Raw genomic sequence first — 144,179 nt, forward strand, 5'->3', positions numbered from 1 at the left:
TTCCTCCAGTAATTGTAATTGGGGCTTGGGATGGCAAGCCCGTAACTGATTGATGTGTACCCATCTCTCATTAATTTCACCATTCCGTGGAATATGCAGTTTATATGCCACAGGGGAGATTTTGTCCACTATATTGAATGGACCTCTCCAGGATGGTAGGAATTTCCGTTCTTTTACCTAGCTTCTCGTGAAATTGTAGATATACCCGGTCCCCGATCTCATATTCCTTTTTAGTGGTTTTGAGGTCATAATATGTTTTGGCGCTAGTCGCGGCTCTTTCAAGGTTTCTTTTTGCAAATGAGAACGCATATTGTAAATGCTTTAGTAAATCTTCAATGTATTGGTGCGTTGTGGTGGCATTGATTAAGTTATGATCGGTGGTGCGGTATAGGAGATGTTGGGGTAGGACCATCCGCCTTCCGGTCATAAGTTCAAAGGGTGACACTTTTGTGACAGTATTTGGGGTTGCCCGCAATGCCATCAGTACTAAAGGAAGTTTCACATCCCAGTCCCTGCCTGTTTCTTTCACAAATTTTTTTAGTATGTTGACAATGGTCTGATTGTACCGCTCCTCTCCGCCACTAGAAGCAGGCCGATAGGCGAGGTGTAACTTTCTTTTTACCCCTAGGATCTTCCACAATTTGGTCATTACCTCGCTAGTGAAATGAGTGCCTCTATCGGATTCCATACTCTGTGGAAGGCCAAAGCGGGAAAAGATGTGATTTATCAAAAGGGCGGCACATGTGTCAGAACTGTTATTTGGTGCGGGAATGCATTCAACATATTTGGTAAATAAACATGTTACGGTTAACATATATCGATTTCCCCGTGAAGATTTTGTTACAGGCCCAATAAAATCCATTTGAAGGTCTGACCATGGCATACATATCCCCCTTCTCTGAAGGGGTGCCCTATGGGTGGGCGAAGCCGGTTGAAATTGAGGACATATTAGACATCCCTGACAGTATTCTTTCACATCACGCAGCATATGAGGCCAGTAGGCGTAATCCCGGAGGATCTCATAGGTGATTCATTCTCCGCGGTGCCCAGACGTGGGGGCGTCATGGGCATGCTGGAGCATTAAACCTGTGAATTTGAGGGGAACTACCCATTGTTGGATACCCCCCTTGGAGGTGCGGATCAGCAATCCCTGATGCAACGTGAATTGGGTTTTGGATTTCATTAATATCCGTAAGTCTTCCTTGCCAGGATCATTATCTTGACTAAGGGGGTTCTGGCTTGGACATTTCAAATGTTCATAAAATAAGCCAATTATTGGGTCCTCTTTTTGGGCGGTGATTAAATCTTCACTGGAGTTTTCATGACACCACTGCAATGCATTTGAATTATCAGTCACCCGAGCTTGTTGCCTAGTAACGGCTTCTGACTGTATTGACCCGAGGAGATGATCTATATCTAGCAACTCACCTGTTAGGGCCCCTTCTTTGGCTAGGGTGTCGGCCTGGTCATTTCCTTCCTTCTCTTCACCTAGGACTTTGGAGTGGCCTTTGGTTTTCTTAAAATATAGGGTGATTTCATGTTCCCTTACTAATTGGTCAATCTGACAAAACAACTTACCATGTTTTACAGGTTTATGGTTACTTTTTACCATGTTGTTCCGTTTCCATCGGGTGAGGTATTCAACAAAACTATTTCTGACATAATTTGAGTCGGTGATGATGGCAAATTCCTTAATGTGGTATTTTATAGCCATCTCAACGACTTTCAGAATGTCAGTGAGCTCCGCAATTTGGCTGCTTCTCGGTCCAATTTTGTATCCCACAGAGATTGGGGCTACACCTTGGGTCCATACGATCCCAATGCCAGCCACTAGTTGGAGCTGGTCCTTGTCCTTGTGGTGATAGGCACAGCCATCTACAAAAACATGTGGCAACTGTCTACAGTATTTATCATCATAAACCTTGTATGGAGACATTATTTGCTCCTCTATAAAGTCAGTGTTTGGGGCCGTCGCGCAGGGACCAGGAGCAGCGCAATCGTGCAACTCAGCGAGGCCCTGGGCCACTGGACATTTCTTGTTCTGTTTATATCGAATTTCCAGGGGCCAACCTTGTAGGGACAGAGTCCAGGCGGTGATGCGGTTATTTGACACATTCCCGTCCCTAATACGTTCACTCTGTAAATACTGTAAAGGTTGGTGTGCGGTCTCAACAATAATTCTCTCACCTTGAATGTAACTGCGGAAATTCTGTAATGCCCAGACAGTGGATAATAGTGCTTTTTCGCAGTCGGAAAACTTAACCTCGACTGCGGACAGGGTTTTACTGGCATAAGTGATAATTTTATTGACATTTTCTTGTTTTTGATAAAGAACGGAACTCATACTTACCTGCGTGTATCCCGTCTCAAGGAAAAAGGGTTTACCTCCTTCTGGATACGCTAGGCAGGGGGTTTGGGTAAGTCGGATCTTCAGTTCCTTCATAGCGTCTGTTTGTTCCTGGCCCCATGACCACTCGGTTTGCTAATCTCGGCGTAATTGTCAATGAACTTCCGTGAATAGTTCACCAATCCTAGAAACGATCTCAATTCTTTAAGATTAGTAGGGACTTTACAATTCAATACTGCCTCAACCTTCTTCTTTTGGGGGTTTAACCCTTCTGAGGTAACTTCGTGGCCTAGAAAGTTTACTCGGGTGCGGCACCATTGTGCTTTCTGAAGTGATAGTTTCACTCCGGCTGCCTTTAGCTGGCCCAAAACGTGTCGGAGTTCTGTGAGGTGTTTGGTCATGTCGGTACTTTTAATGAGGATGTCATCGACGTATGCCAAAGTTCCTCGCTCCAAAGCATCTGGCATGGCCTTGTGCATGAAAACTGCAAATTCGTGGCCTGAATTGATATAGCCAAAAGGCATACGCACCCAGCAGTATTGTTGGTTCCCAAAGCTGAATGCCAGTTTGTATTGATCTTCTTCACTGACTCTTATGGTCCAGTATCCCTGGGCACAGTCGATGGGCCAAGAACACCTGTGACCTCTGGAGTTGGGCCAGGCACTGGTCTATGTAGGGTACGGGCCATCCTGACATGTAGACACGCTTATTTAGTTGTCGGAGATCAGCGCATAAGCGCCACTGTCCGTTGGGTTTTAAAATTCCTAGGATGGGGTGATTGTATGAACTGTGGATGGGTCTAATTATACCCCGTTCGAGTAATTTCCTAATGATCTCAGAGAGAGTTTCATAGGAGGCTAGCAGAAGTCTATAATGTTTTACAAATACTGGTGGGGCCTGAGGATCGGTCTGGATTTTGGCTATGTGGAGATCAGTATTTCCACAATCGTAGGAATCCCGAGCAAAAATTTCCTGGAATTCCAGAAGAAGTTCGCGGAGCAATTGTCGCTCAAGATCATTGGTGCAGGCATCAGCTAGGGTTATGATCTCTTCGACTATTTCTTTAAACCCCGAAAAACTTTCCGGTTTCCCTATCTCATAAGCCTCTTCGAGTCTGGTGGTCAGGTCATTTGGTGTGTTAGGTATATTTTCCCCCCAGTCAGGCCCCTTGGGGTACTCTTGTTCCTTGATTGGTTGTTCGAAGACAAGAGATGTTTCTTCAATTCTACAAGTACCATCCTCAGAATCGAAGGGGTAAATGGACTCTATAGTGAATATTCCTTCGGGTACAGAACTGAATGATTGTTCAGTTAACCTCTCCTCAGGTAGATATTCATCTGGTATGAGTCCAATCACTTGGTTGGTGACTCCAAATGTGTGATACCCTGTCTCTACCGCCAGGTCTATAAGGGTGCCTTTGGGTAGGTTAAGGTCTTGATTTGAGAGGTTGTGTATGTAGATGGACATCATTGACTGATGCGTATTGATCATAGGTGTGTGGGGAATTTTTATTCCCTCTTCCTGTATTCTCTGGGACAGGCATACTAATGCATCCGGTCCCTTCAGTTTTTGTCCCTTTTTTACGATGATGGGGAGTATGAAATTTTTTGTGTCCCTAGGGATGGTAATTTCTCGAGCTACTTGAATCTCAACAGCATAGGGGATCTGTTGCTGGGACTTCAGGGCTGAGGTCATATCTAGGTATCCCTCGGGTTCCCCCTTTAGTCGACTCCATAAGCAGCCGTTTATCAGGTCAATTTGTGTGGCAAAACGATGCAATAAGTCATTGCCGATGTAAATTTGGGATTGTGGGTTACCTAGTACTATGAACACGTGAGTAGTCGTTTTATTACCTATGGTGATATCTAAGAGGCATCTAGCGATCGAGTCATGGTCCTCAGAGTCATTGATGGTATCTGTCATCCAATGTCTCTGAGGAGTGGAAAAATGTATCATTTCCTTGTTATAAAGATGGCTAACAAGGCCCTGGCTCACAAAACTATGCTCTTGTTTCAGATCAATTTTGGCATATTTTGACTTTAGTACAACCCTTGATCCGGACAGGTATAAAGAGGTCATTGTTAACTCTTTCTATTTCTGTCAGGAACTGGGTGTGATTTCCCCCTTTCCTGGTTTTCTCTTTTTGGTGGAAGGATATGGTCAGTACATTATCTTGGAGGGAGATCTCTTTTATTTTTCTCGGGGAATGTTAAAAATATGTTCTTCGTTTCCTACTTTCAGGCCATGATTGTCGGGTTGGATGACCGTGACCTCGGGGAACTGACTATTCCTGAAGTGGATTTCTAGGGACCCAGGCCTTTCTTCCACCAGGTGGCAGTGTTGCCGGGACTGGGGAATTCGAAGTCTTTCATATTTAATTGGGGAGTTGACCTGTGACCACATCACTTGATTCACGCAGTCAACAATTGTATTGAGCCTCTTAAGGAGATCCATTCCAATGATCATGTGATGGTTTGGGAGATCTGCAATGATAATAGGGTGTCTGATTTCCTTATTACCCAATTTAAGTTTGAGCCAGGCAGTACCCATGACTTACAGTGGCTCTCCCCCCACCCCAATTAGTGAGCAATCAAAGCTCCTAAGTCTTGGTCTGTTGGGCATCGATTTTATTGATTCATTAAATTGTTCCTGCGACAGGATGGTGGTTTGGGATCCCGTGTCAATCAAACCTGAAATGGGGTGATCACCGGCCTCATGTATCTTTACAGTTGTGAAATATCTTCCATCAGATTTGATCAACTCGCACATGAAATTGGCGTGGTTAAAGATCTGTGGGCTTTCTAATAATTTGCATTTGGCATTTATCTTACCGCATGTCACAGCTTCTTTGTGCTTATGAGTCCTGCGGGGTGGCCTGCGGGGTCTACTTGAGATGGAAGCACATGGAGTGGGGGGCATCCAGCCTGATTGGTCACTTACACTGGCACTCAGGGCTTAGTTTCCTTAGAAGGGTTAGAAGGGTACTGAAAAACAGGAGCAGAATTAACAACCCCACCTTGATTCCCTTTTGTTAGTGGCACGTCGGGGTTGCGTTGTGGATCTCTTGTCATCGCACCCTAGGTTGTTCTCTGCAGGGGAATTGTTTGGGGTTCTAGACATTCTGTGACCCTGGGTTGGTCACAGGAGTGGCCCCTAAAAAAACTGGGTTGGTAGATTGGTAATTGATCAGTTGTGTCATTTGTTCGCACATCTGATTAATTTGTGCCTCTACCTGCTCGATTCGCCGGCCCAGGGCATCTTGGCGATTTACCCTATTTTGTCTGAACCTGTTGCGTTCGGGTCGGGACTGTAGTGACGCGTCAGTTTCATGGCCACTTTTCGGATCTTGGTGTTGTGGTCTTTCTCTTGGGGGCTCCTGTGGTTCCCTTTGGTTTTGGCTAGTTTGAGGGGCTACCCCCGCCCTGGGCTGATTTATCGGTTCCTGATTGGGAGGTGTCCTACGATTATTAGGGTTTTCATTAGAATTTGGATCTCTAATGAAATTTGGGTCTCTGTAGTACCCAGGGTAGCCCTGGAAGTTTGGATTTCTATTAAAGCGTGGGTATCCTTGAGAATCAGGGTTTCTAAATGAGTTGGGGTTCCTATTATAATAGGGGTACCTGGCGACAGTGGGACCTCGATTCCAATTTGATCGTTGGTCGTTCTGGGATCCCTGTAGATATCCCCTTTGGCTATTTCTATACCTGCGGCCCCTTACACTCTCACTATCGTAACCTGGCAAACTTTGTCTGTCCTCCATTATCAGTTGTGGCTGGGGTGGAGTTCCGGGAGATCCCGGGAGTTTCCCATTTCGGACTACCTCTGCATACGATTTCCTCTCTGTCTGTAGCTCATGAGGTTGGGGTTTCATGGTGGTGGCTGCTATAGTTTTAAGGTTGGGTTTGGTTTCTCTTTTCACCCCACTTTCACTGGACTGCTGGATTGACTACAGGTGATCACTCTCCCTGACTAACCAATCCAGGGAACGTCCTTTCTTAAAATCCCTTACTAGTCCTAATTTGATATAAGCAGATAACGCTTCAAAAAATAGAGTCAGGAATTCTGGCTGCTCCGGATCGGGGTCCTTTTCGGCCAGAAAATACGCGCTTCTTAATATAGCCAGGAATTCTGTGGGACTCTGATTATGGCCGCATTTCAAATTGTAGGCCGCGGCTTTAGCAGCGGTCACAGTTTTGTAGGGCCCAAACTCCATTTGACACCTATGTTTGATCTCCCTCCATGACTGACCGTATAGATCCTGTAATGAATCAAAAAAATGCTTGTACTTTTCCTTGAATATCCATGGCAATAATTAAATTTTAGTACAATCATCCTGAATGTTTAAGATTTCCAGGGTACGTTCGTATGTTCCTATATGGTCAGTGATGGTTTGGGAACCTTTTGTGGAGAAAACGGGCACAGTTTCTCTTATGAATTTTATCACCTTAGGGGTGTCATATTTTTTTATTGGGGTCTTAGTCCTTCTTTTCTGTCTGTCTGAAACTTTTTCAACTTCCTCCTCTGTATATTCTGGGGAGTATCTGTGAAGTTTAGGGGGTGACCTGTCTTCTGAATCTGTCCCATTGTAACTTACCTGTGTTCCCCGGAAAGATGGAGGTTTCTGTTTTTCCATTTCCTCTATATGACTTCGGCTCGTGGATCTATAGTCTACCTGTTCCGTTAATCTTCCTATCTGTCCCTCCAATATTCTCCTCTCATCTCTAAGTTTCTCAATTTCTGTCTCCTTCTTTTTGTCTCTGTCAATAAAGACTGCTTCCCTAGGACCTCTCCTTTCTTTTTTGTAACTTTCTATTTCTTGTTGATATTTTTGATTTTCCCCCTGTAGTTCTTTGATTTGGTGGCGGGCTTCTTCATATAGGGTCCGAATATGTTGGTACCGGCCCATCAACTCATCCTGCTCTTCTCTGAGATTATTCTCACTCTGTTGGTTTTTAGTTATTAGGTATTCTATTCTTTTTTCTTTGTCATTCAATGCTGTGCGAGTGGTAAACAGTTCTTTTTTTAAGGCTGTAACTAATTCGGCCAATATATTACATAAGAACCATAAGACCGCCCAACATTCAAGAATGATTCGGTTTTTGTTTTTTTTATCGTTTGTGTCAGCAAACGCCCTTATCATTTGGCGCATTTGACCATCTTCAATAAAAATATCCTCCCTTAACCTCTGGGCCTGTTCTCTCGCCTCTGTAATAAATTCGTCGAGATTTTCTTTTTTGTTTAATTTTGTCCAAATATGCTTGATCATAACTTGGTCAACGAAAATACTTATTTTATTCCCAGACCCAGTGGTATTTTCCTGGCTTGGGGCTGCTACTGTTGGAGTGGTATCCTCATCCTGACTCTCCCTGGATGAACAATACTCGTTATCACTATCAGCCATGTTAATATACCACCGATATTTTTCACAATGTATATGCAAACACAATCACCAGTATGTTCTGTAATTTGGTACGATTCCCTCTTACAAAATATCTCAGCAGTACCTGCCAATTATGTTGCGAGTGTGGTATGGAATCTTAATGAAGATTCAGTATTTATTTCAGTGCCTCCAACCTTACGGTAATTTCTTTAAATTTAGTTCTTACTTTCGGTGCACACCACAATTCTTTCCTGAGTTGATTGATTTATGGGGTTTTCATACCAAAGTATCAAATATGTCCCAACAAACTTGAGAGGTAACTAACTTGCCCTTTATTCATTAGCGGATATATTCATACAATTTTATACAGAACATAATTTTCTGGTGATTGAGACTTCACACATACATTATCAAACATCAGTATGGGTAGTGGGGAAAATTATTATAATTACCCAGAGGAGTCACAATGGTCTGTTGGAAAAATATGGGTATAATTTTACCCTTTGTCTTCAAGGACGCAGTATCCCTTGTTGCTTAGGGGAGAGCTTCTTCAAATCTCTACAGACATTTAAATCAATGTAAATATTGGTTTAAATTACCTAAAACACGGTGGTAGTACTACACCCCTAAACAAACAAAAAACATCAATAATTAACCTCTAAGATATGAGCAATATCAGACAGTCCATAAACATCAATACATAACCTCTACCATATAAACCGTCATTTCAAGGACAGAAGTTAAATAAATTTGGTGTCTGGATCTTACCAATCAGCTGAAAATCAAATTCCGATAAAGTTTAAGCGCGTCAAATGGCTTTCGTCATAAAGTCCAGTAGGATCAGGAAGGGTTAAATATCGACATAATAAAAATAAATTAATTAGGGATAGATGGCGCTACCTTATCCGGGTACCTTGATCTATAATTTAATAAGCCTCAAAGAAATCAGGGAAAAAAATATAATAAATGCACCCCTTTATCCCTCATTAGATACTGGATTTAAATGTCCAGCGTTACCAAAATCCAGTATCTAATGAGGGATAAAGGGGTGCATTTATTATATTTTTTTCCCTGATTTCTTTGAGGCTTATTAAATTATAGATCAAGGTACCCGGATAAGGTAGCGCCATCTATCCCTAATTAATTTCTTTTTATTATTTAACTCACTCCTTCGGGGGTAAGTGCAAGGGGAGGCTGCAGGCCTTCAGGTCCGTGAGCGCGGAAACCCTTCCCTTAATTTTAAATATCGACATACTTCTTGATGTCAGGAGTGCATCCAGTGTGGGGTCTGTGCTCCCTTCCTTGTCTGTGCTCCCTTCCTTTTTGCCCTGCTCGCCTTTTATCCCCAAATGGGATAATAAGCTCATAAAAATATCGCCAGTTCAGCCCAGAAGGGTTGGCTCACTTTCTATTGGTTTAGGATACTTCATTATTAACTTTCTCTGGAAATTTTAAGGAGTTCGCATAATACCGTCTTCAACCAGCAGGTGTCTCACATGTGTTTTGAGTCTATCCTTTTAAGTTAATACGTTCTATTTTCATAATGTGTATAATGGTAAGAATAGTAGATACCTTTAAATATTCTGGTAATCGGTCTAATATAAAATACACTCAGTACAATCTTGATTAATCATTTTTACATAACTGGTTATGTATTGTTAGGTTCAACTCTTAAACAAGTTGCTTAAGTTTATATTGCTTTGTCAAATTATTGCTTCTTATAGGAATTAAGACACAGAGTCAGAAATCCGTGTATCAGTTTCTGAGCATAATGGACTGCTGCCTTTACTTCTTTCAAAGGCCTTTTATAGGCAATTATACAAACAATAGCATCAGCACAACCCCCACAAAGGGCAAGGGTAAACAACAACAGGAGTCACCTGGGCTACAGGCACAAGCTCCAACACCATGGCAATACAGTTACAAGGCAACAAAAGCAGCTTCAATCGAGTTCAGCAGCCAAAAGTTACATTCATAACCGATTTACACGTAGGCATTATATTAAGTGAGAACTCTAAATTAAATCCCTGACCTTATCAATTTCCCCCTTTGACATCATCCTCTCCTTCCCCCTGGGTCCTCATGAATAAGTCCTTTCCCTGACCGCGAGTTGTCAGAGGGGTAGAACCCATCCCCCTAGGTATTACCAACATCTTAAAATTCAAGAAGAGGAGTTTTATAGGAGTAGGGTGATGTCAATACACATTTATCGGTATGCCCTGTCTATTCTCCTAATTTTCCTATTTATTTTCCTGTATACACATATATTCGTGATTGTAAGTGATATTAATATTAGAATAATAATTACCATTGGACTTAACAACCAGTGAAAGGTATTGGTTGCTGTAGAAGACATTCCACTAAATATATCCCACCAATGTGGTGCAGTATCCTGTTGTATCTGTGAGGAAAGATGTACTAGTCTACCTTTGTCAATAATTGCAGATACAAGGTTATTCTGTAGGGTATGTTCTAGTGTTTCTATGTGTTGTCTTAACAACTCTGATTGTTCCAACACCTGTTTTAGTGGGTCTAAAGAAATTATAAAGGGTGTAGTGTCAGTGAGATTATGTACCTCATAGACTGAAGAGAATATCTTATCGGCGTCTGGTTCAAAAAGATAGGTGTCGTTACCCCATTGTAATATTTTAATCTTTTTTATACATCCCGCAAACGGCGCCGATTTATTTAATGCTGACATGGTGCGGTTATCATTAGTAATGATACAAATATGCTGGGGTCCTATTTCTATGAATCTATTGTTCACATTTATCGGTGTTCTTTGCATTTTGCATATGCTAGTTTGGTATTTTAACAAGCAAGGTTCATATACTGGGGAACTTCTGCCACATACCATTCCCTTATTAGTTCCTTCACATAGAGTTAAATCATGGGTTCTGTTTCCTTTATCTACATATTTCCCATATATTTCTGGATACCAAAACTCGTCTTTAATTACTAGTGGCATGACCACTATTTTACACATTTCCATTACATCTGCTACCCGGTATGCTTCAAACCTTCCTACACACCATTTCTCCTCACATTCTATCTTTTCCCCTTTTACTTGGAACCATACACCATCGTCAGTTAAACCCTTAAAATATTTCATCCAGGTATGATAATTTCCCAACTGTAGTTCAGTCCTGGCCCTATTTATTTGTATATGATAGGATAAGAGGTTAAAAGAGCACTGTGTGAAATTTACAAACTGTTGACTTTGATTCCACAGCTGGAGCTCTGCTCCTATCGTGTGATTTATTAACCCTCCCAAAAATTGTAATAGGGGTATGTCTTGCAGTTGGGTTTCAAAAGTGGTGGGTAACCATTTGCTTGTGATAGTCAAGCTGTCAGCTATGTGTCCCCCTGCATGCTTCCATCTGTTGTTCATTTCTTCTATCTCGACCGAGTTTAAAATTCCCATCCCTGTACCTGTCAGTCCCAATAGTGTGTCGTACCATTCTCGTTTATACCTACACTCCGGTATCGGGGGAAAGGTGATATTGAATTTTATTTTTGTTTTCTGTTGTGATGTTGATACATTTATGCAAGTGTTTGGTACGGGTGTTAATATGGAAGATTCAATTGTTGGCGTTACTTCTTCCTCCATTTGTATGTGAAACCCATAGGTCTGTGCCATCCAGTACCACCCATCAACTCTCTCTTCCCTCCACCAAGATGCACAGAGGAAAGTACTGGATTGATTAACGGTAATATCTGTCAGATTAAACATCCCTTCGGTTATATTCCCTCCTTATGCCATGACTGTTAATATTTGGTACATTTGTCCCACTACCCGTTCCCGGGCTTGTTTCCATGTCTGTGAAAGGGATATTTTATGACACCTATGGTTCTTACTATTGTTAAAGGGGAAACCCATATTATCGTTCCACTGGAAAGTTACAGTTACTTCTGAGAGGGGGTCTGCCTGTATCCATGCTATACCTACATCTACATGAAACGGTCGCCTATGTCCTTCAACAGTATAATTACCCACAGTGTAATCCTTATTTATCTCATATCCTGATACATTTGCCACTTTAGGGTCATCTATGCTCCATTCGAAAGTCATTGTTTCCTCTACTTCAAGTACATTAATACCAGGAGTCCATGCATATATTTGTAAAACAACAATCTTCAACAAAAAATATGTAAGTAGATATTTCATCATGTTGTTTTCTCGGGTTGTTTCTTGCAATGTGATGCGTGTATCCAGGTAGGTTTTCCTTCCAGCTTTACTGAGGTGGCTGTGGTCAAGAGTACTTGGTAAGGACCTTCAAACCTGGGTTCCAATGTCTTTCTGGTGTGTTTCTTTACATATACATAATCCCCTGGTAACAGCGTATGTGTACCTGTTATTGAATTAGGGTCTGGAAGAGAAGAATACACACTTTTGTGGATCTTAGTTAGATGTTGTTGTAATTGTATCACATATGCAGTCAAACTATCACATTGCAATTGCATACTCTGTGGAAAGTATAAACCTAATCTAGGTGCATTCCCAAAAAGTATTTCGTATGGGGATAATCCTGTTTTTCCTGTTGGAGTGTACCTTATAGAGAATAAAGCCAGAGGCAGGCATTCTGTCCAAGGCTTGTTTAACTCTTGCATGGCTTTTTGTATTTTTAACTTTATTGTCCCATTTACTCTCTCCACTGATCCTGAACTCTGTGGGTGGTAAGGGGTGTGAAAACTTTGTTGAACCCCTAACATGGTCATCACATTCTGCATGATTTCTCCTGTAAAGTGTGTCCCCCTATCTGATTCTATGGTTTCAGGAAGACCAAACCTAGGTATTAACTCAGTGATCAGTTTCTTAGCTGTGGCTTTAGCTGTAGCCGATTTTACTGGATAACTTTCGGGCCAACCTGAGAATAAATCGATACACACGAGGACAAATTCAAAGGGGCCGCTCTTAGGCATTTGTATGTAATCAATTTGCAGTCTCTGGAAGGGGTATTGGGCCCGGACCTGGTGTTTTCGTGGGGTTTTCACTTTCTGTCCTGGGTTATTCAGGAGACAGATTTGGCAGGCTGCACAGTAGTTTCTTGCAGTGCAACTGAATCCAGGGGCGAGCCATCCTTGGTTCACAATCCTATACATGGAATTGGAACTGACGTGTGTGGGTAGGTGAACTGCCGCTGCCATTACTGGGTACAGAGAGGCAGGTAGGCATATTTTGCCTCCTTCCCTCCATACATTGTCAAGGTCTGGTGCTGCTCCCATCCTGACCCACTTATCTTTCTCGCTCTCCCCTGCTTGCTCCTGTAATTTACTCAGCTGCTGCCATGTTGGTTCTGGGATACTCACCTCTACCGCTGCTAAGGTCTCAGGGCTTCCTTCCCCTAGAGCTGCCTGTTTTGCAGTCAAATCTGCAAATGCATTTCCTTTTGCCTCAATTGTTTTTGCGCTCGTGTGTGCCGCTATCTTCATGATGGCCACTCGTTTAACCTTTTGAAGATTGTTCAGGACTCTCTTAATCCCTTCTCCATGTTTTACAGGTGTACCTGCTGCTGTCAGATAACCTCTAGCCCTCCATATGTGGCCATAATCGTGCGCTACACCATAAGCGTAGGCAGAGTCAGTGTAAATATTCCCTTCTCGTCCTTTTAAGTATTCTAGGGCTTGTTCTAAAGCTTTTAATTCTGCTTCCTGTGCTGACATGTGGGCTGGTAAGGCCTGTGCTTCAATTACCTGCGTATCAGTCACTACAGCATACCCTGTGTGATATTTACCCTTGTCATCAGCAAACCTGCTGCCATCTATGTACAAAGTGTGCTCAGCGTTTAAAATTGGTGTATCTGTAACATGTGGGAATCCCCTTGTCTCCTGTTCCATGAGCTGAAAACAATCGTGTTCATCTACTTCTTTAAACAAAAGAGTGTCAGTGTCCTCATTTCTTTTCTCACTAGTACTATTAGTGTCCTCATTTCTTTTCTCACTAGTACTATTAGTACTATCATTCCCCCTTGCCAAATCTGGTGACTAAAGAGGCAAAAAGGTGGCCAAATTTAAGGTTGTACAGCGCTGAAAAGTGACATTTGGAGGTAAGTGTAAAGTACACTGTAACCTTAATTGCCTAGCCATTGAAATGTGTTTGGGCTGTACCTGAGACAAGATTGCATGTATGTCATGTGTGGTATGCACTACAACTGGATTGTCTAAAACAATCTCTGATGACTTATCTATGATAATTGACACTGCAGCTACCGCCCGTACACAGGACGGTGAACCTCTAGATATTGGATCTAACGCCGCAGAAAAGTAAGCGACTGGTCTTTGTTTTACATGTGCCTGTGTCAGAACACCTGTGGCATGTCCAGTGATCTCAGCAATGTACAGATTAAATATCTTGGTGTAATCTGGTATACCAATAGCCGGGGCAGAAATCAACAACTTTTTCAAAGTGATAAACGACTCATAAGCTACTTCTGTAAGCATATACGGTACAATTTTCAAACAATCGTATAATGGCTGCATCAAAGCGCTAGCATGTGGTATCCACTGTCTACAATATGACACGATACCTAAAAACATACGCAATTGTTTGAAATTCCGTGGGGGTAACATTCCCTTTATCACTTGAACCCTCTCCTCAGTGAGATGTCTCGTACCCTGTGATATACAATGTCCCAAAAAGATAACTTTTTCCTGACACACTTGTAACTTTTTCTTATTAACTTTGCAACCTTTTTCTGCTAAAAATCGCAACAAATTAAGGGTGGTGGCCAAACAAGTTTCCTTGTCAGGGCAGCATAACAATAAATCATCCACATATTGTAACAATACACAGGAATCTGGTGGTACCCATTCTCCCAACACCATTTGCAATGCTTGCGAATACAAGGTAGGTGAATGCGCCATACCCTGAGGTAGGCGTGTCCAGGTTAGTTGCCGATTTTTGATTGAAAATGCGAACCAAAGTTGGCATTCTTCAGCAAACGGGACGGAAAAGAAAGCGTTCGCTAAATCTATAACCGTAAAGTACATACTGGTTGATGGTATTTGTGACAGTAATGTATGTGGATTGGGTACTAAAGGTGTCATCGGGGCTAGTATTTTGTTGACCGCTCTAAAGTCTTGGACCATTCTATACTTAACCGGACTACTGATTTCTTTTTAACCGGGTACAAGGGAGTGTTTGCCGGTGATTTTACCTCTTTTAGAACTCCACTTTTTAAGAAGGATTGGACCTGCATTTCTATGGCCGCCTCTTGGGGTGCACTGAGTGGATACTGTTTTTGTTGGGGAAGCACTGCTCCTGGAATCAGCTGTAGGGTAACCGGAGGTATGGGCAAAAGTCCAACATCAGCTGGATGTTTCTCCCATAGTTCTCCTGGAAGGGACGACAAAATCTGATCTAAGTCTGAAGGAGGTGGGCCGGACAATTCCGATTCCTCCTCTAGGTATTGTATCAGGTTACACATCTCCATGTGTTCTTGATTATCCCCTATAGCTAAGGTGACAGTGCCATATGGGTGATAGGTGATGTTAGCTCCTATTTTCTGCAAAATGTCAGCTCCTAACAAATTAGTGGGGGCTCCTCTGGATACCAGAAAGCGTGAAAGGAACATGTGGTTTCCTACTTTAACTTTCAGAGGTTTTGTAAGCGGGGCGTCGGCTAAAATGCCATCATATCCAGTTATTAGTAAAGTGTCAGGTGATTTTTGGCCAGGGAGTAGTTCAGAGTCAGAAAGTAACGAGCGTGAAGCTCCTGTATCGACTAAACAAGAGATTTTCTTATTACCAACCGTTATATTTGTCTTAAGCATTGTTGTTTTGGATTTTTCTAAAACCGGGGCGATTCATGCTCGTGGACCATCTCCCTGCTGCCTGATATGACTATTTTTGTTGTCCCTGGGCTGGTTCCTTCTCTGTTTAACTGGAGAATCAACACCTTCCTCTCCTTCATCCCTTATTCTTTTCCTACAGTTGCGTCTGATGTGACCAATCTTGTTACAGTAGTGACAGGTAAGGGGTTTGCGAAAGGAACCTCTACCTTGCTCTTGGGAACCCCCGAGTGCGTTGATAGCATGAGATTTCCTCCCTTTGGTTTCTGCTAAGTCCGCCTCTATGCCTTGCGCTTTTTGTAACAACGTCCCTCTATCTCTAGTTGCCCTCCACTCTGGTGTGCAGGCTTTCAGTCTCTCACTTATCTGTGGAATTAATCCCTCCATAAATTGTCTATTGAAGGCTCGGATTGTGACTGGCAGGGCCAAGTCCAATCCCTCATCTGCCATCATACTTTCCATAGATAAGTAAAATTCCGATACAGTCTGTCCTGGCATTTGCTTCATGGGTGATATGGACCCCCTCTCCTGTTGTTTTGCTTGACAAAAAGCTTCTAATCTAGCAATAAAAGGGGCCCTTGAGTCTATATGTCTGACATGTCCTGCCTCCAGGTTGCCATCCCCATCAACTTGTCCTGCAGGTCTGTGTGGACCTATTTCTGTCATAAACTGGTTAAACAGGGTCAGAGTCATTTTGTGTCTGCATAGATCCTCCCCATCCTGCCAGGTCGCTTCATGTGTATTCATTAACTGTGTCACAAATCTACAGAAAGCAGCTGGCTTTGCTACCGGGTCTGGGGCGCTCTGTATTAATGCCATAAGGGTGTCTGCCGACCATGGTGCCCAAGTCCTTATTTGCATTCTACGAGTGACAGTAGGCGGGGCATTTGGATGGGCTGCTTGTCCAAATTCTGGATTGTTTACCTGAACAATGCGTGTATCAGTGCGTACGGGAGCTACAGTTTCTGGATGAGGTTTTTGTGCCCCACAATGCACACATTCTACTGCCCATTCTGGGTTTTGTGCTCCACAATCCTGACAAACCCATCCTCTCCCCTCAAGTACAGGATATATCTTGTGTGGTTTGTGTTCTACGTCAGTGTATGGGGGTGGGATGGCTGAGCTGGGAGCCTCGACATTTTTTGTTCTTCTATCTTTCATATCCCAACCATCACAATCTGGATTATATTTCCACCCCTCTTCTTTCGCTCTATTTGAGACCTTAATTAAGCATTGAACCTGACGCATCCATTGCTTCTCTAACACCTCTCCTTGTCTGTCCCTTTTTATTTCACTCCATACATCCGGGTCTAAGCCCGCTGCTCCTTTCACCTTAAATTTACGAAGGACATCCTTTAAGTCCTGTGCTTCGGTTTTCCCATAAATGTTCTTAATTATCTGTGGCACCGTATAGTGCGCCACAATTCCCTGACGGGGTTTTGTGTTCCTCTGGCCCATTCTAACAGTCCTGCCTAGGTAGCGTGTGGGACACTTAGTGTACAATATAATGCGGCTACAACATATACAAGAATGAATAATTACTTTATATGCTAGCCCAATAACAAACCAGCTAAGTTACACTAGTTCCTCGTTGCCTTCCTCCTAGGGTGCTAGAATACTAAAAACCTCTCCGGAATGAGATTTCTGAAACCGAATTACCTTATATGCTAGCCCAATAATAAATAATTACTTTATATGCTAGCCCAATAACAAACCAGAATGCGGCTACAACATATACAAAAATGTGGCTACAACATATACAAGCATTCCTTTAAGTGGCCAGGTATCCGACTAGATCTCCGGACTTTATGGAGATCTTATTCCCTCCCCGTATCTGGGATCCCTCTCATGCACTCTTATCCCTGCTTTATGGAGCAGACAGGGCTTATACTCTCAACCCGTCTATGGTTTATGAGTTAGATGTGAGGTTAAGCATAAGCGTCAGACCCCCAAAGTCCTCTTGCGAGGTAAGGGCGCATTCCATTGCTTAGTTCGGCAATCCCCTTCTAATTCATACCATCCTTGACAAGGCTCATTCACTTTCTCAACAAGACAGACAAGACAGACAACAAATAAACAAATAATCCCAGCAATATAAACCAAAATATGCAGTAATTCTAGACTCACCACTACAGAGGCTGGTGTTTTAAAACCAGGAGAACCGTAACTGGCAGAACGGATAGGCACAAATCAGGGGAGCACAGAATATAAGAAAAATAAAGCTTTTTCTTACCTGGCCAGGTTTTTGATCTGTGGTTCCCGGAATGCCTGTCCTTTCGTTCCGTCAGCGTAGCTCAGCCACCTCTTGTAGCAACTTGGTGTGTCCCTGTTTGGGCGCCAAAATGTTAGGTTCAACTCTTAAACAAGTTGCTTAAGTTTATATTGCTTTGTCAAATTATTGCTTCTTATAGGAATTAACACACAGAGTCAGAAATCCGTGTATCAGTTTCTGAGCATAATGGACTGCTGCCTTTACTTCTTTCAAAGGCCTTTTATAGGCAATTATACAAACAATAGCATCAGCACAACCCCCACAAAGGGTAAACAACAACAGGAGTCACCTGGGCTACAGGCACAAGCGCCAACACCATGGCAATACAGTTACAAGGCAACAAAAGCAGCTTCAATCGAGTTCAGCAGCCAAAAGTTACATTCATAACAGATTTACACGTAGGCATTATATTAAGTGAGAACTCTAAATTAAATCCCTGACCTTATCAGTATCTATAAATGTATCTTTATAAAAACTGGTCTACCTATGAAAGACACATGTTGTTTTATATATTCATCAATACTACATAAAAATGATTATCTATATGGATACCTGTATAACTTCTGGTATCTTCACTGAATATTCGTTTTTCTATGCATAGGTTACAGTCTTCTATAGTTATAATCATAATTATATGTTTTTCCTAATACTAATTAGTTTCTTAAAACACTTCTACTTATAAAATCACACTTTCATATATATTTTCTTCATATCAAAGTTGTTGGGTCCGCAGATGCCAAAATTATAATATGTCTCTGTGACCTACAATGTCATAGATAGTTTGAAATGACTTATAATAACCTTATAGATACTTTTAAAATATTTTTGACTGGCACAATATTCAACTCTCTCTAACGTGTTGAGATGGACCTTGAACATTCCCACTGGGTGTTTAGAAATGACTTGTTTGTCTAAACCATCCTAAAAGTTCATACGATGAGTTTTGTTAGCCAAGGTGTTAGCTATTTAAACAGTCCATCACTTGAACACAATAGGTTTATGTCAGGTGAGGTTATCTCTATGTAGCAGAATAGTCTGTATAACCTTGTATCCTGTGGCAGCTTTTGTTTATTCACAATACCATGTAAATATCTCCTTGTTTTGTGACAAGAGCAGTTTTTGTTCCAACAGTTTTAATTACAATACATGCTTGTAAAAGTCTTCAATATTTGAAGTAGTAGAGAAAGACTTGGTCAAACATGAGAACGTCAATTTTGTCCTAAAGGTCTCCAAAAGGGCAACAGTTCAATTATTTAACATCACAGTTCATCTACTTTTTGAGGCCTAAGCATCTCTCATGTTTCTGCCAGTAAATATAAAATATATTTCTTCATGAATTCACAACAGAGCGATAACAACGAATTTAACACACCTGCTCCCCATTCACACCTGAGATCTTCACATGACTCCGGGGAGGAAAAATGGCTAATTGGGTCCAATTTGGACACTTTCACTTAGGGGTGTACTCACTTTTGTTGCCAGTGGTTTAGACATTAATGGCTGTGTGTTGAGTTATTTTGAGGTGACAGCAAATTTACACTGTTATACAAGCTGTACACTCACTACTTTACATTGTAGCAAAGTGTCATTTCTTCAGTGTTGTCACATGAAAAGATATAATAAAATATTTACAAAAATGTGAGGGGTGTACTCACTTTTGTTAGATACTGTACATATATCACTATAAATCATACATACAAATGTTTTTAAACTATTAACACTTATTGATAAGATTATGTATAAAAAACTGATGTACGCATTTAATTCTTTTGTGAGATACTGTACAGCATACCGCACTGTGTTCTGGGTTTGAGCCGAGACTTTCTGTCTCATACCCGGAACACAATAGAATCTATCTGATTAGCGCTTAGCTATTCAGAGAAAGCGATGTATTCTAGCAATGAATACAAAGTTTCCTCTGATTGGCTGAGTCAGAGATGATGACATCATCAGCCTGTCTTTCTTCTGCCAGAGGAAGCTTTGTATTCATTGCTAGAATACATCACTTTCTCTGAATGGCTGAGCGCTAATCAGATAGACTCTACTGTGTTCTGGGTATGAGACAGGAAGTCTCGGCTCGAACCCTGAACACAGGTGCGGTATGCTGTATGTAGCCTCAGTACATACAGTTTAGACTGCACATCCAGCGGCCTCAAAGCTAGCTTAAACAAACTATGTAAAGTGTGATACAATAAGCTGGAGTTCAGCTTTAACCTGTTATGGACCGCCCCACGCATATATACTGTGGCAGGGCGGCCCTCCTGTGCAAAATAACGTACCTGTACGTGATTTTGTGCACTGGGTCTGGGGCAGGGAGAGCCAATCAGTGGGTCTGGCGGACTCGAAGTCCGCTGGGACCCGCCGATTGTTCTCAGGAGAGGCAGAACGGCGGTCTGCCTGTGTAAACAAAGCAGATCGCTGTTCTGTGAGAGGGGAAGATGGAGATCTTGTGTTCCTGCTCAGCAGGAACACAGAGCTTGGTCTTCCCCCCATCAAAGCATCCCCTACAGTTAGAAAGCACTCTCTAGGAGCACATTTAACCCTTTGATTGCCCCTGATGTTAACCCCTTCCCTGTCAGTGTCATTATTACAGTGACTGTGCATTTTATTTAGCACTGATCACTGTATTAGTGTCACTGGTCCCCAAAAAGTGTCAGTTAGGTGTCCGATTTGTCTGCCACAATCCCGCTAAAAATCACTGATTGCTGCTATTACTAGTAAAATAAATAAATAAAAATTCCATAAAAGTATCCCATAGTTTGTATACGCTATAACTTTTGTGCAAACCCATCAATATACGCTTATTAGGATTTTTTTACCAAAAATATGTAGCAGAATACATATTGGCCTAAATTGATGAAGAAATTCGATTTTTTACATCTTTTTATTGGGTATGTTTTATAGCATAAAGTCAAAAAAATATATATTTTTTTTCAAAATTGTATTGTCGTTTTTTTTTTGTTTATAGCGCATAAATGAAAATCGCAGAGGTGATCAAATACCACCAAAAGAAAGCTCTATTTGTGGGAAAAAAAGGACATCATTTTTATTTGGGTACAGTTGCAAAAAATGCCCTGGGTCATGAAGGTGGGGGGGGGGAACATTCCGGGGCTGAAGTGGTTAAAATGCTTATTTTACCACTAGGCTACATTCAAAAGAGTAATTAGGTGAATTCAGCGATACCTGCACCAAGAATCAACAGATTCTTGTGGCTGGATTTACAGGTGTATGAGAGCAACTCCGACCAGAAAGCCTGTACAAATGAATGACAGGCTGATAGCAGGCACATCTCCATCCAGCTCCATGTGCAATTACATATGAACAGATGCGTCCGCTGTCGGCCTGTTCTTCATTTGTACAAGCTTTCTGGTTGGGCGGTTCTCATACACCTGTGAATCTGGCTGCAGGTATCTGTTGCATGCACTTCATCACCTGTGTGAATGTAGCCTACACTCAAGAAAATTAGTTTTTAATTTAACATAACATTTATTACTATTCAGTGCTTAAATGTAAAAACATTATACAGGCACTAGATCAATTTTTGCCAACTTTATTATATTATTATGTATCCTTTTATTACAATAAATATTTTACTATGTACTTCCTGACGTGCGGGAGTTTATCTCAACTAATTGCTTACTTGAGTACAGTCATGGTCTGTTGTATCATCTAAATGTGTCAGTGCTTTCCAAGCAATCCTTTATGTTTTTAAAACAACCAGATTAGGTTTGGTTTGTGTCATTTTTAGTATGACTAGACCAGGGGTCTCCAAACTTTCTAAATAAAGGGCCAGTTTACTGTCTTTAAGACTTTTGGAGGGCCAGACTATGGCCACTGAGATTAGAAAAGGTCCTGATGTCAGTGGAAAAAAAACAATACCCCATCTTTGGCGTCAGAAGTAATTGTGCGCTATCATTGGGAGGAATTGTGCCCCATCGCTGGTGTAATTGGGAGAAATTTTGGATCATTATTGGTGTCATTGGGATGAATTGGACCCCTTCAGTAGGGGGAATTATTCCCCATTTTTGGCCAGTGGATGAAATTGAGCCCCAAGGTCCGGATAACAGCAAGCAAGGGGCCGCATCTGGCTGCAGTTTGGAGACCACTGGACTAGATTGTCAGACCAGTTCTTCTGAGTTTAAGGCTGAACTTCACGCACAAAAACTTTCAATTAAATATATTCCTCAACCGCCACAAGGTATATAGATGCACCCAGTTATTATCTTGTAAAAGCAGCTGTGACACAATCACCTAACTGCACACGACCTTTGCGGAGAGCAGAGCTATGGGAGGGACCCAGCACATCCACCTACCACAAGCCGTCTGCAGAAAATGACAGAAGGGGGCGGAGACAAGACTAGTCATCCTGCAGAGAGAGAGAGAATAGCAGTGACTGGTCTTTATTACAGGGAGCTCCATCACAGAGGCAAAGTTTCACGCTGGATTGCTGCACAGGTCTGGAAGAAATACACAAAGCACACCAAGATTTAAGTAAGAATATGCATGCTAATGTATTTAGACAAAATTTGCTTATCACAGAGTTAAGCTTAAATTCGATAAGCCAGAGTACCCCTTGGGGTGCATGTATCACTAAGTACATGTAGTACTTTGTTCCACAGGGAAGTGAATGGTATAAAGAAATGTACAGTGATATTAAAGGCTGCTTTTTTTTTTCTTTAAATGACAAACATGTCATACTTACCTGCTGCTTCTAGCCCCTCCCTCCTGCCAAGTGCCCCCACAGCAAGCAGCTTGTCATGGGGGCATCTGAGCAGGCTCGCTTCTGAGCCACTGATCTATCTGTCCATTCAGACACAGTGCACAGCTCTGCTCTGCCTCCACTCACTCCTCAATGGCACACTGACTGTAACTGACAGCAGCGGGAGCCAATGAGGAAGCAGTGACCCAGGAGAGCCCCTGCTCTAGTTTGCACTGCTGGATTGAAATGGGGATCAGGTATTAGGCGGTAGATCTATGCTACAGTGCAAAGGATGGGATTTTTGAGGCACAGCTGTTTTCCATAAAATATATTTCCTTTATTATAAATGCATATAAAAACATGCTATTCTACTATACAACATAACATAGATCCACAATACAATATAACCATTGGTTTCAGAACATAATTTCATAGTAGTAGTATAAACATGTGCTGATCTTTTGTGGCCCAATGTGTTCCATGGAATAAATCCACTTTCTCAGGAGCCACCAGTCTACCTAAAGGGTAACTCCACTTTTGTGGAAAAAAATTGCAAATTAAAAAAAAAAAATGATATAGCATATACAATTGCAACACAAGTCATATTGTAATTGAATGTTATTAGAAATTACCTTTCCTTTTCAATCTGCAGCTCTGTAATTTTCTGTGAAATGCAATGCAATGCAATATGGCTACCTGGAGGTGTTCTGTACACAGAATGTGTACAGAACGCCTTCCAGATATGCAATTTCCTGCCTGTGTGATTGGCTCACTGATTTTCCCAGAAGTCTGCACTAAGATAGTCAGATTTCAGGCATCCCCTGCAACAAAAATGTCATTTTTGGTGGGATACTCCCAATGGGAAAACATGTCTAAAGGGATGCAATACTGCACGGCCATGAATACGTGATCTGCGTTTGCAGCTGGGCATTTATATTCATATTTAGTTGGTTCTCCATTAAGGTATTGGATTATTGTGGCTCGCAAGATTTCTTCCGTATTTCTGTATTCTATTTCATGCACTTGCTAGTAGCCTATGGATCCATTTGCCTTTTTCGATAATAGGGAATTAGATCTGGAGGATCTATTCTCTGATAAGAATACTAAGGATGATGATATTGCACATCTATTTAGAAAATTGGGTCATTGTATGGATAAAAAAGCAATGTCTGGTGGGACCAGTCCACAATGGAGAAATATCTAAAGGACAAATTGATCCCTAGAAAATTAAGATGGGATGTCCCAATCAATGATGGTTTGTTAGGGAATGAGGATATAGAGGAATGGTATACCTTCTTTGAAAGTAAAGGGAAAGAGGTCATGGAGTTTTTGATGAAAAGAAAACAGCGAAAATTGAGATTATTAGAAAACCAAATTAAGGAGATTAGGGACAAGATTTTTCCATTCAAAGAGACGCCAGAATATAATAAACATATGGGAGAATTACAGAAGAATATGCAGAAGAAGGATTTGGAGAATAAGAATGGGAAGAAAAAGAAATACCTGAGAGATTTAGACGACTATCAGAATAAACGAGTTTATAGGTGGCAATCAACGTTGGAAAATAATAGTACCACTAACTCACAAGCAGAGACCACAAGAGATCAGGTTGAAGGCGCCAGAACGCCCCACCCACAGAATCACCAACAACAGGATAGAAGACCATCAAATAGAGGATATCCACCGTATCAAAATGAAGATAAACAACTGCATACACCCCACCGTCAACCTCCTAGAAGAACACAGAATGACCGTAATGAATACCGTGGACCGAATGAAAATAGATACAATAACCCATATCAAGGCCCCCCGGCCAACCAAGGAAACTGGGGCTATGGGGTGCCGTATAATAGGGGTAACAGTTATAAGACCCACCAAGGTGGAAATCAGTACGGAAGAGGATACTATCCTAACCATACACCGAATAGGAGAGGAGGGCAACTAAGAGAGCAACGTCCCTACGGATCGCAATACAACAGGAATTACGGATACCAACAAGGGACACCAAGGAGGGGTGATCGGCGTCAACCGTATGGGGACCCTCCAGTACCCCTTAACAAATTTGAAACTTATGTGGGGGTACAAAAGTTTATAAGGAAACTGAACATCAAAAAGTATTATGCCTTGAACCCAGTTGAGAAAACAATTATTAATGAGAAGTTTACGAGTTTAAGAAATAACTAAATTTTCAATCCATATGTGGCTAATAATAAATATGTGGACCTTTTTAAAAAATTGGTCAACACAGAGCTTGAACAATTACCCATAAAAAGAGTACATGAGCACAGGGATTTTAAAAAGGGATTAGATTCATTGGAGAAAAGAACAGATATAGTTATAAGGCCGGCGGACAAAGGAGGGGGCATTGTGGTACTTTCGTTACAGCAATACAAGGATGAAATGGATAGGATCTTAAATGATAGCAGCACATATCAGGTATTAAATGCTGATCCTTCTAGGAATTTTAGGAATGAATTGGATTTGGTTATAAAATACGGTGTAGATAATGAATTCCTGAATAAACAAGAAGCCAAATATTTAATTCCCACAGTCAGCAGGATTCCAGTGATATATTATCTGCCAAAGATTCATAAAGACAGTCTAAATCCACCTGGATGGCCCATTGTGAGTGGGATTGAGTCCCTAACTTCCAGATTGGGAGAGTACATTGACCTCCATCTACAACCTCTGGTAAAAAAAACACGAGCCTTTCTCAAAGACACTAAACACACCCTTCAATTATTGGATGAACACGTCACGGATAATAATATTATCATGGCTACGGGTGACGTGTCGTCACTATATACAAATATTAACCATGAGGGTGCTTTGGAAGCCGTGGAATGGGCCCTAAATAAAGAGGAAGGAATCGATAGGGGCTTATGTGGATTTATTTTGAAACGTCTGGATTTTTGTTTACACCATATTTCTTTCTGGTACAACAATAGGTTTTTCCTGCAGATAAGGGGTGTCGCTATGGGCGCTAAGTTCGCCCCCAGTGTGGCGAACCTTTATATGGCCAAATGGGAAGAAGAGTCGGTGCGGATTGAACAGAATGGAGACATATTATTATACAAGAGGTTCATAGACGATCTTTTGATCATGTGGAAAGGGAATCTAGAATCATTAATGGAATTATTGGAGTCCATGAATATTAACGATCGGAATATCTCCCTAACTTGGGAGGTTAGTAGGGACCATATACACTTCCTAGATCTAGAGATCCTGACTACAACTAATGGTATCATTACCAGGTCCTTTTTTAAAGCCACTGATCGTAACTCCTACATTCCCACTACCAGCTGCCATCACAAACCATGGCTTAGTAATATCCCCAGGGGCCAGTTCACAAGAATGAGGAGAAACTGTACACGGGAGGATGATTTCGAATCACAATCAGATAAATTAAAGAAAATGTTTTTAGATAAAGGTTATCAGGAGGAGCTTTTAGAAAGAGAAAATAGCCTGGTGAAGAAATTTAAGAGGGATGATTTGTTGAAGGATAAAAATGCAACTGTGGGTAATGATGAGTATGAAGGTACATGTATAGTTTTGGATTATTGTCTACAAAGTAAAGAAGTAGAGAGGATTTAAAAAAAGTATTGGAACGTATTAAAGCAAGATTGTCATCTAAGAGATCTATTACCTGATAAACCTAGGATCATCTACAAGAGAGCACCCTGTTTGCACGATAGATTAGTGCATAATGTAGTGGAACCACCCCCACCGAAGCCTAAGATGTTCTGGGACCTAAAAGGATTTTTCGGTTGTGGGAGATGTTATAGCTGTGTAAGAGTACCGTCTAATATCAAGAAGGTTAAAGAGTTCTATAACCCCCATAAGAAGCAGACACATACCATAGAGGATTTTGTTTCTTGCGATACTATAGGAGTGGTATATGCGATTCAATGTCCTTGTAACTTATTTTATATTGGTCGCACTATCAGGGCCTTGAAAGACCGTATGGAGGAACACGTGAGGAACATACGGAATGGGTCTGACAGCCATTACCTGTATGTGCACTTTAAAAATGTGCACAACCAGAGCACACAGGGCATGAGGTTTTGGGGATTAGAGGCTCCGAAACGAAACTGGAGAGGCTCTAACTATGTCAGAGATATTAGCAAGCGTGAATCCTGGTGGATATACCAGTTCGGCTCTTTATCACTGGGTGGGTTGAATAAAGAGTTCGATCTCACATGTTTCTTGAGTAATTTTTGACCTTTATACTGTATGACATATGATTAATTCCTCTATATGCTATCCTGGCTTGGATCAGCCGGGAGATTGACACACATCACTCTGTACCCTAGATCTATCCCCTGAATATCATGTACTTTATATTTTAATTTTTATATTTTTTTGGAGTATAATATATCTCATTTTATATAATTTTTTTATCCTAGTGAGGTTGGTCTGGTGTTTTTTTTTTTTTATTATATAGATTTATCATGCAACTATTTGGAGAAGCTTTGAAAGTCCCACATATTGGGGTTTTTCCTATACAACCCCCCTTTTTTTGAAGTATATAAGCTCCACTCAAGAAGGGAGTACTTCCCCCCCTTTTTTTTGAGGATATATAATTAGGTACATATGACTGAATTTTTCAGGTGTCCACTGGTATATTTATTTTTGAATATTTTTAATAAAAAAATGTTTTAATATTTTTTAATATATTTTTGTGATATAGTTTTTTGATTTCTCTAATAAATATTTTAATAGATTTTTATATAAATTTATGTTTATACATTTTTTTATATATATAGGGCTATGTACGAATTTTTTAAATATTTAGTCTATATGCAAAGCTTAGGGTGTTTTCCCTATATAAGATGTGTATTTATAGTTATTTTACCACGTATGCCTGTATACGCCACTTACTTTATATATAGGAGAGATACAAGTTCTGAGGGAGAGTCATATACAGGTATCACTCATAATAAAACCAGCCAAATTACTATACACACTAATAAGCATTGATAAAATTCATCTATAGGAAAGTTATAGGCAGGCTGATTACAAGTATCACTTGTTAATAAAGCCAGTTTATATACTGTGGATCTCTCAGCAATTGTATGTGGTTGTTTAAAATAGATATATGTGAGATCGTTTTTGTTTATCTTAATATTGGCTATAAGAGTGCTGTGCGGTGTTTTGCTTTCCCTCCGAAGCTCCGTCCTGGGTATATTTATGTTTAATATTCAATTTCCCCCTAGGATTAACATAACTAACATGGTTATAGTGACAGAACGTTCTATGATAGTGGTTGTGCTATGAATAGAGGAGCGGAACCCAATACATAAGAGTCTGCGGTCTCAGGGAAAATGGCCGCCGTTAGTATATTTAAACTGCAGAGCGCCCGTCCAATCACATCCCCCTGATGAAGACACGTGATTCCCTGTGTCGAAGACGCGTAGGGGAGGGGCCAGGACGGAGCGATCAGCACAGAGCTGGGCTGAGGATTTCTGACACCCCGCAGCACGCCGATTAGCGCTATTTTTGCCTATATTGTTTGGTGCACAATAGCACCTGTGAAATGTGAGTACCCCAGTGTGGGGATTGGGTATTTTATATTTTTTTAATAAAATGTCTGGCGATATTACACTATATAGTCCCTTCTATTTTCTTGGTATGATACCTGTGGAGCCATAGAGAGCCTATTTGGAGATCATCTGTTATCCTATCACTGAGCCCAGGGGTGGCTCCATAGCGTGTATTGACGCAGCTGAACACTGTGTCACACGCTCTAAGGTGAGCGCAACTACTTTGGGGGTCACCGAGGCACATCACGGCATGATCTGGGCACTGTGATTCAGCAATTGGATTTTTCTGTGAAGCACTTTATGCACCTTAGTTTACCTTTGGAACTTTTCACTGCACATTGCTGAGTGATGCTAGATTGGAAGATTTTTTACAAATAAGGACAATAATTGTCTCAAGTATCACATATCACCCATATGGTTTTTATATATCACCTGTCACCTATATAATTTTACTGGAGTTTTGCATGTGATATGTATATGATATTATATTTATAGTGCACGTTTTTCATTTTTGAGTATTGATCAATGTGTGTGTATTATATATAGATATATATGCAGAGTTTATTATTTGCACATTGCACTTTGGATTTATTACATATGGCACTTTGGTGCACTTCTCTGACACATTGATTTTTGCAGAGTTGGTTTCAGTATTATTGATGATCAAGTGGGCATTATATTTATTTACATACATAGAGGTTATCTATCATTGGTACATTGCACTTTGGATTTATTATATATGGCACTTAGTTACATATTTTTGACACATTGATCTGGACACGCGGAATTGATTTTGGATCTGAATCACATGCACATGGCACTTTTTTATTAAATACACATGATACCAGTAGGGTGAATGTATATAATGACACATACCTAAGCGCAGCGCAATTTTTCTCTATTTATCTACTGCACGGCCATGAATACGTGATCTGCGTTTGCAGCTGGGCATTTATATTCATATTTAGTTGGTTCTCCATTAAGGTATTGGATTATTGTGGCTCGCAAGATTTCTTCCGTATGTCTAAAGGGATGCAGGCCCAGCAATCTTCCTCATTAGAGCTTTGCAGGTGCAGCAGCTGGTTGATAATTAAGGAACCACTCCCATTAGATTCACTTCTGAACATGGACGCTGACAAACACACAGGGATTTTATTCAGCATAACAAAACAGTAGGAATCTGCAACAAAGTTTGTCAAAATCCTTCTAATGTACAAAGATCAACCAGAGGGGAATGTTTTTTTATTTTCTCAACAAAAGTGGAGTGACACTTTAATGTATCAAAATTATCTGGGTAAAAAAAATGGCCAGATTTCCAGCACCTGTCACGTCCATCCAGGAGGGGATCCTCCACCCTTTTTTGGGGAGTTTTACATGTATGGACTTTTGTTACAAGGACTGTGGACTCATTTAGGGATTTACTACTAGCCAACACTGCATTGTAATTTTTATGGACTTGTTGCAGTTAAACACAAAAGTTTACATCCATCTGGGAGAAGACCTAATCAATGGAGGACTGAAGTCTCTGTTTCCCCATATCAGATACCTCTAGTACATACTGTAGGATGCCATAGGATGCGGTGAATAAAGCTTTCTTCTTGCACTGGCAAGTGTTGGAAACCTGGCAATTTTTGTACTAGTCATTTTGATACTTTAAAAAAAAGGAGCTCCAGTTTAAAAAAAAAACTAAAGTCGGCAGCTACAAATACTGCAGCTGCTGACTTTTAATATAAGGACACTTTTAACATAAAGACACCCGTCCAGGGATCCCGTAAATGTCAGTAAGGGAAACCATAAAAGATTATATAGTGCTGTGATTCTTCAATATCGCAAAAGTGATGAAAGTGCTGTGCGCCCTTCATCTTGTGCTCTCACTCACCAGCTATCCATGTAAAGATAGCCTGTACTGGTGAAATATATCTTTCATATATATGTCTTTATCCTCTTCCACACATCCTCAATAGTTCGACGTACTCATAGGATAAGTAATAGAGCATACATGGCGTGATATCCTTTAAAAGGGTTTTATTATAAAATATTATCCACTCACATGTTGGTCTTTCATGACAAGCATATAAAGCGCCGTGCAATCCGCGATTTGCATACCAAAATCCAGGAAATGAATCCTAAGGTACAGAGACTTCCGGTGATATCATTTCCTGGATTCTGGAATGCAAACCGCGGATTGCACAGCGTTTTATATGCTGTGCCTCAAAAATCCATCCTTTACACTGTAGCATCGATTTATCCAATATATAGGGGTGTGACACTTTTAATTTACCTAAGAGTAAGTATTAGGGGGACTGCTGCACACAGAAGGTTTTTTTTTAAAACCTTGAGCCTTTAAAACTACTTTAAAAGTGATATTTCTTCTATAATGTTATTGTAAAAGGAGATTACAGGAGGCTGATATTACAAAAAAAATAAAAAATAATAATATTTAATAATAATAAATCTTCCACTAGCTGCATTTAATAATACAATTTAAAAGGGAAGGGAAGACACCATAATAAACCAGTATTTATGGAATCAACCCTAGGTGTGTCTCGTGGTGGATGTTAGAGATCTTGCGCTCCTCCACGTTCCGTTTGAGGATGCCCCACAGACGCTCAATAGGGTTTAGGTCTGGAGACATGCTTGGCCAGTCCATCACCTTTACCCTCAGCTTCTTTAACAAGGCAGTGGTCATCTTGGAGGTGTGTTTGGGGTCATTATCATGTTGGAATACTGCCCTGCGGTCCAGTCTCTGAAGGGAGGGGATCATGCTCTGCTTCAGTATGTCACAGTACATGTTGGCATATATTGACACTTTGGGGCCAGTTTGGACATTTTTAGTTAGGGATGTACTCACTTTTGTTGCCAGCGGTTTAGTCCTTAATGGCTGTGTGTGAGTTATTTTGGAGGGGACAGCAAATTTAAATTGTTATACAAGCTGTACACTCACTACTTTACATTGTAGCAAAGTTTCATTTCTTCAGTGTTGTCACATGAAAATATATAATAAAATATTTACAAAAATGTGAGGAGTGTACTCACTTTTGTGAGATACTGTATATATATCACTATGACTCATACATAAAGATGTTTTGAAACTATTAACACTTATTAATAAGATTATGTATAACAAACTGATGTACACATTTATGTAAAAATATTTTGAGGACTATACATTCCTTTTAATGGTATATAACAAGATCACAAAACTTGTGTTGAAGTGTAAAGCATGTTATTTTAATGTATTTAGTATACATCTGTGAATGAGATACTCCCATTCTTACAAATTAAAGTACCGGAGGATAAACAAGACACATGTACATAAATAAAACAAACAATTCTAGTAAGATTAATATTATGAAATTGGTCACTTGAGTAGGGCATATGGCTGGGTAAAGCTATATAAAAAAATTATTAATTTAGCATTTTCATTTACCTACACTAATACAAAACACCATTTGGGATATAACTTGGAGAAAAGGGGTTAGGATATAAAAATAACCATAAACCCTTGACTGATAATATATTAAACCTTCCTGATGAGCTTCCTGATGACGCATGTGTAATGCGAAATGCGTAGATGCTAATAAGCAGCGCCAATGTCATATCCTGTCCCTAACCAATACGAAACCGAGGCTTGCACCACACGCCGGTTCCTGGAGATGGAATGGCGAGCAGAAACCCCGCTCGGAAGGCTTGATAGACTTGTGCTGGTCTAAAGGCACTATATCACGTGAGTGCACATTTGCTACATATGTTTTAAAGAAAAATACTGTAAGTAAGGAAGGAAGGAACGTTGCGCAATGATGGTCGTTTGTTTTCTAAGAGGATTTAAGATTACTGAAAGGTGGAGATATATGGAATGAATATTGCTACAATTGTTGTGAAACCAGTGGCAGACTTCTACAAAAGGAACAACTAATCCAGGCATATATTTGAGGTGTTTTGATCATTGCTTTCTGGTGAGTGCAAACTTTGGAAGGTGGTGGTGAATCACGAATTGGTGGAACACCTATTTGCACTTTGAACACATGGGTTAAACTACTTGTGAAAAAGAGCAGCATTGGGACTTTTTTTTGCTAATACTACATTTTTTTCTTCTATTACCATTTAAATACCGTAATTTTTCCCTGTGGCCATAATTCATATGTATATTTTGAATCACTTTTTATGAGCTTACTTCATGTGTTTATTTTAATGCATGACATGTCACTGATGGATGCACACAGCATTTACTGTCACGGATATTAAGTTACATATAAATATATCTTTTGAGTATTTTTGGTTTTTGAGCCGTGACACCTCACACACAAATATATTAAACCTGACTGGTTGATAACAGCTTCACATCTGCGCCACTTATCCTACTATAAAAACATGCTTAAAGAAACATGGAGACTGTTATTCAAGACTTTGCTACTTAAAATTCTAGTTGCCTGGCTATTATGCTAATGTAGCACTAAGATGGGTGAAATATATGAATAAGGCCCCTTTCACACTGGTGGAGTCCGCCAGTGGATCCTCCCGCTCAGCTGATCCCCGCTGAGCAAGAGGATGACAGGTCCATGACCACTCCGCTGTTGCAGAGCGGATACGGCCCACTGTTCTCTATGGGCTGTCAAATAGAAACAGACTGCCTGTCCGTTTCCATCCGACTGTCATCTGATCCAATCCGCCAGGCGGATGGGGAATGGATCAGCTCGGATTTTGGCAGGTGTCAACGGACATTGGACACTTGTCTGTTAACATCTGCCACCCCATAGAGAGAAATGGATGGTCCAATCAGGGTCTGACCGTATCAACTGACAGGCGGACCCGATCGGTCTGTCAGCGTGAAACGGGCCTAAGGCCTCTTTTACACGGACTGTCCGTTCAGATCCGCCTGTCAGTTTTTTAGGCGGACCTGAACGGACACTCCATGGAGGTCTATGGAGCGTGGGATGTCAGCGGTGACATGTCCGCTGACATCCGACCCGTTCCGATCCGAAAAAGTGTAACGGAGGAAAAACCTACTTTTCCATCAGTTTTCGGATCGGATGACGACGGACTCTAAGGTCCATCATCACCTGATCCCCCATAGGGGAGAGCGGCGCTCTGACAGGTCCTGTCATCTTCCTGCTCAGCGGGGATCGGCGGAGCGATCCCCGCTGAGCAAGCGGGTGTTCATGGGGCGGATCAGTGATGAAAGTGTGAAAGAGCCCTAAGAAGTTGCGACTTTGCTCTGACTTTATTAGCTGCATGCATGTTCCAGGTTCATGATTCCGAATAATGCAATAAGAGGATCAGGCATGAAAACCAGACAATTTTCAGAAGGAGCTTAGTAATGGCAGCCTCTGTATCTTCTGTGGCATGGTTTTTTATAAGAGCAATTTCAGGCAGGTCATGTGATATATTGAATTTCTCTTAATCGAAAATAGGTTATTTTTTCACTTAGCTGCATGAGAATAGAATAGAAATGACTGGGGATCATCCTTTCCCCATCTCAGGAGTATGTCTGGGAGAAAGTCATTTTCAGACCTGCTGCATGTGACTTTTTGGAAGCTGACAGCCTTACCCTCAGTTACATCTAGAGATGACTTCCTCTTTATGTTAATCCTAACAAGTTAACATTCCTTTTGTTCCCCTATATTCTTCTGCCATGGATGTCCCTGATTGCAGGATTGCTCCATATGAAAAGACTGACTTTTGTTTACAAGTCAGGGTCCTGCTCTATAACATGCACACCTCACTAGGATAATAAAGTGTGTGTCCTGTGTTAGGGGTATCAGAGCTATGACTTGGAAGTCACTATTGTCTGCAGAATGAGAACATTCAATGTAAGGACATCCCATGGCAGAAGACTTGGAGCAGAAGATGCACAATATTATTATATGCTTAACTACAGAACAACTTTATTATAATAGGACATGCCACAGTTTTAATACATTATCTAAATGCCACATAAGAATTTATCTGGCGACATACCTGGCTCCTGTCTTAGCTGAACATTAACGCCAATGCAATCTTTAAAGAGCTATCATAAATAATATTACACAGAATAGAAAAATACAAACATTAAACATATTAAGGTATTTTCAAGTATTAACAATCCACTGACATGAAGGACCACACCCAGGAGCTGTCAGGCAAATAGCAACATACAAGCAGCTCTGGAGCCATGGTAGGCAAAATTACTTAATGTCCCAAGTGTCCTTGGATTCTTATCACTTCAACAGATGCTTCAACTGGTCCTGGAGGTTTGATGATTGTTCAACACTATGAAAGAAGCAGAAGATCAGAAAAACAAGTTATGCTGCATTTATTTTTTTTAACAGTCATTTTTTTCAACTTTCCATCTATTAAATCTTCTGCCCTTGTTGTTTTAACTTTGGATAGTATTTTTTTTTCTGCCAGTAAATACCTTATACAGTCCACTTCCTCTTTCTTGTCTGGTAAAAAGCCTAGGCTTATGACATCATGCACAGCTCTCTCTCTCTCACTCTTGTGAAAGTTTGCCAGGAAGGGAGGGGAGATGAGTCATAAGAGGGCCAATGAGTACTGGAGGTGTGCCTCTGGGTGTCTGTGTAATCCAGGAAGTGAACAGGCAGCAGCTTCAGCTGCCTAGAGTTAAAATGGTTGCAGCCAGACTCAGTGGAGGGAGATTTCTGTAGCATATTTGGCAAGTACAGAATCACAGTATATATAAAATATTATGCAAAGTGGTTGGAAGGAAGCTTCAGAATGGCAAAGATGTTTTTTTTACAAATTATGTGAGCAGACTGCAGTTCCTCTTTAAACACAAGCAACTACAATGGTGACTAATGGACCATCATTCACCACCACATTCATCTTTATTTGCTGCAATGATCACCTGGAAGGTTAGGAGCACCCCACCCTGCCCCTGCAGTCTGCCTGGATACAGGGGAGGGTTGGGAAAGGGTAACAGTGCACATTCCCCCCTCCAGGGTGCAGGAACCATGTGTGATACAGGGGGAAGAAACCTGTAACACCAAAAACTTGAGAGGTCAGTAGTGAAGGTTAGGAATTCCTCTAAATTTCAAAGCAAACCTGTATCTACATGTGCCCCCTGCAGCTCTTACTACAGCATACTTACACACTATGGCAATGGCAGACCTACCTTTTAGCATGCCCTCTTCCAGCGATGCGAGGACCATGCAAGGTTCTTTTCCAGGTCCGGAGTCTTTTCACTTTAGCCGCTGGGCATCTAATGATGCCAATAGGAGTTATATTGTACTGACACTCTGCTCTTACTCCTGGCACCTTACAAATTATATACTGATAAAGCTGCTAATCTAAGCAAGACATCAATTTAAAATCAATAGTTTGGTAGTTAGCTCATTGAGCTGTAATATTAAAACCATTTTTTCTTTTCTCATTCTCACTGAGAAATTCAGGTCTATGCGCTGCTTGTCTAAGTAAGCGCAAAGTATTTCTGGGTATGGGGGAGCATTATCCCTCACCCCTAGGATGCAGTTCATCTGAGTAGCTAACCACCAAGCCTGGCCTGGTGAGGGGGGTGCAGGAAAGTGAGGATAAGTGCCTTGGGAGGTGCCCCATCATGAGAACCTATCATGTTGTCCTGAATGGACAAAGTTACAGATATGCTTTCAAAAGCTAGTGCTGTCACTACTTATTACTGGTCATTTAATGGACCTAGAGCACCGATATTCAGGACATAAAAGGTTTGGTGGACAATTTCTAATTATATTCCAACATGACTAGGTGAGCACTTCTTTAGCCCTCGTTCACAATGAACACGACTTTGAAATCGCGCAACTTCATCTGAAATTGCACAATTTCAAAGCCGCATTGTCAGGTCCGACGTGATAGACATCTGTGCGGCTTCATGCACAGATGTCTATTGAAGTCACACCCGAAAATCGGCAAAAGTAGTGCAGGAACTATTTTTGCAAATCGGTGCGGCGCCACATTGCCAGGAATAGTCTGCGGCTTGTCATGCAATTTGACCAGTCAGATCGCTTCAATGTGAACAAGGGCTTATTCTGAGCTTTCAAAAAAAAAAAAACCTAATGATATGAAGAGTATTTGAAAGCTGTGGAAACATTCAGGAAGGTCAGAATTCAGACTTTTTTTTCCATATTAAATAGGATTTAAAGCTGAAGTTTAGTATACATTATTTATTTCTTTCAGGTACTTTTATAGTGCCGTCAATTTACGCAGCGCATTACATATACATTGTACATTCACATCAGTCCCACATCTTACAACCTAAGTTCGCTAACTCACAATATACATGTTTTTTTCAGGATACAGCACCATATATAGCAGTTATGAGAAATGGTGTGTATCCCATTACCTGAAAAGGTCTCCTTCCCCTACAAATCTTCCTATCCTCAAAGCCAACCAATGCTATCCTCAGAAGCTGCCTTCCGCCACTGTAAGAATTAACTGCAGCCTTTGCTATACAGAAAAGTTGTGCCGCCTGTCTGCCCCCCCTCCCTTTCTGCCATTCACGGAACTCATATTACTTAACCACTTGCCGACAAGCCGCCGCAGTTTTACTGCAGCAGAATGGCACGGCTGGGCGAAACGACGTTACCTTACGTCGCTTCGCCTTTTGGCCACTGAGGCGCGTGTGCCCGGAGCCGATGTGAGTGAACGGCAGGCACAATGACCGCTGGGGCTCCCGTGATCGTTTGTGACAGACACACTCGTAAACACACAGATCCCAGTTCTTTCAGGGGAGTAGAGAGAGAGATCGTGTGTTCATATGTATGAACACCGATCTCTCTCTCCTCCTAGACAGTCCCATCCCCCTACAGTTAGAACACAGTGAGGGAACACAGTTAACCCCTTGATCGCCCCTAATGTTAACCCCTTCCCTGCCAGTGACATTCATACAGTAATCAGTGCATTTTTATAGCACAGATCGCTGTATAATTGTCAATGGTCCCAAAAATGTGTCAAAAGTGTCCAATATGTCCGCCGCAATATCGCAGTCCCAATGAAAATTGCAGATTGCCACCATTACTAGTTAAAAAAATTAAATAAATAAAAATGGCATAAATCTATCCCCTATTTTGTAGACACTATAACTTTTGCGTAAACCAATCAATATATGCTTACTGCGATTTTTTTTACCAAAAATATGTAGAAGAATACATATCGGCCTAAACTGAGGAAAACATTTTTTTTTTTTTGATAAAAAAATGTGGGATATTTATTATAGCAAAGAGTAAAAGATATCGTGTTTTTTTCAAAATTGACGCTTTTTTTGTTTATAGCGCAAAAAATAAAGAACGCAGAGGCGATCAAATACCATCAAAAGAAAGCTCTATTTGTGGGGAAAAAAGGACGTCAATTTTGTTTGGGTACAGCGTCGCACGACTGCACAATTGTCAGTTAAAGCGACACAGTGCCGTATCGCAAAAAATGGCCCTGGTCATTGAGCAGCCAAATCTTCCAGGGCTGAAGTGGTTAGACCCCTTACTGCAGGGGTCAGCAACCTTTTTCCACTTAAGGGTCGGATTCAATGTATGTGAATGCATGGAGGGCCGCATTCCCCTGCTAATAAATGAAGATTAAAATTACACAGCCCCCTGCACCTTTAGACCCCTTTAAATTACACAGCCCCCCGCAAATCACACAGCCCCTCCCCCCTTTACCGAGCCCCCCTGCATATTACACAGCCCTTCCCCAGCTGTGTAAGCAACAGTGGGATGGGGTGTTTACTTTTTTTCCCCCTTATTTATCTTAATTTTTTTTATTTTTATACTGTCCCTTTGAGAAAAAAAATTCTGATCACTTTTATTGCTATCAGAAGGAATGTAAACATAGGCAATAGGCAGTGACAGGTACTCTTTTTTTTCTCAAACAAAAAGGTTTTATTTCAACAAAAATTATTACATACAGTTCCAGAACAAATATATCATTGTACAAAGTATCGGTCCTATCATGCAGGCAAAAAGCAATTATTGCATCACATCTCCCTCTCCCACTTCATACAGAATGTATTGTGATACGTGGATAGCCCCAATATCCCTCTTCCTGTACTCCTACACATCCAGTAATTGTTAGGAAATTCTCCTTATTTTATTTATTTAAAGCAGTGTAACAGTCATAAACTCTAAAACAAACGGTCGATCACCAAATCTACTGGCGCAAGCCCAGGAACATCCAACCACTGAGCCCAGAGCTTCTCATATTTTTTGGATGTTCCCCTGTGCTGATAGATAATTTTTCCAAGCGTATAGTGTTCCCCATTTGTGTGATCCATTACTGCACTGTGGGAGGGTCCTCAGATTTCCAATGCCTGAGGATTAGCATATGCGCTTGGAACAAAGCTCTTCCAATAGCTTGCTTAAGGATATCTCCTGTCAATAGGTCATCTATTATCCCCAGCAGGCATGGTTTGGGATCTAAGGGTATCTGTACCTGGAAAACCTTATTAATAGTGTCCACGACATTCTTCCAATATATGTAAAGTTTGGGACATCTCCACAAGAGATGAATGAGATCTCCGTGGTCTCTACAACATCTGGTGCAAGTGGAGTCTGTGCCTATCCCTATACGGGCTAATCTAGCAGGTGTGTAAATGTACTCTAGAAAGTAAATATAGCTGGGATAGTTTTTGAGCAGCGTTTAGTGAGCACAGGGGGACCGCCTGCAAGGCCTCCTCCCATTGCTCTTCCTCAAATGTGCCAACATCCTGTTCCCATTTGGACATAGCTTTCAATGGTGCGTCCCTCAGAACCAAATTCAGAAGCATAGCATAGCAGTCCCATATAAACCCTTTATAGGTAGTTATTTCAAAAAGGAAATAAAAAATGGGTGTGGGTTTTAGGGTCCAAATATCTGGACCGCTCTGGGCATCTATCGCATGTTTGAGTTGCTGGTAATGAAAATTCATTGAAGCCGGTAGCTGGAAGGCCTCCCTGAGTTCCAAAAAGGATCTCAGCTCGCTGTCTCTAAATATGTGTATCATGTGCGACATCCCATATTGCTTCCATTTTACTCCATATGGTATTTTTGCTATTTCCATATAATGATTATTCTCCCAAATTGGGCTATATTTAGTATACCCATTCACTCCCTGTAGCATTCTGACCTTATTCCAAATCTTTTGCATAGGAGCGTAAGTTGGGAAAAGTTTGTTGGATTTATTATATTGTAGAGCCTTCAACCCATCTGAATCTTCACTTTTGGACGTGAATCGGAGTAGTTGGGCTGAAGAGTCTCGCAAGTTCAGTTCTAGTTCCTGCCTAGGCCGTATAACTCTAGCGATGTGCTGCAGTTGGATGGCTAAGTAATATACCCAAGGATTAGGTAGCGCCAGGCCACCGTCATCCTTGGGGCGCTGTAGTTGCTCAAGTTTAATTCTAGGAGGTTTTGATAGCCATACGAATGACCGGAAGAGAGAGTTAATGATTCTGAACTTTTTCAAGGTAATGACCATTGGGGAATTGTGGAGCACATAGAGTAGCTGAGGCATAAGGATCATCTTTATTAGATTGATCCTACTCACTTGTGATAGTTTCAGTTTGCTCCATACTTTGACTCGATCACGACAGCGATTAATAAGAGGGGTTAGATTTAAATTAACATAGTCCAACACACGGGGAGTGACTTGTATGCCTAAGTACTTAAGGGATGTCGATATCGGGATGTCCAGCATGCTCCTTTGGGATGGGGATGGTTCGCGGTCTAGCAGTAGCAGGGAGGACTTGGTCCAATTGATAACTAGACCAGAGTACTGTCCGAACCGGCCAATAACCCCCATTGCCTCTGACAGTGACGCTGATGTATCTCCGAGGAGCAGCATGGTGTCATCAGCATACATGATAACTTTCTCCTGAACATCTCCATATCGAAACCCCTTTATTAAGGAATTGATACGTATCATAGCCGCTAAGGGCTCTATAGCCAAGGCGAATAGGAGGGGAGACAGGGGGCAACCCTGTCTCGTACCTCTGTGTAGATTAAAGGGTGGGGAGATCCGTCCCCCCTCCCTAATAGTTGCTACTGGGGAAGAATAAAGTAGTTGTACCCACTTGATGTATCCGTCCCCAATCCCAAATTTCCTCATCACTGCCCATAGATAATCCCACTCGACGCTATCAAACGCCTTATGGGCATCCAGTGACAGCAACGCTCTATCTCCCCTATTGTCTGGCTGGGATTGAATATTGAGAAAAAGTCTGCGTAAATTTATCGCAGTCGACTTCTGGGGCATAAACCCGGATTGGTCTGAGTGTATTATGGTAGATATGACTTTATTCAGACGCAACGCCAATACCTTGGCGAGAATCTTCACATCATTTTGTAAAAGAGAGATCGGTCGGTACGATCCCGGATCAAGTGGATCTTTATTGGGTTTAATATCAGGACTATACTTGCTCTGGTCATTGACTGAGGGAGATCACCATTCTGTCTTGCTGCATTAAACAACTTCAGCAGGTGTGGAAGTACACATTCACCATATTGTTTGTAAACCTCAATGGGGAGTCCATCTTCTCCCGGAGCCTTAGAATTCGGGAACAAACTGGTCGCCATCTGCAATTCTTCAATAGTTAAAGGGGCATCCAGCTCTGCCCTGGATTCCGCCGTTAAGCAGAGCAGCTGAACCTCATCCAAGTACTCAGCTAATGAGTCTAGTGAGTATGTTTGTTTGAATTCGTACAGGGAGGAGTAGAATCTCACCAGTTCTGCCAAAATCTGGTCTGGGGCATTGGTTAGCCCTCCAAGGTGGGTGTGTAACGCCCCAATAGAAGGGAAGGTATGATGAGAATTGGCAATAGTTGCTAGCAGGCGTCCAGTGTGCTCTCCCTCCTCATAATATGCTGCTTTATGAAAAAACCTCTTTCTCTCCGCTGTGGATGACGTGACCTTATACAGTGCATCTTGCGCTGAAAGCCATGCCTCCTTGTTAGTTTGAGTTGGATCTGTAATAAACTTTCCCTCTAGTTCTTCTGCCATACGTTCTATTCCCTCCCTCTGAGCATGTATTTTTCTTTTTACGGTTTGAATTTCAGCGATGAAGAGGCTCCGAAGGACTGCCTTAAAGGCCTTCCAGGACAAGGCCATCGATTCATCAGTGGCATGAATACGCCAATATTCTGTAATATGAGATTCTATTTGCTCATGGGAAGGGAAGAGATTCAACCAAAACACATTCATTTTCCATGAAGCCTTGGCCTCCCTGGAAGGAGGACGCACCTCTAGGGTCACAATCAGCGGAGAATGATCTGATACACTTCTGAGAGCATATGTCACCTCCGATATGTATCGTTCAGCCACACCCGAGCATAAACACAGGTCTATCCTCGACAGTGACGAGTGACTCTTGGAGAAAGATGAGAACTGGCGCACTCCCGGATTTTTTGCTCTCCACGGGTCTTTCCATCCCACTTCCTCTATAAATTTACTAAGGGCTGTGCGGCTCACTCCCCGCCCCCCCACTACAGGTGGATGTTTGTCCAGCAACTGATCCGGATAGTTATTAAAGTCCCCAAAGGCATAGAGCGGAACCTCCGGATGTTTCACTTGGTATGCCAACAGGGCTCTCACCACCTGGTTGTTATATGGAGGAGGCACATAAACAAAGGCTAATATGCGTTTGAAAGTAAACAATTTACACAAAAGAAAACATATCTCCCCTCCTCATCAATTTCGGAGCCTAGCTCCTCATAATCTATGGAGCTATGTACCAACACACTCACACCCCGAGAGTACGAGGTATGGGTGGAATGGTACGCCCTGCCCACCCATCGAAAATTAATACAGGACAGCGAGTCCTTGGTAAGGTGAGTCTCCTGAAGAGCACAAACAGCCGGGAGGTGTTTCCGAAGCAGAGACGATACCATTGTCCTTTTTAGAGGGTCATGTAACCCTCTAACATTCCATGAAGTCACAGTTACTGTCGTCATCTTTGAATGGTCGATAAATGACTGGCGTAGGTGAACCACTGCCTGCTCCTCCCGCTCCCACACGAAGGAGAGAAGGGGGCCTCCACGTCACATCTGAAGAAGGGTGGTAAATGGTAAATTATCCCGAAAGAGAGAAAAAAAAAGCAGCATCTCTACCCGCATGGTAACATAGCTTGAAAATTCCGGAGCACATCTGTATGGAAAAAAAACCCAAATCACACAACGGTGCGTGAACCAAACATGAGGGCCTCTTCTGAGATGAGTTTCTGCAGGCGCATAGCCTAACATACAGAAGCGCCAGCTTTCTTTGTAATCCAGGACACCAACATGTCAAAGCAAATGACAAATCTTCATGGGACAACGGGTCCCTCTGACCGTCAAGGGGGTCCTGAACAGCAAGAACACAGTTCCTGGTAAGTAGTGACATGCACATCACCAGAATCCAACACATATCCGAAATCTCGTTACTTGAAAAAGCCATCAATGTAAGTTTCCGGCACTGCCCTCGTCCGAGGGAGGAATAGGGAAGAGTCCTGTTCTGGTATTAATGGTGTCAATCGATCTCCACTTCTGGTCTCCGTTCATGGTGAAATTCGTTTTCGTTGGCATCCAGCCAATCGGAGGCTTCAGCAGGGTGTTCAAAGAAATGTACTCGGCCCCTCAGGGTAATTCTGAGTTTCGCCGGATACAGCATCGCATATGAGGCTTGTAGCTTCTGTAAGCGCTTTTTAATCTCGAAGAACCGTGAGCGATTCTTCTGAACAGCAGCTGAGAAATCGGGGTAGAATGAGATCCGCGTGCCATTATATTGGATAGTCCTTTTCTCTATGGCTAGCCTCAAAATAATCTCTCTGTCCCGATAGTTTAGAAGGTGAGCCAGGATCGGGCAGGGGGGTGACCTGGTGGGAGAGGCCTTCTGGGTATTCTGTGTGCCCGTTCTACCGCGTATAAATGGGTAAAGGCTTCCTTGCCAAATACATCAATCATCCATAGTTCTATAAATTGCGTGGGATCGCAGGGAATCCCACTATGCGCACATTGTTGCGTCTGAGACGGTTTTCGAAATCCTCAGCGCGTGTATCAGTGGCTCTTCCTAGACGTGTGGTTGCTTGGGATTCTCTAATCATAAGAGGAAGTTTATCCTCTATTTCACCGCCCTCCTCCTCCTCACATTCCTCAAGCTCCTCAGCTAGAGCGCTGCCAGTGTCCTCCTGTGCCATCATGGCGCCTGCTCCCTGTTCCCTCTCTCCTTCCTCCTCCTCAGGATCATTTTGTACAGTAAAGTCACTCAGAGACTGGGCAGCAAGCAGACCAGATTTTTCAGTTAGTTTATGGGCATAATACCTCATATCCTTCGAATGTTCAGCGGAGCCATCTTTGGAGCTTTTCTGCTGTTTGTTCTGTGCCTCCTTTGTTTTGTCTGCACCGCGCTTCTGTGCTGATGGCGGGGCGGCGCCATTTTGTGGATCCATCCTTGAGCTTTCTCCTCTCTGTCCTCGAGTCATCATACCCTCTGCACGACCCGGAGTGTGAGCCGAGTATAGAGGAGACTCTCCCAGGGCTGTTCAGCGGTATTTAGGTGATATTTCGTGCCGGTAACCGGATCAGATCAGGATAACTGCGGGAGCTATGTGACAAGAAGACTGCTCACATGCCGCGCTGGCCATGCCCCCCGTGGCAGGTACTCTTTGTGAAGGAATCTTGGGTGTATAAGACCCCAAATCCCTCCTTTGCATTTAAAAGCATTCAAAAATGCTAAGTTTCGCTGTTTTGAATACTGTAATTTTTTATAATTTGGCGCCTTTAAGTCTTGTGTAAACCGGAAGTGATGTCATGACATTGCTTCCGGGTTACTAGATCCGAGAACCGATTGAAGGCGATTCCGGCTTTGTTCAGATCTCCGGTCGGTCTCTCTCCAGGTGAGAGAGCCCGGACGAGTCGTGGAAGGCGGCAAGGGGGGGGGGTTGTTCCCTCCCACTGCTTGGTATAACAGCCAAGTGGTTTCTCAGCTGCATCGACTGTTATCCCAAAAAAGCCAACCACCAGCTCTAAAAAACGGTACCGGGGTAATGCGTACAGCTGCAGGCTGTACAGTACAAGCAAAGGCTTGAAGGGGTTAAAATGTCCGCGGGTTGGGTGCACATAAATTCATCACGTGCACTGACAAGCTGGACATTTAGCGGCGTCGGGCTGGGTGCGACCTGCAGGCCCTAGGTTGCCGACCCCTGCCACAATGTAACACATGCGGTGTGTTTTTTTTTTACCATTTATAATTCTTTATTTCTCTCTTCAGCAAATTACGTAGTACAGTACAACAAAAAATAGTGTGCCAAACATGGTGGATCAGAAACCTTCATAAAGCATTTAACAGTAATAAACAATGAAATATGTCAATTCACATTTGGAACCGTGTCCTCTTGTTTAATTCTGTTACCATTGGGAATCCAATTACATGGAAAATGTTAGTTCTGAACAAGGCCCCTAGAACAAACAATGCAAGAACATGTAATACTAGTGTGTAAAACAGGGGTTCGACCCATGCAAGCTTAAGCCATAAGAGCGTGGTTTCTCTTTCTTTTCTATAAAACCTAAAATAGGACATAGATGGGGATCAGGAAGGAATGAGTGCAAAAAAAAGAAAAGGGAAGAGGAAAAGCAAGGAATTGGTGCAGGGGCTGGTGCTTGCCCAAGAAGCCAAAGGATACCGATCAATCACTACTGGGCCTGAGCCCATACAAATCAAGGAGATAGGTAAGAAGCCTCCCGTCAAAAAATGTTGAACTTGGAATTGGTTGGTCAAAAGAAAGTCATTGGATCTTATATCTTCCAAGCCTGGAATAAATTCTTGAGCACCAATTATAGGTGCATTGCATTGATGAGCACCGGTGAGGCTGCATTGGTAAGGCTTTAGCTGATGGGCACTGATCAGGCTACATTGATAGGCACTGGCGTGCATGTGCGTATGTGTATCTGCCATTGCAGTATGAACACATACAATGATATTGCAAATGAAAAAAAACCATCAAACACATACTGACATTACACATACTCACAGAAACTATGACACCCAAACAATAGAAATTACTTTCTCGAGACAGGGGTACTTAGGACATTTTTTTAGACCTGCAGGGGTACTTCACCATAAAGGGTTGAGAAACACTGCTTTACACAACCACATACAGTCACCTTCTTAAATACATCTCAATGGATCGCTGTATGCAGTGGCATCAGATCCCAGGAATGTCATTAAGCAAAGTAGCAATCGTTTCCAACCTTTATAAACAGGACACTGCTTTGTTATTTAGACTTACTTTTTCTGTATGGCTTCTTGTCTGGAAGAAAGCACAGAAACATGTTAGTGGAAGTTTTGGATCTTTAGCACAAGTCATAATATAGAATCCAGGACACAATAATGAGAACTTACTGGTACTGTAGATGTGTTGTTATAATCGCCATTTTTCGGAGGCTCTGTAAATCATGAAAGTGTTAATTTATATAGATTAGTTCAAATTTGGTAATAAACAGTGACTACCAAGTTTTGTTTTCCTTTTAATTCAGCAGTTGAGGGGACAGCTGATGTTTTTTTCTACAGAATTGATCACTTTGCATTTATCAAATGTGAAGTTCCTCTTATTGCAGTCTATACTCCATTTTACCTTTTCCAAATGAGCAAACATCTAATGTGACCTCATCTCAAACACCAAAGGATAACTAAATGCAATTTATTTTTAACCCCTTCACACCTAAGGGTAGAACAAATGCATAAGCACAATTTAGCAACTTTTACATGTGTAAAACCGTACATATCACCACAACTACTTTGCGCATGCAGATGGATTATGCCACTTTTTTTTTAGGACAAATTGGGCTTTCATTTGGTGGTAAATGGTAATGAATATCTCCTGATTTTTTTATTTTCTTTTTATTATTAAAAAGGAGAACTGGCCCATAATTGTATAAAAAAGAAAAAAAATAAATTTAAATTTAGCTGTATATTTCTCGCTACTACCATAACCTTCCACCAAAGAACAACCAGAATAGACTGGTTAAAATGGGCCTAGGCCTAGAAATTGCTTGTGCCAGATGTAATACGATTGCTGCTGATTTCTTTCACATGTTTTGGACATGCTCTGGACTCTCAAGTTTCTGGAAGGAATTGTTTGCTTTCTTTGATAACGAACTGCACCTACCAATACCCCACATTCCGGAAGTTGGACTCTTGGGGGTCTTGAATGATCATGTTTCCCTCACTCATGCCAGGACTTTACTGCATATTTTGTTATTTTTTGCACTAAAAACCATTCTACTACATTGGAAAGACATGGGTCCACTCTCGGTTTCAGTTTTTTACAGCTTGGTTAATAGGGTCATCCCCAAATTTAAATTAATATATAAAAGTAGGGAGTGTCCCAAGAAGTTCACCAAGATATGGCAGCCATGGTTAGATGCATCAAGAGATTTCTGGGGGGGTGTCTTATCTTCCCAGCTTTCTCAGACAGAGTGAGGCTGAGGGGATTCATCTTTCATGCCTTGAAATGTGTTTAAATAAACTGGAAGAAGAGGCCCTATATAAAATACAGTGGTCAGGGGTCTTAGAAATTACGGTGCTGTTCAAGGGTCATATGTGCTATGGTATGAATGTGTGTGAGTGTATGTTGAGAATCTGTTTCTTGGGATGTATATAGTCTTGCAGACTATCTCAATATTCTCTGATTTAATCCTTGTTTAGGCTTGATTCACACCTATGCATTTTTAGTGCTTTTTGCATTTTGCAGATTTGCACTACAGAACGTGTTCCATAGGAAATGGACTGTAGTGCAAAATGCAAAAAGCACTAAAAATGCATAGGTGTGAATCAGGCCTTACACTGTAGATCTGCATTGTTCTTTTATTGTTTTCCTTTTTGTTGTTTGAAAATTGAAAATAAAACACCTTTTAAAAAAGAACAACCAGAAATAAAATTCTCCTGTTCCTGACAATCGCAGCGATACCACATATGTGTATGTTGTTTGTACACGTAGTAAAGCTCAGAAACAATGGTGCACAATTTGTTTTTTATCCTACCAAAGGCTCGATTCACATCTATGCATGTTGCTTTTGAGCGTTTCTACAGTGCTTTTTGTTGTGTGTTTTTTTTAACCGCGATTTTGCATTTTGATTTTTTGGGGAAAATTTGTTGTTAGGCATATTTAAAAACGCAAATTGCGGCAAAATCATAGCAAAGTTGCGGTAAAAACGCACTACATACTTTTCTGCAGCTTCTCCATTGAAGCTGCATAAAAAATTTTTTATTGAACCAAAAAAAGCAAAAATGCACCGTTTTGCATTTAAAAAAGTCCCTGACGCTTTCCAAAAATGCAGAGGCACAAAATGCATCAATGTACACATGTTCCATAGGAACCCATGTTAAAAAAAAATGTCCTGCATTTCTGAAAAAGGCAAAAAAGAATGAAAAAAACACACATTAGTGTGAATGGAGCCTAAAACACACTGACGCCATTACCAATTTAAAAAAGAAAAAAAAATTCTGCCCCTGACCTTTGACCCAAACACTAACCCTGGCACTGACCTAGATCAAATCTTTATCTAGGTATTTTTTACATTTTTTTATCATTATAATTTTTTTTTCACACAGTTTTTTTTTTTTTCTTTCTGCAATGACAGCGAGAGATACGATGTATCTATCTCTCTCCTCCATTCAGACTGAGAAAACAAGGGGCAGCCTTCACAGTGACTGATCACTATGATAACCAGAGTGATCAGGTGACCTGGAATCGAGAGTTCCGGGTCCCGATTGTTAGTAAGGGGCCCAGGGCTCTCTGTGAGACCCCGGTCTCTGTGCTGGGAGCGCACCGCATCACAGTTAGATACGCAAATATGCCGCCCCATGGAAAAAAATGGTGCCACAGGGGTTCATTTTGGATAGAGTAGAGTGGGGTTAGGTTTTTACTGCTGCCTTTGCCCCCTTTAGGAGATTCGCCCTGTTTGTGTTGTTTACTGTTATTACCGAGAGTGAAAAAGAAAGAAAATCCCAAATTTTAGGGTTTCACGAGAACAGTAATAGAGTGGAAATCTTTCAGTGGTGATACTACACTGTGTGCACAATTATTAGCCAAGTTGTATTTTTGAGGATTCATTTCATTTTTGAACAACTACAATGCTCCCGGTCAATCCAAAATGTTAATAAACCTTAAATCTGAATATGTAAGAAAGTAAAAATGAGGTTTTGGCTTTCTTAGGAGAATGTCTATGTGCAGAATTATTGGGCAACTATTGGTGTGCAGAATTATTATGGAACTAAATGAAAATTTTCCCATCTCACTTGCTTATTTTCATCTGTTAAAGTGAGAATATGAAAACAACTTTAAAATAAGAACATAAAAAAATATATATATATATATATCAGTGACCAGTTTAGCCACCCTTCTTTTCCATAACAGTCATAAGCCTTCCATTCATGGAGTCTGTCAGTTTCTTGATCTGTTGACGATCAACTTTTTATGCAGCAGCAACCACAGCCTCCCAAGACAATGTTCAGAGTGGTGTACTGTTTTCCTTCACCGTAAATCTCCTGTTTAAGAAGGGCCCACAAGTTCTCAATAGGGCTTAGGTCTGGTGAGGAAAGGGGTCATGTCATTATTCTTTCATCTTTAAAGTATTTGTTAACCCATTTTTTGAGTCTATGGCAGCCCCTCCATTAGGGGCTGGTATAGCACACTATGCAAGTTGTTTTAAAAAACAAGCATTCTAAATACCGAACTTGAGCGGTCTTCAGGCCGGTCACATGACTCGTGGGCGCTTTACAGCTCCGATGGATGGCTTCTACGGGAGGGGCCGCAATCTCCCTCTGACATCAGCCGGGGAAATCACGTGGCGCTCATCTCCTCCCGCAGAAGCCGTGTCTTGTATCTGTAAAGCGGCCGCGAGTCACGTGACTGGCCTGAAGACAGCTAAAATCCGGTATTTAGAATGCTCGTTTTTTAAAACAACTTACATAGTGTGCTATGCCAGCCTCCAATAGAGGGGCTGCCAGTGACAATTTTATGTTTTTTTGTTTTTTTTCAAGAATAGCGGCAGACAAAGAGAAGGCGCTGACAGGCAGGAAGGAGGGGATGAGGACGAGAGAGGAGAGCAGAGGGGACAGCACTCTGACCACAGGGGCCCTGATTTTTGTGGTCAGAGCAGAGAGGGCATACAGGTAGTGGCAGATTCAGGGAGGTTTTTTTTACAGTTTGGGGGGGGGGGGGGGGCAAATTACACAGCACAAGCACTGTGCTGTGTAATTTGCTTTTAAAGGGACCAGGATCTGTATTTTTTTTTTTTTGGGTTAACAAACACGAAGATCTTTACTGGCTAGCCACGCAGTGGAGTACTTCAATGCATGCAGTGAAGCAGCCTTATTCAACCAGGGTGCCTTGAGGTTTCTTCAGGGGTGCCTTGGCAAAAGGCCTAAAAATTGTATACCAGCCAGCGTGTAGATGAAGGCTGCCTTTTAGTTACACTAATAATAAAGAAACGTTTCCGCGCTCACGGACCCAGGCTTGCAGCCCCCCCTTAAAAGCACCCATAAAAGAGTGGATTAAATTAGAATGAATTTATGAATAGGGGTAGGTGGCGCTACCTGTGTTGGATACCTAATTGAATATGTGATCTCTACTAGGTGCCTAGATTGTGCACTCTAAAAATAAAATAAAACAAATTGCATATTAATTATGTGCCACTATTGATTATTGTGCCATCCTAGTGTAAGCAAAACAGCTAAATCCTTATTGTGTGAAAAGGTGTAATTACACCCCACCCCCTATGTGCTAGAGGGGTTAAATGAATACGTGAGTAAAATCCTCTTTTAGACTAATGTGATCATTAACCATCAATTACCAATTATTATTATTACATCTGATATAAATGTTACCAATTGGTCCCCCACCAAACAGCTGGGCATCTATATATAGCCTATACACAATTCATCAGCGTTAAAACACCCTTATACATCTAAAGAAATGTGAAAATTGATTATTTAGAACCACATTGGATGTGCAAAAATATGTGTTAAAGGAAAAACCATGAGAAAATGAATAGATCAAACAGTCAGAAAATCAAAGAGTCAAAAAAATAATAGTCAAAATTCTAATTAGTGAAAGTCCCAGCTAGCAAAGTTCCGTATATTTCCACCACATCCAAGTAATCTGTGTAGGGTGACTATTGTGACAGCAACAGTTGGTATCCAGTGACTCCGGTGCTCCCCCTCAAGGATCCCCACTCACCAGCTCCATGCACCCCTACAGGGGTAAACAGCATATAGTATCCGGCTCCCGATAGCGTCTGGGATTCCAGTGGGGTTCCCCCTGGGGCTATCCACTCCAAATCAGTCTGCCTTCAGATCTCCAGGTTCCCCTCACATGAAAGAGACAGGGCTCCCATAGTGTGATAACGTAATAGGAATTTTATTTAAAAAATGCTGATTACAGTAATCAAATATCATATAAAATAAAATAAATGAATAAAATATAAAAAGTTCGTACTCCTGTAAGGAGTCAAGCTATCACACTAAGTAATTTGGGAGGTCAAGCTTAGAGAGAGACTTGTGGATGTAAACTGGCAACCGAGCGGCGTGCGCCTCAGCTGCGCTCCACGCTCTCTCTGACTTCCGTGTGTGACGTAGGTACGTAGCTCCGCCTTACACGTTTCGTCATCGACGTTGTCAAAGGCACCTTTTCACACAATAAGGATTTAGCTGTTTTGCTTACACTAGGATGGCACAATAATCAATAGTGGCACATAATTAATATGCAATTTGTTTTATTTTATTTTTAGAGTGCACAATCTAGGCACCTAGTAGAGATCACATATTCAATTAGGTATGCAACACAGGTAGCGCCACCTACCCCTATTCATAAATTCATTTTAGTTACACTAAGCCCACAGGTTTTCATTGTACACCATTACACTCTTCTAGCTGCCGGCGTCCTAATAACCAATGGAATCAGTTAATAAGGAGGATGTCAGTCGCTTGCATAACATCCTTGTTTGACCCTCCCCTGGCCCTCTCCATCAGCGTTGGGGGTCACATTAGCTGAGTGAGCGAGAAGAGAAACATTGGAATACTAGTCAGTACCTATTTGCAAAAGTGTATTTGCTTTGGAAAAATAAATCACCTCTAACGTTGGGTGTCCTACATGGACTTGTGGATGCCATTATGCATTTTAGAATGGGGTGCCTCCATAATTTTTAAAAGGTGCTGCCTTGACTGAAAGAGGTTGAGAAACACCGCAATGGAGCATTGTCCTGCATATCATGGTCTTCTTGAAAGATGCAGACTTTTCCATGTACCACTGCTTGAAGAGAGTGTCTTCTAAAAAACTGTCAGTAGGTTTGGGATTAATTGAGTTGATTTTGAGTCCATTTTCAACCCGAAAAGGTCCAACTAGTTCATCTTTAATACCAGCTCATACCAGTACCTGTCACGTACCTAATAGATGAGCCTGATATGCAGAGGAAGGCCTTTCTTATGCCGGACTCGCGGCCCCTGATAGAGCGAACAGGAGGCGCTGGAGTGCAGGGTAGCACGAGTGCCTGGCAGGATCAACAGCAGGAAATTAGGTCTGGCGTTCCAGATGAAGCTGTGGCTGGGAGTCAGCAGACTGGAGACAGCAGACTTGACTGGAGACTGGAAAAGGATTATGTCAGGAAGCCACACACAGGATACAGAGAGGAGGTTCCCAGGACTGGAACATAGGAAGGTCTGGCAGGCCGGGTCATACAAAGATAGGAAGTTCTGGAACAGATGCAGGAGACAAGAGCACTGGACAAGCCAGGTCAGTAACAGGCAGGCACAGATGAACCAAAGGATAAGGCAGGTGCAAGGTCGTGGACAGGCCGGGGTCAGATGCAGGTGGATAGCAGAGGTAGTCACAGGGCAAGCCAGGTAATCAAAGGAACAGATCAGATAAGCAGGTAACTCACAGGGAACGCTGTGGATCAGACAGCAGGGCTTCAGTGTAACAGCTGAGTTTAAATAGCCCACCTGGCGCCTGGGATTGCGCTTGCGCATAGGCACCCGCAATCTCGCACCAGCTTGTGTAGAACAACTGTTTCCAGCAAGCCTTTCCTGACAGTACCCCACCTCCACCTTGCTGGCATCTGAGTTGAAGTGAAGCTTTGTGCCCATTACTGATCCAACCACAGGCCCATCCATTGGATCCCTCAAACATCACTCTCATCTCACCGGTCCATAAAACCCTTGAAACATTCTTCAGATATTTCTTTGCCCAGTCTTGACGTTTGAACTTATGTGTCTTTTTCAGTGGTGGTCAGGTTTCAGCCTCCATTACCTTGGTCAGGTCTCTGAGCACTGAACACCTTGTACTTCTGGGCCCTCCAGGTAGGTTGCAGGTCTGGAATATGACAGCACTGGAGGATAATGGGTTCCTGGTAGCTTCACATTAGATTCTTCGCAACTATTTGGCAGGTAATTGGCGTCTTTTTTTTCCTCAACATGTTTCTCGTGACCCTGTTGACTATTTGCAACAAAATGATTGATGGTTCTGTGATCACGCCCCAATATTTTAGCAATTTCAAGATTGCTGCATCCCTCTAAAAGACTTTTTACAATTTTGAAAATATATAAAAACAAGAGAGAGCGCATGCCAGCCCTAGTGTGTTATCGTTTAATAGATGAAGATAAGTGTATAAAAAACGAGGGTTGCACTCACAAACATCCAGCGTTAAATGGCATAAACAGCTCCATAATAGCCTCCTCTCCTGGTCTGTAGGGATCAGTTAGCTCACAGCAACTAGCAGTGTGGTCTCCTTCTTCAGGTATCGCCCTGATCTCCTCTAGTGATAATATATGCTCAAACGCCCCGCCACTCCTATCTATGAACCAATGGCATCATAACAGACCAGGAGCACGGAGTACACAGCAAGAGGTATCTACAAGACGGAGGGGGTTATATAGCAACAGCATCCTAAAATGGTGTTTAGTACAAATAAACATAGAGAATTAGCACTATCTTTAATGTAAATCTAAATAAAAAAAATTCTTGTCATATGTAATTAAAACTTATTTAAAAAGTACTTTTTAAATAAGTTTTAATTACATATGACAAGAATTCTTTTCCGACGGGATTTCACTCAAGTTTGCCTTGCATACACACGGTCACGCAAAAGTTCGCTGAAATTACGACCGTCAAGAACGCGGTGATGCACAACACTACGACGAGCCAAGAAAATGACGTTCAATGCTTCCAAGCATGCGTCAAATAGGAAATGAGTACAGCGCTGCCCCAATAATCGTGTGAGAAAAAAGGTTACACAGTAAGCAGCTGACACTACCTCTTAGACAAAGGAAAATAAAATTAGGAACCATATACAGTGTAGCGCTATGAGTGTAAATATAATGAAAATACTAACAAAATAAACTGGGCCTATACCATTACTGGGGGGCCACAACAAACAATTCATCAAATTCAAAATTGCATGTAGAAATCTGAATACAGTACAAATTAAACAAAGTGCCACGTACTATCAAAATAAATTGATATAGTGTGAAAACAATGTGAAGAAATATGGAAGTGCTAAAAAATGAAACAAAATTGTTTTTTATGACAAAAATGTTCAAAAATGCTAAAGATTATAATCTGAATGGAATTCAACACCCACCACCCAAAAAAGTCTCTGAAAATTAAATAATAGAAACAATGGTGAAGAACTTTCGCCAAGTGAGTAGATGAAACACCAGGTAGATGAAACTTCTAAATGAGTGTCGGGACCACCACCAAAGCATCAGAGGGGGCTTACCGGAACCAGGTGACTTGAAAAGACATACGTCTTACAAGTCCCAGAAAGCTTGTATAGCCACCAAGGCTGGCAGGATGGATCCTCAAATGTTCTCGACTTCCATTGGGGGAGGGGAGAGGAGAAAGGGTAGAGATCCTGTCGTAACCTCCAACGTCCAGACTCATCAACAGGCCAACCGGATAGAATTACATACCATGGGAGAAATAAAGCTCACATGGCATGATATCGTTTAAAACATAAATTTATTGAAAAAAATATATAACAGAAACACTCACATTTGTGAAGATCAGAATGAGCTCAAAACAGTATGGTAAACGCGGTAATCGTAGGGAGTCCACCCAACATGTTTCGGCTAACGAGCCTTCATCTGGGGTGTGGAGCCCCCCTACCTCACCGCTATTTAAACTAAAAATGACCCCCACTGGGAGTATCACAACACAGGAAGTGCCCATTGATATCACTTCCGGTTCAGGGGAAAACATGGGGTGTATAAAAAATTTTATAGTGTTCTGGTCAGTGGTATTAAACCACAAGTGCTGATTTAGTAGCATTCCAGTATAAAATTGATAGAAATAATAAGTTAGCCAAGTAAAAGACCTCAATATAAGTAAATGACCAGCCGACCCGGAAGTGCTCGGAATGTAACCAAGCCTCGGGGTCAGCCTGGCCAAATGGGCAGGTCAAAGCGCCATCGCGCTCCGCCCGCCAGGCGTGTCCGGATGACATGGCCGTGCGCAATAGCGGAAGTCACAGGGGAGTGACCGCTTGCGCACCAAGCCTCGCTTTCAAACAGCGTGTCTATAGGTCGGAGCGTCATCACGCCCCACCTATCGGATTCGACATCCGGAATTTAGATCGAGCCCGTCATGGTCGAAAGCTGCGCACGCGCATTCACCCCTCGGGACTCGGCTACGTCATCACGCCAACTCGTCTACCTGATTCAACTTCCTGCAATTGGGGGAGGGCCCCAACAAGTCAGGGAAGGCCAGGACCACCTCCCGACGTTCACCTAACCCGGGTCAGGTGTCAGCAAAGGTGGAAAAGTTAAATCTTGGAAAGTAACACAAATTGTGAACATTTACACATTCGGAATGAAATTAAGAGTAAAATAATGCTAAAATTTATATGAAGGCTGTAACCACAACCATATAGTGTTAAAAAAGCGACACTACCAATGGGGGCATCCCGAACAATCAATGTAAAACACCATAAACATAGAGGACTGCTAATAACAGAAATATCATTAAACCTGGAGGCATCCACCAGGATACACAAATATATGTAAAGTGGTGGTATAATGTCCGATATGATATAGTGTCGCAGCATGAAATATATTTTAATAAAAATTAATTAAAAAGATATATATATACACCTGAAATTAGTGTATAAAAATAATAAATGAAATAAAAAAAAATAGAAATAAATATTAAAATATAATTAAGAGAGATCACAAATAGTTATGCCTGATTAATAAATGAATTGATGTCCCACTCCACGTTAATACCTTGTGGGAAGTGGCAACCCAATTCGTAAATCCAGTAAGTCTCACGGCGGGAGACCCCCCTCAGGGTTGATCCACCCCGCCAGGGGGCCACATATCTGTCGATAATGAGAAACTGGGTACCTTCAGGGTTCCGATCGTGGAATTCCCTATAATGGCGAGGTACTGTATGTTTAGTACTTCCCGCCTTGATAAGATTGATATGCTCTGAAACTCTGGTCGTAAAAGACCTAATAGTACGTCCTACATACTGTTTGCCACAAGGGCAAGTTAGGAGGTAAACTACCCCCGTAGTCGCACAAGTGCAAAACTGTTTGATTTTGTAGGACCGGCCAGTCACCGTAGAGGAAAAGGTGTGGCTAGCTCTCCTACCATTGGTGTTATATTGGCAGACCAAGCATTTCTTACAGGGATGAAAACCAGTCCAATTGTGAAAAAAGGAAGGTTTACTGGGGGGATTAACTACATTAGGTGCAAGTCTGTTGCGAAGGGACGGGGCACCCCTAACGACCACCTTAGGGGTTTCGGGCAATATAGGGCCCAAAATCTTATCTGTTTTTAAGACGTCCCAATGGTGTTCAAAAATCTTTCTGATGTGTTTGTGTTGAATCGAGAAAGATGTCATGAACGACCATTTAAAATCCTCATTGACCTGTCTCGGTTTGTCCTCTAAGAGTGTTTGACGATCGGCAAGACAAGCATTATTTATTTCCATATCCAGATCTAAGGATTTGTAACCCTTCTCCAAAAATCTATTTTTGAGAGACATTGCTTGGATCTTAAAGGTATTAAGATCACTGCAGTTCCTCCGCAATCGCAGGAACTGACTTTTAGGGACTGATCTGATCCAAGGGGCATGATGGCAACTATCGGTAGGAATATATCCATTCCGATTGGTGGATTTAAAATAGGTACTGAATACAAATTGGCCTTCTCTTCTCTCAATAGTCAGGTCCAAAAAATGGATGGAAGATAGGCTTGCTTCAAAAGACAAGACAATGTTCATGTTATTATTATTAAGGGTCGCAAAAAAATTTGCCAAATCGTCCGAAGTCCCAGTCCATAGGAGGAGGATGTCATCTATGTAGCGAGCCCACAATAGAAGGTGTGGGCTCTGCATAGCATAGACGACATCCTCCTCCCATTTGGCCATAAATAAATTAGCCAGACTGGGAGCGAACTTAGCTCCCATTGCGACACCTTTATGTTGCCGGTAAAATCTACCATCGAACCAGAAGTAGTTGTGCTGAGTTGCGAACTCAATTAGTTCGATAATATAGTCCACCTGGGGAGTGGCAAGGGAAACATCTCTGTCGAGAAAACTTTTAACCGCATCAATGCCCATATTTTGTGGGATACAGGTGTAAAGTGATGCAACGTCCGCAGTTGCCATGAGGAGATCACCTGAATAAGACACATTAGAAAGTAATTTTATCACATCCTTGGTGTCCTTCAAATAGGACGGCATCTTAGTGACTGATGGCTGGAGGAAAAAGTCAATATACTTTCCAATTTTTGAGGTGACAGAGTCGATGCCACTAATTATTGGCCGACCAGGGGGATGTAGGGGGTCCTTATGGACCTTCGGCAGGTAATACATAACGGGTATACGTGGAGCAAGTGGGACTAAAAATGATCTCTCTTTTTTGTTTAAAATATAAGAATTATACCCTTTAGACACCAGTCGTTGTAACTCTTTCTTGTACTTATGTGTAGGGTTACCTGGTAATTCAATGTATGTCTCATGATCTCCCAAAATGCGATGCATTTCGTGGATATAGTCAGATTTGTTCAATAAGACGATGCCACCGCCCTTATCAGCGGGGCGGATGACTAAGTTTCTGTTGTCACATAGAGTCTTTAGGCCTGTTGAGGGTAAGGGATTGGGGAATTTACGTTTTAATGGAACGTTGGCTAGATCTCTCAACACTAATTCTTTGAACAGATTAATAGCTGGTGAGGGCTGTGTTGGGGGACTGAAAAGGGAGGGGTTGGATAAGCCTGAATGGACAGTGCCAGACGTTGCCGCCCTGGCTACGTTCCTAGAGGGATTAGAGATGATGTACCTCTGGACATTGATTTTCCTGATGTACTTTTGAATGTCGATAAAAGTATCGAACTTGTTTAGTTTGCACGGAGGGGCAAATTTAAGTCCTTTGTTAAGGATGATTTTCTCTTCCTGAGTGAGAACAGTGTCACTCAGGTTGAAAACCCCCTGACAAGTTAAGTTCTTTGCCTCTTTTCGTCTCTGAATCCTCCTCCCTCCTCTGGACCCTCTCTTGTTTCCGGACCTCTTTTGTTGTTTTGAGGGGCCTCGTGAAAACCCCGAGTGGTCCGTGGTCCAGAATAAGGTCGTTTGTAGGGGGATGGGCCATAGCCGGCACTAGGGAATGGATAGACATTCTCACTATGTTGATCCCGCAGGGAGGAATATCTGTTATATGTTGAGACAGGGGGGTGTCTGTAGTAAGGTGGATTTTGATGTTGGGAGTAATGGGGAGAATCGTAATTACGACCCGGGGAGCCATTGTAGTGGGAACTCTCCCGATCGTAATACCGATGATCATCTTGAACCCGATGATCACCCCTATTACCACCTCTACCCCTACTCCTAGAATAATGACCCCTCCCTCTTTGTTGGTTGCTATGGGTATGTGTGCTAGGATGTCGGCCTCTACGTGAGGAGGGACGCGCATCCTGAGCTCGCCCCTTAACAGCTGTCGGTTTAGGGTGATCAGAATGTTCATGGGCGGAGGCTGCTGTACCCGTATCCTGGGCGTTAGTTTCCATTGCAGTCTCCAAAATAGGTGCCACGGTGGACTTCTGCCATCCAAACACTTTCCCAGCTTTATAGTCACCACAATCTCTGGAATATTTTTTGTGTTTTTTGGTTCTTTGTTCCTTGTCCTCCTTTACAAGGTGAGCTTGCAAATTGGAAGACAAAGTATTATATTCAACCGAGTTTTTAAAGGAAAGTAGTTTGTCTTTAAGGTCCTTAATCTCTCGATCAAGGACTGAAAGTCTAGTACGTTTCCTTGAAATAAGGAAGTCTAGAAACTTGATGCCAGCATCATTAAAATAAGTGAACCAGGTGTCAAGTTCAGACTCACCCTGTTGAGGGTGAACATCCCATCTCAGGCTCCGTGGGATCATGCCTTCCGCCACATATTGTTCTAAGAAGGCAAGATCCCATTGAAGATGGAGCTCGGAGACCATAACATTCTTTAACCTTAAGAATAGTCCACCTATTTCCGAATCATTAGGAGTGGTTACAAACACACCATCAGTATTTACTACTCTAGATGCACGGTAATCAAATACATCCATACTGAAAGGGATGAGGGCTGCAGCTATACTATGTGTCTAGAAGCTAATGGAATCAAATAGGAAATGAGTACAGCGCTGCCCCAATAATCGTGTGAGAAAAAAGGTTACACAGTAAGCAGCTGACACTACCTCTTAGACAAAGGAAAATAAAATTAGGAACCATATACAGTGTAGCGCTATGAGTGTAAATATAATGAAAATACTAACAAAATAAACTGGGCCTATACCATTACTGGGGGGCCACAACAAACAATTCATCAAATTCAAAATTGCATGTAGAAATCTGAATACAGTACAAATTAAACAAAGTGCCACGTACTATCAAAATAAATTGATATAGTGTGAAAACAATGGGAAGAAATATGGAAGTGCTAAAAAATGAAACAAAATTGTTTTTTATGACAAAAATGTTCAAAAATGCTAAAGATTATAATCTGAATGGAATTCAACACCCACCACCCAAAAAAGTCTCTGAAAATTAAATAATAGAAACAATGGTGAAGAACTTTCGCCAAGTGAGTAGATGAAACACCAGGTAGATGAAACTTCTAAATGAGTGTCGGGACCACCACCAAAGCATCAGAGGGGGCTTACCGGAACCAGGTGACTTGAAAAGACATACGTCTTACAAGTCCCAGAAAGCTTGTATAGCCACCAAGGCTGGCAGGATGGATCCTCAAATGTTCTCGACTTCCATTGGGGGAGGGGAGAGGAGAAAGGGTAGAGATCCTGTCGTAACCTCCAACGTCCAGACTCATCAACAGGCCAACCGGATAGAATTACATACCATGGGAGAAATAAAGCTCACATGGCATGATATCGTTTAAAACATAAATTTATTGAAAAAAATATATAACAGAAACACTCACATTTGTGAAGATCAGAATGAGCTCAAAACAGTATGGTAAACGCGGTAATCGTAGGGAGTCCACCCAACATGTTTCGGCTAACGAGCCTTCATCTGGGGTGTGGAGCCCCCCTACCTCACCGCTATTTAAACTAAAAATGACCCCCACTGGGAGTATCACAACACAGGAAGTGCCCATTGATATCACTTCCGGTTCAGGGGAAAACATGGGGTGTATATAAATTTTATAGTGTTCTGGTCAGTGGTATTAAACCACAAGTGCTGATTTAGTAGCATTCCAGTATAAAATTGATAGAAATAATAAGTTAGCCAAGTAAAAGACCTCAATATAAGTAAATGACCAGCCGACCCGGAAGTGCTCGGAATGTAACCAAGCCTCGGGGTCAGCCTGGCCAAATGGGCAGGTCAAAGCGCCATCGCGCTCCGCCCGCCAGGCGTGTCCGGATGACATGGCCGTGCGCAATAGCGGAAGTCACAGGGGAGTGACCGCTTGCGCACCAAGCCTCGCTTTCAAACAGCGTGTCTATAGGTCGGAGCGTCATCACGCCCCACCTATCGGATTCGACATCCGGAATTTAGATCGAGCCCGTCATGGTCGAAAGCTGCGCACGCGCATTCACCCCTCGGGACTCGGCTACGTCATCACGCCAACTCGTCTACCTGATTCAACTTCCTGCAATTGGGGGAGGGCCCCAACAAGTCAGGGAAGGCCAGGACCACCTCCCGACGTTCACCTAACCCGGGTCAGGTGTCAGCAAATTAATTTTTATTAAAATATATTTCATGCTGCGACACTATATCATATCGGACATTATACCACCACTTTACATATATTTGTGTATCCTGGTGGATGCCTCCAGGTTTAATGATATTTCTGTTATTAGCAGTCCTCTATGTTTATGGTGTTTTACATTGATTGTTCGGGATGCCCCCATTGGTAGTGTCGCTTTTTTAACACTATATGGTTGTGGTTACAGCCTTCATATAAATTTTAGCATTATTTTACTCTTAATTTCATTCCGAATGTGTAAATGTTCACAATTTGTGTTACTTTCCAAGATTTAACTTTTCCACCTTTGCTGACACCTGACCCGGGTTAGGTGAACGTCGGGAGGTGGTCCTGGCCTTCCCTGACTTGTTGGGGCCCTCCCCCAATTGCAGGAAGTTGAATCAGGTAGACGAGTTGGCGTGATGACGTAGCCGAGTCCCGAGGGGTGAATGCGCGTGCGCAGCTTTCGACCATGACGGGCTCGATCTAAATTCCGGATGTCGAATCCGATAGGTGGGGCGTGATGACGCTCCGACCTATAGACACGCTGTTTGAAAGCGAGGCTTGGTGCGCAAGCGGTCACTCCCCTGTGACTTCCGCTATTGCGCACGGCCATGTCATCCGGACACGCCTGGCGGGCGGAGCGCGATGGCGCTTTGACCTGCCCATTTGGCCAGGCTGACCCCGAGGCTTGGTTACATTCCGAGCACTTCCGGGTCGGCTGGTCATTTACTTATATTGAGGTCTTTTACTTGGCTAACTTATTATTTCTATCAATTTTATACTGGAATGCTACTAAATCAGCACTTGTGGTTTAATACCACTGACCAGAACACTATAAAATTTATATACACCCCATGTTTTCCCCTGAACCGGAAGTGATATCAATGGGCACTTCCTGTGTTGTGATACTCCCAGTGGGGGTCATTTTTAGTTTAAATAGCGGTGAGGTAGGGGGGCTCCACACCCCAGATGAAGGCTCGTTAGCCGAAACATGTTGGGTGGACTCCCTACGATTACCGCGTTTACCATACTGTTTTGAGCTCATTCTGATCTTCACAAATGTGAGTGTTTCTGTTATATATTTTTTTCAATAAATTTATGTTTTAAACGATATCATGCCATGTGAGCTTTATTTCTCCCATGGTATGTAATTCTATCCGGTTGGCCTGTTGATGAGTCTGGACGTTGGAGGTTACGACAGGATCTCTACCCTTTCTCCTCTCCCCTCCCCCAATGGAAGTCGAGAACATTTGAGGATCCATCCTGCCAGCCTTGGTGGCTATACAAGCTTTCTGGGACTTGTAAGACGTATGTCTTTTCAAGTCACCTGGTTCCGGTAAGCCCCCTCTGATGCTTTGGTGGTGGTCCCGACACTCATTTAGAAGTTTCATCTACCTGGTGTTTCATCTACTCACTTGGCGAAAGTTCTTCACCATTGTTTCTATTATTTAATTTTCAGAGACTTTTTTGGGTGGTGGGTGTTGAATTCCATTCAGATTATAATCTTTAGCATTTTTGAACATTTTTGTCATAAAAAACAATTTTGTTTCATTTTTTAGCACTTCCATATTTCTTCACATTGTTTTCACACTATATCAATTTATTTTGATAGTACGTGGCACTTTGTTTAATTTGTACTGTATTCAGATTTCTACATGCAATTTTGAATTTGATGAATTGTTTGTTGTGGCCCCCCAGTAATGGTATAGGCCCAGTTTATTTTGTTAGTATTTTCATTATATTTACACTCATAGCGCTACACTGTATATGGTTCCTAATTCCAAGCATGCGTCAAATTGTTTCCGAGCATGCGTAGGGATTTTGCGCGTCGGAATTACCACAGACGATTGCATTTTCGGATAGGAACTTTTCCCGACCGAAAAATTGAGAGCATGCTCTCGATCTTTTGCTGGCTGGAATTCTGGCAGCAAAAGACCGATGGAGCATACACCCGGTCGCATTTTCCGCCGAAAAAATTTGCAGGGCGAAATTCCAACCGTGTGTATGCGGCATAAGGCCCCTTTCACACTGAGGCATCCCATTAATTTCAGTGTGTCTTTTCATACTGGGGCGGTGCGCTATGTAACTTCAAATGTAGTTCATGCACTGCTTTGGTCCGACTTTCATCTTGAGGGCCATAGACTTCAATGTTAACCCTCAGAAGTAGCATGAAAGTCATAGCTGAATGTTATACAATGCAACTTGTGTGCAACAATTGTCCATTATCACTGGTGAAAGCCAAAGTCATATCCAAGTTGCGCCCATCCAAAGTGGAGTCAAAGGTGCACTCCAAGGTCGGCGCAACTATGGAGTCGTACAAGTGTGAATGGAGCCATAAAGTGTAAATCTAAACCTAAAAACAAAAAAATTATACAGTGGTTATAGAAAATAATCACCCCCTGTAAAATAATCAAATTTTGTTGCTTTGCAGCCTGAGATGAAGACAGACACAGTTTTACCCAGCTGCGTTTACAACCTATAACATCCAAGTAAACGATATAACACCAACATGTCAAAAAAAAAAAAAAAATCAAAAACAGAATAACTGAGTTGGAAAAAGGTTCATCCCCCTTACGTCAGTATTTGGATGTTATAAGTTGCACTAGTAAATACAGCTGGATAAAACAAAAACTGTGTCTGTTTTCATTTTAGGCAAAGCAACAAAACATGATGATTTTAAAGGGGGTGATTGTTTTCTATACCCACTGTATATTGCAGTTTACCAGTCCCTAATTGAAGTGCATGCATTAGTTTTATTTTTTTCAGTTCTTTTTCCTTTTTACCTGGAAACCCTGTAGATAACACACTTATAGCCTGGCTGGTAACCATGGCTTTCTTCCAAAGATACAGTGGAGTGAGCGTGGACACTCAGGCTGGACTTAAAACATGTCTGTTCTTCTTCACCTCCATTATAAGGCTGATGAGATTAGTAGTTTACCGCAGAAAGATGAAGTTGTTTGTGCTTTCTATTCAGCTCACAGGAAGTGACATGGACATTACTGGCAGAATCAGTATGTATTTTCTGTACTTGCTGCAAATGTTCTTAGCTTTAAAGGAGAAGTATTGCAAATAAGTATGCCTCAGTTGACTGCCTTCTGTACTCCAAGCAGGCATATATTTTCTTGGATTATCCAAGTCTGCTCGAATCATTCTTGAGATAACAAAAGTAATAGCCCATAAGCCATTTTTTTTAGAATACTTCGGAAAAGTCCACGGGGGAGATGGAACTAAAGAGTTTTGGAAAATCTCCAGGTTTCTTGAAGGACTATCGTCATGAACAGGGAAAATATTGCTCTGACAAGTAATGAAAAGAAGCAACGGTGACAGGGGCGGTACCTGTCAACCCAATCACGGTCCAGAGAGTAGCTACCTCTGGAGGAGACACCTACAAAAGGTTGGGAAATCAGGTCAGGGTCCAAGCGTCCATAAGGATGGGTAATAGAATCGCTTCAAAGAGGGGGTCTGAATGTGGCGAACCCTACCAACTGACCCCAAGGGAAGAGATGATAGATAAATATGGGCCCTGGGTTGTAAAATATATTCGTGATTGGGATTGTTGGACGGGGAAGAGGTTTTCTAAGAAAGGTGCATTTAAAGTATGGGAAGATCTGTACCGTACTCACCACAAAAAGATGACATGGCCATATGAAAAAGATACTTGGAGTATATGGATGCTGGAGTCCGTGAATAAAACAGAGAAAAATTAATGTTTGTTACTATGGGATTTAAGGAGAAATCATTCCAAACAAAGAAACAAAATTGGGCACAGGGGATTGGGAGGTACAGGAAGAAGAAGACAGAGCAGCAGGACATGGAGAGGAAATGGCCATGCTGGCATTAAAGGAGGAAAGTCTCCAGGCAGAAGGGACACTTTCTGTCCCGCTGACGGGAGAGGATGTGAAATTAAATTTCACTGGAAGAAGCCGTAGTAAGCGCACGGGAAAAACGTTGCTAATCTTTGCGGCCAGGTGGTTAGCGAAACAGTATGAACATTTGAAAGTGAAAAACACATCCCTAAAAGAAGCGCTAGAAATACCCAAAGGTAACATCAGTACTTTATAAGCTTCTATGTCAAATTCTGAGGCTATCCACCAGCAATTAGTACTAAAAAACCAAAGATTACAGGAGAACGGTCATCAGTTGGGAAAAAGACTGAAGGATGCAGAAATGTAGTGAAACCGTTATCTGTCAGCTGCCGTTTGCTCAGTTTTCAGATAGAGGAGATAACAGAGCAACTGATGTCTGAATTCAGGGGGACATCCTCCAGACCTAAGGTATGTACCAACAAGAATAAATCCCTCGAAGGTAAGAGCTCTTTAAAAATTGCACCTATAATTTGTAAGCTGCAGGTAAAAACTACTACTCCAAAAAAGCCATCCCACTTTCTCAGTCATCAAAAACAAAGCCTGTAGTTAAGAGATGTTGTACCACCTTAGATAAGATAAAATGTCACTTATGTGGGGTATTTGGTCACATATCTAAATTCTGTCTATCCAGTCCCATTGAAAAAGTAGGTAAACATAATCCATATAGGACCACAAGACGTGATTCTGAAGTGTACTCTGCACGCTTCGCCACGTGGCCTAGGTGTAAGAAGTATGGACCACCTAGGTCATGGGTCCCATTCCAAAATCCTGAGAATGCCTCCTTACAGGCTGAGAAGGGGCTAATAAAATGGGATGGATCTCTGAAAGAATTTCAACCTTACAAAACAGATGTTATGGGTTTAAAAAGAAGTACAGGTTATTATAGAAAACATGCTATGTGTGATGTGTAGAGTTCGTCTTTAACCTCGCTAATTGTGCGAGTGTGTGTGTGTGTGGAATATGGAATATATGTTGTGTTGTCTAACTCTGAGGTCTGTTGTCTCAACTGCTGAGAACCCACCCAAATGACCACCCTCTTTCTGACCAGGTCGGTGAGAGTGTAAAGCGAACTTCATTGACATGCAAATTACCTGAGCCAAGATAAATATCTGTAATAGTGAATTGAAATGTGTATTTACTAAAATGTTTGTTTTCCAGAGAGACCGTTCTGGAGAGGTTCGGTATTATGATTTGTAGATAAATGGTACCGCTAAAAGGTTTATTACGAGTTGCTAATTTTTTTTCTCACCATGGTGAATACATTTTTTTGGAGGGGGAATTAATGGTATACCATAAAACAAAAATCCATGTGGCAGTAATTAAAGTTGAGCTCAACATTTCTTTTAAAAAAGTGCACTGTTCCAAAACAAACAAGAAAGACTTTCTTTATGAAATGGAACGTAATGTATATGCTAATGTCTTGTTCCAGGTATATAACCATTGGCTTATTTTGTTTCTAGGCGAAGAATTGAATGTTTATTACTAAATTTTATTGGGGTTTTACCCCTCAGATTTGATAATTGGGTTTCATGGCTTTCAGAACAAAAGGATATCACAGCCTCCATAGACAACTTTATACAAAATTGTTTTTCTTTTTCCTGGTTTGTCGGGTTTCACGTGCTTCTATTTGTCAGTCAATTTGGCTGTGTTTTGGACTACCTATTGTGTGTTGTATGTTCTGATCTGACATGTATGAAGCTCTGGTGTGAATGAGTTTCTTTGCTCCACTGATTAGCAGGACCAACTAACTGAAGTCCGCATCTCCAGTTCTCACTTAGTTTTTTTAATGAAAAGTTGAGTCAGACTGCAGGGGATAATTGTCACTCTAACACATATATTAGGCTAATGCCCCGTACATACGGTCGGACTTTGTTCGGACATTCCGACAACAAAATCCTAGAATTTTTTCCGACGGATGTTGGCTCAAACTTGTCTTGCATACACACGGTCACACAAAGTTGTCGGAAAATCCGATCATTCTGAACGCGGTGACGTAAAACACGTACGTCGGGATTATAAACGGGGCAGTGGCCAATAGCTTTCATCTCTTTATTTATTCTGAGCATGCGTGGCACTTTGTCCGTCGGATTTGTGTACACACACGATCGGAATTTCCGACAACGGATTTTGTTGTCGGAAAATTTTATATCCTGCTCTCAAACTTTGTGTGTTGGAAAATCCGATGGAAAATGTCCGATGGAGCCCACACACAGTCAGAATTTCCGACAACATGCTCCAATCAGACATTTTCCATCGGAAAATCCGACCGTGTGTACGGGGCATCAGAAGTGTTATAAATCTCTGTCACTGGTACTGCATTTAGTGGTAAGAGTATTTTGGTATTAATCCAGAGTTTGAATTGGATCTGTCATAGATCTGTTACATATCTGTTTCCTATTCCCAAGGATCAGTGGCAATGCTTATACTTGCAGTTCCATGGCTTTAAAGGGTAAAGGTCTGATGTTACTTTTGTGTAGACTGACTAACCTCCCTGCTGTTATTGTAATTAGTTACACACCCAGCCATGCCTGGCTGTTCAAGCTCCGCTCATTGCCTCAGGCTAAGGTATGTTAATGTCCCTGGCAGTCTGTGTGTCCCCAAGTGTATTTCAAGCCTGTTTCTTGCCCAGTGTCACCCTGCAACTCTATTTGCTCCTAGAGTTTCCTGTTTGTCTGTTTTTTACATGGCTATTTGTTACCAATTGTCGAATGTGTCTTTGGTGTATCTTTCACTAATATCTGTGTGTTTCAAGGCACACCAGTCGGCTCAGTCAGTGCCGCAAGTGATTTTTCTTTGCCTGTTGGCAAGTTGTGTCTGGTAGCAGCAGTTTCTAGAGCTGGATACACATTATGCACTTTTTGTTGTTCAATTTGCTTTAGATTTATCTTCAGATGTGTAGTACAAGGGCTTTCCTGATTGCATACAAGTTAAGAGTGTATAGGTCTGGCCTCGTGTTGTATAGTTTTGGGTGAGTCTGGAGAAGAGTTCTGCAGGAAGACAATATAGGGTGTTAGCAGCTCTTGGCTGTTCCAAGGGCCCTGACTTTGGTTATGTGTGTGGGCATGCTGTATTCTCATAAGTTAATACCCATAGGGGTCCTTCCTGTCCTAGACTCCTTGTGTACCCTAACTAATTGTCGGTATCCTGCATGCCAGTAAGCCTAGCGCCAGTGCTGTGTTTTGGCCTAGGCCAACAAGGCCCAGGCCTAGGGCGGCACTTTGTGGGGGGCGGCAAAAAGCCCCCCCCCCCCCAAAACGGCACCCGCTCTCCTCCCGCACAGCAGGGCACATCAAGAGAGTACAGCTTGGGAGTGCAGCGGCTGCAGATGGGGCCAGGAAGCAGTTAAATCAGGAGCTGTCAAGCCGCCCCTGTAAAGCTGTGATTCTCTCTCTCTGCTGTGGCCAATCATGGGGAGGGAAACAGCAGGGAGGAAGCTGGGCGGCGGCATGACAAAACCAATTAGAGCCGCTCTCTCTCTTTCTTCTCTCTTCTCCGTTCAGCTGACAGAAAGGGGAGGGGGGGCGAGCGGGGGAGTTCTCTGTGCAGCTGTGACAGGGAGAGGAGAGACGCGGACTGTCTGTGTATCTCCCCCGCTCGCCCCCCCTCCTCTTTCTGTCAGCCGAAGAGAGAAGAGAGAGAGAGCGGCTCTAATTGGTTTCCCTGTGCCGCTGCCCAGCTTCCTGACCGCTGTTTCTCACCCCATAATTGGCCACAGCAGAGGGCCAATCAGAAGACTCTGGGGGACATCATGGGAAGAGTAATCCCTGAAGAATGGCAGCCCTGTGTGTGTCCACAGACATCATGCTACAGCCCCCAGCATGAATGCACTCTGCTGGGGGGGGGTTACAGGAGGAGAAAAAGAGAGTACTGTGCTGGGGGAAGCCAGATAGGGAGCCACGCTGTACCCGCACCACCAGAGCCACGCTGTACCCGCACCACCAGAGAGCCACGCTGTACCCGCACCACCAGAAAGCCACGCTGTACCTGCACCACCAGAGCCACGCTGTACCTGCACCACCAGAGCCACGCTGTACCTGCACCACCAGAGCCACACTGTACCTGCACCACCAGAGAGCCACGCTGTACCCGCACCACCAGAGAGCCACGCTGTACCCGCACCACCAGAGAGGGAGCCACGCACCACCAGAGAGAGAGCCACGTTGTTCCCGCACCACCAGAGAGACGTTGTTCCCACAACCCCAGAGCCATGCTGTACCCGCACCACCAGAGAGCCATGCTGTACCCGCACCACCAGAGAGCCACGCTGTACCCGCACCAACAGAGGGGGAGAAAGATGAAGCCACTGCCAGGGTAGAGATGCTACACTACTGACTAGAGTTGGCCTGGGCAACCCAGAGTGAGTGAACGTCCAGCCGGAGGAATCACTGTTGCAATTTCACCGGATCTGGTAAGAGAGCCTGTTGGCCATTATTCATTACTGTTCCCAGGAACTGAGCCATTAGGAAGTACCTAATCTGATATCCTCTAGGCCAACCCTAGTGACACCACTGTCCCAGAGCCCAAAACAAGTTACGGCACTGAGTTTCGGTAACTGGCCAGACAGGGATGCGCCAGCGTGGGCACCCAGGACATCTGCCGCCCGGAGTCCCACAAGCGTCGATGGGCTTTCAGTAGCAGCCCACACCTCTCTCCCCACTGTCAGCCACACACACTCAGTACACAGCCAGGAGGAGGAGGAGCCACAGAGGAGGGACACGACTTCAGTGCAAGAACCTCCCAAAGCACCCAGCACATATCCCCTTACCCCCAAATGAAAAGATGCTGTATCGCTCACTGTCCTCCTCCCGCGGCGTCCCTTTGTCCTCTTCCCGGTGCGTCCCTCTGTCCTCCCATGAAGATGACAGGGCGGATCTTAAAAAGGAAGGGGTGTGGCCTTGACAGGAAGGGGTGGGTCATAGTTAAATTAGGGGGGTGCGCGAGCTTAGTCAGGCCTAGGGCAGCACAAAACCTAAATACACCACTGCCTACCGCCCCAGTGTTGCACTATGCCCCGTCATTCATTTGAGTCCTGTCTGAAGAGTGTAGGCAGTTTACTTAGTATGGGTGAAGGATAACATTGTCTGATTACCGAATTGATAAAAGGAGGGAAAAGGTGTGCAGCCTCTATAAAGAATCAAGTGTACCTGGCAGGTGGTTTTTAATCCGGGTATTCAGACTATTTCCCATACTTAGGATAGAGAGAGGTTTAATGTTTAATCCAACTTGCTCTGTCCAGCATCCAGGACCTCAGAGAAGTGACTGACTCTCTCAGTGGGACAATTTCAACTTTGCAAAAACAGTCAGGTGGGGGTAGTTAGTATGAGTCGTATAGATTGGTGGATGACTCGAGTTCCAGGGTTGTCAAAATCTAACTTGGACTATTGTCATCCCTAATGGCAGGGACGGAATATTGTGCCTATCACGGCCAATTTGGGTACTATCCTATCAGCCTGGGTTCACACATGTGCGGTGCGAATTGAAGCTCAGGTTTCACTGGGAAGATATAAATCAGTTGTTCAAAGGCTTCTCTGCGTTGTAGCTGCGGATCAGTGAGCAGGGAGAGGGGGAGGGAGGGGGAGATGTAGTGAGGAGAAGGAGAAAATCCTTGTTCAGAATGCAATGCATCTGCGAATCAGATGCGTTCCCATGGGAGATAATGGGCTTGTAATTCGCAGCGCAATGCCCAAAAAACGCACACATTTTTCGTGCAATGCGCAGTGCGAATGCAACGCACATATGTGAACCAGATACATTCAAATGAATGTATTTTAAAATGTCCTGCAAATTGGATGCGGTGTAAGCCGCATCTAATTCGCATAGGTGTGAACGGGGGCTTAGACTCTACTGGGTTACACCCTGGAGTCCATCTTGTTCTGAGGGTTTGAGTCTGGACAGCCTCAGATGACTGGTGCTGAAGAGTGCCGGGGAAAGGAAGATGTTGTGATTAGGGCTGGGAGATTTTCCTAAAAAAAAAAAAAACTCGATTCACGATTTGAATCAAGTTTTTGTTTTTTTTGTGGACACCGCGCCGGTCCTGAGGAGCTGCGGGCAGGAGTTTTTAGGCGAGGCTGTGGCTTCGGCCTAGTCTGCGGCGTCCGGGCTCGCGGACTAGGCCGAAGCCGCGGCCTCGCCTAAAAATTCCTGCCGCAGCTCCTCGGGACCGGTGCGGTGGAAAAAAAAATCGATTTGCTTAAATTTTGAATCGATTTGACCTCTCAACTCGATTCAAGATTTAAATTGATTTTTTCCCCAGCCCTAGTTGTGATATGGGAAAAGGACAGAATCATGAGACAGCAATGCTGGCACAGGAAGGGGTCATGTCTAACTGAGCTGGAGGTAGTGTCCCAACTGGTCTTAAACAAAGTTAAAAATACTTGAGGCCAGGGTACTGGTGCTGGTATCACATGTCTAATGATGCACTGTTTTCAGCATCAGGTTAAATTGTACTCAGCAGGGTACACTGCCTCGGGAGTTTATTGTACCTATTCTCTTGTCCTTGGCATGGATATAGAAGGAACCCCGGGTTGTATCCCTATTGCTACATTAAACCTGACACCCCCTTACACCTACATGTAACTTCCGTTGGGATTTGGGAAGGAGTTAAAAGTTGGGTAGTTAAAATTTGGGCAACAGGATTTAGAGCCAACAGTTTGTGCAGGGTGCGAATAGAAGGGCCCTGCTCAAGGGGTTTATAATCTAAGGGGAGGGGGTGGTATAAAAGTAATAGCTAATTATCTGAGACAGAGCCGGCTGAGGTAACATTTTAGGTGGAGGCAGGGTAGGCTTCTCAGAATAAAAGTGTTCTTAGGGATCACCTAGATGTGAAAAGGGTAGGGCCTGGCTGGACAAATTGGGGTGGGGAGTTCCAGAGGATCTGGAGCAGTCCTGAGGTTGAGCATAGGAGGAGGTAACAAGGGAGCGGGAAATCAGGATGTCTTGGAGCACGATTTGGGTGATATCTCAAGGGCGAAAGAGGTTAATCCAAATATCTCAAACTAAGGTTTCTTAATGGGAAAAGTTTATTATCGTCTGATGCCACAGCTTTAGTAAACTCCACCCTGTTGCTGTCCTGATGTGGGTAACTATTAAGAGACCAACGTAGGGGATTGTGTGCATTTAAAAGGAGGACCCTAGAACTATATATTTATTTTTGTTGTTTTGGGGAAAAGCCTCTAAAAAAAAAAAAAAAAATTAAAAAAAAAAAAAAAAGTGTAATAAAGTGCAGTCGGATTTTACTAATTTCTAAAAGTTTTTTTGGCAACCATTGTTTTATCCTCTCCTTTTTAATATTTTTTGTATCCGACTTGTACATTTTTGGCGACAGTGATCTTGTTCACCTGTTGATCACTAATATGGGAGAGGGGTTATCTATTTTTTTTGTGTGTTCCTCTTTATTATTTATTTTTGCTAAGTTGCTGCTGCAACAGCTGCAGTGTATTATTTTTCTGGTCTGGGTTGAAGCAGCATTAAACCTGTATGTTTTTTTAAATTTTTTTCTCTTCTTTCTCTTTCCTACTTTCTTTGTTTCATATTCTTATCTTTAATTACTTTAAGTGATGGTACCAGTCCCTTAGCTGATAATGTTATTCTATATCTTTAAGCCTGGGTTCACACATGTGCGGTGCGAATTGAAGCTCAGGTTTCACTGGGTAGATAAAAATCTGTTGTTCAGAGATATCACTGCGTTCTAGCTGCGGATCAGTGAGCAGGGAGAGGGGGAGGGAGGGGGAGGGGGGGAGAGGGGGAGGGAGGGGGAGGTGTAGTGAGGAGAAGGAGAAAATCCTTGTTCAGAACGCAATGCATCTGCGAATCAGATGCGTTCCCATAGGAGATAATGGGCTTGTAATTCGCACCACAGTGCCCAAAATACGCACACGTTTTTTGTGCAATGCGCAGTGCGAATGCAACGCACATATGTGAACCAGATACATTCAAATGAATGTATTTTAAAATGTCTTGTGAATTGGATGTGGTGTAAGCCGCATCTAATTCGCATAGGTGTGAACGGGGGCTAAAAGTAAATGTATTCATCTTCTGGAACTTTTGTTTGAATATCAGAGATGAGATGTGAATTGTAAGGCTTTACCGTTTCTGCCTGACTCCGTTTATAAGAGTCCAGTGGGTCCTATAGAATGGTTTCCTGAAACATACAAGTACCATATTTCACAAAGTATCCCTGGACATCCAGGTCTTATGACTCATTGTAATTCTACATCTCCCAGTCTTGTCTACTGCTTTAACCTGAACCCCGTGAGCAGGTGTGGTGTACCAAGGGACCTGGCAATAGCATGCAGTGTTGACTAACATTATCTTCAAGGGCTCTAGTGGATACTGTGGTTCGGACTCCATACCCTGTGGGGATCCCATTTTACTCGTCCACATCCACAAGATCCCGGCCCACTGTCACAATGGGGATGGGGGGATGGGGGAGAGGCTGCAGGAGTGGGAACAACTTACATGTCCCGCCCAAAAAATTGGTGGAACATGTAACATGTTACCAAAGGTGAACTTATCCTTTAAAATATACTAATGCAGACATCGAATCTAAGGACTGATAATCCTCAATATAAAAGGGTGTCTGAATTGTAGTGTGTGCAGCAACTGGATTTAGTACACTTCCCCTCAGTGTGTTATTATTATACATGATTTATATAGCACCAACAGTTTGTGCAGCACTTTACAATAAAAATGGAGACAGTACAGTTACAATACAAGAGGATTAGGAGAGCCCTGCTCCTGCAAGCTCACAATCTAATAGGGAAAAGTGTGTTGATTGTATTTACTCACATCTTCTGAGTGTAAAATGGCATCTTCTTGCATCACCATATTTCTGGCAGCATGGCCAAGAAGCTGAAAAAAAGAAAAAGAAAAAAGAAAAAAAAAGGGTATTTTTTTTCCATATGCTTACAAACGACAGTATACCTGGACTCTAAAGACATATCTTGGGGTTCAAAGCAACCTTGATTTTCAAGTACACACAACCGGTCCCGTTTTCAGGATTTCTTTCACATGTGCTTTTAATCAATGTCAAAGGCTTAGTATCCATTAAGGATGAGCTCCGGCGTGTTCGCACAGCCCCACGTGCAGAGCCCGCCAGGAAGTCGGCACTGCGCTAATCACAGGCAGTGAGACATTGTCCTGATGTGCGGCTGCAGAGACCGGGAAATGTCTTACTGCCTGTGATTAGCGCAGTGCCGACTTCCTGTCGGGCTCTGCACGTAGGGTGTGCGAACACGCCGGAGCTCATCCTTAGTATCCATGACAGATATTTTACCTAAGACCCCTTTCACACTGGGGCGCTTTGCAGGCGCTACAGCGCTAAAAATAGCACCTGCAAAGCACCCTGAAAGAGCCGCTCCTCACACTCCAGTGTGAAATCCCCGAGGGCTTTTACACTGGAGCGGTGCGCTGGCAGGACGGTAAAAAAAAACAGTCCTGCGAGCCGCATCTTTGAAGCGGTGTGTATACCGCTCCTTCACGGCTCCTGCCCATTGAAATGAATGGGGCAGCGCGGCTATACCGACGGCAAAGCGCCTCTGCAGCAGCAGCGCTTTGCAATGGTTTTAACTCTTTCTCGGCCGCTAGCAGGGAGGTGAAACTGCCCCTGCTAGCAGCCAAACACCGCCACTAAAACTACAGTAAATCGGCGCTAAAAATAGCGCTGTTTTACCGCCGACGCCCGCACCGCCCCAGTGTGAAAGGGGCTTAAGGGAAATTTTCAAAACATGGCCTGATGGGGGTACTTCAAGCAGATGTAAACCCTGTTTTTAATTTTTGGCATAGAGTCAACAAGGTGTTGGAAACATTCCTCAGAGATTTTGGTCAATATTGACATGATAGCATCATACAGATTTGTCAGCTGCACATCCATGATGTGAATCTTCTGTTCCACCACATCCTAAAGGTGCTCTATTGGATTGAGATCTGGTGAGTGTGGAGGACATTGGAGTACAGTGATCTCATTGTCTTGTTCAAGAAACCAGCAGTGAGATGATTTGATCTTTGTGACATGCTGCATTATCCTGCTGGAAGGAGCCATCAGAAGATGAGTACACTGTAGTCATATAGGGATGGACATGGTCAGCAACAATACTCAGGGAGGACGTGGTGTTTAATCGATGCTCAATTGGTACTAAGGGGCCCAAAGTGTGCCAAGGAAATATCTCCCACAACGTTACATCACCAGCCAGAACTGTTGATACAAGGCAGGGTGGATCCATGCTTTTATGTTGTGTCCACCAAATTCTGACCCTACCATCTGAATGTGGCAGCTGATATGGAGACTCATCAGACCAGACATTTTTCTAATCTTCTATTGTTCAATTTTGGTGATCCTGTGCAAATTGTAGCCTCAGTTTCCTGTTCTTAGCTGACAGGGGTGGCACCCAATGTGGCCTTCTGCTGCTGTAGCCCATCTCCTTCAAGGTTCAATGTGTTGTGTGTTCAGAGATTGTATTCTGCATACCTTGGTTGTAACTAGGGGTGCAACGGATCAAAAAACTCATGGTTCGGATCGTTCCTCAGATCAGGAGTCACAGTTCGGATCAACAAAAAAAAATCTCCCCCACTGTAATAATATATTAGTAGGGTATGGCAGGGTATTGGCAGAGTATTGCAGAGTATTGGCAGGGTATGGCAGAGTATTGGCAGGGTATGGCAGAGTATTGGCAGGGTATGGCAGAGTATTGCAGAGTATTGGCAGGGTATGGCAGAGTATTGCAGAGTATTGGCAGGGTATGGCAGAGTATTGGCACTACTGCCATCCGATCTCTCCCCTCCACTGTACAGATCAGTACACAGAGGGGAGAGAGGAACCTGTTACAAGTGATCGCTCCGTCATTTGATGGAGCGATCACGTGGTAAACGGACACCGTGTGTACCAAGATGGCGGCCGCTCTGGAGCTAGGAGCGCATGTGTGCCGATCCGAACAGGTTGAACCGTTCGGATCACGGATCGGTGACGATCCGTTGCACCCCTAGTTGTAACGATTGGTTATTTGAGTTAATGTTGCCTTTCTATCATCTCAAACCAGTCTGCCCATTCTCCTCTGACATCAGCAAGGCATTTTCCTCCACACAACTGCCGCTCACTGGATATTTTCTCTTCAGACCATTCTCTGTAAACCTTAGAGATGGTTGTGCATGAAAATCCCAGTAGATCAGCAGTTTTTGAAATACTTAGACCAGTCCGTCTGGCACCAACAACCATACCACATCACAAATCACTTATATCCCCTTTCTTCCCCAGTCTGATGCTCGGTTTGAACTTCAGCAAGTTGTCTTCACCACGTCTAGATGCCTAAATCCATTGAGTTGCTGCCATGTGATTGGCTGATCACCAATTTGTGTAACCAGGCAATTGAACAGGTGTACCTACTAAAGTGGCCATTGAGTGTGTAATATGTATAATGACTGCCCTCATATTAAATAACTTTCTCAATACACAATGACTGAATAAAATGTATATCAGTGTCAGTCCATAGATATCCTGTGTGTACCACTGACTATACAGGGGAGGATCAGACGTCCAATCAGCTCATCCCCTCTTCTCAGGCTACACCTGTGCTACCCTATAGACCCGCCTCCTCCCCACAGGCCCCGCCCCTGGGGGCCGCCCCCCTCACCTCAGAGCTCCGCGATCCTTTCAGCACTTGTTTGGTGAGGGCGATGACGTCAGCGCCGCATGTGCTGACCTTCTCGGTGAGCAGTCCCTTCACAGACTGCCCGTACTTGGTCTGGCCATCCGCGGACGCCGCCATTTTCGCCACAGCTTCCCTCTCCATCATAAGTACGGCTCACAGCGCGGCTCAAGAAGGCTGCAAAGCGAAAGTAGAGGGCGGGGCCAGAGCCCGGCTCCTGCCCCGCCTACTGAGCTGTGCGCCGACAAATCACATGACAGGGGAGGGGGAACATGTGATAGAATGGAAGCAAATACTAATATACCAAAAGTAAACAAAGAAAGATTACACAGGGGGAGAAAAAAGGGGTGATTGGAGGAGAAGTTACAGTATAAATTAATTAGTTTGAAGTTATGCATAGAATGGAGAGGAATTAGATCCCCTGTCAGGTTTTTATTGCCTGTGATCCTGTTAGGGAGGTTCATCCTCTACCATCATCACTGACAGTGAAAGAAAATACCACACTTTTGGGTTGTCACCAGAACAGGAATAAAGAGGAAATCTTCCATTGGGGACACTATGACAACCAGGGATTCCCTCACTTTTAGAGGGATTTCCTCTCACTTCCTGTTTTGGCTATGAGACAGGAAGTGAAGGGAAATCCCCCCCCAATGGGACATAATTAGCAAAAAAAAAAAAAAAAAAAACACAATCCTTCCTTTAAAATGGGGGGAGTTTTGCCTTAACCCCTACAGCTTCCGGAAAGATTTACCCCCATTTCATGACCGGGCAATTTTTTGCGATTCAGCACTGCGTTACTTTAACTGACAATTGTGCAGTCGTGCAACATTGTACCCAAATAAAATTAACGTCCTTTTTTTTCCCACAAATAAAGCTTTCTTTTGGTGGAATTTGATCACCTCTGCGTTTTTTATTTTTAGCACTAGAAACAAAGAAAGACCAACAGTTTAAAAAAAAATATATATTTTTTACTTCCTGTTCTAAAACACATCCAATAAAAAAAAAATTTAAAAAAATCAAACCTTTTCATCAATTTAGGCTACTATGTATTCTGCTACATATTTTTGGTAAAAAAATCCAAATAAACGTATATTGATTTGCGCAAAAGTTATAGCGTCTACAAAGTATGGGATATTTTTTTTTTTTTTTTTTTTTACTAGTAATGGCAGCGATCAGCGACTTATAGGGGGACTGCAAACAGAATATTGTGGCCATGTATTTATGAATGAAGCCTGCAGGGAGCGTCACCACTTCATTCTTAACTACTTTCGGCTCGCGCTATAGCCAAAAGATGGCTACAGCACTGGCCTTAATTGCTGGGAGGGCGTCCATGGACATCTTCCTGAGCAAGCGGTGTCTGCGCATCCCTGCGGGTCACACATGGCATGCTCTCTATGAGACTCGGCTGATCGCAGATTGGAGTAAGGAGCCGTTCCCAGCCCCTTACCACGTGATCAGCTGTCAGTCAATGACAGCTGATCACGTGATGTAAACAGAAGATCAGTATTTGGAATTTTTTTTCCCTCACGCTGTCAGTGTGAGGGGGAAAAAAAGCCGAGCTCCGACTTCTGTCAGAGGGACATCGGTCCCTCACACAGAGAGCCACAGCTGCCCACCAGTGCCAGCTGCCAGTGCCACCTATCAGTACCTACCAGTGCCACCCCTTAATGCCCATCAGTGCCACCGATCAGTGCTGCCTATCAGTATCACCTACCAGTGCCCATCAGTGCCACCCATCTGTGATAATCAGTGCCGCTTATCAGTGTCAACCATCAGTGCCACCTCTCAGTGCCGCCTCACCAGTGCTTATCAGTGCCTATCAGTGCCCATCAGTGCAGCCTATCAGTGCCCATCAGCGCAGCCTCATCAGCGCACATCACAGCAAAAAGTTTTATTTAGCAAAAAAATTAAAAACTCAGCAGCAATTAAATACATCCCAAAGAAAGCTCTATTTGTGTGAAAAAAAATTATAAAAATTTCATTTGGGTACAGCATTGCATAACCGCGCAATTGTCATTCAAAGTGTGACAGCGCTGAAAATTGGTCTGGGCAGGAAGGGGGTTTAAGTGTCCAGTAGGCAAGTGGTTAATTCACATAATAATTAGATGCAGAATGCAGTGCTGATGTGTCAGTGTCTGCATCAACAATCACCCCCTGCTGGAGAGGAAGAGGACCTGACATGTCAGGTGACCCCGCCTGAAGGCTTTTTGAAAAGGGGAGTACTGTAAAAGCAAAACCATAGTTTGGGGAAATTATAGAGTGTGTCAAAGACAAATCCCTCACTCCTCTGCACAACAAATGTTCGCATAGTTGCCAACATTATCAAAAAAAATTATAGGGACACTTTTTTGTCTGTAGACAGAGACCTATTATAATTAGGGGGCGGGGCATGCATTTCTAGGCATACTGTAGTCGGGGAAGAAAAATGTGGCGCAATGAAAAAATGGGTGTGGTTTAAACTTAATATTGGGCATGGCTTAAAAGGGGTGTGGCTTGAGACTAAGATGAACGATGGATGGAGGGAGAAAGAAATAAAGAAAGAAATAGGGAGAAGGAAGGAAAGAAAGAGGGATGGAAGGACAGCAGGCCCAGATCCTACACCACAATAGCAATATGTGTATTCCATAAAGTTTAACAATCAGCAGATAAAGATACTCCAAACACCTGGAGTTAGCGTTTCAATCATCCCGGCACCATGGTTGTTATAGTGTTGGGATAATTGAAGTGCATTATTTTTATTTTTACATCGCAATATAAAAGAAATCATTCAACGCACCATAATGCAGAATCAGTGGGAGCCCTGAGTGTGTCACTTTCCATGTCACCTGTCATCAGGTGTCCCCAGCAGAGTCCCTCCTTACATCAGGTGTCTCCAGCAGTGTCCCTCCTTACATCAGGTTTCCCCAGCAGAGTCCCTCCTTACATCAGGTGTTCCCAGCAGAGTCCCTCCTTACATCAGGTGTTCCCAGCAGAGTCCCTCCTTACATCAGGTGCCCCCAGCAGAGTCCCTCCTTACATCAGGTTTCCCCAGCAGAGTTTCTCCCTACATCAGGTGTTCCCAGCAGAGTCCCTTCTTACATCAGGTGTCCCCAGCGGAGTCCCTCCTTACATCAGGTGTCCCCAGCGGAGTCCCACCTTACATCAGGTGTCCCCTGCGGAGTCCCTCCTTACATCAGGTGTCCCCAGTGGAAGTCCCTCCTTACATCAGGTGTCCCCAGCGGAGTCCCTCCTTACATCAGGTGTCCCCAGCGGAAGTCCCTCCTTACATCAGGCGTCCCCAGCGGAGTCCCTCCTTACATCAGGTGTCCCCAGCCGAGCCCCTCCTTACATCAGGTGACCTCAGTGGAGTCCCTCCTTAGTGACGCCACTGGTGATTTGGTCTCTGCGCCATTTACAGAAGACCAGCTCGTGGAGGCCGAAAGGAAGAACCAAGAGGCTGAGCCTGGGTTCTGCCTCTTGTTTCTTCCTCATAGTAGCTGGTCTTCTATAAAATGGCGGCCGGTGGAGACAATTCACCAGTGCCAGTCGAAGACCTCTAGCAGTGGTGGTGGCGAAAAATCAGTAAAACGCAGATTTCTCGGCAAACGGTAAGATCGGGACAAAGGTCTAAATACTGGGAATGTCCCGGGAAATTCGGGGCAGTTGGCAACTATTTGTTTGTGGGGGTGACAGATTAATGTAGCAGGTACATGAATCTGTTGCATGGAGGAGTGAGGCTGGAGTATCTATACCACAGACATCTAGGCTTTGCTAGCTCCAAAGCCGTATACACACCATGAGTTTTTTTTCATTCAACCCAGCGAGTTGAAACGGGAAAAAAAAACTGACAGCTCCAGTTGGAGCCGCTGTACTCACTATGCAAAGTTAGTGCAGCAATCTCCCCCGCTGAGCTGTTGTGTTCTGACAGGGGGACAGCCCCCCACCAGAACACTCTGATTAGCGCTTTCCACCATTGGCTGGGAGCACTGATCGTGAGCCGGTCGGCTCTTGGTTTCCAGCATGCTCATCCGACAGAGCGACATACACATGGGCCATATGTCGGACGTTTTTCTGTTAACTGGCCGTTGTCTCCCAACATTTGGCCGTGTGTGCCACCTGTCAGCCCTGCCACCAACAGTGTCCCAGCAACCAATGACATATCCCCAGCTCCATTCAGCTGCCGATTGGGAGATTCACTGGCTGAAAGTAAACAAAGGGGCATGATGCCGGCTGACTTCATTACCCAAATATGGCCGTGGCATCCCCACTCTGTGCTTCCCGTCAGCCAGGGAATTCCCAGACAAGCAGCTGAATAGGGTTGGGGAGAAGTCATCAGTTGTTAGGATCTGGGAAACCCAGCAACACGCTATCCCTGTGTGGGAAGCTGTGACATTAATGACAGTTTACCAACACATATGAACAACTCTGAGCATCGCCATCTCCCGATACACCAACTCAGATCTTGTTTTAATTAATGCCGGTTTGCTTATCTGCGAACTGGCCATATTTCTTCTAAATTCGAGTGCAGCCATATCGACAGATTCTAAGTGGCGGTAGTAAGAACTACCTGAATCTGGCACGTCAGTACCGGTACAAAAACTTGCACACAGATTTCATGAATTAGAATGCAGGCGGGGCCATAGACCAGAAAAGTGCCCTCATTGGTTTACTAAAAATTCAACCCAGGGTTGCATTTAAAAAGGCCTTGTAGCATGGACCGATACATCACTGGGCCCTTTGCACAAATAGCCACAGCTGCAAAAGAACCAAGCTTTACTTACATGAGTTTTAGAAAAGGCAACAGAAGTGTCACACTCACCTCTCCAGCCCATGGCCTTCGCTACTTTTGGGTTATACCCTGAGTTTAACACGATATGTGAACACTAACCCTATAATGAAAGTAAAATGATATTTTTAATTATATTATAGTAATTTAGCATCTTGTGCTTGAAAATTCTGCTGACCAGAACATTTACTGGTTGCCTATCTCAATCAATAGGATTCATTCATTTCTGCAGCGCAGAGTTGAAAACAAGGTCTTGGATTGGTCAATGGGTTGGTAACATCAAACAGCCATAGCTCTTTAATAGAAGAATCCGCTGCTTTGCTCTGGCATGTCTCAATTTTAATTGTACCATCCATGTTATATCTCTATCAGCATAATCAAAAAATGTCTAAACTGTTCAATTGCTTTCTTTTCTAAAATAATCTAAGTTGAATTTGCCTACCTCTAGTTTGTGGTATTTTGCATACGATTATTTTTTAATCAACAAAGGTCAACATCTTCCTTAAATTGGAACGTCACCTTTAATGTGGAGGTTCTGCTGTATGCCCCCCCCTCCCCTAACGCTTTTAGGCAATTTCTTTTTGGGGGGGGGGGTAGCGGCAGGGCTTTTTCTCAGCAGGAACAAGGGGGAACTCAGTTCCACCACCTCTGGCTCAGGTCTTCTGCTCCCTGCTCACCACTATCACTTGGTGACATTGAAGTCCAGCTTCTGCATTATCATGATAGTTTATCTCCCAGTAGCTCCCACAGGTCAGATCTCCTGCGCAGATCCCACTGAGTGCCGGACAGGGACAAGGGAGATACAGAACAGGTGCCCAGGGTTCAGTGCAGTCATGGGCAGGAGAGGGTGTGTGGTAGGTTGCACCCTCTGTGGTCTTAATTTTTTCCCTGGTGACCAGTTGTTGATGCTCCTACTGCATGATCTCCCTTGCAAGTGACTGTAGTATAGTATAGTATGCTGGGAGGTACTACAGCCGGATAGGTGCTTCAGCTTAATATTGCAGCAAAGGTAAGAAATATGACAGATGGTGGAGCTTTTAAGGAGGGGGGAGAAGATGAGAAGATGAGGGCAGTGGAGGGAGGGGTTGTATGCAGAGGGAAGAGCTACTATTTGATGCCATTTGGCAGGTATGTGTGTGTGGCGGCATGGTTGAGTTCCTGCACCCTTTCTCTGAGAAAAAAACCCTGGGTAGCGGACACCTACTTTTCTAGTTTTGGCAGGTACCCACTCTCCCCCTTGGCCCCCCTGCCCGCAACCTCTTGGAACATGTCACAGTGCAGCATGACTCACACGTGCTGTGGGAAACTGGCTATTAAGCCGCAAGGAGTTCAGGGACACAAAGCCCATTGAATCGGGTGAGGATGGCGCCGAGTCCTTGGACAGGTAAGTGTCCTTTTATTAAATGAGAAAGTATGGAATTTTACTTACTTAGGTGGATGTAGCATCTGTCCCTCGCCGGCTCTAAGGCTAAGAACCTAGCAATTGAAAAACCACCGATCGCTCGGTTCTCAGAGCTCCCTGAGCGGAGAGCTGGTGATTGTCAGTCACCGCTGTCTGATCTGCTCCTCCAGCGCTCAATGGAGCGCTGGGCTGTGGAGGGGGCGGGAGTGGCCCACTCAAACTCTAAGCAGCTCGCTGAGAGGCTGAGCCAGGTGGCCGTGCAGGCATGTGGGCAGATCCCGACCGTATGGTCACGATCTTTCCCAAGCCTGGACTGGCACTGTGACATCAGCCGACAGCGGGCTTAAGCCCACTGTCTTCTGAAAACAAGTCACAGGAGTGCAGAACGAGCTGCACTTCTGTGATCCACAGGAGAAGTATAGCCAAACAAGCTTTGGCTGTACTTCTCCTTTAAACGTCAACAGCTACAATACTGGTAGCTGCTGAATTTTTATTTTTTGCAAACAGACTGAATATCTTCTTTAAGCCCTGGTTCACACCAGTGTGATTTTTCATATGATTTGACAGTTCAAAAATCGCATTACAAGTCACAACCCCATTTGCGGCAATGGAACTATTGAAATCGCAGCGACCTAAAAAAGGGTTCCTGCACTACTTTTCTGCGATTTCAATATGACTTGAATTGACTTCTGTTAAATGAAGTCACAAGCTGCAATGAAATTGCACACCGAAATTGTACTGATCTGCGGCTTTCAAATTGCACTGAAGTAGCGCGATTTCAAAGCCGCACAGGTGTGAACCAGGGCTGAGTGTCCCTCATTCTCAAGTTCAGAAGTTGGGAGGTATGCATATGCATTATGTGGGTGGCAAGAGCCTAAAGTATAACTAAAATCAAAGCCTTTTTAATTTTTCGTTTTGGATAGAATGGAGAGATATTAGAACACCTGTCAGGTTTTGATTGCTGTCTGTGCCCATGTTAGGGAGATTCATCCTCACTGTTTATCCTGTGTACCATTATAACCGAGAGTGAAAGTGAAAGAAAATCCAAAATGTTTGGTTGTCACCAGAACAGGAATACAGGGGAAATCTTCCAACGTGGACACTAGTTCTGGTGACATCCAGAGATTTCTTCACTTTGGGGGGGAATCTTCTTTCACTTTGTGATTGTCTCTATAGTACGGGAAGTATAGGAAAATTTCCCCAATGGGACACAGATGGCAAAAACGCTGAATGGGGTTAACAACCCTCCATTACTCTATGCAATATTAGAATCAAAAATTTCTCTTTAGTTCTTTAAAATTAGGCTTTTTTTTTTAGGTCAAACTGAAAAGAAAACATTTACATAGGTTGATGTTTTTTTTATTATTATTATTTTGATGGAGATGTAACATGGGTGGTACAACTAAACAGTTTATTATTAAATTAGATGGCAATCTAATTTAAGGGGCAAACAGGAAAATCAGTCTAAAGACATCTCCAAATAAGAGAAAACATTCCAATCATAGCTACAGAAATAGTGACACATTGATGTATGGTTGTTTGGTCATCATAAAGCAATAGGGTTGATTTACAAGACAAACACAGTTCACTTTTGCAAGGGAAGTTCCCCCAGAATTTAGTAAAGGAGGTGAATCCCTGCTGACATCCATCACCCAATCATAGGCCCCTTTCACACGGGCTTTCCGATCAGGTCCACCTGTCAGTTTTTCAGGCAGACCTGATCGGACCCTCCATTCACCTCTAAGGAACTGCGGATGTCAGCGGTGACATGTCCACTGACATCCGCCGATATCTGATCCGATCCTGTCTGCGAAATCCAGACGGATGGTGACCCTATTTTCCATCCGTCTGGAGGATCGATCAATTGAAAACGGACAGGCGGTTCGTTTTCATCCGATCTCCACATAGAGGAGAGCGAGTCTCTGACAGGTCCGTCTCTGCACAGTGAGCAGAGACGGACCTGTCATCCGCCTGCTCAGCTGGGATCAACGGAGCGATCCCCCACTGGGCAAAGCAGAGTCCGCCAGGCAGACCGCCCATGTGAAGGGATCCATATGAAAGCAAAAAATGTTTGTTTTTTTGGGTTTTTTTTTTATTCCTTGCGTGCGATTGGGTGTTCCTCGCAAAGTGAAATTTAAGCTCATTTATGAAGTTCAGGGGAAAATTACCTTGCAAAGTTCAACTTCCTTAGCAAAGAAAACAGCCTATTTACCTTTAGTAAATCAACCCCACTGCTTCTTTTACCTATTTATAACAGTGTTGCCAACCGCCTGTTAATTTACAGGCAGCCCGTAAATTTTTTCCCATTTTCAGGCTGCCCATTAAAGCCCGTTACAATATGCCCATAAAAATATGGCTGTGGGCCAACCATTACACTGCGCATGCGCTGTTCCCAAGGCCTGCCAGGCTCGTACACACTTGGCTTTTTTCGGCCGGGCGGGCCCATGCGCAGTGAGTAAGTGACGTAATAGCGCCGCCTGGCGCTATTTTTGAATGGACGGCGTGTCTCGGCACTGCATCACTGGACCGGGCAGGAGACCAAACCCCAGCCTGCCACTGCAGTGCACTATGGAGCTCAGGATTCCCACCACCACAGCACTGTGTCCCGGTCTGCATTATTCGTCCTTAGCTGCTGGACTCTGGAGACTCCCACCGCCGAACCCCTGACCTGCATTTATCAATCCATTGCTTGGCTGGCGGCTGCTATCTATTGTGATGCCCACAAGCAGCAGTTATCAGGCAAGAATTGCAGTGGTTAGGTGTTTGTTCACAATCTCTGTCTTGCTATCTCCTATATCCATCCTCTGACCACCTCTGTACCATGTCCGCATGACAAACTCTGTACCATATCCGCATGCTCTGACCACCTCAGTACCGTGTCTGCATACTCTGACCACCTCTGTACCATGACCGCATGACCACCTCTGTACCATGTCTACATGCACTGACCAGCTCTGTACCATACCATGTCTGCATGCTCTGACCACCTCTGTACCATACCGTGTCCGCATGACCACCTATGTACTGTGTCCCCATGCTCTGACCACCTCTGTACCATGTCCGCATGCTCTGACCACCTCTGTACCATGTCCGCATGCTCTGACCACCTCTGTACCGTGTCCGCATGCTCTGACCACCTCTGTACCATGTCCGCATGCTCTGACCACCTCTGTACCATGTCCGCATGCTCTGACCACCTCTGTACCATACCATGTCAGCATGACCACCTCTGTACCATGTCTGCATGCTCTGACCACCTCTGTACCATGTCTGCATGCTCTGACCACCTCTGTACCATGTCCGCATGCTCTGAACACCTCTGTGCCATGTCTGCATGCTCTGACCACCTCTGTACCGTGTCTGCATGCTCTGACCACCTCAGTACCGTGTCTGCATGCTCTGACCACCTCTGTACCATGACCGCATGACCACCTCTGTACCATGTCTACATGCACTGACAGCTCTGTACCATACCATGTCTGCATGCTCTGACCACCTCTGTACCATACCGTGTCCGCATGACCACCTATGTACTGTGTCCCTATGCTCTGACCACCTCCGTACCATGTCCCCATGCTCTGACCACCTCTGACCACCTCTGTACCATATCCGCATGCTCTGACCACCTCTGTACCATACCATGTCAGCATGACCACCTCTGTACCATGTCTGCATGCTCTGACCACCTCTGTACCATGTCCGCATGCTCTGACCACCTCTGTACCATGTCCGCATGCTCTAACCACCTCTGTACCATGTCCGCATGCTCTGACCACCTCTGTACCATGTCCGCATGCTCTGACCACCTCTGTACCATACCATGTCAGCATGACCACCTCTGTACCATGTCTGCATTGTTTGACCACCTCTGTACCACATCCGCACCTTCTACAGTGCTAGGGGGAATTCTGCAGACCCTGATGTAAGTGAGAATTCTGGTGTAAAGGGCAATGTAGTGGACTCTGAGAAAAGGTGGTCTCTGGTGCCCAGAGCCCCCCTTTTTACATCACAGTTCCCCCTTAGATCATGATCTGCAGCGTTCCCTTGCACTGTAATGCCCTGTACACACGATACGATTTTCTGACGGAAAATGTTTGATAGGAGCTTGTTGTCGGAAATTCCAACCGTGTGTAGGCTCCATCGGAATTTCCGTCGCACAAAATTTGAGAGCTGGTTCTCAAATTTTCCAACAACAAAATCTGTTGTCGTAAATTCTGATCGTGTGTACACAATTCTGACACACAAAGTGCCATGCTTGCTCGGAATCAAGCAGAAAAGCCGCACTGGCTATTGAAAAGGAGGGGGGAACAAGTGCGCAAAACCAAAGTGAAGAAAAGGAATAAATTAAGGATGAGAGAAGCCGCCAAACATATAAAAAGTGTTCCCACACAAAAAAACAATAAAAGAAATATGTGGCGCTAACTAGAATGTAAAAGTAAATCAAATATCACAAAAATAATGTGACTAAATTGTGTAGCTAATGACAATTCTTCAATTTGATATCAAGTGGCTAACAGGATAATAACGTGTAGAAATAATATTCAATAACGCTAATAAACCTCATAAAAGTGCATAAAAGTGCAAAAAAAAAAAATTTTTAAATCGCATAAAGTGAAAAAAAGTCGCATGAATAAAAAAATCACATAAATAAATCCACAAATGTAGAAATACAGTCAGTGAATCCAATAAAACTCATGAGGCACATAAAAATGAAGAAAATCACATATTATGGAAAAAAAAAATCGCATAAAGTGACAAAAGTCGCATATAATGGAAAAAATTGCAGAAAGTGCAAAAAAGTCCTAGAAAACTGCTAATTCAATATACAAAGGTGCATAGTCCAACAAGTGCAATCTTCATATAACAGTTCATGCAAAAAAAACAAAAGTGCATGTGCAAAGAATGATCGGTTTCAAATTCCTCCAATCACCAACAATCCATGGTGCGCCACACGATTCCCCAGCCTCTCACCTCTATTAAAGACCCCTACGGGTCAATTCAAGCCTGCAATCTGGAAGCAGATGTGATCCAATAATCGATCGATCTCTTCCAATCGTCCCAGTATGGGCGGGTCTCTGATGGAAGGCTTCAGGCAGACAAGGTTTTTTTCCCCATATTTTATGTGATCGTTTATCTGGAGCAGAAATCAGTTCATTGCATCCAGCGAGACGTATGACAGAATCTTCCCTTTTTATTAGTAGTTTGTGGATGGGTCTTCGCCCCGAGGGTTTAACAGTCCTTGTTAAATCTTTTAGCAAACTTAACTGAAACCGATCATTCTTTGCACATGCACTTTTGTTTTTTTTGCATGAACTGTTATATAAAGATTGCACTTGTTGAACTATGCTCCTTTATTTATTGAATTAGCTGTTTTCTTGCACTTTTTTGCACTTTATGCAATTTTTTTTCCATTGTATGCGACTTTTGTCACTTTATGCGATTTTTTTCATAAAATGTGATTTTCTTCATTTTTATGTGCCTCATAAGTTTTATTGGATTCACTGACTGTATTTCTACATTTTTGGACTTATGCGATTTTTTTTATTCATGCGACTTTTTTCACTTTATGCAATTATTTTAAAAATGTTTTAGATTTTTTAACTTTTATGCACTTTATGAGGCTTATTGGCTTTATTGAATGTTATTTCTACACGTTATTATCCTGTTAGCCACTTGATATCACATTGAAGAATTGTCATTAGCTACACAATTTAGTCACATTATTTTTGTAATATTTGACTTACTTTTACATTCTAGTTAGCGCCACATATTTCTTTTATTTTAGCACTGGCTATTGAACTTCATTTTTCTCGGCTCGTCGTACGTGTTGTACGTCACCGCATTCTTGACGTTCGGAATTTCCGACAACATTTGTGTGACCGCGTGTATGCAAGACAAGTTTGTGCCAACATCCGTCGGAAAAAAACATGGATTTTATTGTCGGAAAATCCTATCATGTGTACAGGGCACAACTGCTGGCTGGGTTATATTAATCTGACCATGCAAATGGAGAAATATATTTCTTGACTTTTGTTTAACTTAAACACATTGCTAATAGCACTAGCTACATGTTTATAGTTTAAATATTGATATTTGCACTGTTTAGCACTGGAAACAGCCATTTTAGGTACTTGTGCAATGTCAGTAAAAAATTTGGCTCTGCAGGAAATGTCATGAGGTTTTTTTGCCAGTAAAAAATTGGTGCCGTTTGTAAATTTTGGTGTCCTGCCAGTAAATTTTACTTCGGGGGATTGGGAATACCGATTTAGAAGCTGGGATCTTGGAAAGTGCATAAGAAACACATTTGATTTATTACTGAAGGAGGAGATAGAATACTTTGAGTAGTCCAGGGGTTAATAACCAGTGGGTTCTGATTGGCTGCAGAGGAAAGCCTCCATAATATTTATTTGGCAAGAACACTGAAGTGATCATTTCAAGGCAATTAAGACTCCAGCATGATTGTGTGGCTTGGTTGTGCTTTGCTTCTAGTCTCAGTGATATTCCTCATCTCTGTCTGGAGAATGGGATCCAGGAGCCATGGATATGTAAAGTACCCCAAGAGCTTACCATCATTGCCTGTCATCGGAAGTTTACTTCACCTTGGAAATAAGCTGCCTCCACACATCCTGTTCTGTAACCTGCAGAAGAAGTATGGCAGCCTCTACTCCTTTATGATGGGTTCCCACTATGTGGTTGTAGTGAATAACCATGAGGACGCCAGAGAGGTCTTGCTGAAGAAGGGCAAAACATTTGGAGGGAGACCCCGCACAGTGAGTATCACAAAACCAAGAGGTGTGCAATTCATAGATCAGGATGTTAAATAGGATCACAGTGTTTGTTTTTAGGTTTTGCAATTTCTTTAATAATATATACATTATGTTGGTCTGTGTTTAGTTATGCTAAAGTATAATAAGTTCTGGGGCCACAGAACGTAAAGGCTGAGTGCCTTAAAGAAAAAAAAAAAAAAAAAACCCCCACTAAGACAAAAAATTGGGAAGTTTAAGAAGATCAAGAGCTATGTTTTAAATAGCAACCAGCCAGACCCCATCTCTCTTGACTACAGTAAACTGAATGTAGGTTGGTTGCTGTAAGTTACCATATTCTGCACCTCCTAGAATCTCATTTGCACTGGAATATGCTGCAACAACCTGCTTGAACACAGGAAAAAAAAAAATGCTTCTGCCTCATTTTTCTTTAACACAATCCACATTTTGTGTTGTGTTGCACTGCAGGGCTACTATGCCTTGCAGTAATTATCCCAACCCGATGGTGTGAACGGACCCCAAAGCGGCGTACACACGGTTGGACTTTTCAACTGGACTGGTCTGACGGACCGAGTCCGGCGGACAATCCGATCGTGTGTGGGCTTCATCGGACCTTCAGCGGACTTTTCCAGTCGAAAATCTGATGGACTTTAGATTTGGAACATGCTTCAAATCTTTACGTCGTAACTCCGCCGGACCCAGAAATCCTCTTGTTTGTATGCTAGTCCGACGGACAAAAACCAACGCTAGGGCAGCTATTGGCTACTGGCTATCAACTTCCTTATTTTAGTCCGGTGTACGTCATCACGTACGAATCCGTCGGACTTTGGTGTGTAGGCAAGTCTGTTCGTTAAAAAGTCCATCAGAAGTCTGTCAAAAGTCCGTCGGAAAGTCCGTCGGAAAGTCCGTCAGGCCAGTCCGGTCGAAAAGTTCGCCCTTGTGTACACCCCATAAGGATAAGTTTATATTACCAGCCCCTGTTTAGCAAGGAGCCCCAGCATCCTCTACCTGTCGGCAATAAAACCACAAGACCCGATAACACAGCTGGGAGAAAGTTATTTCACTAAAATAAGCTATTAGTAACAGTCATTAATAGTAATAATAAAGAACCCCTGGACCTAAAATAGGACTGTATTTATTGAAACCTGAAGATAGACAGTTGTTGAATACAATACAGACAGTTCTCCTGAAAGACGAGAAATAAGACTCATTGTTGTGGCTACAATAGTGCCATTACATATTACTCAAACTGTTTTATGGATAAAAGTTTTCTTCTTTTTTTTTTCTTTTTTTTTTTATAATGACAATGAACGAGCACATAAAAGAGTACTAGTGGATATTTAAAGCTGAGGTTTAGGTAAAGCAATTTATTACATAGTTACATTAATTTAATTTAGCTTGGGCCAATGTAAGTATACATGTGCCAAAACTGTGGAATCTTGATGGGGTAGGGAGGCGGGGCACAATCTCCACCTCGTCCACTCAAAAAACTCTTTGCATTAATTGAGAAAATGCAAAGTGTTCTCTGAATGGTGCCCATACTATGCAGGTGCCCTTCTGTGTTCAGTAAGCAGCAGGGCAGCCCTTCAGATTGAACCTGGAAATCAGCGGCAATCACTTCAGGCTGAAGCAATGTAACTGTCACAGTTCTCAACTCTGTTTCTGTCCACCTGAGAGTTTTGGGTGCCCCTACCCAACTTTGCATTTCATTTTTTTATTATCAATTTTTATTAATATTTATCATTACAAGAAAAAGACAGAAAAAAAACAAACAATTGTTCTACTTCCATCAATAATCTAATGCATAGTATCCCATATATATATATATATATATATATATATATATATATATATATAATTACTTGTAGATTAAAGCCACACAAGACAACACAAAAAAACAAACCAAAAAAAAAAAAGGGAAAGGGGGGCATGGCAAGGGGAAGGGACAGGGACATGCCCCACAAAAAATGAAGGGCAGTCCCAGGGGGAGAGGATGAGCAATGTAACTGCCACAGTTCCCAAATCTGTTCCTGTCCACCTGAGGTTTTGGGTGCCCCTACCCAACTTTGCATTTTAAATAAGAGTGTATATATATATACACACACACACACATATAGTACAACCACTTTGCGTCTCTGAAACAAATATTCCATTCCCGTAAAGTAGTAAACCATTTATGGAAAGGACAAGTATTGAGGAGTAAAAGTCAATATTTGAGTCCATACATAATCCACAGAGTCTGATAAATTAAAAAAAAAATCAAGTAGTCCAGTATACAGCAGAAATTGAAAACATTTCGACTTACAAAGGTCTACCCATAGCTGGCTGAGTAAGTCCCTTAGCTGGCTGAGTAAGTTTTTATAAGTTGAAATGCATTATCAAATGGATGGGAAAGACAGGAGACCAGTACTGGCTCATTTGTTTGGTGTATTGATGAGGGTTTTCAGTGGGATGTAAAGCCTGGTACACACTATAATGCCCCGTACACACGGTCGGACTTTGTTCGGACATTCCAACAACAAAATCCATGGATTTTTTCCGACGGATGTTGGCTCAAACTTGTCTTGCATACACACGGTCACACAAAGTTGTCGGAAAATCCGATCGTTCTGAACGCGGTGACGTAAAACACGTACGTCGGGACTATAAACGGGGCAGTGGCCAATAGCTTTCATCTCTTTATTTATTCTGAGCATGCGTGGCACTTTGTCCGTCGGATTTGTGTACACACGATCAGAATTTCCGACAACGGATTTTGTTGTCGGAAAATTTTATATCCTGCTCTCAAACTTTGTGTGTCGGAAATTCCGATGGAAAATGTGTGATGGAGCCTACACACGGTCGGAATTTCTGACAACAAGGTCCTATCACACATTTTCCGTCGGAAAATCCGACCGTGTGTATGGGGCATAAGTTGTTTCCTGTTCAACTCAGTGGGTTGAAGGAAAAAAAAATTGTCAGCTCCGGTCGGAGCCGCTTTACTCACTAGGCAAAGTAAATAGAGCGATCTCCCTATTTGAGCTGTTGTGTTCTGACAGATGGACAGTCCTCCGCCAGAACACTCCGATCAGCTCTCTCTGCCATTGGCCGAAAGTGCTGATTGGGAGTCAGTCGGCTTCTGCTTTTCCAGCATGTTCATCAGACTCACAACGGCCGGCCGGCTTCTGCAGGACAGACCGAAATACACACGGGCCGAATGACGGACTTTTTTTTTTTTGAACTGGCAACTGTCTCACGACATTCTGCCCGTGTGTACCTGGCTTAAGAGTTACAGAAATGTGATAGTCACTGTTTAATGTGCCTAATGTTTCTTTAATTTTAAGGTGACAACAGATATTTTGACAAGAGATGGCAAGGACATTGCATTTGCTGACTATAGCCCAACTTGGAAGTTTCACCGCAAAATGGTCCATTCAGCGCTGTGTATGTTCGGTGAAGGGACAGTTGCCATTGAGCAGATCAGTGAGTATGGAGACATCACCACAGCTTTGAGACATGACTGCAAATATGAACTAAGTCAGGCTTTAGTTTCACGAACAAGCAAAATCATTGGATGAACTCCTTGAGACGAGGTTCACATATGGGCGATGAGTCAGCCAGTTTTTTTGCTCATTACTGTGTGTAGGGCAGCCATTCATTTGAAGAGGCTGCCTACAGCATCTAAATCACATCAAAGAAGTGCATGACCCTTTGTTTTAAAATGACGCCACACCAAAAGCATGGTACTCATTTTACAGGTGGAAGTTGTGTCCAAGCATAACACAGATCACTAAAATGCCTGCATTTGGATTCAAATTAAGTACAGTAATGAGTTACTGCTTTGTAAATTCTCTGTTTATCCCAAAGTGAAGCTCAGGTAGAGGAGACCGACTCCCACATTTTAGATTAATCAGAAAATATCTAGTAGTTAGACATAGGTCCTACACCCAGGTTATCTCAGCCATGGAACTGTCAAGTGAGGTCATACTTTGGTGTTTATATGTACAGTACTGTACATACCATATGGTACTAAATGTGGGAATTTCAGTGCTGGATGACGTTATCCTTTCATTTATATTAGGGGTGCACCGATACCGATATTGGTATCGGTGCCAATGCTAGGCATTTGCAAGGGTAACGGTACTCGTGCAAATGTACTGATACCCGAAACCGATCCCATCTGAATTCTTTTTTTTCAAGCTGTCAGCGGGATTTCCCCGTTAGCAGCTGAAATGTAAAGAAAATGTCGGCAATTATTGGTTGTTAAGGAGCGGAGCCATCGTATCCTTGACAACCAATGACATTTCAGCCATCCGCCACAAGGGTAAGACCATTAGGTAGCACTGTGGTAGGTTTGAAGGGGGGGAGCCATGCTGATGCTCATAGACCGGTGGACGTACACTAACAGGCAGCGGAGAACTACAGCTCCCACCATGCAGTGCAGGCCTCACGCTGTAAACCAGCTTCCTAGTTATTGAGCAGACAGGCGGGTGGTCTCTCCTTGGAGCTTTGTCATTGCGGGCTATGACTGCTGTAGTGGGGCTATAAAAGTGAGCCTGGAGTGTGGTTCGGAGTGAGGGCAGCGCTGGCAGAGATGGGGCAGGACAGGACAGCAATGTCTTCCCAGACTCTGGAGCTCCTCCAGCATCAGTGAGCGCTGAAGCTGCTGGTCTTCAACTTTTCTGCTCATCCTCACCATCTGGATCTTCAGGCTTCTGTATGAGAATGGAAGGGCCATGGTGTATGGTGAGTGCAGGAGCCGCCACCGTAAGGGTTAAACCCGGCAGGGGGGGGCAGATTACATAGACGGGAAAGAGAAGTCCTCTGCTGCATCCTCATCACCCCTGTGCTGCTTCATCCTCACTTATCCCCCTACAAGCCCCCACCCTGCCCTCACTTACCCCCCTACTCCCCCCCCACACCCTGCCCTCACCCCAACCCCCAACCAAACCCCTCCCCCTACCCTGCCCTCACCCAATTCCCTACCCCACCCCCTCTACCTATTCTTCCTAGGCGATGGGTATCGGTAATTGGTATCGGCAAGTACTTAAAAAAAGTATCGGTACTTGTGTTAAAAAAAATGGTGCATCCCTAATTTATAGAAGCACTGTCCACAGCAAAATTCATAACAAAATTTAAAAAACTTTTCTCCTGATAGTCATCTCACAGATGAGCAAATCTAAATGATCTCCCTGAGGCCAATAGTGTTTTTCCTGCTCCGCTCCTATACAGGATGTGCTGTCAGAGAGCAGAATCTACTGTAAGTTGGTAGGCACGTGCAAGTAGTCTATAAGGGTATCATGCACTGGACACCATATTAGATTATCTACTATTGCAGTAAATGCATGTAACATGCTGATTGTTTATATTTTAGTCCTCCCATTGTAATGACCATAGTGACAAATAATAACATTTGCATATTGATGACATTTGTTCTATTTTAAAGAAAACCTTTACTGAGCTTATAGGGGCTTCCAATGATGACCTCTCTTTCTGAAGATGCTAGTTGACTGGCTGTCATGCTGCTGCAAACTGCTGTAATATTCTCCAAGTCACTGTCCTGGATATGTATTCATATCAGTGACTCTGAAAGTAACTTGTGGCCAAGTAATTTTAAAGGTCAGCAATGGCAGCTTCCATATTTCTCTCAGCACAGTTTATTGAGTACAACTCTTAAAGCGGAACTAAGTTCCAATGTTGTTTGCTGCAAACGGGAAGGTTCTTTATTGTAGAAGAGACATGTCATGTCTCTTCTGCAATAAAATACACTTACCTGCCTGTTTGCAGCATCCCGCAGCATGTAAATTGAGCTGCACATGCTCCGCTTACAGTGACTGGCCCAATCTCTGTGTGTCAGAGAGCGCCCTCCTGTTTATGTGCAGGAGTGATGTCACCCCTTGCTGCCCAATGAAGATGGCTGAAAACCAGCACACAGGAAAAGATGCCAGCGCTGGCAAGGGACAAGACCATTGGAGGAAAGCCAAGTATAAACTGCCTTTAGTTCCAATTTCCAAACATAAGATTCTCACGCTTTACAGTCCTGGCCTTGTCTCCCAACAGGGACATTACATTCAGTGTTCTTACTTGAAAAATGTTTAGATTATTCACCTGATACGTGTATGTATTTGTGTGTTAGCCAGTAGTATTTGGTCACATTCAACAGGGCATGTTCTGGGCACACAGCCACACATCAATGTGGGTAGAGCTCTGCTGACATCTAGTGGTCAAGTTGTTCATGACATACAGAGTACGGCCATCCCCACTGCTATAGATATTCATGTTCACAGCTCAAGCAGCAGGTTGTCTCACAAAAATTAATCAATCTTATAGTTACACAAGTGGGGTCGTCCAAAGGGACTAGTTTGGCTGACACAGAGGGAGCCTAATACCGAAGAGTTGGAACTACAGACAGGATTGTTAAGATACTGAATATCTGGAGTCCGGAGTTCCCCCTATATTGAATGTGTTCTTAGGAGTCCGGAGTTCCCCCTTATAATATGTTCTCAACTACTTCAGTATTAGGCAATATTGCGAAATATGATGTGCGAGATGTGCTGATGTCTGGACTAGTTTGTATGAATAATTAGTTAAAGATGACTTGTGTTTTGGTATCATGCCATACATAGACAAACGTTCTGCAATCTATGTATACAGTAAAAGCTGAAGTTATATTTGTATCAGTGCCACTCCCCATTGAGCTGTGGACCAGCTATGCTGTAGCTGTATCTGTTATCCGTATGTATAATTGTAATGCCGCTTACACACGGTCGGATTTTCCGACGGGAAATGTTGGATGTGAGCTTGTTGGCTGAAAGTCCGACCCTGTGTATGCTTCATCGTACAATTGTTGTCAGACTTTCCGCCAACAAATGTTTACTAGCAGGTTCTCAAATTTTCCACCAACAAAACTTTGTTGTCGGACTTTCCTTTGTACCCCAGGGCAGACATCAATTATTTTGCTGTCAAAATTGTTAACCTGAGGAATCCATTTAATAGGGAGCACAATATGGTCCAGGACTCCGAGAGATCAGGAGCAGCAGATGACATATATGTCCCGAGGCTGTGGTCTTACAACAGCCTGCATTTTTTTGCCAGACCACACCAAACCCAGGCCATCACTCTCAACACTTCCTTCCACACTTCCTTCCATGCTGCTGTGGTGGGTTGGGTGGCTGTGGTGTTGCTGGAGGTGGTGGAAGAGTATGGTCCAACTCACAGGTGGGTTTGAGTTGTGAGTTTGCCCCTCGTCCCCTTGTTTAGGGCCTTCAAAATTATTTCTTCACAGATTGTGCATTGGCCCTCCTTCATGTGTTCTAGTTTGCTTGCAGTGACACATCCAAATGCCCCGCGGTCACCAGGGGTTGTGGTAAGTGCCGCAGTAGCCTGTTTTAGGAAAACAGCCACGAACTCCTTAGAATTCCTTGCCTTCCTGGTCCTTTTGGTTGGAGGGTGGAGGGGAGGAACCCGGGATTCTGTCAGGCTGCTTGCCACGGCCTCCTCCTGGCTGGGACTTTCCTGTGTATGAAAATGGTACATAGGTTTTTGGTCATTAATCACACACAATTTTTGAGCTCATGACTGTTGCAAATTGAATGTTAACAAATAGAAAAGACTATCATTCTGACCCCAGCATTTTTTATTCTTGTCCCAATCATTTTTGGCTACCACTGCCTATTGATATGTAAACCACTTTGTTAAATCAGAAATTAGTGATTAATAACATCTAGTTAACATCAATTAATTTTTGACAAGAAATATGTTCATCAATGCCTTACCTGGGTCAAGCTGCAAGGCTCCTCCACATCTTCTTCCTGGGTGGTAGGCCCAGGTTGGACTTCAGGAGCCTCAGCTGATGTGGAAGGAAGTGTTGAAGGAAGTGTTGATAGTGATGGCCTGGGTTCCGTCTGGTCAGACAAAAAACGCAGTCTGTCATAGTACCACAGCTTGGGGACATATACGTCATCTGCTGCTGCTTCAGATCTCAGGGAATCCTGGACCTTCTTGCGCTCCCAATTATATGTGCTCCTCAGGCTACCAATTTTGGCCTTCAAATAGTTGATGTCTGCTGTGGGATACACAGGCTTCACCAATTCCAACAGTTGATCCAGCGCTGCCTTCCTCTTTTGCTTGTTCGAATAGTCCCTGCATTGGACTTGCCAGAGACATGGCAGCTCCCTGTACTTATCTATGAAGCTGGGCAGGAAGTCAGGGTCTGTGAATATATTCACCATTTTATCTGCAAGACAGAACACAAGACAAACCCTAATGTCAGGCTAAACTCTCCTAATCTTGTCCCAATATAGGCCTCAATCTATAAACAATATAGGCCACTAACCACTGATGCCCCAAGTTACATTTGTACCTTTGTTTAAACGATCGGCGCCAACAATCCTCCGTCCACTCATCGCCCACGTGTTATGCTTTATATACACTGCGCATGCGTGAAACTCTGCCCCTGTCCTTCTTTCTAGTGTATCCCCCGCCTCTTATCTTTTGGGGCAGTGGGTGAGCACATGGTGGAGACACAGCAGGTGTGTGCTGTTATTATCAACAACGATGACGAAAGCCTGGAGCAAGGCAGTTCCAGATCCAGGAGGAGATGTAAGGCCTCAAATATGTCCTTTGAAGAGATGGTGGAGATGGTGGACATCTTGAAGAGGACAGACTATGATGGGAAGCATGGACCGTACAGAAACCCAAATGTGAGAAAGGCCAAGATCATGACTAAAGTTGTGAGAAGTCTGCACAGGACTTTTGGGGTACGACGATCCAAGGAGCAATTGAGGAAACGCTGGTCAGTCCTGAAATTGAGAGAGCAGGATCAGTATAGAAGGAGCAGGAAAGTGTTGCAAAAAAGTAAGTATTTGTCGTGTGTTCCTATTATTATTATTATTACTTTCGTGCTGGTACATGTGCTTTTCTTTACTGTTATACAGTTTAAAATGCCAAGTTTGAGGTTCGTGGGCACAGTAATCGTTCGTATTAAACATTGTTTGTTCAACCACTAATACAACGGTTTTGGCAGATGCAAGTTAACTACATTTGTTCATGCCTATTTTCATTAAAAGAAGTTTATTACATTGTTGTCTAGCTCTGTTTGAAACTATAATGAAATGACAACTTGATTCAGTGTAAGGAGAGGACACTCAGCAGCTGTTTACACATCTGGACGCCCATTGATCCCCCATGATGGGAGCTAGCACATGTTGACACACTGTGGCTTATTTAAAAAAAGCAAAACCACTTTGCACTACAAGTGCAATGCAAGTGCACTTGTAGGGCAAAGTGGATTGTCCTTTCTGTATTAAGGCCCAGTGTGTCAACATGTGCTAGCTCCCATCATGGGGGATCAATGGACGTGTTTTGGGGGTGCAACCCCTTCCTCTCACCTACTTTAGTTTGGCGGAAGGGCTTGCACCCACAACGCGTACATTGATATCCCATGATGGCAGATAGCACATGTTGACACACTGTGTTTTGTGGCTTTAGAAAGATGTAGGGAAAATACACACAATTTTAGGCATGGGATCATGAGGGAAATGCACATTTTGAGTCCCAATTTGTGTGCATCTTCAAAATTTGGCTTTTACAGGGGTGAGATCACCCCATCTGATGAAGGCACAATCAACACAGTTTTGACATACTAATGTCTCATATGGCCTTCACTTTAGCAAAGTTGAACTTTGTAAGTTCCTGAGTAGGGGATGTGTATGTTATGGTTTTAAACATGCCTGTTTAGCCACAAAAAGGGCTATATACTGTCAAACATACATGTTAGACACCAAGATGTTAGTTTGTTAAAAAAAAACTTTTATAACGCACATGTGAATGTGCGAGTAAAATGTTTTATTCTCAACAATGTGTGGCTTCTTCTTTCAATGCTCGATACCAGTTTTTTTTTAAAGTTGGTGTAGGTACAGTGACAATGGGGGTTATTTACTAAAGGCAAATCCACTTTGCACTTTCAAGTGCACTTGCAGTGCACTTGTAGTGCAAAGTGGATTTGCCTTTAGTAAATAACCCCACTGTGCTGTAAAGTTTGCCAAAATCAGGCCATTTTAGGGACTACAAGCAAATCATGGAGTTGAAAAGGATGATTATTTTTATCATTAATGCATTACATACATTAACAACAAAAACATTTTGTGTGTGTAGCAGACCCACAGCACAACATAATAGTTAGCTGAAGAAGAGATTGTCACCTCATGTATCACATAAGTTATGTTTGCACTATTGAAGAAAATGGCCAAAAATAAAAGGTCATTGGAAAACCTAGGAGACAGATAACAAACACAAGCAGTAAATCAAATGAACTATGAGTTTAGTTTTTCTAAAAAAAAATTTAAACAGCTTCCAGATTTTCTGGTAAATCAATTGCCCCCCTACCCACAAAGTACTCCACATACTTTTGCCATAATTCGCGGGCGCTTTGGGGGGGGAAAGCCAGGATGGCCAGGTTCAAGCGCCGTCATTGTTTGTGCCGGTGAAAAGTCAACCTCAGTCGCAACTGAGGCCAGATAGTTGGCTGCATTCTTCCATAGGAAATTATGAAGAATGCAGCAGCTCAAGATGATGTAATTGAGTCTGTATTCGGGCATGTTGAGGGCTATTTGGAAAAGCCGGAAGCAGCTGGCCATTATGCATTCTCGACCACTCTTCTGGCACGGCCAGCTGGTAATTAAAATCCCTCTGTTCCGGGGTTAGGGTCCTCATCGGGAACGGCCTCATCAGATGGTCCCCCAGCGCAAAAGCCTCATCTGCCACAAAAACAAACTAGAGGCCCGCCACGTTATCCGCTGGAGGTGGCAACCCCAAGGTGCCATTCTGGAGACACCTGTAAAATTCCGTCTGTGTGATCACTCCTCCATCTGACATACGGCCATTCTTCCCTACGTCCAGATATAAGAACTCATAATTTGCTGTCACCACCGCCAACATCACAATACTACTGTACCCCTTATAATTAAAAGTAGTATGAATCCGAGTTGGGGGGGTGGGACGATTCGGACACGCTTCCCATTTATCGTAGCACCGCAGTTGGGAAAGTCCCACTGCTGATGGAATTGGGAGGCCACAGTCTACCATTCCTGTGGGTTGGAAGGAAACTGTGGAGTCAAACAAGAAAAAAAAAATAGTACTTTTGCACATAACATTGCAAACAGATTAGATACAAACATTCTTGGCCAACATAAGTATAGCATTTATTGAAATGAGTATTTAATGTCAAAAGTATAAGGTCCACTTATCAGATTCCTCACCCCCTCTGATGGCACATTGTAAAAATGTTGTGGTGGGGGAGGGGGGTAGAGATGTTTTGGACAGGTAACCCTCTTCACTTCATTGAAAGCTGAATGCCTAAATAATGTGTGTTAATTTGGCCAGCTCCTCCTTACTTACACTATTGTCAGCCCACTGGACAGGTAACAAGTGTCATAATCCAAAAATATGAATATACACTTTCCAAACTGAAGCACATTTTTACATTCTGCAATTACCTATCACGATGATAGGAGAACAAAACTTTAAACAGTACCACTTGAACGTATTCAGGCAGGCACTTGCACTACATTCTTTGGTGAATTCATCCATAAATCTGACCACAAAAGAGGTAGGTATAGTGTGTATGGGTTTGGCAAAGTCAGCAGATAGAGTATTGGTATCGGTTGACTTAGCGGCTGGGGGGAGGGAGGGTTCCAAATGAGTTTTGCCCCCTCCCCCAAAAAAAAGCCTCTTAAGGACAACAATAACATTTGGACACATTTTAGGGGATGTTTAGGGTAAGCACTACAATGGAGCTGACAAAAAATATTGTTAAGTGACTAGGCTAGGTGTGTATGGGCCCAGGATAGCATGCTGGGGAGGTTAGTGAAAGCAAATATGCATGAAGGACAAAAAAGGAGCATTAAAAGCTTACAGCATGCATGAGGACAAAGAGGACATTCACAGCATATTACAATCATGGTAATTATGGAATGATGAAATAAATACAATACATTAGCAAACATTAAATACATAGAATGTGATGTTAAAGGATAAAACTTGCCTTAATATAGTCCTTCTGCAGGACCTAAATGATGGCAGAACAGGTCTCTGGAATAATGATTCCCAGAGCCTGGGGGAGATCCCAGTCATGAACTTGATGTCCTGGAGACTTCTCCCCGTCGCCAAGTACCGCAAGGTGGCGACGAGCCTTTGTTAGGGAGCAATGGCTTTCCGCATGCAGGTGTCCTGCTTCGTAATATAAGGGAACAACAAAGCCAACAGACGGTGAAAGACAGGGTCCGTCATTTGGAGATAATTAATCATCAGGACTATTCTCCTGGTGCTCCCGCAACAAAGGCATATGAGAGAATTGGTCACGATTAAGCAACCAATTCTTGATCCAAGAACTCCTCCTCCCCCTGTTCATGGACTGGGCTTGGGTCAAAGCAATAACTCCAACACCAAGCCCAACAACAGCACGAACTCTACGACGAGTACGTAACTGCAACATGGCTAATAAACGAACGGCTGCTCAGAACGAATTGACAGAACGCACTGAAAATCAGAAAGAACCTGAGAAGAACGAGCTGAAAATCAGAAACGAGCAGACAAGATGCACTGAAAATCAGAAGTGAACTATAAATAGAACGCACTGAAAGACAGGAACCAACTGACAAGCACACACTGAAGAACAGATACGAACCGACAAGCACAAACTGAAAAGCAGAAACAAACTGAAAAGCACGAGGCTGAAAAGCGCGAATTATCTCTCACCAAACTTCTACTAACACGAGATTAGCAGAAGGAGCCCAAAGGGTGGCACACTGGCTATTGAACTTCCTTTTTTCGGCTCGTCATACGTGTTGTACGTCACCATGTTCCCACGTTCGTAATTGTTGGCCAACATTTGTGTGATCGTGTGTATGCAAGACAAGTTGGAGCCAACAACCTTCGAACAAAAATCCACGGTTTTGTTGTCGGAAAGTCCGATCGTGTGTACGGGGCATTATTCTGAAGTAAACTCGTATCAAACAAAGAATGCTTCTGGATCGTTGGTGCCTTTAATTCTTAAGGCCAACTTAACGATATATATTTATATTTTATTAATACTATATTTACACATTAATAGACAGCCTGTGACTCAGAACCTATTGTAGATTTATACCCAAATGTATAAAGATACATTGCGGTACCTATTTAACAAGCTCTGAGGAAAGGGGGGTGCGCCCTGAAACGCGTTAGCTGTACCCCGTGTTCTGTGCATGTCCATGCATTGTTTTTATGGCCTTTTGTCAGTTGCATTTTGTGAGTACCCACTTTTATATAAAACATTTTTATTATTAAATTATCTTTGGTAATGCACTAGGTGTGCGCGCCTTCCATTTCTGTTTTTCTTGAAGTTTGTATATGTGGTATTTAAATATTTACACCCTGGTGGAGATTCTGGGTTGCAGTCATTTGTGCCCGCTGCTTAATAGCCATAAATTTGCACAATGTCATCTGTGCTTTGTTTTAATCTATTTTGATACATGGGTACCTTACAGGTGCAGGAACCAATAGGAGTGTTTTTTTCATTTTAGAAGCAAGAACTAGAGAACCTGGAAAGTGCTTGTTACAGAGATCTTTAATATTATTATTATACCTGATTTATATAGCGCCAACAGTTTACGCAGCACTTTACAATGTAGAGGGGAGACAGCACAATTACAGTACAGTTCAATACAGAAGGGCCCTGCTCATAGAGCTTACATTCTAAAGGGAGGGGGTGGTGGTACAAAAGGTAACAGATGCGGGGAATGATTTGATGGGGTGGCTCGGGGACAGTTGTTAGGTGGGTGTGGGATAGGCTTCCCTGAATAAGTGAGTTTTCAGGGATCTCCTAAAGGTGGACAGGTTAGGGGCTGATCGGACATACCGGGGCAGGGCGTTCCAGAGGATGGGAGAGGCTCTGGAGAAGTCCTGAAGGCGAGCAAGTGAGGAGATAACAAGGGAGCTAGAGAGCAGGAGGTCCTAGGAGGAGCGGAGGGGACGATTTGGGCTATATGGTTTCTTTAATTTTCCAATGAATGTTTGGTTTGGTTAATAAATTGCACTCTGTATCTAGTGCAGGACTGAGGGAACAATGAACTCTGACAGTATATTTTAATCATTTAATAAAGCTTTCTTTTCAAGTCCTGCACCTTAATCCCACAAGATAGGGTTGCTGGTTCAAATCCCGACCACGACACCATCTGCCTGGAGTTTGCATACTGTTTGCAAACTGTTTGCACAGTTTCTCCCTGTGCCTGCATGGGTTTCCTCCGGGTACTCCAGTTTCCTCCCACACTCCAAAGACATGCTGGTAGGTTAATTAGATCCTGTCGAAAAATTGTTCAAATATGTGTATGTTGTATGTGCATGTGTTTGTAAGCGTGTCGGGACCCCAGGGGTAAGGACCGCACTATACCGCAGATGGACACCGGCGGCAAAAAGCGCCCTGAGGCGCTTCAGTTCGCATAGGTAGCGCTATACAAGTCACTCACTGGTGTATAGAATAGCACTGAACAAAAGATTTTAGAACTTAGAATTATATTTCCATAATTGGTAAATGTCAGACTTGTCATTCCTGGCTTGTTTCTGAAGACCCGTGCTCCAGAGCTGTCATCTTCTACTTTCTAAATAACCTAAAACTACATTTTATGAACATATAAGGCTTTTCAGAAGAGAGTATGAAGAATTTAGCTGTGGGGAGCAAATAATTCAAAATAGTTTTATAAAAATAGTTTATTACAAAAAAGTATTGTACAGGATAACAAATGTCAGTCAAGACATGAGCTTTGTAATCCAAACTGGAAGACATACATGATATACATTTTCCTTGACCTTTGTTCTTATGCTTTCAGGCACTCTTGTTTTCCCCATCCATTCTCTATTCTCTCTTCTTTTCATTTGTCTTGTCCAGCACTTATCATTTTTGTTTTTATTCATGGACTCACTTTTAGTCCAACACTTTCACCGCCTTTCCTTCTTTGTTCTTTTTCCTACAGTATCATCTTTTTGGTTTTTGCTATATAAGGCTTTTCATTTTTTTATCAAGTTGGACAAATGGAGAAAAAATATGAAAAAAAATAAAAACATTTTGGTTGTTTTATACCAGTTTTTCAGTGATCACAATAATTTTGGTCACATGATTATCAACCACGTTGAATTGTTCCAGATTGTTGTCAGAGACCTGTTGTTTGTGACAACATTGTCTGAGGTCTATGAGCCTGCACAGTTGTGATCTCTTTAACGCTTCAACATCAACTCTAATGGGACAGAGAGCTGGGACTGAGAACATTATTTAGCAGATTGCAGATTCCAAACAGTTATGCGCTACTTTACCATAGAATGGACCTTGGGGCAGCTACATACATAGCTAAAACAGATATAGGTAAACTATTTTACCTGCCAGAAAATGCACTAGAATTGTTCTTTAATTCTGTTTAGCCAGGTCAGGCATCCTTGGCAGACACATTAGCAAGGTTTATGATCTTCTGCGCAACATTACAGCTTGGTCAAAGACTCACCCCAGCTTTCTAGACAATGAAAAAGCAGTAGACGAGGACATTCGTGTTCTCCTGTACCTCCCACACATTATAGCACAAGGTATGTTTAAAAGGACATGACTCTGCCATGCCTCCAGCAAACTGGACCATAAGGATTCTTGTGCAAAAAATAATTGGTTTAACCCCAAATTTATTTATTTTTTCATCACTTTTCCTTTATTTTGGCATTTCAAAATAACAGATATGCTTCCAGAGTTCAGATCCTCCTTAAGTTGCAGACATTAACAAATCATTAAATGTATATTTAAATAAACTAGTCAAGTACCTTCATTTGATCATTATCATCCACTTGCAATCATATATACAGCAGCACTCCATACTAAGCGCCAGTCAAATGTGCTGACAAGGAGAGGGGAGAAGAGAGCAGAGGGATTCCCTTATCAGCCTCCTGTTGCTTTTTTACTAACCTCTGAAGGAACCCTGGTTGAGAATGGCTGATCTACAACATTAGCAGGGAAACAGATGGCATCTGTGCAGCTGTAATGTCTGGAATGGCTGGGTATACCTGAGAAAAGGAAAGACTAATACAAATATTTTTTGGGGGGGAAAACAGCTCTCATATATGCATTTCATCTGTTTATTTAGCACTTTGCCAGCAGTTCAGCTTTAATGTATCTAGATTGACAAACGTATTATTTGAAGGGACTTTCTGCCCAAAGAAAAAAGTTTTTGAATCACAATAACAGCCAAGGGATTGTAAGAGCAGAGGCGTGGCTTATTTTTCCTAGATTTTGATTGTGGAATTATTTTTCTACCATAAAGTTTCCCGTGAAGCTGCCTCGCTGTGTCAGACTCTCACCTCCTTCCAGACAATCCCTTTGAACATGGCTCCAGAGCTCATCCGAGCTGTCACTAATGTGGTGTGCTCCTTGTGCTTCAACACCAGATACAAGAGAGGGGATGCAGAGTTTATTACCATGCTGAAGTACAGTAAAGGCATAGTGGATACAGTGGCTAAAGACAGCTTGGTGGACATCTTTCCCTGGCTTCAGGTATGAATAGAATATGTACATTTACTATGCTTTATCTGTGTTTTATCCATCCAAAGTACTTACTTTTCCTTCACTCTACTGCTGTTCCTTTCAGCAGTCAAGGACAAAAAAATACCCTGTACTTTTGGGTATGTGACATCTCTTGGCCAGTCACCAAGCACCAGTGTTATCACATTGTAAAAGTTAATATCCTTGTATAAGTTTCTCCTTCTCCCAGAGTAGTGGGGGAGCAACGTAAAGTTGATTATGTGCTGCTGGAAATGGAGGAAATAAATGTATGGACATAGCATAAGTTCACTTTAAATTAGAACTATAGCCTACCATTATAAAGTATGTTCTGCAGGTCCATCTGCCCTTATAGTTTTCGCTGAATCCCCCTGCACAGTCCCACAAACACCAGTTGATCCTGCCAGTGAACTCCGCCCAATGCAGCATCCTGCGATGGTGTGATAATGATGCTGCACTGCTCCTGAATTCAGAGAGTTGTCACCCTTATGTAGGCTGTTCCTGCTTGCACTAAACCGGGAGGCTTAGCTATCAGCATCGTCACTACTCACTCACAAGCTTGTAAATCAATGCCTGGCCACATTTAGTCCTGCCCTATGCTTTTTGGGTGGACAGCACTGCTTCTGTTGCTTAATCCCTCCCACTGTGAGCTGTAGTGTCTGGGAGGATTAGCTTGTGAGACACAAATGACGAAGGATTTAGATCAATCAGGAACTGGATTTGGTATTTGGACTATCTTTATTGGTGCTTTAAAGCCAAATTTCAGCTATTTATTTTATTTTTTGTTGGAAAAAAAGACTCCTCAAAGATCCTAGAAGATGTATTGTTTTTGTTACCCATGTTCTCATTGGAGAGAATTCCCTTCCTTTATTCTCAGGGACAGTTAGGAAATTGAACTCTTATCTCTGGGGACAGAAACAACATAAAAAATCCAGACAGAGCTTCAAACTTTTCTCTACTCTATTCAGGGCTAAAAAAAAAAAAAAATCTCAAATTGGATGTTGTCATCAAGGAATGTTGCCCTCCAAAGTTATACAACATACAGTATATGCTTCCATCTGCACCAGTTGTGTTATCAACACGTGGGCAGTAAATTAAACATCCATCACTTATTTACAAGAATGCCAATGCTGCATTCCACCATGCCCCATTCACAACTAATGCAATAGTTAGCTGTTCTGTCCTATTTGTAATCATGGTACCCCAAGCAAAGACTTCATTGTCTACAAAGACACAATATAAATGGATGTTTCTATCTATTGAGATCACATATTTATATATAAAATGCTGCATTATTGTATATTTGCATTAGGTTTTCCAATAAATATTTTTTTATGGCAGATATTTCCAAATAAGGATCTAGACATTTTGAAGCAGTCAGTGGCAGCTCGAGACCAGCTTCTTCAAAAGAAAATAAAGGAACATAAGGTAGGTATTATAAAGATGGATTGTTAAAAAAAATGTAAACCTGTACTGTCAAAGACAAAATAAATTGTGTCATACAGTATATATAATATGTACTGTAGCGGTACCCCCGTAGGGGCTGCTGGTTTGTTCATCATCATTTTGCCAATCACTCCGCTTCCGATCTCCCATACATGCACATGACACCAAACAGTCAATGTTTAAGTTTTATACCTCTTTATTTGTTGAGTTAATCTGGGGTTGTTCATAGGTAGATATGAGATGCCCCGCCAGACCCCACTTGAAGAGGGTGTAATCCATAGCCGTAGCTTTTTGTTACTGGACTTCCCTAGAACGATCCTTTCCTGAGTCTATTGCTTCCTCTTATACAGCACTCCCAAATTGAACAAAATGTCATTACTCTAAATAATTCCCTCTGCTTGACTGATAGAATTCCTTTGGGGTATTAATGCTGAGTCACAGGCCATCACCACCTATTTACATGACCCACATACTAATGCCCCTCAGTCCTTGGAAGTTACTGTTCTTATGGCTCCTGCACTTGTTTCTCTGGGTTGTCACTGACCTGTTTCTTCCCGATAAACAGTCCATGCTTCACTCACAGAAAGTCGATCACCCAGTTAGTTTCCTCCGCTTTACTCCTACTCGCCCGGCACATCCCCGCGTGGGAATGCCCGGCTCTTCCCCAGCGTTACATGCTGGCTCCGCTGTATTCCAGTCGCCCGCCTGGACCTCCTGGAACACCCCTTGACCTCCTTTTTTTCTCTCTCTCTCTCTCTCTCTCTCTCTCTCTCTCTCTCTCTCTCGGCCCTCTTCCCTCTGGAAGCATGTGACCCCCCTTATACGAGAGCCCTTCTTTCGACCAAACAAATTAATGATTGGTCAGGACTCTCACATGAGCTTCCTGCCACTCAAGTCTCAGCCCATCCTCCCCTTCTGGAACAATTCACCGTCAGACAGAGGAGGAATCTCTGAGCCCAAGTGTAGGTGGCCACACCCCCCACTATTCTGACACTCCCAACCCTGAATCAAAACAACCAGGCCTGGTAAAAGACCACAGGCCTGGCTAAATTTACCTATACTAATCTTATGCTACCGAATTATACACTATCACACCTACCCTAAGGTAGAGGGTGCTACATCCTGTATGACACAATTTATTTTGACAGTATTAGTATAAATGTTATTGTATTTTTTTTCAATAGGCATTCTCTGATTAGAAGAGATGGAGAGAAGGGGCAGATTATGTCACAATCTACATTGTCTAATTAGAGAATGCTTTGTATTTATTGAAATAATACAAAGGCATGCTATGAATGGTGGTAGTGCCAAGCAAGCAACCCTCTTTGTCTAGTGTGCAGTGGGGAAGCCACTGAAGCAGGACCTGGAAGAACACGGCTATCACTTTTAGTGTGGACCACTACAGTGATTTTCAGCATTCCCAGCGGCTCTCTAAATATCAGATATAGATACTTACATTCGAGCCAAGCTGGGCCACTGTAAGTTGTCAAAAAAGTTAATTCCAGGTGTTACACCTTAAGCTGGCCTTATATTTTAAGGGGCTGATCAAGAGAAATCCAACAGGTTGCTCTAAACAGCACAGAAGTAGGAATTCCCTGCCATCTATTGTATTCTGTCAGCCAACACTCTTGGCTGTCAGAATACCTGAACAGCAGCTGCATCTGATTGGATGTAGCCACTGTTTGGCTGACAATTTTCCACCCGGCTTCTTCAATTTTCAGATTAAAGGATGCCGGCAGGAAGGTGCCAACAGTGCCATCTATAGCTCTAATTTTGGGATGATTCATGTGGAACTGGATGAAAGTTGCTCTGTGTATGGCCAGCATTAGTATAAGAAGACACTTTGAGCTTTGCCATCTATGTTAAACTTGATTGTGCCGTTACCATCATACCTAATTTATTCTTTCTGTAAACCATATAATAGATTATAAGGCAACAGCCACCAAACAAAAACAACAAAGTAGATTTGTGTTTTTTGCATTCCTTTTACCCAACTACTTTATTTTACTTTGTAGGATGCATTTTGTGATGAGACTGTCAAAGACTTGTTGGATGCTCTACTGAAAGCCAAACTAAGCATGGAAAACAATAACAGCAACGTATCACAAGATGTGGGGCTGACGGAGGATCACATCCTCATGACTGTAGGGGATATATTTGGAGCAGGAGTGGAGACCACATCTACAGTTTTGAAATGGGCTGTGGCATATTTACTGCACTATCCAGAAGTGAGTAAAATTAGTAGATTATATAAAAACAGAGCACAGACATGAGTGATAGTAAAGTCAGGAAAAAGGTTTGGCCCTAATTGTAAATCTTTCCAGTGAGAAAATTTCTGGTCATCTTATAAATATGCTAGTTGCCTGACTCACTCTTCGGCTTTAATGCTTTCTGAGCCACTGTCCAGGAACAGGTATGAAAATCAAAGTCAGGGTAAGGGCTAGAGTCAATAAGCCGATTTCTGATATTTTGAGACGCTCTGAGATTATTCAAAATTCGTTGATAGGCCTGAGTTTGGCTTAGTAGACCTGCTTCAATCTGTTTTTGTATTCCCATAGACTTGTCTAGGAAGAAAAGGCATAAAGCCTGGTATACACTGGTATGTTTTCTTTGTTCAACCCAGCGGCTGAACAAAAAAAAAAAACCTGACAGATCGCTGTACTAACAGAAGCGATATTGGTATGGCGATCTCCCCTGATGTGCCTTTGTATTCTGACAGGGGGACTCTCCCCACCCCCCCATCTGAGCACACTTATGAGCGCTCTCAGCCATTGGCTACAAGTGCTGTTCGGATTCTGGTTTTCCAGCATGTCCCTTCGACAAACGGCAGTAGTTAGATCGGTTTCTGCCAGACAGGCAGCTGTACACACTGAGCGAAAGTCTGATTTTCAGCATGTGTGTACCCAGCAATAATCAGATGTGTTCTTATTGTTATACATGTTCGGTGGTATTGACTCTCAGGTGACTGAGAAAATAAAAGGCTCTGCCATTGCCAATGTCCTTTGGGGAGTACTCAAAGCCAGTTTTTCTCTGGATGAAATACTTTCTTAATCAATGCTTTCTGACCCACAAGACTTACAAATGTAGCCAGTGGAGCCAGCAATTCGGAAATCACTTCTGAAACCATTGGGTCATCATGACAGCTAACAACTAACATTTTCAGATAGAGTGGTCATCAATGGTATCCAGTATATTTCTCTTTGCTCATTTCCTATGATTGTCAATTCATCAAAAGCTGTGATAAGTTTAATGCTTGGACTTTCCAGTCTTGTTATACGGAGCAATTAAAGTGGTTCTAAAAGGCAGAAAGGGTTTTTTTTTTTTTTACCTTAATGCATTGTATGCATTAGGGTGAAAAAAAACTTTCTGTATGCATCTCCCCCCGCCCCCTATATACTTACCTGAGCCCGATCACAATCCATCACTGTGCCCCAGATCAGATTCAGTCTTTCTCTCTCTGTCTCTCTCTATTGGACATAGAGGAAGGAGCCATTGGCCATCAAGCACAGTCAGTGAGGAGAAAGCAGGGGGGCAGGGCTGGAACGTGTGTGTCAATGAATACACAGAGGTGGGTCAGGAGCGAGCCCGCATGAGTGCCCCCACAGCAAGTGGGTTGCTATGGGGTTACTCAGAAAGGGGAGAGGAGCCAGGAGCACTGGCAGGGGACCCTAGGAAAGGTGAATCTGGATTGCTGTGTGCAAAACCATTGCACAGAGCAGGTAGGTATCAGATTCTTGTTAGCTGTTCTATGTTAGGGTTGTGCTAGTGTTAGTAAAGGGATAAAAGTACCTGACTGAAATTGAACAGCAGTGTCCATGTCTGCTCATTTAAGTCATCATTCTGTTAATTTTTAAGTGAGTGAGTGAATTTTAGGCAGCAGACTACTATGACTAGTGGCTACAATCATGGATATTCTTTCAAGTATCTGTACGATATTATAGGTGGTAATGTGTACCACACAGACACAGGTGAGTTACTATACTGTATGTTTTGTACAACAAATCAGGTCCAGAAGAAGATCCAGGAAGAGCTGGACGCAAAGGTTGGATTTGGGCGATATCCACTCCTTAGTGACAGGAAAATCCTACATTATACAGAAGCCACCATCTCTGAAGTGCTGCGAATTCGCCCTGTATCACCACTGCTTATTCCACATGTGGCTTTAAAAGAATCCAGGTAGGATTTCCAATAGGTTTGATTAGGACATTTCCACTTTGCAGCTAAAATGCTTCCGAAATTTTGTTATCTGAATGACAGTTTGAACTTGCGCAGTTTGCGTTTAAAGCAGCATTATAGCCTCCTGTCCTTTACAGCTAATGTAGTTGTCATCGTAGGGTCTGTTTGATCTGCCATGATGTGATCATATATGACACCAGCCATCTGATGCCTTGACAGTTGTTTAATAACTAACATAAGCACAATAGTAACTATAACAGTTATAATTCATGGAAAACCTTAAGGTCTGGTTCACACTATTGCGGGTGCGGGAATCACACCTGTTCCCGCATCCAAAACAAGCTGCTTTTTAAAAACGCATGGGGCTGCCATTAATTCTTCCATCAAAAAATGCACCATGTTTGCAGGTGCAGGAACCGAGGGGAAATCTGCAATATTCTGGCCACTGCATTTTCAAAATGGTGCAGGAACTTTTTTTTTCTACATCAAATGCAGCCACAGCAGCTCATTCAAATAAGTGAGCACTGTGCCCATGGAAATGCAACCCGCAGACTAGTTATATTGTGACCATGCCTAAATGTAACTGATTTAAGAAACAGTTAAAGTGGTTCTAAAGGCTCAACATTTTAAACCTTAATTTATTCTCTGCCAGTAATTGTATCACCCCTCACCCCACTGTATATTTACCTGAGCCCTATCTCGATCCAGTGCTGTGCCCATCTGTAGCTGCTCTCTCCTCTCTCTGCTCACAGAGACAGCAGTTACAGCCATTGGTTCCCGCTGCTGTCAATCGAATCCTGTGATTAGAGAGTGAGGGGAGTCAATAGACAGACAGTCTGGCTTGGGATCGAGGTGAACCGGTTTCCTATGGTGGCACAATGAGAAGAGAAGGGGTCTGGAGCGCCGACGTGGAACCCAGGAAGAGGATGGACTGGGACAGGTAAGCATAGCATGTTTTAATTTCCCCCCCCCAAAAAAATCCTTCACAAACACTTTAAATTGGTGGGTTTAATTCTGCTTTACAATGAACTATCAGTTCAATGGAGAATGCAAAATCTGGTGCAGCTCTGCACAGAAACCAATCAGCTTCTAACTTCAGCTGGTTCAATTACACTTTTACAAAAGACCTGGAAGATGATTTCTAGCAGAGCTGTCCCAGATTTTTTCACTCTCCAGCTTTAGTAAGAGCCCTTGCACACTGGGGCGGTTTGTAGGCGCTATTGCGCTAATAATAGCGCCTGCAAACCGCCCGGAAAGTGCCGCTGCTTTCATTCCAGTGTGAAAGCCCCGAGGGCTTGCACACTGGAGCGATGCGCTGGCAGGACGGAAATAAAAGTCCTGCTAGCAGCATCTTCGGAGCGGTGAAGGAGCGGTGTGTATACCGCTCCTTTACCGCTCCTGCCCATTGAAATCAATGGGACGGCGCGGCTATACCGCCGGCAATGCGCCTCTGCAGAGGCGCTTTGCGGTGGTATTTAACCCTTTCTCGGCCGCTAGCGGGGGGTAAAACCGCCCCGCTAGCGGCCGCATACCGACGGTAAAACGCCGCTATTAATAGCGGCGTTTTACCGCCAACGCCGCCCCCCGCCCCAGTGTGCAAGGGCTCTAAATGGACCCCAAAGAGTGAGATTGGGGCTGTGGCTACTTTCTAAGGAAAACAAACTGCAAGACTTTGAACATCTTTCATTTTGATACACTTCCATTTCCATGATTTAACTGGACTTTAAAATAGATCCCAAGTTAATAATCAACTTTAGGTCTGCTGCTTCGGCAAAATAAATGACAGTCAGGCCATGAAATACACTTTTGCTGAAGCATCTGCTTTGCTGAGCAGCTTGCAGAACAACCAGAAGTTTTTTTTAGGGTTTTCCTGCACTAGAAAAATTCAGAGAAGGATGCCACAGCTTGCTTTAGACAGCATATACCTCCAGTCACTGGAAGATGGTGGCCGATTGTTAGCACTGTGTTTTCCTGGGCTCAATTCCCATCAAGCAGCACAATGCATACCTCCCAACATTTTGAGATGGGAATGAGGGACACCTACTAGCAAATGTATGTAGGCATAGGACACGCCCCCTGCCATGCCCCTTAAAGGGGACATAACAAAAAAAAGTTAAAGTTAATTAAATCCACAAGTGCTTTTATGTGCTTTTACTATTCCTTTATATTGGCTTTTAAAATTTACAAATGCAGCAATTTAGAAATTGGATGAAAGGTTTAGGAGGAAAGAGGGACAGATGGACATTGCTCCAAATCAGGGACAATCCCTCAAAATCAGGGACAGTTGGGAGCTATGCACAGTGTGCATGGAGTTTTTGGCATTTTTCTCTCTGGGTTTGTGTAGGTTTTATTCCACAGTCCAAAACTATACTGATTATATTGTACTGTAAATCAACTGCCTAGACCTGACCGATAAAACAGATTAGCTGCGTAGACTGGTCCTGATCTATCAAATCAATCAGCTGTTTAGACTGGTCCTGGTCTATCAAACAAATCAGCTTCCTAGAATGGTCGTGGCCTATCCAACAGAACAGCTGCCTAGACTGGTCTTGGCCTATAAAACAATGAATCTGCCTTGATTGGCCCTGGCCTATCAAAGAGTGGTAGGGACAATCGATGTAAGCTTCTTTGGATGAAGACTAATATGCCTGGTTCATCATTCTTAGAAAAGCTCTTTGTAAATTATAAAGATACTGCTGATAAAAACAGGTACATCATTATATTATGTGATTTAATGCCTCCAGTATTTTCAACACTAATCATATATATATCTTGGACAGTATTGGGGAATATGCCATTCCTAAAGACGCCCGTGTGGTTATTAACCTCTGGTCTCTACACCACGATGAGAAGGAATGGGTCAATCCTCATCTCTTCAGTCCAGGTGTGTATCTTTGTACAGTCAATGTAACAAATGCACCACCGTGCAAAACTCGCTTATACTCTTAATAGGCCAATTTATAAGTAGCTGCCAGCATTAGAATGTGTCCCCACATTATCTGTCTACTGTGCCAAATGTTCCATAATTTATATGCGCTTTCTATGTTGTCAAAAAATGTATCCAGAATGTGGTTTGTATATAGGTTCTGACTGCACAACAGTGTATAACAAGAAACAAATATTTTCATTCAGGTCTGTCCATGAAAAACCAATATATCAGTTTTCAGTGGATTGCAGAGTGCAATAAAGGAGTTTTGTTAAACATTGGGTCTCTAGGTTTGCCCACCTAAATTATGAGGGGCACCAGTCTTGTGTTTATTTATCTTTCATTTGTTCAGGGGCTGGTCCAAATCTATATCTTACGTTTCAGGTACATTACCATTGCCCTCTATATAACATGCATATTGATGAAAGCACATCAAAGATGCAGCATGCAGGACATTTTTAAACACCCCTCACACATTTTTAACACCCCTCACAGGTGTGAACGGTACCTTGCATTATGAAGAATACAAAAAAAGAAGCAAACGTAGGCAAACTAGAAACCCTAGTCAGGGTTCCAGAGATGGAGAAGAAGCTGGTGAATTATTCAGCCAACCAGTCAGAGCTCTTCCTATCATTTATGCCTGTATCAAAACTTATGACAGCCAATGAGACTCAAACTTTTATTGCCCCGCTGTCAATTTTCAGTGCATTCTTGAAATCACCCAAACCGACCCTGTGCTTCAGTTGTGAATATGGCTGTGTATGGCCTCAGCTAGACTGCTCCGGTCACACCCCCTAACATGTTTCACCCTGCTTGCCAAGGCTTGGTGAAATCTGTGACCAAACCCCAGCTGGCTGGGCGAAACATGTCAGGGGTCATGGCCTGAGTAGTACTGGCTGAGGCCATAGACAGTCCTATCCACAACAGAAGCACAGGGTCCGTTTGAGCGGCGTCTAATCCCACATATGCCCACACTTCTGAATTAGTGCCTGACGCCTGCTCCCACTTTCTGAATACAGGTAGGAACACCTGTTATCCTCCAGCTTTGAGAGGTGCTCCTAGGTTACACATGAGCATACTGGAAATCATTTGGTTGCCATGATGTGCTTGAGGCAGCTATTTACTCAAATGATTTTACAAGTGAATGCCAAGCTGAGAACATTGCACAGCCATTACTTATGCCTGATTCACACCCATGCAGGTTTGCAGTTTGCATATTCCAGGTCATTTCATGTTTTTAATACACATTTTTGATCCATTAAAGTCTGTGGGATTAAAAACCAGAAAAAAGTCCCTGGCCCTTTCCATAAAATGCACAGATGTGATTGTGACCCATTGAAAATGTTAAATGGATTGTAGTGTGTTTCTGCAAAACTGAAAATGCACTAAAACATGCATAGGTGTGAACCAGGCCTTAAAGCTGAACTCTAGGAAGATAAAAAAAAGACACAAATTAATATAGCTCTTTAATCAGCAGTACACCATTAAAGGCCCATTCCTGCTGTGTGTGTGTTGGGGTGCCATTCATTGTAAATGGCATCCAAACACACTGTAAAGTACAGCACAACACACAACGCACCACAACATGCATGATGTGCATTGTGGTGTGCTGCATTTTGAAAAAAGGGTCATATCCATTTTCATCCATATCCATCCAATCATATTTATATGATTTTTTCATGTGATGTGGAGTGTTGGCAGCCCATTCATAATTAATTCTGCTACTGCTTTCACAGACCGGGGGGGCAGCTGACAGACGCTCTCCGCCCCCCCCCCCCCCCCCAAAGGGTTGCCACCTTATCCCTATAAACCTGAACACTTATGAATTACACTGGTTTTGAGGCTAATTTAATGCAGATAAGGCCCCAAGTGAGTTTAATTACCACCTTAATCAGCCACAGAACCTGTGTAATTAATATGTGTTCGCTTTTAAAGGGAAAGGGACTGGGGAATCTGTGTCCTCAGTCCCTTTCCCGGTCTCAAAGGGGAGATGTCAGGGGTCCGTTTAGACTACTGATATCTCACCAAAGCCCCCCCCCCCAACAGGGCTGATAAAAAAATAATAATAATAATAATAATAAAGAATTTAAAAAAAAATATATTTAAAAAGGTAAAATTGTAAAAAAAAAAATGAAATAAAAACAAACATTTGTTTAAATTTCTAATCATTAGTGGGATCAAACTGATGTTCGTTTTCAACCATAGTGACCAGAAAATTCAAAGCAGCCGGCTTGAACATTTTTCTGAAATTAGCAAATTTCTTACAGTGTATGTGTCTTTCATTTGGTAAAGTCTGTTATTTCCAAAATGTAATGTTGAAAGCAAACAAAAAGTATTTTCAAATGACCTTCGTCAAGTCATTGAATGTACTGAGAATTTTCGTACAAATTTTCATTTGAAAGTTTCGTACTACTATTTTTTTTTTTTAATCCACTAGTGTACGGCCAATGTTGTTGCTCATTCATAGTACAGTGAGCAGAATGGAGACACAAAGGACACACAATTTTCAATAGTGGGGTCACCCTCTGGGTATACCGTGGTGTAGGGGTGTGTTAATCAAGGTTCATATATTGGTATTGGGACTACAGCACCATGTTATTTCAATACAAGAGTCACAGCGCAGGAGATATAGAGAAAGATCTCCTATGTCCTTGCTGAAGTCACCTTCTGCAGAGGACCAGAATATTGCAGGGCTGTGTCATGATTACATAATGCCTAGATCTCAACATGATTGACATTACCATTAGCGATGTTTGTTTTCAGATCGATTCTTGGATGAAAATGGAAACCGTGTGTACTCCCCAAGTCAAAGTTATCTACCCTTTGGAGCAGGGATACGTGTGTGTCTCGGGGAAGCTCTGGCCAAGATGGAGGTCTTCCTGTTTCTGTCTTGGATCCTTCAGAGGTTCACACTGGAGGTTCCAGAAGGAGACCTCCTGCCGGATCTGGAGGGGAAGTTTGGTGTTGTGATTCAGGTGAAGCCGTTTAGAGTCATCGCTAAGCTGAGAGAAGTGTGGAAGAACATAGAAATTGTTACATAAATCCCATATGGTGCCACATTTCATATCGTGTTTAACATCCCTGTAAGGATGTTGGCTTGATGGCATTTCACTTCTAAATTTCAAAATGAAATGTTTTATTCAGATAGGAGTTTTCTGTAAAATCACTTTCCTTTATTGTTATATAATATACCATCACTAAGTTCCTATGACACATCCTGTAAATTATATATGTACACAGTCTGAACATTTTTAGCTACTTTACTCTTATTTAACTGTTAAATTATACATTTTGTTTGGACAAAGACGACACGGTTTGTTTTGATGGCACCAACAACTGAAAGTGAACTTTGGGTAGAGGTTGTGGCTTCTGGTTCTACACATGGAGGTTATCAAGCCAGGCAGTTTACCCAGGCATATACTGTATGTGGCTGTTGGTGTCTGTGTATCTGTCACAGGCTCTTACAATCCATTTTAGCCACAATCTGCATCTGTCAATTCTTGTGAGTGTGTTATGAACAATAGTCTCAACTTTTCAGTTAATCTTGAAAGCTGAAGATGTATGTTGGTCCATCTTCGGGCAACATAATTATACATATCCCATACCCAACTGATACCTGTGTGAGCTGCAAATCACTGTAGTAGTCACTGCCACTACAGTGATAGCATCAGTCTTCCAGGTCCAGTGCCAAGCAGCTTCCCTTCTGCATATTAACCACAGGTGGTCGCTTGCTCGGGACACAGTTCACAGTTCAGGCCAAGCCTTGTATTTCTTTCAAAGAATACAAGGCATTCTATGATTGGATGAGATTGAGAGGCAGGGTAGTGACATCACAATCTCCACCTTGTCTACCCAGAGAATGCCTTGTATTCAATCAAAAAATTACAAGATATTGTCTTGGCAGTAATGTGTGAGTGACCCCCATGAGTACTATGCAGAAGAACAGCCATTTCATATTGGACACAGAAGATGGCTGCTATCACTGTAGAAGTGGTGAATACTACAGTGATTTGCAGCTTACACAGGGATTGGTCAGACATGAGATATACGTACTTATAATGGTCCAAGCTGGACTAGTGCAACTATGCTATAAAAGTAATTTCTAAACTTCAACTTTAAGGATGTTTGGTTTTACTTCAAAGTTCTATAGCCTTTTAAAATGCCCATCATGCAGCCTTATGACATATAGTAGGATGTGTATTATTCCATAGTTCATTTGCTTTGATTTTGGACATATTAGCTCAAGTTCTTTGGCACCGATATTTCATGGTGGTATTCATCTGCATGATAATATAGTACTTACCATCTTAATAGTATACATTTTTTTGCCTGCAGTTTTATTTTGCAGTAAAGCTGCTTACAAACATAAATTTGTGTGACAAAGTTTCTATTTGCAAAGACCCCCTTCAGTTAAGATTTTGGGCCCCAATGAACAAAACCCTTACCCTGACAAGACCATGGAGGCCTGTGTGACCAATTGGACAATGCTTATACATCTCATTCATTAAGGCTGGGTTCACACTAGTGCAAATTCGATGTGGGTTTCCCCGCATCCAATTTACATGACAGGAGATTGTGACCGGCTCTCAATGGAGCCGGTGTGGCGGCTCCGGAGCGGCTTGCACAGGAGTCCTGTGCGTCTTTGGCTCAGTTTCAGGTCCGAATTCAGGCAAAAATTTGTCCTTGAAATGGAGAACAGGGACGCACCGGATCCCCTGCCATGAGCCGCATGTAAAGATAGTGTGAACTCAGGCAGGGAATCAGTAGATGGCCCTGATCTTTGTCTAAATCTGGACATAGAATAACAGATTCCTCCATCCACACATGCAAGGTAGATGATGGATGGTGGATAGAGGATTGTTGCCACCCCACCTCATTCACAGTTTAACACTATATTCTGACAGCATGATCCACTGTGTCAGAATCAGAAGTGATCAGTGGCATGCACATATAGGTCTTTTATGTTCAGCCTGCAGGCTGAACAAAGATCTGAACGGTTCCTCCATTCATGCTATACAGCGGGGATGGATGAATATAAAGTGCTGGCCTATTGTTCTCTGACAGCCGTCCCCAGCAGCTGTCAGAATACTCAAACAATGCCTGCATCTGACTGCATGTAGCCACTGTTCAACTGAAAACTTTACACCTGGCTCCTTCAATTTTTGAGTCAAAGGATATCGAGCAAGAGCATGCCAACAGAGCCATAAACAAAGCAAATTTTGGCCACTTAGTGACCCACTTTATTTCCACTATTTTATTTATATTGTACTGTTCAAAATGAATGTCCATTATACAGTATAATGTACAGTACAGCATGTATGTTGGACGTGAGGAGTACATCTTTTGGTAATAAAGATAATTTGAATAACTAAAACTGTGTGATTTTTGTCTTTGTTTCTCTTTTTACACATATTGGAAACAGAGCCGTTCTGAATTTTTCTATGGTACTTGGTTAGTCGTTAGGTGGAAGATTGTCATGAAACATATTGCAGTTAAACTGTAACAGATACAGCATTTCATATGTTTATATACTGGGTCACCTTCCTATGCTGTTATATCTTGCAACCCACGTTTTCTTAATAGGTGTTCAATTATTTAATAAGAATTTAGCTACTAGTCTACAAGCCAATAAAATACCGTACTTTCAGAATTCCTAAGGGTTATTATTCTGCGAGCTCCAATTGCCAAATAAATAATGTTAGGCCCCTTTCACACGGATGCCTCCGTCTTGCGGATTCTGCTTGCTCAGCGGGGAATTTCTCCGCTGATCCCCACTAAGCAGGTGGATGACAGGTCCGTATCCACTCACTGTGCAGAACAGATACAGTCCCGCTCTCCTCTATGGGGAAAATGGATGGCAACGGACTGCCTGTCCGTTTTTATCCAATCCGCCATCCATCCTGGTTTTGAGGGGAGGATCGGATTGCATGGCAGCGCGTGTCAACGGACATGTGTCATGTGTCCTCTAACATCTGCTGCTCCATAGAGGAGATAGTAAGGTCCGATCAGGTCCACGTGAAAATCTGACAGGCGGACCTGCCCGTGTGAAAGAATCCAAAGTGAATTTGCCAATCGTTAGTACAGCAAATTATATATTATATATAATACACACACAGTAACTCAAAAAAAGGGAGTAAACCCCTCACATTTTTGTAAATATTTTATTATATCCTTTCATGTGACAACACTGAAGAAATGAAACTTTGCTACAATGTAAAGTAGCGAGTGTACAGCTTGTATAACAGTGTAAATTTGCTGTCCCCTCAAAATAACTCAACACACAGCCATTAATAGAAAAAGTAGAATTGTAGAACATACACCTCTTCCTACTAAAACAAGCGCTTCTGGATTAGGTGAAATAATCAAGTTCCTCAATAGGTATATATTATAGCCAATTAAGGCTGAAGCAGCTACCATAAAAGCCCACTGTGGGCAAATGAACATAAATATACAAACACGAGAGGCAGCGCTACAATCTAAAATGAAACACTACAAATATTTAAATAGTGCTATCATACAGTGCATATGTAAAGTGAAAAAAACGCACAGTCTACACTATATTGCAGCTAAATTTTCTATATATTCCGTGGTGTATGAAAAGAGACTGTCCAAATAAGAGAAGTTCAGTTTCCACTTTCAAGATGATATGCTGTCACCAACACCTCCACACGTGAAGTGTGTGGGGGGGTACACACATCCCCCTTCAAACTAAACTCTTACCAAATTCAACTGGATCAAAAGCATGAACCCTGTAGACTTGGTCTCTCTCTCTCTCCAATCACCAGGGAAGGCTGCACCAGGAGGTTTGCATCACGCAGTGATAAGCTCAATCCGGGACAAAGAAAACAAAAATTCCATAGTGTAATCCCGTTTAAACACTTTATTGTTTTCCACACTTAAAAACCCCCTTTTAGGAATTGCACTTGCACAAATAAATAGCAAACAGGCATATAAATAACAAAAAATCCTTTCAACAAACCAAATGGGGATAGCGCGATGTCTATCAAACTCGGCTGTACTTTCCAGCGGTAGTGGGCGCGGTGTCCCCGAGCGGCGTGCTGACGTCACTGTTGGTCGTCGTAAAACTACACACTGACGCGTTTCATCATCCACAACATCACGCCCTCAGATTATGTTATGCTTTGGGTCTATCTCCTAAAGTTCTTGCAGCAAAACCAAGGAAGCTTAGACTTCTGTAGTGTATCAATGCTTTACTAAACAGGAAAGCGGTACATACAACTGTAGAATATACAATACAACACAGCTCATACAGGGCCGTCTTTAGCGCAGGGCAAACGGGGCACTTGCCCAGGGCCCAATCTTTGTTGGGGGGCCCGCGCTAGCCATGAATTGGGGGCCCGATGACAGCTTTGCAGAGCGCACAGAGGACACGGGAGGATGTATTCCTCGCTAGCCAGCTGTGAGGGGGCGGGGCCGGGAGCTCCACTGACGCTCTGACCCCGCCCACGTGCAGCCTGTGTACTCGGAAAAGAGCTTCTGTAGTGAAAGCCAGTGATCGGAGTGCGAGTGTCAGTGGAGCTTCCGGCCCCGCCCCCTCTATACTGGCTGGTGAATACAGAGGTCCGGGGGCGGGGCCGGGAGCTCCAATGACACTCCCACTCCGATCACTGGCTCTCACTACAGGCGCTCTATTCCCAGTACATAGGCTGCACGTGGGCGGGGTCAGAGCGTCAGTGGAGCTCCCGGCCCCGCCCCTCTCAGCTGGCTAGCGCGGAATACATCCTCCCATGTCCTCTGTGCGCTCTGCAAAGCTGTGAACGGGGCGACCATTCACGGGTGATGTGGGCCCCCCAACAAAGCATCAGTGGAGCTCCCAGCTGCTTTAGTGAGAGCAGAGAGTGGAAGCCCCGCCCACAGTCCTGAATGCATGTAGTAAGTTTGGATGGCCAGGTATGTCCTTACAACCATAAAATGCCTGACTGTTTAAACCCTGAGCTGTGTTATTTAACTGTAAAGCTGTGCATTGCTGAAAGTTCTCTGACCATCACCTGTATAATGTCTGCAGCCTCTGATTGTCTCCTGCCATATGTCCGCAGTCTCTGATTGTCTCCTGCCGTATGTCCGCAGTCCCTGGTAATCTCCTGCAGTATGTCCGCAGTCCCTGGTAATCTCCTGCAGTATGTCCGCAGTCTCTGGTAATCTCCTGCAGTATGTCCGCAGTCTCTGGTAATCTCCTGCAGTATGTCCGCAGTCTCTGGTAATCTCCTGCAGTATGTCCGCAGTCTCTGGTAATCTCCTGCAGTATGTCCGCAGTCTCTGGTAATCTCCTGCAGTATGTCCGCAGTCTCTGGTAATCTCCTGCAGTATGTCCGCAGTCTCTGGTAATCTCCTGCAGTATGTCCGCAGTCTCTGGTAATCTCCTGCAGTATGTCCGCAGTCTCTGGTAATCTCCTGCAGTATGTCCGCAGTCTCTGATTGTCTCCTGCAGTATGTCTGCAGTCTCTGATTGTCTCCTGCAGTATGTCCGCAGTCTCTGATTGTCTCCTGCAGTATGTCCGCAGCCTCTGTGTGTCTCCTGCAGTATGTCCGCAGCCTCTGTGTGTCTCCTGCAGTATGTCCGCAGTCTCTGATTGTCTCCTGCAGTATGTCCGCAGTCTGATTGTCTCCTGCAGTATGTCCGCAGTCTCTGATTGTCTCCTGCAGTATGTCCGCAGTCTCTGATTGTCTCCTGCAGTATTTCCGCAGTCTCTAATTGTCTCCTGCAGTATGTACACAGTCTCTAATTGTCTCCTGCAGTATGTCCGCAGTCTCTGGTAATCTCCTGCAGTATGTCCGCAGTCTCTGATTGTCTCCTGCAGTATGTCCGCAGTCTCTGATTGTCTCCTGTAGTATGTGTATTAATGTGCCCCTTTACTTGCTCAATTATTTGGGATTGCTCCACTGCTCAGTGAGAGGTAATGATGTGCATAAACCTCTAGCAACCAATCAGCAAACAAGTAGTGATCTGCTTTAATCTCTAGCAACCAATCAGTAAATGCTAATGATGTGCTGTAACCCCTAGCAACCAATTAGTGAGCCCTAATAATGTACATTAACCTCTAGCAACCAATCGGCAAGCAGAAATTATGTGTTGTAACCTCTAGAAACCAGCCATTGAGCAGTAATGATAGGCTGTAACCTCTGGCAAACAATTGCAATCGCTGCCTGATCTGCTGCAGTAAACTGATTTTGAGTCTACCTGCTATTTTTTGTATGTCTCAGAATGGAGGGGGGGCCCCAAGAAAATGTTTGCCCAGGGCCCAATCAAAATTAAAGATGGCCCTGAGCTCATAGCTTACAAAAATCTGCCTACAAATATAAGCAATAAGTAAACTAAACCGTTACCCAACTTGGGGTTTAAGATGTAATGTCCTTCATGATTCCTTGCTCAGTCCAACTCAAAAGTTCTCCAAAACTCTCCAGCTTCTGGTAGCCATGTCTTTCCTCATTGTCCTTCCAAACACATCTCCCTTCCTCTCTCCACATGCTTGTTTTAAAAGACCTCAAGCACCTCCCACCAACTTCCTCTGCTCAGCTCCAAAACCTATCCAACTGGTTTATTTATATATCAATGGAGGGGGGGAGCCTGGCTTCTATGCAAACATATGCTCTAAAATTTCTAATGCCCCGTACACACGGTCGGATTTTCCGATGGAAAATGTCCGATCGGAGCGTGTTGTCGGAAATTCCGACCGTGTGTGGGCTCCATCGGACATTTTCCATCGGATTTTCCGACACACAAAGTTGGAGTGCAGGAGATAAAATTTTCTGACAACAAAATCCGTTGTCGGAAATTCCGATCGTGTGTACACAAATCGGACGGACAAAGTGCCACGCATGCTCAGAATAAATAAAGAGATGAAAGCTATTGGCCACTGCCCCGTTTATAGTCCCGACGTACGTGTTTTACGTCACCGCGTTCAGAACGATCAGATTTTCCGACAACTTTGTGTGACCGTGTGTATGCAAGACAAGTTTGAGCCAACATCCGTCGGAAAAAATCCTACGATTTTGTTGTCGGAATGTCCGAACAAAGTCCGACCGTGTGTACGGGGCATAACTCTATATTATTGCTATCAAGACAATACAAATGACCATAGCAACACAATCACAACAAAACAAACTGAATGGATCAATTTCGTTCAGTAAAATACTTGCTTATAGCAATGTGGTTTATTGCTACTGTGGATATAAAAAGTCTACACACCCCTGTTAAAATGTGAGGTTTCTGTGATGTCATCCACTTCTGTATCAAGCCTATTATTTACAAGTTAAAATCTGTATTTTTTGCTAGAAAATTACTTAGAACCCCCAAACAATATACATAATTTTTTTAGCAAAGACCCTAGAGAATAACATGGCGGTCATTTAATATTTTTTGCCACACGGTATTTGCACAGTCTTTCAAACACAATTTTTTGGGAAAATATACACTTCGCTGAATTAAAAAATTAAGAAAACAGTAAAGTTAGCCCAATTTTTTTGCATATTTTGAAAGATGGAATGGAACTCATGGAATGGCTACAAACTAAAACTACGGCACCTAACCACTTCAATACAGGGCACTTTCGCACCTTCCTGCCCAGGCCAATTTTCAGCTTTCAGTGCTGTCCCTTTTTAAATGCCAATTGCGCGGTCATGCTACACTGTACCCAAACAAAATTTTTATCATTTTGTTCCAACAAATAGAGCTTTCCTTTGGTGGTATTTGATCACCTCTGCGGTTTTTATTTTTTTGCTAAACGAATATAAAAAGACCGAAAATTTTGAAAAAAAAAAAAAAAAAGTTTTTCTTTGTTTTTGTTATTAAATTTTGTAAATAAGTAAGTTTTCTCCTTCACTGATGGGCACTGATAAGCTCCACTGATGGGCACTGATAAGGCGGCACGATGAGGTGGCACAAATGAGATGGCACTGATGAGGTGGCATTGATGGGCATTGATAGGCGGCACTGATGGGCACTCATAGGTGACACTGGTGGGCACTGATGGGTACTTATGGGTGGCACTGATAGAAGGCATTGATGGGCACTGATAGATTTCACTGATAGGCATCACTGGTGGCACTGGCAGGCATTTTTCATTGGCACTGATTGGCAGCTGCCCAGGCACTGATTGGCATTTCCCTGGTGGTCTAGGGTGGCATACCTGGTGGTCAAGTGTGGTGGCCATCCCTGGTGGTCCTGGCGGCATCCAGGTGGTCCTGGGTGGGCATCCGAGGGGGGGCTGCGCTGATAAACAATCAGCACAGACCCCCCCCTGTCAGGAGAGCAGCCGATCGGCTCTCCTCTACTCGCGTATGTCAGACGCGAGTGAGGAAAAGCCCATCAATGGCTCTTCCTGTTTACATTGTGGTCAGCTGTGATTGGACATGGCTGATCACGTGGTAAAGAGTCTCTGTCACAAACTCGTCACCTAGATCAGAGTTGCGGTGTGTCAGACTGACATGCCGCAATGATCGCCGCGATGCACGCCCACAGGGGCGCGCAGTGGCTTGTTATCCTGACCACGTCATATGTCCTTTGCACTTCAAAGTATTCAAAACACTAAAATCTGCATTTTGGAATACTTTTTAAATAGATAGCCGCTCTAAAAAACGGTAGTGTGGTGAAGCCTGCAGCTGCAGGCTTCACTCCGGTAGCACCACTTTAACCAAATGACATACAGGTACGTGATTTAGCGCAAAGTGGATAAATCATTAAAGATTAAAAATAAAACATTTCAGAACTTTTTCCACCTTTAATCATTTAAGGACCTAAAGGATTTGCCCCTTAATGACCAGGCCATTTTTTGCGATACAGTACTGCGTCGCTCTAACTGACAGTTGCCAGCTGCTAGGCCTGACTGAGGCCTATCCGGGTGTTCAAGTTTATGCAGAGGAAAACCTGCCAAAGATCCGGTAACGATTCTAGAGGGATGGAGTTCTAAGGAAGCACCAGAAAGAGGACCAGGTGGCTATGAAGTGGCTGGGATGCCTTCAGAGAGAACTCATCCAAGGGAATCAGTGGATGAAGCAGTGAGTAAAGTTTAGTTGCTAGAGGAAACAGCTTGTCCTACAAAGTACAGACGTGCTGGTTCAGCTTAAAGGCTTTTTCTATTCCTGTACTGCTGTCTGCTTTACTTCCCCTATTTTTGTCTAAGGAGTCTGCCTATTGCTGATCGTTACTAAGGGTGTCCTGTGCCCTGTTCCCCTCTCTCCCACATTTTTTCCTGTTGAGAAATAAACTTCTCTATTGTTTAAAGCATAAAAGTGACTGGCACCCAGCTTCTTTCTTGTTCATCACCCACCATGCCCACGAACCTGCACCCTGAGGATGTCCATCCCTACCCCCAGTAGTCACTATTGCGGCTCCCGTAAAGTCGGGGCCAGGGCTACACATAGAATATATTAACATAGAAAATCTTCTGCCTTTAGAATGACTTTAATGCAGAGAATGAATTAGGGTAAAAAAACTTTTTTCCTTTTAGAACCACTTTAAATATCCCAGGTAAGGAAACTCAACAGGCCAAACAGCAGACACACCACAGCAAGTTAACCCCAAAAATACCAGCAACGTATTTTACATACAGAGCATCTTTAATACACTTGGCACCTGCCTACACTTATATGAAAGCTTCTTTTTTTAACATGTCAAAGAATTTGAATTTATGTTCACATAGCCCCGATAACAGCTCTGCCACATAGCAAAGTCCTGTCTGGCAGTGCAGAAGACCTGATCTTTCTTTGGAGCAGGTCTGTAACTTCTGAAGTAACTTCTAATGTAGCTTTTAGTAATTTGTAAATAGTTTATTTGGACCTAGCTGGCCCAAGCAATCTATTACCTTCACTAGCAGATGCAGTGGCTAGGTATGCTGTATAAATTGTATTTAGCCTCAGCTCCATACAGTATACAGTGTTGTGTTTGGTCAGCAGGATGGGAACTTGACGTTCCGCTCCCACAACAAAATCATGTCGGGCTGAGTGCTGCTCAGCCATTCACAGGGGAACTTTGTATTCTATGAATGAATACAAAGCTTCTTTTGATTGGCTGAAGTGGAGAGGCAAGCAGATGACCTCATGATCTCGGCCTCAGCCAACCAGAGGCGGCTTTGTATTCATTCACAGAATACAAAGCCCCGCTGTAAATTGCTGACCAGTGCTAAGCCTAACTCAATTCTATCCAGGAGTGGGATGGGAAGTTCTCAGCTGGAACACAACGCTGTACAACGTATTATGTATATATATATATATATATATATATATAGTCGAAGCCCTCCAAGACAGATATGAGCCACAAAAGTTGCATGAGGTCCAGTGTGAAGTTTCCACAGTCAGTGATGATTTGGGGAGCCATGTCACCTGCTGGTGTTGGTCCTCTGTGTTTTATCAAGTCCAAAGTGTTTTGAAGCGTATCGCAATGCACACTAAAGAAGTTAGAGTAAAATAACCTCAGCATTGGTCTCAGTGACAGAAATAATAACTCCCAACATTGGTGTTAGTGGATGCAATAATAGCCCCTGACATTGGTGTCAGTGTACAAAATAATAACCCCCAGCATTAGTGTCAGCAATGATTAGCCTCCCCCCACCACCACCACCACATTGATGGTTACCGTCAGTGAAATTTATGCTCAAATATGAATTTATGGTGAATTTACTAAGCTCCCCATGTGATCTATTAAACCCCTTTATAGCATGTGAGTAAGTTTAAAGCAGACGAGATAAAAAAAAATGCTCTGCTGCAATGGTGCAATAGGAGGCTTCCCTACTCTGATCCTCCATAAACTGGGCTGGGATGAGTAAGAGGCGCGTGTATGTAGTTTGTGAGGACACCACTTAGAGATCCCATAACTTAATAATGTAGCGAATTTGACACCCTGTTTTTTAGCACAATAATGGCAATCCCCCCCTTCAATTTTAAAGTGTCCATCTACACACAAATTGTCTCCCAATCTGAGCAAAATAAAACCACTTGCCACTGTATGCAACTCTACTGGCATCTTGTGGTCAAATATGGGTATCACAAGTATGGGACCATTCCAGTGTTATAAACTGCCTTAGAAGATAACAGTTCAAACATCAGGACATTTTAGATATGTAGCGCTGGGCTCTTTTAAAAAAAACTCCCAGCAGTGCTGACAAAATACAGAAAGGACATTTCTTTTCTTCTCTCCTGTGATGGACAGCTGCAGGGAGAGAGGGGACTGGACTGCGCCCGGACTTGCTGTTGCTACAGCTGAAGAGGAAAAAAATGGAGATTGAAGATCACCAAGAAACCTTATTAAGGAACACTCTGGACTTAAAAAACAACTTTAATGAAAATGATAAAATGAATTGATTCAAAAAACTACCACTAGTGCAAACATAAAAAAATGACGTTGTCAAACAACTCAGAGATCTGCCGGCAGCACCCTTCTACCCCACCCAACTATTGGGAAGCAGGCTGGCTTCGCAGGACTTCAATCCTCCCGGGCTATTGGATGATGTAACTGGAACTGGCAAGCATGGACTACACACAGCATGAGGATTTTCTACAACCCCCCCCCCCCCCTTCTGTGAGATAAGAGATGGTGAGCATACTGGTGAATAGCGGCTACATCCTGCTCAGTGATTGCTATATGGGATTTATGTGTTGCATCCTCACCAATCTTTATTCACCCAGTGACATGTGGCTGTGAATCTCCTGTCGGGGGGTTTACTTACACCAACGTTTGTGACTGGTCCTGCTGTTCATCCATAGACCTCATTCAAGGTATAGCCAGCTATTCCCATTTCAATCTCGCTCTTATCTCCCTATCCAGCTAGCAATACCCTCATTGCGGTTCTATTGAACACTCAGCTTCAGCTGCATTCTATGTGGATTGTTATACCCTTCGATTTGAGAAATTCCAGGGTTGGTCTCTGTGGATAGAGTGATTTACCATTGGAATAATCTCATCCTTTTTATCCCACTGTCTGTGGAAATGCCCATCTATATCCCCATAGACTTATTGCAGTGTGGACTGAATGTGGTGGTTGTATGAGGTGTGCTGCCAGATCTGAGTTGTTTGACGTTGTTATTTTTTAACCACACGCTGTTATACGTCGGCAGAATGATTCTTGAACTACTTTAGACGCTCAGTTCATTTATTGCTATAAATGTCTCAATTTGGAAATGGCGTAGAGTAGAGTTAAGGACCGCACTTTGCAGAGGGGCCTTGACGCGGCAGTGTGGCTTCACATATATTTGCAAATATATATATAAATATACACACACACACACACAATGTAAACCTAATATTTTTAACAGTTTAGAATTTTTTTGTATTTTATTTGACCAGCTGATAAGTGTGCTGGAAATGTTATATTGTATTGTTCTGGGAACTGTCACACTTAAAAAGGATCTTTGGTCTGGAAAAAAAAAAAAAAGTCAGCAGCTAAAATTATTTTAGCTGCTGACTTTTAATAAACATGCACTTACCTATCCAGGAATCCAGCACTGTCATCACCAGGGATAGTTCTGTGCCAGTTTTTGGGTCCCCGGCCCTGCCATCTTAAGTGTGGGAAGCCAGCTGTGACTTCCTGCGACTTCACAGCCGGCTCCCCACTGCACATGCATGAGTCACAACTGCACTTTCTGAATGGATCCACAGCCTCCTGGGACGTGACGTCTCACAGGAGGTTGTGGGCAGAGAGGAGGAGAACTTCTGTTTGGCCAAGTGGGAGTGGGTACTGGTGAAAATTAGGTACCTGCTCCCTAAAAAAAGAAAAACTTCAAAATATAGTGGTGGGGTGGTTGGGGGAAGAAAAGCAGAACGTCCCTTTTTGGGTGAAGCTCTGCTTTAAGCGCCAAATCACACTTTTGTGCATAATTGAAAAGTATATTAAAGCGGGGGTCCCCCTATCTATCGTTTTTTTTTTTTTTTTTGAGTTCATTCACAAACTTTTCTTTTCAGCATTACATACTCACATATTGTGTGTAATATGTCCGCCTGTGTCAGATTTCGTCGGAAAGAATAACTTATATTATTCACTGCAGGCGGTTTCCATCTTCATTGTGGGCATTTGAATCCCACAAGCATTTATTTCCTGGATGTGGTAAATGCTGTGCTCCCAGCATTCACCGCTCGTTCCCGCACATGCTCAGTGGCATCCTGGGAAGCCTGAGACTAGCTCCCAGGAGTCTGGGAGAGGCTAGAAACACGCCTACTCCCACGGGAGGAGAACCAGGAAGTGCAAAGAAGAATAGAAAAATAAAAGGTAATTACGGCGATTTAAATTTTTTTAAACGGCATGTCAGCATCTAGGCAAGGAAGAGAATACATACAGATATTGTTCAAAATTTGGGTGGAACCCCGCTTTAACACATGTAGGCATCTGTTACCCACTACTGTCTGAATTTGTAAATGACTGTAAATAAATTATGTATACATTTCCTATCCGTGAGCTGTGAGCTTTGAAAACCTGGAAGGAGGAAGTGGAGAGAGAAAAAGTCTCAGCCACATGTCCGGTCCCTGCTGCTAAACCCCAAGCCAGAAGGGACTATTATGCAAGTATTCCTATGATCTCATAGTTTATCTGCAGCTGTTGAGTGTATATCTAAATCCATCTGACAGAGTATCTCTGCCCTGTCCTTGTTATTTTATTTGCACAGGTCTGTGCTACTGTATGTCTTGTGGTCACCTTCCAGTATATTGATAGGTGAACTTGTTTCTTGCAATATAGTTTATATGCAGCTTCTGTTATTCAAGTTGGCCCTGTCCCTTCTGGTCTGGGAATCTATAGTTAGCTTTAGCTTAGTGCTTGATAACCAGGATAGGCTAGAACCAGGTTAGGCATCCAGGGCCACGTCGGGATCATAGGTTTAGATGTCTGCTTACATCAGAGGCGTATCTAGTGAAAATGGCGCCTATGGCAAGCACTGAAACTGCGCCCCTGTCCAAACATTTTAAAACCCATCTTTCAGAAAACCTTAACAAAAAAAAAAAACAGCTAACAAAACTACAAGTCAAGCTCTTGAATTACCCCTTACACCAGAGTTAATAGCGTTACATCTTATATATAGTTCCTACCTTAGAGTTCCCAGAGAGCCCCCCATTACAACGAAATCCACAGAGTTTCCCTTCACACTGGGAAATCAGATCTAACGAATGCTGTGGACTCTGGTGTCATCTTTATATACACTGCAAAGGGGGGGGGGGGGCCCTCTGACACAAAAGGGATCTCTGCGGACTGGGATGTAGGGGGGCCTCTGATGTGAGGGGGTCTCTGGTTATCACAGAGTCCAGAGATCCCACTTACATCAGCGTTCCCCTTTACCCCAGAGTCTGCAGAGTTCCCCCTTAAAGCAGCGTGCCAGACAATAAGTATTTCTAGACAGGGGTCAGGTCAGCCATGGCAGCCACGTAACAGCACAGAGCCTTTTCCTTGATAAGACCAGCCCCCCCCCTCTCCCCAGTATGTGTGAGCATTTCCCCACCTCCATGGGACTACAAACTCCAGCATAGTAGGCTGTGCTCTTATTTCTCTGCTGCTCCTCAGTGCCCCACACACACAGTGTGACTGAGAATGATGCCTGCACTAATATACAAGAGGACACCTCAAAAAGGAATTCAGCTGTCTTCAAGTGAAATTTATCATCCCTTGTGATACCTTGGGTAGTGACATATCCTTTTTATGGAGAGATCTGGGGTTTATTAGACCCCTGATCCCTCCTCTGCCCTCCAAAGCATATTGGCTGCTTTCTTAGCTGGTACCAGCCAGGTAAATGCAGAACCGATACTGGAAGTGATGAAATCTTCATAACTTATGGCCTCAATTTTCACAGAGGAGAGGGAGAAACTGATGTTCCTCCTTCTTTGTGCGCTGCCAATCCAACCAGATGGAATGGGAGAGCCTAGGAGAACAGGGAGTGCTGTGGCTGAATGCAGAAGGGATCATTTTTGCTGTGCAAAACGCTTCATGGCCACAGCATATATTATCCAACCTCGGCTGATGTGCAAAATAAGGGGAAGAGGTTGGGGACAGTAAAAAGACACATGACGTTTTTACCACCCTCCCAAACACAAGTGTGAGGGCACATTCACATAGGGCGCAGGAACCCATGCAGAGACATTTACCGGCACAATGCTGATGTTCCATTTTTATTAGGACATGCACCCTCAAGACATATTGGGACACAGTGTCTTTGTCCATGCAGCCATGTGTCCGAAAAAAAATGAATGGGACACTGGCATCAGGATGCACACAAAACTGTGCCAGTAAAAGTCTGTGCATGGGAGACGGATGTCTGTGCCTTGTGTGAATGAGACCTAAATGAGTGCCAAGGATGCATTTCACTGTCCCATCATCATTACTATGATAATTACACACACAGTACAGGTGATGTGGCTTAAAGCACCTGTACTGTGTGACTATCATGATAATAATAATTGAAATAAATAGCAGCCAAATGTGATCAACGAAGATGATCACATTTAGCTGTGTATAATTCAGTCATGGGCAACAAGCCAGGGCATGGCATGGGTGAAGGGGGCTTGTGTGCGCTGTCTTGACTGTGACTGTACCTTTTGAGAGAAAAATAATCCTCTGAAGTCTTGATGGTTCCCACTTCAGTTCCCTCACTCAGTAGAAATAGTTTGCTGCTGTGCTGTTACTTTCTGTGTGTTCACACAGATACTGCACTGATGATGATGATGATGATGATGACGACAGCCACTGCTGCTGATTTCCCTTCAGTCCGAGCCCGCCGTCTTCTCAAACTGATTTACTGGAGGAGTGAAGTGATATTTTGATATCTCTCCGCCCAGCTGGAACTTTTTTGCCATTAACTGCATACAAGGGGGAGGAGTTGATATTCCAGCAAGCCGAATTAGATAAAATAATCCCTCCATTCTACAGCCTCCTGGGCCCCTGTGATGGATCTCATGAGGCCCAAAAAAATATGATTTAGACTACACAGGAACCGTGGCCTGCAGGGAGAGGGGAGTGCATGAAAATATTGCCTGCAGTCTCTGCATAAGGCACTGGCAGTACAGCCGTCCCTCCTGCTGGGCATGTGGCTGGGCTTTGCTTTTGCACTGATAGGAACCCGAGCCAGAAGGCCTGCCAGAGACATCTCCTGACTGAGTCCACTCCACAGTCCACGTTTCCTGTCGAGAAATACACCAGCCCCGATGCCACCGCTATAGTCTTGGCTACAGCATCCCTGACAGCAGGCGGCGGAGTGATATTCAGCTGTCAGGGATGCTGTAGCCAGGACTATAGAGGTAGCATTGGGAAATGCGGCCATCGGCCTGCTTACTCCGCGACCAGTGACTGCATACACAGGAGTAACACAGCCAAATGAGAAATAGTCCCACTCACAGCGCTGCCATTGTCCTTTAGCAAAGGTGCTGAAAAGGAGATCCTGCCAATGCTCGGCAGCCTGGAGGGCAGAAGAGACCCTCAGACCCTGGTAAGTGCCTTGCTGCCCAGCCACTCACCAGCGCCCCTTTCATATGGCGCCCATGGCACTTGCCATGGCTGCCATACCCTAGCTACGCCACTGGGTTACATTTCAGATTAGAAACCATTAGTAAGGGACTAAGGCTTCATATAAACGGGACGTTGTTTAACCTCTCCTGAACGATTTAACGTGACAACTAGAAACTGGTGTCTAAAAATGTCCGTTAAGCCGCGTTTGCATCTACAAACGTTTGTAAAAAAAAATTATATATATACATTTTTTTGTTGTTAAAATGAAAAACGACTGTAAACGAAACACTGCTAAATGCGAGTTACCATGTTTACAAATTGTTACAGGCATTTAGCGTTTCAAATGCCTCTGAACATCTGTCTGAACCCATTCTTTTGCGTTCCAAAAAAAGGCTTCTAAACTGAACTAGAAATAAAGAAAGAGCTGCGCTAAACCAAACAAAATAATAAATGCAATGAAGTGACCAAAGCAGCTGACACACAAACAAATCAAGTCCACTAATGCCTCGTTTCCACTGAGCGGATCGGTTCGGGTCGATACAGTTTGAATGGCCTAGAATGGTCCGGTCTATTCTGGTGAGCGTTTCCACTGCAAGTGGGACCACAAGGGGCCATACAGGGTTTAGAAAAAATGCCTCAGCATAGCACAGCAGAGGGTTTTCCGTCAGCCAATCAGTGGGATGTATCATGGCTCCGCCCTAACCAAACCGTTCCATTTTCTATGGCCCCACATCTGAAGCAGGACCCTGAATGGAGCGGTACGGTTCGGTTGTATGGGCCGCTTTCATAATGGAAACACCCAAAATAGCGTACCGTACCGAACTGAACCGCTCAGTGGAAACAAGGCATAAGTATGACTATTCAGTTGAAACGCGTAGGGATTGCATTTTCAGCTTCCAACATTGCCATTTTTAATCTTTTTGTGATTACTTTTATTGATATGGTTTTTATCCCATAAATCCCTTTTTTTTTTTTACCTACGCCATGTGGAGCTACCTTTTTTCTTTTTCCATGGCCCTATTTTGAACTGCTGTCTTTGGGTTTTCCCGGTCCGGAATTGGAGGATGTATGCAGGAGCTGTTCGACTTCCACCTGTGATCATCACTTCCTTTCGGTGACCGTGGCCTGTGGGATACCATCCGGCTGGATATCACAGGAGATCATCCCCTTATGCCTATTTGACGCACTGCTATACGGTATGTGCGTCCTACGGATCCGGTAAGGGTATCCATTTATACTCATTGGAGATCTATGTGCTGTGGTATCTGCTGTCGCCTTCCCATTTGAGTGCACATACGCCTCCCAGCATCTACTGTTACCCTCCGTTTGGAGTAGCCACCTTTCTTTACCTCACATGTTATGGACTTTCACCATTTGCTGTCCTGGTTTTTATTTGGACACTCCAATTAAAGCAGGGCTTTTGCCTGGCTTTTCACATTTGATGGTGTCATATGAATATGTTCAATAATTATTTTATTTGTTTTTCACATGTATCTAGTATATGCTGGATAATCCTTGCGCTGCACTTTGTTTTTTTGTATTCTAAACTGAACTGCCTAGAAACGACTATAAATGAACCTGTGTACATGGACAGATAAGATAACAGAGGAGAATTCAATGGCAGCTGAATGTCCATTTACCAGCAGCAGTGTACATGAGGCCTAAGGCTCCGATTCAGACTGATTGGACAACAGTTGGAGAATTTCCTCATGACCGCAGATCTTGTCTTCAGGTCTCTGACACAGAAGCTGCATCATCCTCAGGGGCCCCTGCAACTGGACTTTGAAGAAATATTAATCTGAAGGTATCTCTATTAATAACTATATATACTTGGGTACAGTATAGGTGCTTAATTCCACCAGGACTCCTATCGGGCCCTTTGCTGATAATACCTGTCTGTACATGTATGTATGTACTATTATTAATTGTTCTCTTCTTATATGAAGCTTGTATTTTCTCTATGCTAGTGTGCATCTATTCATTTATGGTGGTTATTTGCTGGTGGCAGTAGATCTTCTGCTTCCATTTACTTTGTTTAGATTACTGGTTAATTTCCCAGGAAGGGAATCCCCTCTGTTCAGAGGCCTTGTACTGGGTGGAAGCACTGCCATCTTTATTATCAAACTCACGCTTTTACTTAGCAGAAGGTTCATGTTGTCTTATTTACCTAGAGGTTTAGCGCAATATCCTGTGGGACATTTTTTTTTCACCCTCCAAAAAGAGGGCTGCACACACGTTACATGCAGTAGTGTGTTGCAGTGCCATCTGTGACAAACGCAGCATTAGACCACTGCCCTTTTCACCAACACGTGACAAATGACTGGTCGACCTCACACCGCGCTGTCACTGATATGCAACAATGCCAGCTCGCTAGATCACAATCTAGGTGCCAGCAGCCTGAGAGCGACTGTCATGAGGTTAAGATAATTAAGCAATTAAACCTTTAAACTGCCACCACCTGCTTTACCTAAAAATGCCAACTTTACCGTATTTCAGAGGGGCTTCCCCACAATCACATGACCAGCCAACTCTCTCCTCTGCCGGGGGCCGAGATTCCCCTACTGACACCAACCGGGACGAGAGGAGGAGAGGAAAGAGCTGGCCGGTCATGTGATCACGGGGAGCCACTCTGAAATATGGCAAAGTTGGCATTTTAAACAAGGCAGATCCACCTTCTGACAGGGGACAGCACTGAGATCTGCTGTTCCTAGTGATCAGGAACAGTGATCTCTGTTGTTCCAGTAAGCACATCCCCCACACAGTTATAACACATCCAGGGAACACAGTTAACCCCTTAATCACCCCTTAGTGTTAACCCCTTCCCTGCCAGTGTGATTTATACATTGCTCAGTGCATTTTTTAGCACTGATCACTGTAATAATGTCAGGTCCCCAAAAAGTGTCACATGGGGTCAGTTTGGTCCGCCGCAATGTCACAGTCTCGCTAAAAGAAAAAAAAGAAAGAAAACCGCAGATCACCATTGCCATTAAAAATGTTTTAAAAAAAAGATATCCCATAGTTTGTAGACGCTATAACTTTTACGCAAACCAATCAATATACGCTTATTGCGATTTATGGACCAAAAACATCCCGGTTCGAAGACACCCAGGTACATGATAACTGCTTAGGAAGGAGTTACTTGGTGTCCAGGCATCCATAACCGAGCTATCCTCCAAACATGCAAAGGTTGAGCAGTCTCAGTGCTCAGCACAGATAGAGGCTCTAGAGCGACAGTTAGGGAAACTTGATGCTCTTGTTGCTGCAAGTAATGTTGCTTTGGTTGAAATCAATGTTGGTGATGTGGAGGAGTAGTATTTAACCCCTTCCCGCCGACCGAACGCATATATGCGTCCTCGGCTTTCCGGGGTTATACCGGGATGATGCCCGCAGCTGCAGGCATCATCCCGGTACCGTTGTTTTCAGCGGGCGATCGGCTACCCGTATATAACAACCGATGCGGCTAAAAGCCGCTCGGCTGTTATACCGGAGGAGCGGGAGGGGACATCCCCCCCCTCCCGCCGCCTCCCGCCGCTGTTACCGGGCCTCCCGTGCGATCGGGAGGCCCGGTGTCCGGTCCGCTGCCTTCGGCGGCTGGGGGCGGACTGGAACGAAGCTGCGAGCGGCTTCGTTCCAGCCTTCTTCTTGTAAATGCGGAAGCGACGTCATGACGTCACTTCCCGTTTACTCGGCTGCCAATGGCGCCGAATTTAAAAAAGTACACAGTATTCAGAATCGCCGTTTTCGGCGATCTGAATACTTTGAAGTGTAAAGGAGGGATCGGGGGTCTTTTAGACCCCCGATCCCTCCATAAAGAGTACCTGTCACCACATATTACTGTCACAAGGGATGTTTACATTGCTTGTGACAGCAATAAAAGTAAAAAAAAAAAAAAAAAAAATTAAACACAATTTATAAAGTACAAAAATAAATAAATTAAATAAAAAAAAAAAAAAAAAAATATTTTAAAGTGCCCCTGTCCCCGCGAGCTCGCGCAGCGAAGAAAACGCATACGGAAGTCGCGCCCGCATATGTAAACGGTGTTCAAACCACACATGTGAGGTATCGCCGCGATCGTCAGAGCGAGAGCAATAATTCTAGCCCTAGACCTCCTCTGTAGCTCAAACCTGGTAACCGTAAAAATTTTTTAAAGCGTCGCCTATGGAAATTCAAAGGTACCGTAGTTCGTCGCCATTCCACGAGTGCGTGCAATTATAAAGCATGACATGTTTGGTATCTATTTACTCGGCGTAACATCATCTTTCACATTATACAAAAAAATTGGGGTAACTTTACTGTTTGGATTTTTTAAAATTCATGAAAGTGTCACTTTTCCAAAAATTTGCGTTTAAAACACCGCTGCACAAATACCGTGTGATAAAAAATATTGCAACAATCGTTATTTTATTCTCTAGATTCTTTGCTAAAAAAATATATATAATGTTTGGGGGTTCTAAGTAATTTTCTAGCAAAAAATATGGATTTTAACTTGTAAACACCAAATTTCAAAAATAGGCTTAGTCATGAAAGGGTTAAACAAAAGTGCTGTACCTGCTCCTGAAATTGATTCAGGAGTTGAAATGGAAAACGAGTCTGATCTTTTCCAGAATAGTAACATGGTGACAGTGGAGACTTCTGATGAGTCCATTGCTAGTGACTACTCCTCAGACAATGAAAATGTAAAGTCTGTTGATTCCAATCATAGTAGTGTAATGCAGCAATGAGAGTCTCCATCGCCATATGCTCAGTGAAAGGCATATGCAGGGAGACCAGCTCTCAAATGCTTTTTTTTTTTTTTTTTTTTTTTAAAAGGGGGGGGTCACATTGCTAGGTATTGTTTGGTGGCTAATAATTAAAATAATATGCAAAAGGAAATCGCACTACCCCAAAACTACACCAAGGCATTTAAGTTTATTTTGCGAGATGGGGTAGCAATCCAAGGCATAGAGGCCATAGTAATCAAACCCGTGTTCCTTTTAAGGCCAAATGATGAGACTACAAATTGAAAACAGTCAGGTAACCACTTCAGCCCCGGAAGGATTTACCCCCTTCCTGACCAGAGCACTTTTTACAATTTGGCGCTTTAACTGCTAATTGCGCGGTCATGCAATGCTGTACCCAAACAAAATTTGCGTCCTTTTCTTCCCACAAATAGAGCTTTCTTTTGATGGTATTTGATCACCTCTGCCGTTTTTATTTTTTGCGCTATAAACGGAAAAAGACCGAAAATTTTGAAAAAATTTTTAAAATTTTTAAAATTTTTAATTTTTAATTTTTAAAAAAATATTTTGATATTTTCTACTTTTTGTTATAAAAAAAAAAATCTAATAAACTCAATTTTAGTAATACATTTAGGCCAAAATGTATTCGGCCACATGTCTTTGGTAAAAAAAATTGTCAATAAGCGTATATTTATTGGTTTGCGCAAAAGTTATAGCGTCTACAAACTAGGGTACATTTACTGGAATTTACACAGCTTTTAGTTTATGACTGCCTATCTCATTTCTTGAGGTGCTAAAATGGCAGGGCAGTACAAACCCCCCCCCCCCCCAAATGACCCCATTTTGGAAAGTAGACACCCCAAGGAAATTGCTGAGATGCATGTTGAGCCCATCGAAAATTCATTTTTTTTGTCCCAAGTGATTGAATAATGACAAAAAAAAAAAAAAATTTTCAAAAAGTTGTCACTAAATGATATATTGCTCACACAGGCCATGGGCATATGTGGAATTGCACCCCAAAATACATTTAGCTGCTTCTCCTGAGTATGGGAATACCACATGTGTGGGACTTTTTGGGAGCCTAGCTGCATACGGGGCCCCGAAAACCAAGCACCGGCTTCAGGATTCCTAAGGACATACATTTTTTATTTCACTCCTCACTACCTATCACAGTTTTAAAGGCCATAAAATGCCCAGATGGCACAAAACACCCCCAAATGACCCAATTTTGGAAAGTAGACACCCCAAGCTATTTGCTGAGAGGCATGTTGAGTCCATGGAATATTTTATATTTTGCCACAAGTTGCAGGAAAATGACAAACTTTTTTTTTTTTGCACAAAGTTGTCACTAAATGATATATTGCTCACACAGGCCATGGGCATATGTGGAATTGCACCCCAAAATACATTCTGCTGATTCTCCTGAGTATGGGGATACCACATGTGTGGGACTTTTTGGGAGCCTAGCCACGTACGGGGCCCCGAAAACCAAGCACCGCTTTCAGGATTTCTAAGGTCATAAAGTTTTGATTTCACTCCTCACTACCTATCACAGTTTTGAAGGCCATAAAATGCCCAGATGGCACAACCCCCCCCCCCATTTTAATCTGTAATCTGTAGGGCCTTTGCTTTAAAAAAATATATATGATGTTTGGGGGGTTCAAAGTAATTTTCTTGCAAAAAAAAATATTTTTTCATGTAAACTAAAAGTGTCAGAAAGGGCTTTGTCTCCAAGTGGTTAGAAGAGTGGGTGATGTGTGACATAAGCTTCTAAATGTTGTGCATAAAATGCCAGGACAGTTCAAACCCCCCCCCCCCCCCCCCAAATTACCCCATTTTGGAAAGTAGACACCCCAAGCTATTTGCTGAGAGGCATGTTGAGTCCATGGAATATTTTATATTTTGACACAAGTTGCGGGAAAGTGACCAATTTTTTTTTTTTTGCACAAAGTTGTCACTAAATGATATATTGCTCACACAGGCCATGGGCATATGTGGGATTACACCACAAAATACATTCTGCTGCTTCTCCTGAGTACGGGGGATACCACATGCGTGGGACTTTTTGGGAGCCTAGCTTCATACGGGGCCCCGAAAACCAATCACCGCCTTCAGGATTTCTAATAGAGTAAATTTTTGATTCACTCCTCACTACCTATCACAGTTTCGAAGGCCATAAAATGCCAAGATAGCACAAACCCCCCCAAATGATCCCATTTTGGAAAGTGGACACCCCAAGCTATTTGCTGAGAGTCATGGTGAGTATTTTGCAGCTCTCATTTGTTTTTGAAAATGAAGAAAGACAAGAAAAAATGTATTTTTCTTTTTTCAAATTTCAAAACTTTGTGAAAAAAAGTGAGGTCTGCAAAATACTCACTATACCTCTCAGCAAATAGCTTGGGGTGTCTACTTTCCAAAATAGGGTCATTTGGGGGGGTTTTGTGCCACCTAGGCATTCCATGGCCTCCGAAACTGTGATAGGCAGTGAAGAGTGAAATAAAAAATTTACGCCCTTAGAAAGCCTGAAGGCGGTGCTTGGTTTTCGGGGTCCCGTACGCTGCTAGGCTCCCAAAAAGTCTCACACATGTGGTATCCCCGTACTCAGGAGAAGCAACAGAATGTATTTTGGGGTGTAATTTCACATATTCCCATGGCATAGTTGAGCAATATATCATTTAGTGACAACTTTGTGCAAAAAAAAAAAAAAAGTCTTTTTCCCGCAACTTGTGTCACAATATAAAATATACCATGGACTCGACATGCCTCTCAGCAAATAGCTTGGGGTGTCTACTTTCCAAAATGGGGTCATTTGGGGGGGGTTTGAACTGTCCTGGCATTTTATGCACAACATTTAGAAGCTTATGTCACACATCACCCACTCTTCTAACCACTTGAAGACAAAGCCCTTTCTGACACTTTTTGTTTACATGAAAAAATTATTTTTTTTTGCAAGAAAATTACTTTGAACCCCCAAACATTATATATTTTTTTTTAAAGCAAATGCCCTACAGATTAAAATGGTGGGCGTTTCATTTTTTTTTTTCACAGAGTATTTGCGCAGCGATTTTTCAAACGCATTTTTTTGGGAAAAAACACACTTTTTTAAATTTTAATGCACTAAAACACACTATATTGCCCAAGTGTTTGATGAAATAAAAAAGATGATCTTAGACCGAGCACATGGATACCAAACATGACATGCTTTAAAATTGCAGGTTACCACTTTAGATTTACAGAGGAGGTCTACTGCTAAAATTACTGCCCTCGATCTGACCTTTGCGGTGATACCTCACATGCATGGTGCAATTGCTGTTTACATTTGACGCCAGACCGATGCTTGCGTTCACCTTTGCGTGAGAGCAGGGGGGGACAGGGGTGCTTTCTTTTTTTTTTTTTTTCTTTATTATTTTTTTGCTTTTTTATCCTATTTTTAAACTGTTCCGTTCATTTTTTAAATCATTTTTATGGTCATCTCAGGGAATGTAAATATCCCCTATGATAGCAATAGGTAGTGACAGGTACTCTTTTTTGAAAAAATTGGGGTCTATTAGAACCTAGATCTCTCCTCTGCCCTCAAAGCATCTGACCACACCAAGATCGGTGTGATAAAATGCTTTCCCAATTTCCCAATGGCGCTGTTTACATCCAGCGAAATCTAAGTCATGAAATGCTCGTAGCTTCTGGTTTCTTAGGCCATAGAGATGATTGGAGCCATTCTGGTCTCTGATCAGCTCTATGGTCAGCTGGCCGAATCACCGGCTGCATTCTCAGGTTCCCTGTTGGGACAGGAGAGCCAGAGAAAAACATGGAAGACGGTGGTGGGGGGGGGGGCATTCCCTCCCACTGCTTGTAAAAGCAGTCTAGAGGCTAATTAGCCGCTAGGATTGCTTTTACATGAAAGCCAACCGCTGGCTGAAAAGAATGATACCAAAATGATACCTAAACCTGCAGGCATCATTCTGGTATAACCACTCAAAGTCCAGCAACATACCAGTACGTTGCTGGTCCTTGGGCATATATTGTAAACTTTTTTTTCATGCAGCCTGTGGGCTGAACGAAAAAAAGATATTGATCGGTGGGTATGCCCACCATTAGAATACCATCTTCATCCACCCACTTCTAATGATGGGCATACATGCACCGTTTATATATGCCGAAGCATGGGGGGCATCCTCCCGCAAAAGGTAGAAGCAAATCGCTCCTCCACCCACTGCTGCCCCCACACTTCGGCATATATGCTGAAGTATGTAACTGTGGTGGTGAAATCACCTCCGACAGCGCTGGAGTCACGGCTTTATGTATCGTGGGAGCAAACGCTGTTGCTGTCAAGATAAATAAATCCGCTCTGCAGCTGAATGGCGTACCTGCTAAGCAAATGATGGTTAACAATAAAACAAAGTTACATTACAGTATAACAGTAAGACTTACCATACCTGCAAAGCAAATACAAAAAAAAAAATAGTAAAAAATAAAACATTTAAACGCAACCTGTGCCTAAAATATATATATGCCGAAGCATGGGGGCATCCTCCCGCAAAAAGCAGGAGCAAATCGCTCCTCCACCCACTGCTGCCCCCACGCTTCGGCACATATGCTGAAGTATGTAACTGTGGTGGTGAAAACACCTCCGACAGCGCTGGAGTCACGGCTTTATGTATCGTGGGAGCAAACGCTGTTGCTGTCAAGATAAATAAATCCTCTCTGCAGCTAAATGGCGTACCTGAAAACAAAAAAATGGTTACCAAACGTGATAAAAACATAACAGTAAAACATTGCAGAATAGAATACAGTAAAAAAGAGCAGAACAATAGAGAGAGAATAGAGAGAGAGAACAATAAAACGACAACTATTTTTGGTTTTTATTATTTTATATTTTTTTGTGGTTTTTTTTTTTTTTTTTTACTTTTTTTTGTTTTTTGTTTTTTTTTTTTTTTTACACTTTTTTTTGTAACTAACTTTTGTAACTGGTACCAGGTTTGGGTCTCTCAAAATGCGATGGCATCTTGGGAGACCCTGTGAAAGTGTGTCCTAGTCTGTGCAATGCTGTACCCTACGCTAATGCTCAACTAGTGTATGGTAGCGTTCAAAACATTCACCAATGCAATGACCAGGATTGTCAGGACAGAAGGGACAATAATACCGGGCGTCACGCCTAAATCCGCGCTTGCTGCAGACACATCTTTTTTGGGGGGCTCATTGGGTAGGGGTACTCGGGAGGACATAAAGAAAATGCCTCTCATGCAGCCGGCTTACTGCATTTGGTTGGGAAAGGTGAGGTGGAGCACCGTCTGGAAACAGAAGGGCTCTGACGATCTCTTCCTGGAATTTAAGGAAGGATCCAGTCCGTCCTGAAGCTCTGTATAGCACATAAGCGTTCGGCAAAGCCAATTGAAATACCGTATATACTCGTGTATAAGTCAAATTTTTCAGCTCCTTTTTTGGGCTGAAAGTGCCCCCTTCGACTTATACACGAGTCACCGCCGTCTGTCTGCATGATCAGCGTGTCATGCAGGCAGACGGCGGCCAGCGTGTGCTGCATAGACTCGGCAGCAGCTCTCAATGTTCAAAAGCCGCGCCTCCTCGTCTATGATAGGCAGTCAGTGTACAGCCTATCACAGACATTCTCTCATCCTCGTCCGTGGTATGAGGATGAGAGAATGTTCGTGATAGGCTGATCGCTGACTGCTGGGAAATGGAGTTTTTTGGACGAGGAGGAGGCGCAGCTTTTGAACAGTGAATGGCTGAATACTACACGCTGATTGGTGCAGAGCAGCGCACGGAGGATGCACAGGACACAGGTAGGATGCACACACACACACACACACACACACACACACACACACACACACATATACACAGGTACATATTATACACATGACACATGCACATATACACAGGACACAGGACACATGACACATATGCACAGGACACATGATACATGCAAAGGACACAGGGAGGTATACAGCTGCAGATGGGTCTTGCTGACCCTCTTTTTCCACTTGCAGTAGCTGCTGCATTTCTCACCCTCGTCTTATACTCGGGTCAATAAGTTTTTCCCATTTTTTTGTGGTAAATTAGGGCCTCGACTTATACTCGGAACGACTTATACTTGAGTATATACGGTAAATAAACAGACACTTTTTTGTACCAGCGTCTGGCCTTACGGGCAACTAGGTACGGCGCCAACAACTGGTCGTTGAGGTCCACCTCTCCCATATTTTGGTTATATTCGTGGACACAGAGGGGTTTCTCCACAACACCAGTCACCGTAGTAATTTGGACCGTCTTGTCTGCATGAAGGGAGGTAAGAACGAAAACAT

General features: G+C 43.0%; 2 protein-coding genes across 3 annotated transcripts; one reads left to right on the top strand and one right to left on the bottom strand.

The window, feature by feature from the left end:
* Nucleotides 1–9,476: 9,476 nt before the first annotated feature.
* BORCS7 (BLOC-1 related complex subunit 7) lies at nucleotides 9,477–75,898 on the bottom strand. Of its 2 annotated transcripts, none has more exons than XM_073596137.1 (5): nucleotides 75,669–75,898; nucleotides 72,832–72,894; nucleotides 45,336–45,379; nucleotides 45,223–45,243; nucleotides 9,477–12,097 (listed from the first exon to the last, which is right to left on the bottom strand). In XM_073596137.1, the coding sequence occupies exons 1-5, from the start codon at nucleotides 75,828–75,830 to the stop codon at nucleotides 12,091–12,093; spliced, it is 297 nt and encodes a 98-aa protein (XP_073452238.1). In that variant the 5' UTR covers nucleotides 75,831–75,898; the 3' UTR covers nucleotides 9,477–12,090. The 2 variants fall into 2 exon arrangements, with proteins under 2 accessions (XP_073452238.1, XP_073452237.1); XM_073596136.1 differs by lacking the exon at nucleotides 9,477–12,097 and adding an exon at nucleotides 31,236–34,280 and having other exon boundaries at nucleotides 75,669–75,895.
* A 12,346-nt stretch (nucleotides 75,899–88,244) lies between these two features.
* Nucleotides 88,245–118,599, top strand: CYP17A1 (cytochrome P450 family 17 subfamily A member 1). Its single transcript, XM_073596139.1, has 8 exons — nucleotides 88,245–88,620; nucleotides 91,938–92,076; nucleotides 104,925–105,154; nucleotides 106,502–106,588; nucleotides 108,622–108,834; nucleotides 110,613–110,782; nucleotides 113,563–113,666; nucleotides 116,472–118,599. Exons 1-8 carry the CDS (start codon nucleotides 88,306–88,308, stop codon nucleotides 116,747–116,749), a joined length of 1,536 nt encoding a protein of 511 aa, XP_073452240.1. The 5' UTR covers nucleotides 88,245–88,305; the 3' UTR covers nucleotides 116,750–118,599.
* The last annotated feature ends 25,580 nt before the right edge of the window (nucleotides 118,600–144,179 follow it).

The sequence above is a fragment of the Aquarana catesbeiana genome, linkage group LG08, assembly GCF_042186555.1.
Source record: "Aquarana catesbeiana isolate 2022-GZ linkage group LG08, ASM4218655v1, whole genome shotgun sequence".
Classification (NCBI taxonomy): domain Eukaryota; kingdom Metazoa; phylum Chordata; class Amphibia; order Anura; family Ranidae; genus Aquarana; species Aquarana catesbeiana.

Coding starts and splice junctions, on each gene's coding strand:
- BORCS7 (XM_073596136.1), bottom strand. CDS start 75,830: ATGATGGAGAGGGAAGCTGTGGCGAAAATGGCGGCGTCCGCGGATGGC. Junction 72,895..75,668: donor AAGGATCGCGGAGCTCTGAG/GTGAGGGGGGCG, acceptor TCTTTTTTTCAG/CTTCTTGGCCATGCTGCCAG. Junction 45,380..72,831: donor CCATTTTACACTCAGAAGAT/GTGAGTAAATAC, acceptor CATGATTTACAG/AGCCTCCGAAAAATGGCGAT.
- CYP17A1 (XM_073596139.1), top strand. CDS start 88,306: ATGATTGTGTGGCTTGGTTGTGCTTTGCTTCTAGTCTCAGTGATATTC. Junction 88,621..91,937: donor TTGGAGGGAGACCCCGCACA/GTGAGTATCACA, acceptor TTTAATTTTAAG/GTGACAACAGATATTTTGAC. Junction 105,155..106,501: donor ACATCTTTCCCTGGCTTCAG/GTATGAATAGAA, acceptor TTTTTATGGCAG/ATATTTCCAAATAAGGATCT.